Source organism: Micromys minutus, assembly GCF_963924665.1.
Source record: "Micromys minutus genome assembly, chromosome: 9".
NCBI lineage: Eukaryota > Metazoa > Chordata > Mammalia > Rodentia > Muridae > Micromys > Micromys minutus.
The window spans coordinates 35,883,903-36,027,228 of NC_137978.1; the positions used below are offsets into that span (position 1 = coordinate 35,883,903).

Consider the following 143,326-nt stretch of genomic DNA (forward strand, 5'->3'; position numbering starts at 1 on the left):
TATTTCTGTCCCAAGTCTCACCTGAACCTCTAGATCTGGTCACTCAAGACTTGGTATGCAGAAGAAATCTACAGTGGTAACTCTCTTTTCTAACTAGATTAGGATTACATTTGCTATTTTAGCATTTCCACAGGAAGTCCCACCCCAAACTGTGGTAGGAGCTGAGTTAATCTGCTCTGTTGCTTGCTGAGCATCTACTTGTCATTGAAGACATGCTCTCCAGGAACCTCCCAGGTTCTTGGCAGGAGGAAAAGATGCTGAGAGGCACCTAGCTTCAAGGACCACATTCTAGGTGTCTCGGGCAATTCAGCTGTTGTTATTATTTTAATATAAAAATGACCTGATAGAGCTTCAGCACAAGTATTTTCATTTCATGGTTGTTCTAAGAAAATTCACTAGCATAAACACTTATACACAATCAACATTAGGTCTTAATACTGTCTGCTATCAATAAATTCATACCTGTGGATTTCTTTCACTGTGCTCTAGACAACAAAATAAGTATTTACAGCAGTAACCATGGCTGGTATGAGCTAACACTAACATGTTAACAGGACTGCTGACGGTCTTCCATTAATTCCTATTAGTTCCTATTACAAACAGCCACTATTCCCCACACAGCAGTTCTTTTAAGTGTAATGCTAAATGTACTGTGTGGTGCTTCCCCTTAGAGGGAAACATCACTCACAGACTTGTATGGCCTACTCTACTCTACATCTGATATCTCACAAAACACCCGAGAGACTTTGATATTAAAGTGGTCTTGTTCCCTGTGGTCAGTGTCACCTGTTACCCTGCAGTGGGAGATTACTGAATTATGACAAAACTAGACAGACATTATTATTTAAGACCTTTATTAACAGGTGCTTGCAGTTTGTTGACTTTTTTGAAAAAATCAAGTTGTAAACTTTATTACAAATTAAAAATGAAGTTCTTAAAAATCTCAACTTGACCAGATATGAAACAATTTAAAAACCGTTAAAGGTGTATTGAGAAAAACCAGACCTTTTTTTTTCCTTAAAAAACGTTTGTCATTACCAAAAAGAGACATCTTTAGGTAAAAATAATAAAAACCCCATGCTGCATAGATAATGCAGATAGTTCTAGTGTATCTGGTCAACGGGCAAAAAGCAAGCACTTAAGGTCTTCAGCTCCAATCTTTGTTCATTTCTTATTGCTGGAATTTCATATTCATTTCTTCTTGTTGGATGACCAAACTGCAAAGAAAAGACTCTTATTTACCATACCCCGAAGTTTTTAAATGGCAACCCCAGAGCCTGAGCTAAGTCTTATTAGCAAGTAAGGCAAATGTAAGTAAATTAAGCCAGAAATGACAGACCTCAGATTCCCTGGCTGGCTTAAAATTCAGAAATCTCTCTACCTTCTGCCCCCATGCTAAGATTAAAAGGTAGGCACTACCAAACCTGGCAAGGTTACTTTTAACCTTAAAATTCAAAACACTGTCTTCAGAGCACAGGAAGACTTTGCTTCGCTTTCTGCCAAAATCAGAGTTGACTCAGAAGCATAGGCAGCTCATAACCACAACGTACATTTGTCGAACTTGTGTTAGAGTGAGTAACACTATAATATAAAATGGCTTGTCTAAATCTCTTAGTTTCTTTTGCACTAGAGTTCAGTGCAATGGAAGCCAAAGGGTACAGACTTACCCGGATGATGGTAGAGATGGTAAGCCGGCATTTACTCAGCCCCGCCCTGCTCAGCCTCGGGAGCGGACGAATTCTCAGCTGGTGGATCGGCTGCTTTTGTCTCTTTGCCATCTTGTGGTTTAGGGTTCTCTGGGCGTCTGCGTCGGTAGTTGAAGTTGCGGCGATACCGACGTTGAGGTGGCTGCTGACCTTGGGTCTCATCTCCTTGATTTTCTTTGTCCTCTTCATTGCCATCCTCTCTAGGCTGTCTTTGGCGAGGAGGGCCCCTGAAATGAATACTACATGATCTTAGAAAACAGCTTAGCAAAAACATAAGTCACTCAAAAGCCAAGTATATTCTATATTTCATCCATATAAACCAAGGTCAATAAGGCCAAGCCTGCTGCTCAAATGCTTATAAATTGAACCATGCATGTAAAACTTTTAAATTTCTCACGTCCATTTTTCATACACTGAAATCCACCCCATTTTCTTACTGATACCAGTTTTCTTTGCATCAATAGCTATACTTCCCACATGTCTTAATATTCCCAGGTATTTGCTCACGAATACCCTGAACATTTAAACTGACAAGAAATCAATTGAGTTGTGATCAATTTGTGGCAAGGTTGGAAAATCCTGTACCTTGTGTGAACTTTAAAGTGAAAAATGTGTTACCTATGATAAAATTAATTCAAGGGCTGGAAAGATAGCTCCAGAATTAAGAACATTTGTTCAGAGGACCAGTGTTTGATCCCTAACAGCACATGGTGGCTCACAACCAACCCCAACTCCAGTTTCAGGAGAACCCGCTAGCTCCTCTGACTTCCATGGACACCAGACATACACTCAGGCAAACTTTCATACAAATAAAAATCTTACAAAAATTTAAAAACTAGATACATTAGTTATAACATATCATGAAGCTAAAAGGATCAATATAAAAGGCAGGAATACAACTAAAACCACCACCAAAAGATTATCTGCTCAAGATACCAGAAAACTAGGAAAAGCTCTACAGTATAGCAATCAGAAGACTTGGTTGTTGATGCCTATAAGATAATGGACAAAAACACTGAGTCTTCATGAAAACAAACAGCAGGAATTGAGCACAAGGATAACACAGGAAAATAATGCCCACCAAGAAGCCCACTAGTTAAAGAGTTCTTAACTAGCTTCTGTTCTTAGCATCTACAACTACCTGTTCTTATCATTACCAAAGGATCTGATGTCTCTGACCAAGGGTACCAGCCAAACATGTGCTGGACACACATACATGCAAGCAAAACATACAAATAAATCTAAGAAATATATAACCATCTATAGTGAACCATCACAAGGTCCCTAATAATCTTAAAAACACATGATTTTGGACACATACCTGCTTTTAATCCCAGCACTCAGGAGACAGAGGCAGGTAGATCTGGATCTATCTCTCAGTTTGAGACCAATCTGGCCTACAGAGTTTCAGAATAGCTGGGGCTACATAAAACCTTATCTCAAAACAAATGAGTAATAAATACACAGGGCAGTAAGCATGGTGGTGCACACCTTTTAATTCTAGCCCTGAAGAGGCAGAGGCAAGCAATTTCTAAGAGTTTGAGCCAGTCAGAATTACCAGGTGAGACACTGCCTCAAAAATAAAGTCAAACCAATACAGAGCAAATAATATTATGCTCACACCCCCTGGTCATGCTGGAAACTATGGTAAGTAATTGCCTTTGATCCCAGCTACTCCAGAGGCCAAAGCAAGAAGGCTGGTAGTATGAGGCTGGCAGCTCAGGCAACTTGAGTAATCTCATTCTCCCTTCTTTCTCCCTTAAAAACAAACAGAAACCAAAAAAGCAGGAGAGGAGCTACGAGACAAATCAAATGTAAGGAACACCTTGATCGTGATGTCAACACTGAGGATAGAAAGCCAGAGCTCACTAGCCAGCCAGTCTAGCTCAATCAATAAACTGCAGATCCAATAATGACTTTTAAGACTGAGGGAAATGATTAAGAAAGATCACAATGTTGACATACAGACACCATACACAGTTAGGGGTTGGAGAGTCAGAATGAGATACTCACCAGTGAGCGCTTGTCAAATAATAAGCCATAGGATTCAATCCCAAATTCTGGAATGGGGCGGAAAAACTAGCTGCCAATCCAGTCTCCATGTGTAAAAGCACACCTAACTATATAACCTCCCTGGGTTTCTTTAAGCCCTGAGCTTGCTTGAGCCATAAAGACGGGTGCTCATGAAGCTTTCCCTAGGTTATCCCAGTAGGTCCTTTACCTAAAATACCTGCTACACAGTACTGTCTCTTATTCTTGAGTAGGTAGACACAGGCCCTACCTGAATTCAGGTTGACTTATGCAGCAAGTAAGCATGCTGCACATACTGTTGTTTGAACTACTCTTATCTTTTCAAGGACAAAAAACTTGGAATTCTAAACCCTTAAGAAATAAAGACAAAGAAAGCTTTAACTATACAAGCTATTTTAAAGCAGTTCCAAAAATGCAAATACATTCTTAGACCACTAACTTCAGGATATCTTTAGAATCACGGGGGAGGGGGGGGGGGGGCCTGCCAGGATTGGGGATTTAGCTCAGTGGCAGAGCATTTGTCTAGTAAGCACAAGGAAGGCCCTGGGTTTGGTCTAAAGCTGGGGGGGAGGGGGACACACAGAATGTGAAGTAATGACTCACGAAAGAGAAGCATGATGCTGGATAGGTATACCGTCTGGCTGAAGAACCTGATAGAAACCGGTTATGATGAACCATACCTGCGGAATCGTGGTCTGTAACCCCGATACATATTCTGTCTCACTGGTCTACCTTGCTCTCCTGCACCCTGGTTGTCAGCACCCTGGAAGACATCAGCAATTAAAGTCTATGTGATCAATAACAAAATCCCAATCAGGCAAATTCAAACTTTCTTTGTTTTGAGACAGGGTCTTTCTCCATAGCCCTGGCTATCTGGCACTTCGTACATGCAGACCAGGCTGTCTTCAAGTCAAAAATTCCACCTGCCTCTGCCTCCAGCATGCTGGGGTTAAAGGCACATACCACCACTGCCCAGCTAAATTCCAACTCTTGACTGAGCACAAGACATCTAAGAACTATGATCCCATCATAAATTAACAAGCCTGGAGGTTCATCACTATCAAAAGTGCATCCTATGATGGATAAAAGGGTAATTAATTTAGGAGAACATTTCCAGGACAGTCAAGATACAATCTTTCTCAAATGTAATACAGGAGCAGGGAGGGCTGCACCCTTAGCACCGAAGTACATCAAAGCCTAGCTAGGTACAATTCCCAGGACAAGCAGACAAGAGTGCCGCTATACTCATGGTCAATTCTTTGTACTTTGGGCACTTACCTCCATCACTTCTCCTTGCACAGGGGGGTTGGAATACTGTGGTCGACGCGCATAGGGTCTCCGCATGTAGTAAGGTGGGAACCTTCGCCTGCGATAGGGCCGGCGTTGTTGGGCCTGGCCTTCAGGAGCACTTTCCGACCCCTCGTTCTTTTCCCCACTCTCACTATTCTGGTAATTTGGCTGGTAATTGCGTGGAGGACCCCTACGACGTGGATAGCGTCTGTAATGGTTACGGTCTGCTGCGTATTTACTGCCTTGAACTGGAACTCCACCAGGGCCTGTAACATTTGCTGCCTCCGCACCCTACAAAAAGTCATTATTTATTGACAATAACAAAGGAAATCCAAATATTCAATAAATTTCACAAAAGCTGGGGAGGGAAAAAAATAAAACCAAACCCAAGAGAAAACAAAATAGAGGTGGTGTGCATGGGCAAAGGGTGCAGAGGAATGACTACATCAGCTCCTCACTGTTCTGAAGAGACTGTTCTCTAACTGCAGCCAGCACATAGGCTTGATGCACCTGTGTTCGTGTGGTCACCAGAACACATCATCCATCCAATTAGAGCCACCATCCTAGCGGATGACATCTCCACATCATTTCCATACCGAAGTCAAACCTTTACACAAAAGGCATCCTCACCTTTTCTCCTTCAACAACATCAAACTCCACAGTCTCTCCATCTCCTACACTGCGAAGGTACTTCCTGGGGTTATTCTTCTTTATGGCAGTCTAGTAACATCATTCCAAAAATAGATTAACAGGGGAGAAGAATGTGCTTTTTCATTTTAAATGTACCAGCGTCAACATCATTTTTACCTTGGATATATACTTAATATTTGCTTTGCATAACACCAAACTGTCCATAGTTTAGAAAAGCGAAGACCAGTGACACCCCCAACCTCAACCAAACACTCCGATCTTACAGGGCCCCAGCATTTTACCACTTTTTACAAAACTAAGGTAATTTAAAATGCGCAAGACAGACACAACAATGTGTAAAGTAAGATGCTTTTTGGAAAAGCATCACATATGAAGCTTAAAACAAAATGAGGCCTCCATCTATCCCCCAAAGACTGCACTTAATAGCAGAAGCTAGCCCAACACACGGCCAGTTTAGATGACAGGCGAGTTTATAGTTTTACATGCTTCAACTTTGACCATTAACAACTCTTGTCCCTTGACTATATCAAACTCAATTACAAATGTCAACCAAAATCCCTTCCAGCCTGTCTATGAATACTTCCATGGAAATGCATTTCACATGTATCTACTATACCACTGTGCATTTCTCTGTACGGGACTGTTGGTTATTACCTCCCCAGAAAACAGTTAAGTATTACATTATATAGGGCTTTAAAAAAATTATAAAGTGCCCAAGGTCACACAGCTATTAAGTGGCAGAACTTTTCTAAATCCAGGTCTTGGGACTCCAAATCCCATGTTCATTCCACATCACAGCAGTATCCATTACTGGATCACTCATGCATTTCCATTCCAGAGGAGGCAGGACAACCAACAAAGCTGAGGCCAATTAAGCTCCGGTGCCCAGAACTGCAGTCTACTTGATCCACCACAACGACCTGAGCAGCCAAGTCCCAAGAAGAACAACTCCATGTTGAAACCACTTGCAAAAAATAAGTAGGAAAGCATATTGGTGACACTTTGTGGGATAATACTACTGGATGAGTTGAGTCAAATAATTGATCTCATCTGTCATCTCAACTGCCGCTTTTATATGTAGCCAACTCTCAATTATTTGCAGTCATAGGGGGTAGCAGAAGCATGCACTAAAATCCCCAAACACATTAGTATTCATCTTTAGCCCCTTCTAATCTCGCATGGTTGCCAGTGGCAGTAAGACTAATAATGTTGCTTGTCTGTTCAAGTCTGATCATTTCAGCACGTGAGAGGAAAGGTAAGTCACCTTACCCCAACAAGGACGTTAATCTTTTAAAGACATGACTTACATTTGCATACTTATACTCAAAGGGTTTTAGATATACTAGATTCTATATAGGAATCTAATTTCTAGGAGCTACAAAATGCTAATGTAAACTCCTCATAAGGAGGATGCTGCCACCCAAGCTCTTAGCTGTCTGTATACTGACTGGGGAGTAAGTCCAAATTCTGATTCTAGGTCTTTTGAACTTTATCACTTAAAAAAAAGTGGTTAAAATTTAAAACAACTTTCAATATAAGTGATACCTCACCAGTCCCAATGAAAGCTGGTCAGGCAGTCACTTGTCCCCTTACCTTATGGACAAGCCTGATGGTACAGTAGAGCACTAATGTGGCAGCACCTTACTCTAATAACAATCATTCTCAAAATGCCCAGTCACTCTGCTACCTACTCAGGATGCACTTTCTGCTTGGCTGAGTTTTCTCTTCCAAAACCATTGGTAGCCAATTAATGTTATTTACTGACCAACCACAACTTGGCTACAATGCTTTCCATTTAATGCTAAATCTCTAGTGATGATTTAATTTCTAGTCAATTCTAAACATGAGAACAGAAAGCATTTAAAATAAGACCTGCCTTACATGCTGCTGGCTTCCTATTTTCTGTTTTACAAAACAGGCAACTGTCCCATAAAGCTCTATCCCTTACTAAGGCAGACCTGACTCTATAGCATCTGCAAGTGTCTTCTTGCCAATGTTTTGTATAGTTATAGAAACACTATTCAGGTTTACACTTATGGTGGGTATCTGTTTAAACAGGTATGAAAACTGAGTTGAACAGATTAACATTTTAATTATTTAAAATTAAGTGGACGCTCTCCAATGCAATGGCTCACTCTACACTTCCACCATGGTATTGCTAAGATCCAGAACTAAATCAACTCATCCTTGGACTTAACCTTTAGCAAAGAACCACAGCTGAGAGCACACCCACCCATTCCTCACAAGCTTTGGGCCAGAGCTGCAGAGAATCTACATAAGCTCTCACCTGGTGTACAAATACGTCTTCCTTGGTGTCATTCCTGTAAGACAGAAAAGAACAAGTAAAGATACTGAATGCAAGCTTCACTGTGTGAGACCAATTAAAAACAAGCCCAGGAGTTCTTAGCTGTCTGGGATTAAGTGGAAAATAATTCCTGACTTTTTTTTTTTTAATGTATGTGTGCTGGGACATTAGAAACATTGGAGAAACAAATTTTCACATCTTAGGTAGAAAAACCAGAAAGACAGTGAAAAAACAAGCTACATGAAATGTGCTTAAGACTGAACTGTTACAGTGATAAGCAAACATGTCTAAGGCCCTGTAACAAAATAAGCCATAATTCAAAGTTGAAGTGACAAGCAATGCCTCTCCCAGTTCTTGCCCTATTAAACATTAACAATAACTTAGCACACCTTTATCTACAGCCAGCATTACTAACAGTAGTCACTTCCACTTCCGCCTCACCATTTCTAACCTCCAGACAATGCAAGAGAATAGAACAATGTAAGGCTATGTACACCTCACTTATGTGCCTAATACTATTTCTAATGGCATGTATAATCCTTTTCGCCTCCCATCATACATAGACTCCACAATCCTTAGGCAAGCGAAATTTGCCAAATACATTAGCAAAATTTTCTACTTTTTGAGTTTCACGTCCAGCCTGACCTTGAGGCTATGGCTCTGCCACTGCTTTCACAGTACAAGCTGGATTAGTTAGTTTACCAGGAAAGCAGGCAGTTTTTCCTTCATTACAAGAATTTGGTGTGAGAAAATTTATTCCATAAAATAGAGGTTAATTTTAAGGACCACCTGAATAAGCAAAGCCCAGCAAGTTAGTTAGGCCTAAGGTCAAAATTCAGACACGAACTGACCAAGTCTTAGACTAAAGGGTCACCTAATGAAGTCATTTAGGCTAAATTTCTTGGAACAAAAATGGAAGAAACGAAAAAACTGACTAATTGGAAACAGGAAGTGAAGATTCATTAGGAACTAGAAGCACTGGAAAAAGAGTGCCTTTCCTTTAGTGACCCTCTCCACCCTGTTCACTATTGGTAAGCCAGAGAAATGTCTCAGTATTAGTTCTAACATTTTAGTTTAATGAGCAAAGACACTAGTGGCACACTACTAAGAAGCAAAGCATGCAAAGAACTCACACAAAATGGCTTCAACTTTGACCAAAGTAATAGATACAATATAATAAAACTGGTTTGCTGGAACAAAACAACCACACATCTTTATTTAAAACAACACAAAATCCACATGACTTGACAGTTGATCATGAGGTTTGCCGATCTGTAATTCCACAAGGCACTTACCTCAAGGATAGGTAGGGGCATTAATTTATATCAGTAACAACTACTTCTAATCCAGGTCTCTACAGCACAACAAACACTGGCAGAGGTGAAAGGTAGACAAGACTAGAAAGATTTTAGAGGCTGCATCATAGCATGTAACTACCATTCTAAAGCCAGGCAACTCAGAAGTGGTACCAGGCTTAAGGAATGACACCTAAAGATCCAGAGTCCTGGCTTTGTGGGGAGGGAGAGAGGCAGTAAGGTGGACACCTGTGAGTTCCAGAACAGCCAGAGCTTATATACAGACACTCCCTCCCAAGAATCACTATCCTGCTGGGTTTTTATATTAACAGTATATGAATACTAAATTTACTCTTACCTAGTTAAAATCACTGTCTATTGCTTATATGTCTGAACATATATAATCTCAATATGCAGACAAGGTGGGCTTCAGGTCAAACCTGGAGAGCTGTCTCTAGAGTGCTGAGATTAAAGGCATGTACCACCTCATCCATATTTGCTGTTTTGATAATGCTTTATTTAAAATGATGGGGGCCAGTAAAATGAATGGTTCAGTAAATAAGTGTGCTTTCTTGATAAATCTGGCCATGTGAATGCCTGAAACCCACACAGGGTTTAGCTGATCTGAGTTGTCCTCTGACCTACAAATGTTCCCAATCTCCCAATAAGTAAATGCAGTAAAATAAGGAACGAACCAGCTGTGATGGTGCAAACCTTTAGTCCCAGTACTTGGAATCAGAGGTAGGCTTATCTCTTGAGTTTGAGGTCAGCCAAGAGCAAAGTGAGTTCCAGGACAGCCAGGGATGGAGATATATCTCTCTCTCTCTCTCTCTCACACACACACACACACACACACACACACACACACACACACACACACACACACACGGGGAGGGGTTGTGGACCTTGCCTCAAAAAACCCATGATTATGCTTCAAATTCACAGTTTTTAATCACAATAAACAATTACTTCTGAGGTGTAAAAGTTCATGGGGTCTAGTTTTAAAAACAGGATAAGGCTGACAATAAGACAGTAGTATTATTTCCTAAGAAATACTTTATTTTTGTGAATACACCCCAAAAAAAAAAAAAAAAACCCAAACCACAAGCACAGCAGGTATTAGGACAAGCTAAAATAGTACTGCCTCCAAGACATTAAAATAACTTATTAAAACAACAGAGGGAAAACACTATCGGAATTGCAGAGATAGATCAACAGTAAAAGCACTTGCTCTGGCCAGGGCCAGACTTGGATCTCAGCACCTACAACTGACACTACAACTCTAGGTTCAATGCCCTTTTATAGGCTCTGTGGGCACCAGGCAAATGTGCACATACACACAGCATCCTTTATTACTTGAGATGAAGTTCTAAGCATTATACTTGGTGTTTTACATACACCATTTAATCTTCGAATTTTGGTCAGAGGGCATCATTAATTAATCCTCACCATCTCCACAAAGCACTGAACTGAAATACAACCTGTGGCCATTTGCATGGAATGTAGACCCCCTTCTATTACTACTCGTGCCACACACTGCACAATATGCTCAGTTAAACCTCTAAAACATTGCTCAGACACCTATCATTTAAACTCCCTACAGTTACCAACAGGGTTAAAAGTTAAAAGCAACTTAAAATATATATAAGTATACTATAGCTGTCTTCAGACATACCAGAAGAGGGCATCAGATCTCACTACAGATGATTGTGAGTCACCATGTGGTTGGTGGGAATTGAACTCAGAACCTCTGGGCGAGCAGTGAGTGCTCTTAACCACTGAGCCATCTCTCTCCAGCCCAAAAAACAAACTTAACAGGAACAAAATGATAATAAAAGAACTGAGTCTTCTCAATGAAATCATCCATGATGCTAGAAATTGACAAGCCAAAGACAAAAGAACAAAACCCCTATGAAGTGCTTTTTTAAAAAAACACATTACTCCCTTATTAAATACCTATCTTAAGATTATCCTTAACAAATTGCTCCACACACATCTTATTAGAAATAACATTAATTTCCGAACTTTGACGCTTACCCTAAAATCACAAACTCGTCATTCCTTACTTGTTTTCTAGGTGGATATTTCTCAGACATGACCACAGATGACTTCAAGGCAAGCTGGAAGGCCACCTGACTCCAGAACCAGAGTCTTGGTATAGGAGACACAGAAGGCAAATGTACTCATTGCTTTTCTACAACACTTTAAGAGCAAAGAGGGAAAGAACTACAACATGGTGAGGATTCTGTTGAATGTTAGTGACTGAGTATGTTGACTTCTGTCATCTTAAGATGTGTGGCTAAGGGGCTGGAGAGATGGCTCAGTGGTTAAGGGCACTGACTGATCTTCCACAGGTCAAGTTCAAATTCCAGCAACCACATGGTGGCTCACAACCATCTGATCTGTAATGAGATCTGATGTCTTCTGGTTTATCTGCAGACAGCTACAGTGTACTCATATATGAAAATTAAATAAGTAAATTTTATAAAAAGAAAAAAAGATGGGTGATTAATGCAGATAAACCGAGTGCCCCAGCATTCAATCTCTTGCATGTCCCTTTCCTTAAACAGTCAAAGCCTTCAGGTCTTCTTGTGCAACACCAATTTTTGTAGATATTTTAAGAGACTTCTGAGATAGAATGACTTTAAAAGCCCAAAAGATTTGTCAAAACCTTTCCAATCTACAAAATGTTTATTTTTACCAAGAACACAGTAGCAAAGTACTTTAGGCTTTGCAGTATTACAATAGACTTCACTAGTTTTTGGAATATAATGTATTACTATCATAAATATTTAACTTATGCTTCTGATCTTTTCTTCTTGCTTTCCCTCAGGGGCAACAGAGATGCACTAGCTACTTAAACTCAATGTGGACTCTAGGAAGGCCACCACTGCATGATCCTTTGGACCAAACCAACAATCACCGGGCAAAAAAGCTGTGATTTTCTTGCTGCTCTTGATAAGCTAGATCCAACCCCCTACTTTCCCCAGCCGAAAGAATTGCCTTTGCACTTGAAGCACCTTCAGAGGGGTTGGTCTTCATGGTTATGCCAACTGAGCTTTGTCCTGTTTATGTGCCACCTTTGGTCCTGCTGGTGGCTGTATGAAGTTCAGGACACCTGCTCATCCTGCCAGAGTGAACCTCAGCTAAGTAGTAAAACACAGACTCTAATAAAAAAAAAAAAAAACTAACCAAGATGACACCACTAGGTCTGGAGGCACACATCTATAATCTCACCACTCCCTGAAGAGACCCATTTCCTTATTACCTCAAACCCAACAAGACTGAGAAGGCACAATATTCTCTTCTTTAACTCCTCAACTGCATCTCAATTTCAGTATAGAATAGCAAACAAATCCTTTAATTTGCAAAGCTATCTTGCACACTAAACCAAAATTCACCACAAATCTGGACCTCCTGGAATACAATAAAAGGCAGCCAACCTGTCACACCTGAGGACTAGTGTCAGCAAACAAAGACTTCAGTGTAGATCATGTATAAAGTCTTTAAATACCAAAGACCAGTCAGTCATCCTAATTTCTTATCTGTAACTGTGTGGACAAGCTCTAAACTGAAAATGGCTAGGATCTATTTTCAGAGTATAACAGTTGTTGAACAAAAAAACTCCAGAAAACTACATTCAAATCCTGTTCCTACTACTTCCTGTTTTTAATGGGACAAAACATTCAAGCCTGTTCTTTCCAGGAACAGTACCTAAGTCTCCAAGGTTTTTCAAGTATAAATCTCTCAATCAACCCTGAATAAAATAACCAGTTACTGCAGTAACTGTACAAATGGAATTCCCAAAAGGGAGGACCCCTAAAGGAAGACTAACACTGACAGTATTACATGTTAAAGACAAGGCTAACCTTTTAGACCATGGATAAAAAGGCAAAAATGGCAGTTACACTTCAACAGCAAAGTTGGTATATCCTGACCTGCATCTTGTAGCACAGACATGCCCTCCCACACAAATATTCTCAGGAAACAAACTGTGGCTCAAAGAAAAAGATAAAAACATCACTGAACCATAATCCCAACCCTAACTTTTGCCACCATAAAAGGCACACACATTACATAGAAAAATGTTCTTGGGCTGGCGAGATGGTGCAGTGGTTAAGAGCACTGACTGCTCTCCCAGTTCAACTCCCAGCAACCACATGGTGGCTCACAACCATCTGTAATGGGATCTGATGCCCTCTTCTGGTGTGTCTGAAGACAGCTACAGTATACTTAAATATAATAAACCTTAAAATAGTTAATTGGGGAAAGAGATGCAAATAGTTAAGCTACATGCTTTTTTTTTTTTGGGGGGGGGGGGGGTCAACACAGTATACCAAGGAATAAAGCAAACAATTTTTTCAGTTCCTAGATAGGTCATAATGCCTGTTTGGTTCTTATTTTTTTAAACAATCTTTCTGTGGAGCCTTGGCTATCCTTGAACTCTTCCGCCTGAGTGCAATTAAAGGTGTGTGCCATCACCCCAGGCATTATTCAACTTTTTCAAGAGGGTGAGGACAGGGCCCTGATATGTAATCCAGGCTGTCCTTAAATTCACTTAAGTAGCAGAGCATGACCCCTGATATCCTGCAGCCTGGGATAACATGCATGCATCACCACTTTTATGCAGTGTATGGAAAAACCTCAGAGTGTTAGGAACACTATTCAATCACTCTATACCAATAGAGCAACACATCCCCAGTCCCTTCATTTGAAAAATTTACAAAACCAGCAGCGTTTAAAATTAAAAGCCTCAGGACAAAGAATTCTGACCAAGTTTTAAGAATTCACCAGTAAACAGACCTCTCTCTAAAGGCCAAAAAGAGAGAGGAAATCTTCTATGTAAGTTATAAAATAGCTAAAGAACCTAGAACATATAATCCAGAATTCAGTGCATTGCTATCCTATATCTCCCATTTTACATGGGCTGACCACATCTGGAGTCACGTGTTCCCACTGTTTGGTGTTCCATACTTTTCCTAACTAGGACAAACCTCTAGTTCACTGGAACTAGATTCAGTGTATCTCATTTAAAAACCACAGCATTAATATAATGGCCTGCTTAGAAACTAAGCACATTTTAACAGTTAAACCAGTAATTGAGGTTAAGGTAGTTTAACAGAGTCATCAAAAGCCAATTACATTTAACTTGCCTAGAAGGATGATCAACTAATTTGATACTAAGGACATGGTCAATGATTGTAATCTACATAATGCACAATATAAAACAAGTGAGGTATAATCTTAGACACTGCTTCAAAAAATGTGATAAGCCCAGGTAAATATTAAAATGTCTTAAATAATACAAAAACTGCAATTTACCCAACTGGAAGGAAGAACTGCCAGAGGCTAGCTAGCTATAATGGGCTAGGGGCTGAAACTGTCCTTTGGAAGGTGAGTGCAGACAATTCTCAGCATCACCTGGGACCATCAGGATGAAAATCTCAACCAAACCACGAATAATGATCACTTTAACAGCTACCAGGAAACCAACCACACACAAGCACCAAAGCATCATTTTCTTTTTTGCTCACTAGCAACCCACTGGTCAAAAAAAAGAAAGAAAGAAAAAGGGAAAATGTAGCCTTAGGAAGGCTAACAGCCTGTGACAGGTGAAATCCTAGAGTCTGGAATAACGAAATGTTTCCCTCTAATTGCAACTGTAGAGAACAGACCATTAAGTGATTGTAATTGCTTTTGCCAGAGTGTTTCCACAACTGTGTGGTGGCTCATCAGTGAACGTTTTTTAACACTGTTATTTTTATAAGTCTAGCTGCCCATTCACAAGCACTGTGTCATTCTTCAGCCTTCTTTTCACCATCTACTTATTTATTTAACGCCTTCTAAGCATGTAAGAGAGAAAATGCTGAAATGGCGCCAAGTCTCACAGCTGTACGGCCAGGATTGCTGCTGGCACTCGCGGTGCTCTACACCCATGCAACTGCACTAGCCTTGGCAGCCATCTTGAAAAAGATGCCGGGCTCACAAGGGAGCTCAGAGTGCAGGCAGTGCCTGCACTTAGCACAGCCGTCTGCAAATCCTCTGGATATATGAAGGTATAGTTTACAACACCAAGCCAAATACGATCAAGGCTACGTTCCCAAGGACTTAAGGTTACCCCAAAAAGCTATAGCCACGCTCAACAAAAATAGATTTGATCAGCATGATTCCCTGACAAGGAAGTAAGAAATAAAAAATGAGGAAGAACCATTTCCTTTCAAGGGTATTACTTGCCGTTTGGACAAATAAGATTCCTCTTCGGCTAAAGAAGGTCTATAGAAAATATGTTCGAGGTACTAAACGGACTGCATATTTGAGTCGTCTAAACAAAGGCAACAAAACCTTATAATACAGATAACATCTCAGGCACTTGACATGTCAAATCTCGTTCCGAGAGGTTAACAAGGTGAAAGATCACCTGTATGTTAATTAGTGGGTCACATTCCTACATAGCAATTTCAAAGTAGAAAAGGATGTCAAGGTTAAAAACGTGCTTAGCCTGGAGTTGCCTCAGTTTGATGCAAGGTAACTGTTAGGGCAAGGTTTATGCGCCGCGCTTGCCTTGACCTGCTTTGTGCCAAAGCTCTGAGGCTAGCTCAAGATTGGTACTTAACGGCAAAACAAAGCAATTCTACGGACCCAATAATCCTGTCGCCCAAAGAAGAAACACAAGGTCCCAATCCCCCACCCTGTCATGCCCGTGGTGGCTCCGGCCCATAGGCTGCACATGCAGTAGGCGGACCCGAGCTTCCTACACCGGCATCTCACCTGTTGATGAAACCGTATCCGTTCCTTACATTGAACCATTTTACTGTTCCCAAAACCTTCGTTGCTGGAAAACAAAGCACAACAACGTCCAATCACCAGCTGGCCCTGGAAGTCGGTCCAGGATCCGGCCGCAGGCCCGGGCCGCCGCCCTCGCCGCACACGTGGGTGCGCCGGGTAGCGCGGGTCCGAGGTGGGTGTGCGCCCGGGAGGCGAGCACGTGAGGGCCGGGAAAGCAGTCCGCGCTGCTCCGGCTGCGTAGGCGGCGGGGCGGGGACCCCGAGCACGAGGCCCCGGAGCGGGTGGGCGCGGGGGAGGGGCGGCAGCGGCCGGAGCAGCGGCGGGATCCCGGTGTGCGCGCGCCGCGGGCCCGGGGGGGGAGGGGCGGCCGCGTAGTCGGTGGCTCGAGCCGCGTCGCCTAACGGTCTGGCCCGCGGCCCCACCCCCGGTCCCTTCTGGCGCTCACCGATGACCTTCTTGTCCCCGCCGGCGGGCGCCGCCGATGTGAGGCCGCCCGGGCCGCCACTACCCGCGCCGCTGCCCGTGGAGCCGGGCTTGGTGTCGGCGGCGCTGAGGGCGGCGGCGGGGGCGGCGGGCGGCTGCTGGGTCTCGGCCTCGCTGCTCATGATTGCGGTGATGGTGACTGGGGCCGGCGGCGACGGCTGCGGCTCCTCCCGGGTGTGATGGTGACTAGGCCGGCGGCGGCGGTAGGGCTCTCTGGGGTCCGCTCTCCGCTCCCGCTACCGATCGAACTAGCGAGAATGGCGGGACGGGCGGGATAAGCCCCGCGATCGACCCGCCCTCGTCATCTCCCATTGGCCTGCATCGTTGTCCATCTCACCACCTGACCGGGTTTCTAGCGTCTATTGGCTCACGCTCCGCGGCTCCTGCGCTCTCATTGGTTTCTTTTGCGACTAATTCGTCCGACCCACGGCTTCTCCTGCCTCCGCCGCCATAGAGACCGGAACTAGAATGAGAGCCTCGGCCGTAAGCACCATAGAGTACCGGGAGGACGCGCAGAGGGAACGTTCCCGCCCGGGGCTGGGCTCATCGCGCACGTGGGCCGCGGCAGCCGGGCCTACTCCAGCCTTCTATAAGGGTCTCCTTTCCACGGCTGGGTGAACGCCGGGGCCTCCTTAATGGCTCAGCCTTTTGGTGATCCAGTCACCTTGGAGGGACCACGCAGGCGCTCGGGCTGCCACGACTGAGCGTGTTCAGGGCGGGCGTGATCGTCTCCCCCGGGCGTACGAGGAATGTTTTTCGTACTGGCCACAAATCAGATTTAATTTCGTCTCACATTTATTGGATGTTACCTTTTATTTTAAACTAAGCACTGTAGACAAGAATTGCTATCCGTTTTTTTTTTTTTATACACTGTAAAACACGCTGCATTCTGTGCCTGAAGCCCTCCACCTACCTTCATTCATTCTTTATTAAGCACCTACTATTAACTGGGATTTGAAGTAGTTTGCCCGTGAGTTTCTGCTTTCTAGTGGAGGCAGAAGTTTAAACGCCCAACACTTACTGGTTGGGTGAGCACAGCCTTTGGGGAGTAAAGCAGGAAGAGTTGGGTGGTGACATTTCAGGCAAGGTAGGTTTGAGGAAGGCCTAGAAAAGATTGGGCCTCGAGGAGAATACAAATAAAGGAATCCAATCGAAGTAGGAAATAAGAGGTTTTAGAAGTGGGCAGGGTTAACTAGGTGTTTTTAAGATGAGATTCACCCTGAGATCATCCAGTAAGGAGTAGCATCCTTAAAGAAAGAAAAGGCTGCTGCTTGGAGAATGGGCTGCAGAGAGGAGATGGGAGATGGGGAAACAGTTAAAGAGGACCTGCGATGGCTCAGTATGTAAAGGCACTAGACCAAACCTGAAGACACAAGTTCTTTTCCTGAGCACCACCTAAGGGAAAGAGAAAGATAGCATCTGCTTGTAAGTTGTAGTTCCCCCTTCCCAGGAGCACGGGCATACATCTACTTCCCAATAAATAAGTGCATATAATAGAAAGCTAGTGCAGTAATCCTTGGCCCTGCCACTCCACTCGGTCAGTTCTGGGGAATACCATCATGAAGCCAGTCTGGCTTTTCTGCCATTACTTTGGTGATTGCCATTGCTTAGAGTAGAACCCGCAATCATTTTTATAATCAGAGGTTACCTGTGCTTTAAACTTATTTTTAACTGAAAATAGTCTTACTATTTTTAGTGTGTAGTGTGTGTGTGTGTGTGTGTCACTCTGTGCCACCATGGACACTGGCCTGGAAGTAAGACAACTCGTAGTCCCAGGCTGGAACTCAGGGCCATCCTTCCTGGTGTCTATATGAAACACCTTTAGGAGTAATATCACTGGCTCTGAATTTACTCAGAATTTGTCACAAGGTTGTCTTCTGTAGATTGTTGTACTAGTTACAATATTACAGGTTTTTTTTTGTTTTTTGTTTTTTTTTTTTGTTTTTTTTTTTTTGTTTTTTTTTTTTTTTGAGTCAGGGTTTTCCTGTGTAGCCAGGGTTGGACTCAAACTCTCAAGCCTGATTAAAGTGTTAAAAGATTAAAGGCCTGCCACATCCAGCCCTCCTCCTTTCTAAATATTCCCCCAAACAACCAATGTTCTTTTCAGAACACTAGGACTCTTAGTGACTGCCAGTGCATTCAGTCCAGTCCTTACTGTGGTGTGACTTCTCTAAGCACAACTCTCACCCACTCATCCCTTGTTCCACCTACCAGGGACTTTTTTCTTTTAGCTGTTGCTGTGCATTATAAGTCCTCCCACCGTTCTGTAAATTCCTCTTGTCACATTCTTCCCTCTACCCCCTTTTGAGACAGGGTCTCACTTGACTGCTCAGGCTGCCTGGTATTCGTGGTCCTGTCCTTGTGGAAGCTGTACAGGAATGTGCCTTCATGCCTGGCCTTCCCTTGAGCATGTATGCCTAGTGCCTAACATAGAATGTGTTTTGGTTGGGTTTTTGTTGGTTTTGTTCTTTATTTATCTTTTTTTGTTTTATTTTATTTTATTTTTGAGACAGGGTCTCACTCTGCCTGGAATGCAGAGATCTTCCTGCCTCTTTCTGAAATGCTGGAATTAAAGATGAGTGCTACCATGTCTGGCAATGTAACATTTTAACATACTCTTGTTTTGTTTCTGTGGTGCCAAGGGTAGAAGTTAATCATCTGTTTAATTACACAATATGAAAAAGGAATCGAAGAAGTGCTTGTGGGCAGTATTCCAGGTGAAAAGGCTTGGGGCAGCAACGTGCAGAGAGGTGGTGGGTACCAGGGCTGCTGTTCATACATCCTTCCTCAGCATGTCCTGCAGACTTGAGATTTTCCCAAAGTTATAAAGACACTCAGAAAATGACAGCAATGGCAACAGTATGTGGTGGCCACCTGTACTCCCAAAAGCTGAGAGAATGAGGCAGGAAGATCTCAGTGATTTAGAGGCCATCTTGGGCAATGTAGTAATTTCTAGGCAAGCATGGATTGAACTCTTAAGAATAAATGACCAGGGGCTGGGGAGATGGCTCTGTGGTTTGAGTGCTTGCAGTTCTGGAGTTTGGATACCCAGAGTAAATGCTGAGTGGGATTTCGGCCTGGGAAGGCAGAGACTGGATACTCAGAACAAGCTATGAAAGACCCCCCCGCAGAGGGGAGACCCCCCTCACTCAAGTCTTGGGATAACACGACCCCCTCCAAGAACTCACGAGAGACCGTCCTTGCTGCAATTACACGAAGTTTATTGATGAACCAGTGCACTGGGGTCGAGACTCATATCCCATACAGGGATAGAGGAGTCTGACCCCGAGTGACTGGGAGAATGGGTTTGTAAAGGAAAAAACCACAACGGGGGGGGGGGGGGAGGAAGTACGTCATTGGAAAATGCCAAAAATACCAGTGAAGAATCAAAAGGCTAACACCTGGTTTCTCAAGATTGTTTATAAGGTGTTATTTTAACTTTTATGGTTTTATGATCAGTCAGCTCCTGAAACTAAGTCACTGAACTGGCTATCCTACATTTTTTGGCTCTACTCTACCTGCTAGAGGTCTTCTTTACCTGTTAGGGGGTCAGGATTTATCCTAGTCTTTCATCTAGCCTACAATACTCACCATATCATCCCTCCTTGGGTTTGATTAGGAGACACTGCCTCCATGAGTAAGCTGGAATGGCAAAAGAAAATGACCTGGACATGAACCTTGGGCCTACACACACACACACACACACACACACACACACACACACACACACACACACATGCAAGAATATGCACGTGTACACCATATACAAGAAATGTGGAAAGAAATGTTAACTGCTGTGGGGAGATGACATCTCCAGTTGAAATGCCATTCTCTCCTGTCTGTCTTTGTTGCTTAGGAGTGTTCTTACTTCCTTCTGGGTACTCATCCATCTGCCCTCATGCTTTGGTTTAACATGAAGATGAGGCATTAGGATGCACTCATGTAAGCACCTTTAATCCCAGCAAACAGGAGGCAGAGGCAGGTGGATCACTGAGTTCCAGGACAGCTAGGGATACACAGAGAAACCATCTCAGGAAACAAACAAACAAACAAGCACCCAATGATCAACAGGTCCTGTTGAAATTAATTTCCTGTCCCAAGTTGGGGACTCTCCACTGCTTTCGGCTAGTCACCCCCTCCCCTCCACCACCTTGGGAGTTTACACCAGCCAGACAGTCCATGAAGATCCATGAATCACCTCACAATCTGTTTCTGCCTTTAAGAAATGCTAGAGGACACATCCCAGGAAAGCCCTTTGCAAAGTAGCTTCCCCTACGTTGCCCCGGCTCTCGGACTGGGATTTAGAAACACACCCTGACCCACCCTGCCATCCTCCTTAACCCCAAGCAAAACATCACCATTTACATCACAGTCAATTCTTCCAGGCCTCCCTTTAAGGCTTTTTTTTTTTTAAGATAGAGTCTCGCTATGTAGCTCTGGGTGGCCTGGAATTTCGCTGAGAAGGTTGCTGGACTTGAACTCATAGAGATACACTTGCCTCTGCTTCCCATGTGTACGTGTTTATGTGTGTGAGGGTCTTGGAGCACCATGGCTCAGATGTCAGTCCTCACTTTGCTGATGCTGAGAATGGCTTCTCTCATGGCTCTTCTGAAGCATATGTTAGGTTAGCTGGCTGGCAAGCCTCCCTGGAATTCTGTTTCAACTTCCCATCTTGCGGTTCATGCACTGGGATTATAAACACATCTGGCTCTGAGATGGGTTCTGGGGAGCTCAACTGACACCATTCTTGTCCAGGAAGACTGTTATTGGATGAGACATCTCCCCTGCACCTGAAAAGCCCCTCCCTGTTCCAAGTTTTTATTTTATTTTCTAAATTTAACCTTTCTCTCTCACCTTATCTCTTCACTCTACCTGAACAGCTGGTTCATATATCACATATAGATTGGGCATCTAGATATTAGATGCTTAGTTTTTCCAGATGTTAGGGACGTGGCAGTTAAACAAAAATCCCACTAAAACTAAAGACACCAGACCACACTTTCTGCCTTTACCACCTGCCTGTCTCCTGTCATTAGCATGGGCCACATCTTACTCTTCTTACTGCTTCAGCAGAGACTGGCAGGGCAGCTGTACCAGGTGTCGTTGAGTTCAGCTGCACAGGCCATCATAAGAATACCAGATGGGCACAGCTGTTCCTTCTTTCCCATACCATGACAATTCCACGCTGTCCAGTCACTTACAGTGCTCTGCTTAGCGTGAGTATTTCTTATGCTCTCTAAAGTCTGTTTACATAGCTATAGGAAGTTGCTTAGGGCCTTCTTGTATTTCACCACCTTGTCCCTGGCACACCGAAAGGGCACTTTAAGACAGGTTCTATTCTAGAATTTGACTGGGCTCATCTACCTTTTTGAATCAAAGATTCCAAAGTTGAGGAATCTTTGATCATGAAATGGAAGAAAAAAGGAATGGATAGGCATGGCGGCATATAGCTATAATCCCAGCAAGTAGGAGGAAGAGGCAGGAAGATCCAGCCTGGTCTACACCGTGAGTTCCAAGCTATTCATGTCTACATAGCAGACCCTATCCTTCCAAAATATAGAAATGAATACAATAATTCAGTAAATTCAGGCTGTCCATGAATTTACTGCAATGCTCCTGCCTCAGGAAAGTTGCGTCATAGCAGCTTTCTTTGTGTGTGTGCTCTTGAGACAGTCTTGCTACATAACCTGGCTGTCCTGGAATTCAGGCTGCTCTTGGAAAGTCACCGAGATCTGACTGAAAGGTATGCACCACCATGCCCAGCTCAGAATAGCTCTCTCATCCTGACATTACACTCCTAAGAAGGGGAATCCATGTTGGATTTTTGTTCCTTTCTGCTTTCCAAGGCATGTCATCTGTATCTGTCCTCTGTGTGTATTTTGAGGCAAAGTCTGTCCCTCAGTGTGAACTCAAGAAGACCCTGCAACTGTTGCAAGTTGGAGGCTTTGATATACACAGCACTTGGCTCTTCATGCTAGTTCCTGAGAGCCAGTCCTAGCTGAAGCAGAGGCAAGATAACAGGATGGTCATTACAGCTTCTTAGAAGCACACACCAACTCTCCTGAGGCTTAGCTGGGTCTGTCCACCTTCTAAGTCCTGACTTGAGACAGGTACAACTTTCCTGTTTTCTTCTGAATGCAGGCCATGACCTAAGTCTGCTGTTGCTTTTCCTGGTACTTTGGGTTTCCTTACCTTTTCTCTAAAGTTCTCCACTTCCACCTACCCCTTCTTGTGAAATGATTCTGTACAGGCTTACTGCCTTCTTGCTCTGTTCTTTGATACAAAGACTTTGCAGCCTTGGTGGACCTCAGATTCACAGGCCTGACTCTGCCTCCTAGTGCTGGGATTAAAGGTCTGTGTCATGGGCTAGCTCTGGATGCTTTTCATTTAAACTTAATTAAACTGTCTTATTTGAACTGTCTTATTTAAATAAACTTTGGCCTTTCTTGACTTTAAAAATGAGCAACACGTATAGCAACTACAGAACCCATGCATTTAAAAAAAAAAATCCTTTATTTACAGTTCAAAATTTAAACAGGATTATTGGTTCTGATCTGTGATACTTCCAGGTCCTGGATCACACACTGTGGAGACAGGGCAGCAAACACAGAGGCCAGTTCAGCTTGTCAGACTCAAGGGAGAATGTCACCCCAAAACAGCAGAGAACCTAAACAGTAAAGACAGGACTGTGAGGAGAGAGGGTAAAGAAACAGTAGGGATATTATATAGTGCAAGTGCTCCTAACTTTTTTTTTTTTTTAAGATTTATTGATTTATGTGAGTACACTGTTGCTATCTTCAGACACACCAAAACAGGGCATTGGATCCCATTACAGATGGTTGTGAGCCACCATGTGGTTTCTGGGAATTGAACTCAGGACCTCAGGAAGAGCAACCAGTGCTCTTAACTGCTGAGTCATCTCTCCAGCCCCAAGCTTCTAACTCTTAAATCTTTTCCCTAAAGAGTAGACTTTTGGATCCCCAGGACCATATGAAGATGGATGTAAAATTTACTTTTCCCTACTCTGTGTAGTATATATTAACTTTTAAATTATATTTACTTATATATGTTAGGGCATACATGTTATAGAGATCAGTGGACTTGTGTGAGTCAGCTGTCTTAAACATGTGGGTCCCAGGGATCCAATTCAGGTATCAGGCTTGGCACCAAGCGGTGTTACCTACTGCACGAGCTCACTGTCACTGGCTTGCAGTACTATCTTCATGGAAAGGGACCAACAAGAGTTCCAGGAAGCTTAATGACTTGACTAAGGTCACAGAGTTAACAGTGTTGGGGCTTTCTGCGTGGTTCAAGGACTGTATTCTCATCAGGTTTTGGTGGCTTGTTGCACATGGCTCTAGGCTAGCTGTCCTCAGAGGAATGCATGTCTACCGAGGTACTACCACTGTCTTTCTCTTACCAGTCCTCTTAAGTGGCACACCCCTGCTATGAGACAGTGTTATCACAATGTAGGTTCAGAAAGTTTACCCTGGGCCCTCAAAGAGTGTAAGAATGCGTAAGTGCACGGTAAACAGCACTGTAATCTACAGCAGGGACAAAGGTCTGTGACGCCAGGCACTGTGTTCTTGCTTCAGGTATTTTCAGTCAAGACAAAACCAGACATATATTTGTGATAGATGCTCTGTGTTAAGTGCTGTAACAGAACCTGGTGGAACACGGAGCAGACGGAACCCAGATGAGCTGGAGGGACACAGGCATGGTTTGGAGGGAATGGTAAGACTTTGGATATATAAACACATACAGTGTGTGTTTCTATGGGAGGATGTAAGCTCAATGCAGGCAATTCAAACAGAAATAGGTCAACACTGACTGAAAAGTCTCTGCTGTCTCTACTCAGCAGAAGTGTCTTACTCTTAGCAGTGTGCCATTTAGCTCCACAGAAAGTCCCGTGTTTGGCAGCATACTATATCTCAACAATCCCTTCACTTAGAAATCTTGTCAATACACACAGGTCCCCTCCTTTTTTTTCCCATAAGGCTCAACAGTGCAGCATGGAAGAGCCAGGAATGTACAGACAACATAGAGTCTGCCTTTGGACTGAAGCCAGACGTCTCCTGTGGCAGTTTCCCACTCTTAAATCAGGGAATAGTGTCACACACCCAACAGGCAGGTAAACACGTGGGCACACCTTGCAGGTTTCTATGGTGCGTGTCTCTCCTGGCGTCTTTATTATACTTGCTATATTTATAGCGTCAGGTCAGGCAATATCATGATAAAGTAAGCCTGTGAACACTGATTCTCTGGAGGACCAGGGTGGCATTTCCTCCTCGGCTGGGTTTCTCCATGAAAGGACACACCTTGTAATCCTCCGTGCTGAGCCTTGCCACTCACTATTACTAGTGAAAATTCACCAGAACCATCTCTCTAACAAATTCTTCTGGGGATTCGAAGTACACTGAAGTATGAGAAAGAATATTCTGCATGGTAATTCATGCCTGTAATTTGAATGTTCAAAAGGCTGAGACTGTCACAGCCCGCCTCTGCCCCCATTCAACTAAACAGCAATTGCTTAATAGGTCCTAAAATCATCTATATAACTGTCCACAATTACTGCACCCAAAACAAACATGAGGTATAATAAAAATCACTTCTGGGGTGCTGGGAAGATGGTTCAGTGGTTAAAAACACTCACTGGCTGTTCCTTCAGAGGACCTGGGTTCAATTCCCAGTTCCCACAGCTCTGATGTCATCTTCCAACCTCCTTGGGCACTAGGCATGGACATGGTTCACAAATACATACTCAGGCAAAAGATACATATAAAATATTAAAACAACGGACACTTCTAGGAGGTTAGAGAAGCTTGTAAGTATTCACCTGAAAAATAACAGACTGCTAGCTTATTTCTTATTTTCCTTAATATGTCCTAAGTCTCACTATGAAGAAATTCAAAGTAGACAACCATCTGCCAAGCCTCTTTACATCAAACTGTTCTCTTGACTCCCTAACGCCTTAAAACCTATGATAGTGCTTTAAGAAAAATGTGCATGAGTGTTTTGCTTGCATGTATGTGCCCCACATATGTGCCCAGTACCCAAGGAGGTCAGAAGAGGGCAGCGGCTCTCCTAGAACCGGAGTTGTGGATGGTTGTAAGCTTCATATGGTTGAAGACTGAACCCAGATCCTCTGCAAGAGCAAAAAATGTTCTTAGCTACTGAACCATCTCTCCACCGTCTACACCCAGGTTTCTGTGGGTGCTAGGGATCTGAGCTCAGGCTCTCTTGAGCAAGCACTTTGCCTTCAAATCAAAATGAGGTCATGCTATGCTGCTATGCTTCACCTAGGTTAAACCTGAATCCCTGGGTCAAGGGTAGGGTGGAAACTCCCGGTTCTTTGGAAAGTCAGCTATGTCACATGCCGTTTTGCTGGGGCACGCAGGTAAAGAGATGTTTTCTAAAGCAGACACATGAAAGAATGTTTTGCTAAAGCAGACACAGAAAGAAACACACCCAAAAAACCTCTGGGGGTGTTTTCTGAGGGCTACTTGCTCCTTCCGTGGACTTGGGCTGATTGGCAGAGTGAGGTCAGCTGATACTGACTCACGTGGTGCTTGGCTGAGGCAAGACTCACAGGAGGGCATGTGATGTTTGGAGAAAGTTTAAATAAGACTCAATATGGGCTGGAGAGATGGCTCAGTGGTTAAGAGCACTGACTGCTCTTCCAGAGGTCCTGAGTTTAAATCCCAGCAACCACATCATGGCTCACAACCATCTGTAATGAGATCTGATGCCCTCTTCTGGCGTGTCTGAAGATAGCTATAGAGTACTCAGATAAAATAAATAAATCTTTTAAAAGAAGAAAAAGACTCAATGAAAATGACAGTGGGCTTGCATAGCTATAATTTTGCAACATGTCTTTATCTTTGCCGATCTTTGGTATAGGCACCGCAGAGAGCTTCCCTTGGCATCCCTGCTGGCCCTGGTTGCTCCTGCTGACTCCTGCTGATTCAGTGGAGGTCTGGCTGTTTCTGCTGAGTCGTGCCATTGCTGCTGATTTGTGTTTGCTGTCCTGACACTACTGACCTGGACTGCTGGTATCCTGACAGTTGGAGATTGAAATCGCCCCCAAGGAGCTACTTGTAAACCACATACAGCAGAGCCTCTTGGTTTCCTCTGGATCAACCTGCCATTGCTGATTCTTGTGACCTGAACTGATTAGATCCTGACAACACAGACTGGATTGGCTCCAAAGAACTATTTCTAAACAAGTTCACTTCCCCTGTAACCTAATAACCTTTCTTCCCCACCACCTCTGGTGTTGTGGACTGACTAGAAGGGAGGCTAAAGTGTTTAAGAACCCTTATTAAGTTACTTATTAAAAGCCTACACTAGGGCCAGGGTCTCACTATATCACCTTGACTAACCTGTCTGCCTCGTGCCTGCTGAAATGGAAGACATGCACCAACATGGCTGCTGGTTCCTTTTTTCACAAAGAGATCTAGTCAAATACCAAACAACTTCAGTGACCGTCTCATCATCTGTGACGTTGTTGTGCTCAGAGCACCTGGACTTTATAGGCACTCAGGAAAACTTACTGCATAAGTTTTATACAATAGGGTGCTGGAGAAAGAATACCAGGCATTTTAGGAAGGGCACTAGAGTGCGCAGTGCTGAGGCAGAAAAGCACAAGTGCATGCTGGGAGCTACATGTGGCCCTTCAACTTTTTTTAAATTTATTAATTTTTTTTGTATGAGTAGTGTGGCTGTCTTCAAACACACCAGAAGAGGGTGTCAGATCCCATTACAGATGGTTGTGAGCTACCCTGTGGTTGCTGGGAATTGAACTCAAAGCCTCTGGAAGAGCAGTCAGTGTTCTTAACCACTGAGCCATCTCCCCAGCCCCTATGTGGGCCTTTCTTGCCTAGACAAATGCCTCCTTCTTAGGCTGAAGTGATACCATAAGTCTTTCTGCCACCCTGGAGGCTCCCCTGGGCTCCCCACTTCAAGAGCTCCTGGTTATTTCCTGTTCTCACTCATTTCTTCAGTATCACTAATAAAGAATTCATTAGCTGATCCCTGATCACCACTAGATGATAGATTATAAAAAGACTCAAAAAAACATTTAAGTATCATATCATCTACCTAAAAATGTAGGTATGTAGCCATACCTGTGGGGATTGTTTTCGACGGTCCCTTTGGCCATTGTCATTCTCAATCCCATGAGGGTGCACCACTTTTACTTCTGAACAGGAAGTGATAGTGCACACATTTAATACCAGCACTCAGTAGGCAGAAGCAAGCAGATCTCTTTAAGCTAGAGGCCAGCCTGATCTACAGAGTTCCAGGACCCTAAGGCTAGATAGAGAAACCTGTCTCAGAAGGTGAGGGGTTGGTGTGGATTTGCCCAGGAACTCTGTTAGGGGCACAGGGGTAGTAACTTGGTGATAGAGTGCTTGTTTGACACAAGATCCTAGATTCAATGACCAACACCACAAGCCAAAGCCCTTCTTCCCATAGGAGTCTCCTTCCTGTACAGTTCTTTACAAGCTGGAAAGCATTGTTGGGGCTCTATGAATTATTAGCCTGCCTCCCCACTATTAGCAAGTCATTTACATCTTTCTTTGTCAAAGTCCCTCGTGTAGCCCAAGGGGAACAAATTCTTCAGTTGCCATTCACATTCCAGAGGGCCACTAGACCGGGACAATCCAATGGACAGCCCTGTACGCAGTGATAGAAATGTCTGGCACTGTACCTTAAAAACTAGAGCTAGGGATGTTTAAGCATGTGAACCTTCCTTGCTGTGGCTAGGCTGAGGGGGTGATTTTCCCCCCTTACTTATAGTGAAGGGAGGAGTTTGAAGTGTTTTTGTTTTTTAAGCCCTGGCAGACCAAGAACTATGTAGCCTAGTCTGGACTCAAACTGTGACAATCCTGTTCTGCCTCATAAGTGTGGGAATTATAAACACACATCACTATGTTCAGCTACATTTTATTTTTCAAATAAGGTCTCATAGTCCAGGCTGGCCTCAGGTTTACTATGTAGCTGAGGATGACCTTGAATTTCCGATCCTCCAGCCCCGACTCTGAGTACTGAGACTGCAGGTTTATATCATCACATCTGGTTTATATGGTACTGGTGACTGAACTAAGGGTTTCTTGTATAATAGGCAAATGTTTTCCAACTGAGCTACATATGCAGGACTTCCTAAATTTTCAACTTTATTTAATTTTAACTAAGTCTCAAGGGTCACATGTAGTTCTAGTGACTGCCATATACAGTGAGCTCTAGACTTAGGCTTCAATTCAGTCCTCCAACCCTAACTTGCTTGGGCTGGAGCTAATACTTAGGGACCCAGCAGTGAGGGGCCACTTGCAGCCACTGCAGAGGCTGAGGATCACTTGTATAGGCATTAGTTATTCAAAACCTACTTTTAATAAGGGTTCTTAAACACTTCAACCTTCCTTCTGGTCAGTCCACCACCCACCAGAGGTAATGGGAAAGGTTATTAGGTTACAGGGGAAGTGAACTTGTTTAGAAATAGTTCTTTGGAGCCAATCCAGTCTGTGTTGTCAGGATCTAATCAGTTCAGGTCACAAGAATCAGCAATGGCAGGTTGATCCAGAGGAAACCAAGAGGCTCTGCTGTATGTGGTTTACAAGTAGCTCCTTGGGGGCGATTTCAATCTCCAACTGTCAGGATACCAGCAGTCCAAGTCAGTAGTGTCAGGACAGCAAACACAAATCAGCAGCAATGGCACGACTCAGCAGAAACAGCCAGACCTCCACTGAATCAGCAGGAGTCAGCAGGAGCAACCAGGGCCAGCAGGGATGCCAAGGGAAGCTCTCTGCGGTGCCTATATCAAAGAAAGGGAAGACCGGTGAAGATGAAGACATGTTGCAAAGTTAGCTATGCAAGCCCACTGTCATTGAGTCTTATTTAAACTTCCTCCAAACATCACATGCCCTCCTGTGAGTCTTGCCTCAGCCAAGCACCACATGAGTCAGTATCAGCTGACCTCACTCTGCCAATCAGCCCAAGTCCACGGAAGGAGCAAGTAGCCCTCAGAAAACACCACCAGAGGATTTTTGGGTGCATTTCTTTCTGTGTCTGCTTCAGCAAAACACTCTTTCATGTGTCTGCTTTAGAAAACATCTCTTTCCCTGCGTGCCGTGTGCCCCAGCAAAATGGCATGTGACATAGCTGACTTTCTAAAGAATCGGAAGTTCCACTTCACCCTGCGTATGCTTTGCACTCCTGAGCAGCACCCAGCTTCTTTTTCACTGGTCGCCAAGAAGCTGCTGCCCTGGCTGGTCTTGAACTTGTGGTGATCTTACCTTAGCCTCCAAATGCTGAGATTGTAAGTACAACCCTACACACCCGATAAAAAATTAGACTTGTTTATTTTGCCCATGTGCATATGGTTGTGCAAAGCCACAACACATGTCAGAGAACACTTGCAGGAGTCAGTTCTCCGTCCTCCACGTGGTCTTGGGATCAAACCCAGGTCTACAAGCTTGGTAGCCAGAACCTTTATCTGCCCCTGAGCAACTTTTCTGTCCTAACACAGGGTCTCACTAAGTTGCCAGACTAGCCTTGAATTCACTCCACAGTCCAGAGGGTCCTTAATCTTGTCACACTCTTCTCCATCTCTCCCTGACTGAAATCACAGATGTGTAGTACCACACTCAGCTGAAAACTTAAAAGCAACAAAAAAATTTTTTCCCCCCATTTAGCTCTGGCTGTCCTAGAACTTGCTCTATAGACCAGGCTGACCTTGAACTCAGAGATATGCCTGCGTCTGCCTCCCGAGTGCTGGGATTAAAGGCATGCCCCAGCATGTCTAGCCAGGTGTGGTAATATTTTATCTCAGCAATAAGGAAGCTGAGGCAAAGAACTAGGTATGGGTGGAGAGATGCTTCAGTGGTTAGTGGCACTTACATTTTTACAGTACTCACACTCAGCAGCTGACAACTCCTAGTACAAGCTTGAAGGAGGTATGTAAACTCACATGCACATACCCTAACCCAAACACATATACAATAAAAAAAGGGGGGGAGTGAGTAAGAGGAATACTATAGCATGATGTCATTTAAGATAAAACAATCTTCCCCAAACAGACTGACAAGGGTGACCACACCTCATTGATAAGAGACTTCTGGGAGAAAGTGCAACTTCTATATCACTACTTTGGTGTGAAGTTTTCACATGGAAATTGTATTGTTACTTGCCCAATTAAATATAAACAAGAAGGGGCTGGAGAGATGTCTCAGTGATTAAGAGCATTTGCCGTTGTTACAGAGACCCAGGTTCAAGTCCCAGCACCCACACAATGGCCTACAAACACTTTTAACTCCAGAAGATCTGATGTCCTCTTCTGACTTCTGAGGATACCAAGCACACAGGCGTCACACAAATGTACATTAAAAGAAACAAATGAAAAAAAAAATCAAACAAGAAAAGGACTTTGGTGAAGGGTTTGCTCAGGCTGTTCTCTAAACCTTCTCAGGTAACCCTAGTGCCTCAGCCTTTTAAGTAGCTGGGAGGAGAGGAGTACACCAACGTGTCTCACCAGGGTACCACTGTGTGTGTGAGTACATCTGTGTGTACATGCCTTTGTCCATCTATAAAAATGGGACAGGGGGTACAGTTCAGTGGTATTGTACTTTGCTGGAATGCACACACTTGGTTCAGTCCCCAGCACCACAAATAAAATCTGTATGATTTAAAAGTTAGTCTGGGGGCTGGAGAGATGGTTCAGTGGTTAAAAGCACTGGCTACTCTTGCAGAGATCCTGAGTTCAAATCCCAGCAGCCACATGGTGGCTCACAACCATCTGTAATGAGATCTGATGCCCAGTGTACTTATATATATAATAAATAAATCTTTTTTAAAAAGTTAGTCAGGAATATGTACAATGTATTACAAATATTTTGTTTATTTAGAATATTCTCACTTTTAGAAACTCCTCCCTGAAGGGTTTAGGGGGTGAAGTGTCAAGAGGTCTGTAGTTTGGGAATAAGAAAGAAAACACTAAGGGCAAGAAGTTAAGGAAGAGAAAGAAGACAGTGGAGGAGAGGAAGTGGCATGAGAACAGAAGGAGGAAACAGCCCGTCCACAACAAATGTCAATCACTGGTCACCCTAGCTGCAAGCTTGTGGATGATTAATCAACATTTTCTCAACATTTCTGTAGGTTTGAAAAAAAAATGTAAAAGGCAAATAAAACACCATGACTCCTCCCAGAGGTGGACATTTTCCCTAGTGTTCATAGCATTCACCTCCAAGCCCATCTTCTCTCCCCGGAGTGCCTAAATTCTTTTTCAGAAAGCCCCAGTGCAAAGCAGCCAGTGGCCAATATTAGGAGGAAGGGCCCTTGTGAATGCTGCACGTGAGGCCCACGCCTACAAGGCTGGACACTAGAGTCAGTTCTGAGGACCTGACTTCCCAGGTTGGTCCCAGTGCAAGGGAGTCATGTCCTTTTCAGGAAGCAGTGTCCATCCCTTTTTGTTTCTCACAATGACCCTAAGGTTGACATCCTCTCTTGACAGTAGAGAAACTTGTTCTGAAGCAGTGCCTGCTCCTAGCACACACAGAGGAATGCACATCTTTGTGTGGAAAGTCTCCCTCAAGCCATGATTCCTTTTCCTAGCCAGGAAGAAGAGAACACTTACCTGGTTTAGTCTTGTCTGGATTACATTTCCCCACACTGTGAGATCACCACTGGCAGTTTGGGTTTATTGTTGGGGCCTGTGGGAACATTCTAGAAACCAAAGCACAAGATCATGAAACACACTCAGGCACTTGGCCAAGTGCCTCATGGAACCTATGGAAAGGTCCAAGATCAGACTGATGTAAGGATTTTGTCCAAACTGACAGTAACATATAAGAGATCAAAGAGGAAAAGGAACACTGAGAGTCCCACAACGGAATCATGTAGCAAGTCTGAAGAACACTGAAGGGACCCAGCTTATGGAGGGAGAGTCATAAAAGAGAGGGCATCTAAACTGGGCCACAAAGAGTAGGCAAGATCCCAAGAAGGAATTTTTTAGGTAGAGAGAAGCGCTGAAGCCAAGGCTTGGGGTGCTGAGAGCAGGAGGCACGCACCTGTGGGGCCTCCTTAGAGAGGAACCAGGAGCTCAATGCCACTGGAACAGAGGAGACAGTGGCAGAAGGGGTCATGGAGGGGCAGGCAGGGTACAGGTCACAAAGGATTCTGAATGCAATGCCAAGAAGTGGAATTTTATTCAGCGGGCATCAGGATCAGAGCCAAAGCCTCAGTAAGTGCTGGGCAGGTTAAAAAAAAATGGGTTCAAGCTTGACCGTTTTTTCCCAAAGCCTGGTACTATGAACAGTGACAGGTGGTCTAGAAAAACGGCTCCTCAGTGACAAGCATGAGACACCTGACCACGAAGACTCAGAGGACACCCATCAGGACCTACCTCAATCTTCCTCATCACTAGAAGTCCATCAATGATTTTTCCTGCAGAAGAACATGAAGTAAGGCTCCCTTCTTGGGGAGAGCAGTGTTTTCCAGTTCCTAGTGCCCATGTTCACTTAGCATCTCATCAGATCTCCTTACAATGTAAGGAAACTGAGGTTCGGTGAGGTGAGCTGACTCGCCCAAAGTCACAGGGAATATACACAGGGAACTAGGGTACAGGCTTGGATGAGTGACCTAAAACCCCACTTCTTCATGCTGCCTCTGGAGCATGTCTTTGTTTATTTCATGAGTATTTATTGGGATACTCTTGTTTTTCCCCTGAGTTTTAGACAACTCCCATGTCCATCTGTCCTGCCCATCCCCACCATGTTCACCTGCCCTAGCCTAGAGCAGCTACAGCAGCTGTGCACATCCAGTGGGTGTGGAGACTGGAGTCTGGAACAGGAGCAAGACTTACCAAACACTACATGCTTTCCATCAAGCCAATCACACTTAGAACATGTGATAAAGAACTGGCAGCCATTTGTACTGGGACCACTGTTTGCCTGATAGAAACAAAATATACCTATATTAAGTTTCTCTGGCCATTTTAGGTGATTTCCCACAAAGTCTGCAGCTACAACCTAACTGAGCACCTATTATGAGTCCAGGCCTAGACAAGGACACAGGATGAATAGGACACAGAGAACCCACCCCTGAGAATCTAAATTCTTTAATCAGTGCACAGTGATCTTAGTGTCAAGTTCTGTAGGAGTCAGGTTCCATCACAAGGGTCCTGGGGATTGAACTCAGGCCACCAAACTGGGTGGTAAGCGCTTTACCCACCGAGCCCCAGTGTGAGGTTTGTAATAGGAACGACTGCTCATCTAAAACAAGCAAACACAAGATTTAGTTAAGTTTTTAGATTAGCATACAAATGGCTTTAATTATGGCATATAATATATATATAAAATATGTATTATATATAATATTCTGTTTTTAACTTATTCTCTCCTCTAGACCCTATCATCTCTTTAGCTGGTTCTTTTACTTTTCTCAAATGGTTTTTCTTTCTTTTTTTTTTTTTTTGTTTTTGTTCTTTTGAGACAAGGCTTCTCAGTATAGCCCTGGCTATCCTGGAACCTGCTCTGTAGTTTCTGGCAAACCATGCTGGCCTTGACCTCAGAGATCTGCCTGCCTCTGCTTCCCAAGTGCTGGGATTAAAGATGTGCACCCATCACCTGGCTCTTTTAAATTTTCTAAAAACTATGTGTGTATGTGTGTCTGTGTACGCTTGTGAACATGTACCCGGTGTAGGAGGTCACTGAATGGCTGTGTGGAGTTAGTTCTCCACTTCCACCTTGTTCTCAGGTGTGTGCAGCATGTGCCTTTATCCCTTGTCTTTACTTGCTGAGCTATCTTACCACACCCCCTTCTCTCCTTACAGGACTTAATGTAGTTAGTTGTAAATTAGTTACAACAACTATATTTACAAATTAGTTACCAGCTAAGAAGAGACACATTACCTATGAAACCAACTGTTTGAAGTGATTTTGCAATGTATTAAAATTTATTTCCTTGTATATGTGTGTGCCTGTGGTAACTTTATGTGCATCACACTCATGCAGGATCTTCAGTAGCAGTTGCTAGCAGCCTGATGTAGTACTGGGAACCAAACTTGGGTCCTCTGCAAGAACAGAAGTGATCTTACCACTGGGCCATCTTTCCAGCCCGTGCACTGTCCCAAATCTTTCATTGCTGAATTTAACTTTTCTTTTTATTGAGGGGAGAGGGGTTGAGACAGGGTCTCATGTAACTTAAACTGTCCTGACCCTCCTGCCTCAAGTGCTGGCTTATGCACCATGCTTACTCTATGCAGCACTGGAAACCAATTCAAGGTTTCCTGCAAGCAGCTTGGGCACTCATGCTACAGACCCCACCCTAGCCTTGCTAGGAATTTGAAACTTTGTAGCCACATCTCTTCCCCTTTCTTTCCTAGAAACTGTCTCCTCAGAGGCAGGTTCATTTTGTTTTATCTCCTCCCCCTCCAAACAAATAGGCCTCACACACACTGGGGAACACTCTAGCACTGACTATATGCCCAGTTCTGAGACAGAACAGAACTGCCCTCAACTCAAGATTCTTCTGCCTCAGCCTCTAAAGCAGTGACCAGGCATACACACCATGCCCAGGCTCAAAATAATCTTTACACTAACCTATTCAATAACATTGTTGAGAACTGCCTTATAAGAGTCTGTGTAACTACACAAAGATTTGGGGGGAAAGAGACAGAAAATTGAAACGTGAAAGTGCTATCGCTCACAGACACACAAAGCTGGGCATAGGCGCCCATGCCTATAACCCCAACATTGTGAGATGGAGGGAAGAGAACCACAAGTTCAAGACCATCCTGGTGGTGAGGAACAGGTTTCACAGAACACTACCATGGGACATCAATGGCAGCCTGTGGGGTGTAGGGTGTGGAGGGGACAGGATTTACAGAACACCACTACTAAGGCAAGATCAGAACTCACTGAATGGGGCACCACTTTAGTCAGATGCATAAGGAATCTGAAATGGCCAGTTCTGTGTTTAATCATGAAAGAGTGAATGTCTGGGGTCACCTCTAATCTGAGGTTGTATATTACACTTTGGAAATCCCTTTGATATTTTTCTTTAGCCATGCTGGGAATTGAACTTGGGTCCTCACACATACTAATAATCTAACCATTCAGGAGACAAAAGCCAGTTTGATTTATGGAGTGTCCAGTCAGTCAGACCTACACAGTGAGATCATGTCTCCAAAGAAAGCTGTGATGTTTGCACAGGTATGTATTCCTGAGCATCTCATGTATGAAAGGAAGAATTCCCTCCTGCCCACCACAAACCAGCTAGAGTAGTCTCCTGCTCTGGAATGGGTCCATATTCCATCTACCTCTACTCTGCTGTTTTTACAGAACCATTTGCCAGCAAACAGGCAGGAGGATCTATTTGAGTTTGAAGCCAGCCTTGTCTATATATCAAGTTTCATGCCAGCCAGAGGTACATGGTCAGATCCTGTCTCAAAACGAAACAAAAGGAGTCAGTAAAGAGTTGCTAAGGGCTAGGCAGGACATAGCCTGTCTTGCATGGGACCCTGGGCTCAATCTCCAGCCCTGCAAAACCAGGAGAGAATCAAGCAAAGCAAACACAACCTGTCCTATCCCTGACTATGCCACTGTGTTTCTGTGAGGGCTTGGATTTGTGCAGAGCCTATCGGCTAGATCTGAAATGCTTTCCTCTTAAGTAGTTGGGTACAGAATTCCTCTAAAGACTCAAATTTTTCTCCTGTAGGAAGGCTCTTTCTAGACCACTAGGGTCCTTTTATGTACCCTGAGGTGCCCTCACTTACTGCACTGAACTATTGGCAGTAACTATGGCATGAACTATTCTATACCAGGCTGGTCACCTGCATGTGTTGTTGTTAGACACTACAGGCCACAAGGGCAGGGATCATGTTTACATCCTTATGCTTTGCCCTGGGGCCTGACATGGAGCAGCTGTGATGGAATCTTTCATTTCATAAATGCCTGAGAAGATGAGTGCAGCGTAGGTGTGCAGGAGAGGGAACAGCCATGTAAATACTCGGACCAAGGAGGTAAGGATTGGGCATTAATAGCGAGATGGGTAGCAGGGGTGGGAAGTGGCGGTGAGAGGGGTAAGGGAAAGGAAGAGGGAGAGTGAGCAAGGCAAAGTGGGCAAGCAGTGAGCAGAGGTGGGTGGGGTGAAGGCACGAGGGGGTCTGAGCAGGGATCAGGAATTAGGGAGCAATATCAGATGTGGGGATAGAAATGCTGAGCATGGAGAGGGAGAAGAGCAGGCGCCTGATCAGGATGTAGCAATGCATCAAGTGAATCAGGGCAACAAGTGGGCACCAGCCTTGAAAGCACGTTGAACACTGAGGCCAAAAATCCAGTCTTCGTGCAAATAAAGACACAAGTTAGAGCTCAGTTTATTTTCTATAGCTATTAAAACCCATCTAACAAAATCAAACCACACTAAGGAAGGAGGAAGGGCTAGGTGCAGGTGAGGCCTCATTCCAAGGGACAGAGCTGGGTGTCAAGGCACCAGAAACCAGTCATTAATCAAACCCCAAATCTTAACTGAACCTCACTTACCATGGAAAGCAGGCCTGGAGCCGAGTGTCTAAGTTTAAAATTTTCATCTGCAAATGGACCCCGGTAAATACTGGCAACTCCAGTACCATCACCCTGAGTAGAGAAGAGACATATCAGTGCCCTGGAGTGCTGGGCACCCTGGAAACCAGATAAGGCCGAGGAGAATGGTCCAGTGGTAAGGGCAGCTAGCCAGCCACCTGTCCTAGCTGAACCAAGCAGCTTCTCATCAAGTGAAAGGTTGTCTCCAGGCAGTGACTGACAGAACACAGGGTGTCTTCTTCCTCTGGCCTCCACAGCCTCCGGCTTGTATACCAGTGCATATGTGTGTGCACGCGCGTGCGCGCACACACACACGTGTGTGCACACACACACACACACACACACACACACTGGATACATGGAGAAACATTGTTGCATTTCTTAAAAAAAGACTTATTATATATAAGTACACTGTAGTTATCTTTAGATACACCAGAAGAGTCCCATTACAGATGGTTGTGAGCCACCATGTGGCTGCTGGGAATTGAACTCAGGACCTCTGGAAGAGAGCAGTCAGTGCTCTTAACCACTGAGCCATCTCTCCAGCCCCAGCATTGTTGCACTTTAAGCCTAGCCTTTTTTTTTCTTTAAAAAATGTATTTATTATTATTTAGAAATTTATTTTATATATTTGGGGATTATAATCACATCACTGTCCCTTGGCTTCCCAGCTCCAAACTCTCCTGTGTACCCCTTCTTATTGTTTTTCAGATTAGTGGTACTGGAGTTACAGATGGCTATGGGAATCAAACCTGGGTCTTCCGGAGGAGTCAACAGTGTCAACTGCTGAGCCATCTCTCCAGTTCCCCTGGATTCCCAGTAGCACCACATAGTTGAAAGCAGGACCCAGCGGAAAACCCGCCATTGCAACCTTGTACAGAAGTTAAGATCTTTAAAGGCGCACAAAAAACTAACTAAATTTATATCTAACGGAGTAAGGATGTCTCTCAGACAAAAGAAATTAGTAACATACCCACATAAAAATGTTAATAGTAATAGAGAGATAGCATGCACAGAGGTGGGTAGGTAAGGGAAAAGCAGACTTAAAGAAATATTCTAGCTTATTGGCCACACTCCAAGGCTAGGATGGGAACACAAAATAGTCATGGTACTTTTGGTGAAAAATGGATCTGCTAGGCTACTTCAGCAAGCAGAGCAAACCAAACACCCTTTACACCTCCAGTCTCTGATCCCTTGCTTTCGAACCAGCTTGTGATTAAAAACCTTAGCTTTCAAAAAGAAAAGAGAAAGAAAGACCCACAAAGGCAATCAAACAAAACCCTAAAATTTTAGACAGTGACAGCAGAAGTGGCAGGAAAAACAAGAGACAGTAGCAGTCAGCTCCCTTCCTTTTGGGGGAAAAGAATTGCAGCCAATTTCAAAGTTTTCCATGAACAGGAATGCAGACCTTGGATCACCTATAGGCATGCCAACAAAGTCCAGTGTTTAGGTACAAAAGCTAGGATTTGGACAATGGATTCAAGCTGAGTATTGCTCTGTGTTGTAAAGACACAGTCAGTGGGCGCCAGCAGTCCTACAGTGCCCCCAAGTCCAGCTCCCTCCGTTTAACTTAGCTATTGTTCTTAAATCTCAAGACTGGGGTCTGCTGGAAAAAAATAACAAAGAAAAGAAGCAGTACTTACATTAACAAAATCTCCACCCTGAATCATGAAATCCTTTATGACCCTGAAACAGAGATTAAAAAAAAAAAAAATCCTATGGTTCAGTGATGGTTCAGTGCTAATCTACCATGTACTCTGGAGTTCAATGTTTATCCCTGAGGCTTAGAGAAAATCTTTGTCTCTGGGTTGAGCCAGCTGAGGGATTACTAAACAGTTTTAACTCTGAGTTGATCTTAGGTATATGAGTTATCACCTGAACAACAGAAAGGGGCTGAAACCTGGCAGGGAAGAATCACCAAGAGTCACCAAAGCAAGGGCTTAATGCAATTTGGGGGGAAAGAACAACAGCAAATCTATGTCAAATGGACTGCTGCACACACAGAGACCCAATGGTGTTAGCTAGTATACCCAGGTATGGTCCTTAGCTTTGCTTAGCCTCTGTTTCCTTGATGAACAGGAAAACACATGCCTCACAAGAATGTGGGGGAGAATTACAGACCGTAGCTCTAAGGCCCCTGATATGGGAGACATGGACATTTTCAGGATTAAAAATGGAACAACTCCTGTCAAATTCTAACAAATATAAATACAGAAAGCCAGGAGATCATGAAGGCCAGGTTCTTACAGACGACTGCCTGGTAACAGTAATTATGGCAGAGCCTCTGCTAAAGTCATAACCTGGAGCCAGGGAGAGGGTTCGGTGGGTAAAATGCTTGCTGTACAGCCTAAGGATCTGAGTCTAGATCTTCAGCTCTGACATAACAGCTGGGCACAGGAGCATGTGGACACGCCCCTGTACTGAACAGGTACTGAGTAGGTACAGAGTGCTCTTCTACAATACAGTATTACATAAAGTCAGCGATGACTTAAGGCGCTGTGCACAGGCTACATGGTGATGAGTATTGAATCTAGTACAAACTCTCTACCAGGCTACAGCCTCAGCCCTGAACATGCCATTTTAAACAGCAGACGTAATCCTCCACAGGTGTTGTACTCAGGTCTACAGGACTGCCTGTACCAAGCAATGACTGCATTTCTAGTTTGCCAAACTCCTTCCTTACCTGTGGAAGGTGCTTCCTTTGTATCCTATCGGAACGCCATCTTTTCTGTAAACGAAAAGGAAGAGACTTGGAATGATGAAAAATAACTGCCGGTCTTTTCCATTTAAGATACACTAGTGGCTCAAAGGACTCTAACATCTGCACGGGAGAAGAGAGATAATGAACACATTCAAGGAGTCACCCTCTCTCTGCATATCATTTTCCACTACTCAAGACCTGTTCATGGTTCCCCAATACCGTCACCAAACGTCCAGAGCACCCTTCAGGAGTGGGCAGAGAAGTCAAACACATCTGAGACTGACCTGAACTCTCCTGTGCAGAATTGCCTAAAAGGAAAGAAAAAGCAAACGATTCAGCCACCGTACCATCACTGCTTGGAGCACCTCTAATCTCTGGAGAGGAGAGCTCAAACACTGGGGCCAGCATGTCTACTAACTAACTGATCGGGAGGATGTCAGGACGTGTAGATTAGTGATATAAGTTGATCTGAGATCGGTCGAAGTCGGCAGCTTTTGGCCAGTGCAACGCCCAAAGCACAGAGCTCTAAAGCAATGAATGGATGGACAGAGGCACACATGGCAAAGACTGACCAGAAGCCGGCTTCAGCCTCAGCTTTGTTTCACTTGGAGCATATCCTCACCTAAAGTTCTCTGCCGTCTTAGGCACCACGTCTGCAAACAGTTCGATCTTCATGCGACCAACTTCCTGCAAGAAACGCGATACGCTATACTCAGCCCACAACCTCGGTCCACGCAGCTCGGAAGCTCCCACTTCCACCGCCTGGCTCAGCCTATCTCGGGAGGGCTAGAAGGACCCTCTCAACGGCCTCCCTTACCCAAGTCCAGCCAGCTAGGCCGCCCGCAACTCACCTGGCCGCCAATGCTGACATCAAAGAAGACCACTGGATTGACCGGACTTGAATTTGCCACCGCCATGGCTTCGACCCGGAAGCAGAAGCCTGGCTTCCGGTGGCAGACCCCGCGAACTTCATCCAAGGCGCAGACGCAGGGGAAACGGACCCGGTTGTGCCCCGCCCCGGAAGTGTGGCGCGTACTGAGGGAGTTCTGAACGGAGCTGAGGCAAAAAGTGCAGGCATCTTTGTCAAAGTCTATGGGCTTCCCACTCGCTTGACTGTACTAGTGCAATACAAATGAGTCTTCTGCAGACAGCTTTTTCTGAGCAATCACACTTAGTGTTCCCTGCTACAGCCGATGAGAGGAGGACCTTTTGGGTCACTATCCATATTTTAAAATGGTATGTTACATAGGCAGGCTAGATCGAGATACTGAAAATGTCCCACACACTTCCTTCCCCATTACCCCCTTCCCTTCTCCTCTGAGAGAGTAGAGACCTCTGGTTATCCCCCCACCCTGGCACATCAAGTCTGCAGGGCTAGGCTCATCCTCTTACACTGAGTCCAGACAAGGCAGCACAGCTAGAAGAAACAGCCAGGCAACAGCTTTTGGGATAGCCCCTACTCTACTTGTTTAGGACCCACATAAATATTGAACTGCACATCTGTTCTCTCTGTCTCTGTCTGTCTCCCCCACCCCCTTTCAGTGTGTGTGTGTGTGTGTGTGTGTGTGTGTGTGTGTGCTGGGCTTATGCTGGGTTTGTGTGTGTGTGCTGGGTGGGTGGGTGTGGCTAGGTCCCCCACCTGTGTATGTTCTTTGGTTGGTGGTTCAGTCTCTGAGAGTCCCAAAAGTCAAGGTTACTTGAGTGTTGGTTTTCCTGTGGAGTTTCTATCCCCTCAGAGACCCTCAATCCTTCTCCCAACTCTTCCATAAAAGTCCTCAAGCTCCATCCAAGGTTGGCTGTGGTTCTCTGTATCCCTCTGAGTCAGTTGTTGGATGGAGTCTCTCAGAGGACAGCCATGCTAGGTTCCTGTCAGTAAGCATATTAGAGTATCATTAATAGTGTCAGGGATTGGTGTTTTCCCATGGGATGGGTCTCTAGACGAATTTCATTTCTGTCACAAGCTTTCAGCTCATTTCCTACAGAAAGTTGCAGGTTTTAAAAAAATCTTTGTGTTAGTAATTTCACTTTGCAGTTAATCTCTTATTGCCCATATTCAAGTATGTGTTTATTTGAGGGACTCTAAAATTTTTTTGTGTGTGTAGTGGTCTTATGCTTGTATGTCTGAGGCCCTCAGAGGCTATAAGAGGGTGTCAGATCCCTTAGAACTTGGATGGCAGGCAGTTGAGACAGATGGACACAGGGAATTGAACCTGGGTCCTCTGGAAGAACAGCTCACACTCTTAACTGCCAAGTGATCTCACCAGTCCCTTGTTTGGGAACTTTTGAGATAGCATTTTCTATTATCTCAGGGTCAGTTTACCCTCAAACTTGACAGGCTAGAAGATGACCTTGAACTCCTGACCTTCCTATTTCCACCTCCCAAATACTGAGATTACAAGCATGCTCCACCACACCGTGCTAATACATGAATTTTGATTTGAGTTTTCTATTACATCTTTAAGAACTTCCTCCAGATCCACCCGACTACCTGACCTACCCAATTTTTGGTGTTCTGTCTCTCTTTTCTATAGCTCATCAAAACCAATTTGTGCTGACAATATATTCTTGGCTGTGTTGTCTCCCAATGAAGTAGGTGCTACACTATTAAAGCAATCAGATTCCCCTTCTTCCAGCAGCTACCAAGTGCCAATAGCTCCTTGAAGTATTTATATCTTATTATACCTTTTTTTTTTTTTTTAAGTCAGGATTTCTCTGTATAGCCCTGGATGTTCTGGAACTCAGTCTTGTAGACCAACTCGGAGATCTGCCTGCCTCTGTCCCCAGAGTTCTGGGATTATAGGAATGTACCACCATAGGCAATAAAACATTCATTTAAATACATTTTTTGAGGGTGAATGTTCATGTAGAGGTGAGGCTCGACACTAAATACCTTTCTCAAATTCTGTAGATTTTGGGATTAATATTTGTTTCTGTAAATGCATGTGTGTAGGTATGCACATCTGTGCAAACACTGATGCCAAAAGAGGCCATCACATGACTTCCTCTGTTATCTGCCACCTATGATGTTGAAGCAGAGTCTCTCCCTGAACCTGGGCTTTCAATTTTCTTTGATAGGTTAAAAGCCAGTAAGCTTCAGTGAACATCCACCCTCCTTCAAGCTAGATGTGCAGGCATGTGCGGGGTACCCAGTTTATCACATGGGTGTTGGGACACTCTGGTCTTCCTCAGCCGCCTCTCCAGCCCTGATTCCAAAAGAATATGGCAATCCATGTATGCAATTTCAGCATTTGGGAGGCTGAGACAGGAGCATGAGGTTCCATTCCTAGCACCCACATGACACAGCTGTCTGTAACTCCAGTTTCAGGAGAACCAGTACCTCCTTCCAGTATGTACAGTATATGGACATACACAGACAAAACACCAATAGACATAAAAGAAAAAAGTTAAAAACCCATTATCAATAAGTATATCAATGATTCCATTTTTGAAATTTTTTAATGACTACTTAACAGGCAATTCTGAAGACTCCTTGTCGATGTTTAGGGTGTTCTATGAGACTTCTCCAGCTCTATTTGCACCTTTATATCCAGGCTCTGGGTTAGTAGGCATGATTGGTATTGTTTTAGACCAGTGAGGTCATAGTTCTGGCTTTTGGTTCCCTTGTGTGTTGTATGTCTCTTTTAGAGAAGTCACATTTATATATCCACTTTCTGAATCCCGTGAACATGAGAGAGACTCAGGCGACTTGGGGACTGCTGTCACTCCTTCTGATTCATGGAGCTCGGCCTCCTGGAGATTTTCAGCTGACAGTACCAAACCTGTCTCAGAGAAACTGAGAAAGGACATGTGTGAGGACACCAGCATACAGACAACTTCCTGGTAGGAGCTTCAGGATATGAGTCTATGGCATTGATGGAACTTTAGCGCTTTACAGCTGCCAAATCAAAGAGGAAAACAAAATAAAAGTTAGCGGAGACCTGTGTTCATGGATAATCCCCTGCCTAAAATTGGCATTCTGTAGGGCTGGAAAGCTGGTGACGAGAGTGCGGACTGGGTGCAGATTCAAAAGCCAAACGTAGGAAGAAAAGAACCCAGAGCTGTGTTTTTTTTGAAGACAGCCACTCTGAACCTGTAAGGAGCCAGCTCAGGTGTGCGGTTAATGACGGTCTTGAGGTATGCAACTCACCTGGAGTTTCGTAAAGGTAGTATCTTTCTGAGTATTTCAAATGCAGCATTGTCAGTAATCATTGTTTCCTAAAAGAAAATAATGTATCTTTTAAAAATATAATTATTTTTGCTTTGTGTGTGTGTCGGTCTGTCTGTCAGTCAGTCTGTCTGTCTGTCTGTATGTATGTATGTATGTTAGATCCCCTAGAACTAGAACTACAGAGGTGGCTGTTGAAAGGCCAAACCTATTCCATCTTGGAATGGGCTTCCATCTTAAAGAAAAAAAAAGCCTGAGAACATGATCTGCAGCAGAGCCCAAGCTATACCTACATATTAGGAAGGACCTCATGCTTATCCTTGGCCAGAGATATTTCCTATCAATCACTTAATCCAAGATTAGTCAGATGTTCTTGTAGACCATTCATGATTGTATATGGTCTTGTTTCAGAGCACCCACCTGTTGGCTTACAATAGACATTCAGTTAGATACTTGCCAGGATAGAGCCCCCTCATTTCCATTTCCTATAAAACCTTGTCCTGGGAGGGTCCGAGGCTGCTCCACCTTCCCTTCCTATTCCATCCTGCTGTGTCAGGATTAGGTTGGGGTAGAGCCCAAGCCTGAGCGTGTAATAAAGGGACCCTAATGCTTTTACATTGCAGGGAGGGGGAGTGGTGAAGATTGAACCAGGGCATTTTGTATTCCAGACAAGCATCCTACTAGTAATCTATTTCCTGGATTTTCTTGGTTTCATTTGCTTATCTGCTTCTGTGTGTAGAGGTCAGAAGATGATTCTTTCCTTCCACCATGTGCATCCCAAGATGGAACTCAGTTGTCAGGCTTGGCAACAAGCATCTTTACCCGCTGAGCCATTTTGCTGGCTTACTGATTGATTTCTTTTTCATATAAGTCAATGTTAGTGTACTGCAATATTTGATTTTTATGTTGCATTACTTTCTTGCTCTAATAGAGTTATTTTAAAGAGCTTGTGGTTCAGATTTTCTGTACACAAGATCATATCATCAGCTCACAGTAACAATTTTACCTCTTCATTTTCTATTTGGAAGCCTCTGTGTCTGCCAAATTACCCTGTCAAGAACTTCCAGCACTTCCCTGAACAGAAGTTGGTCAGAGCAGAAATGTCGAGTCTTGTTCCTGACCCTAGAATGAAGCCTTTTAGCTTTTACCCCTGAGTTCCATGTCAGCTGTGTGTTTTTCAAACATGGCCTTTATCATATCGGAGTACATTTCTTCTATGTCTTTTTTTTGTGAACTTTATGACTTTACAAATAAAATTGTTCCCCCCAGAAAAACACATTCAAGCTGGCCATGGTAGCTCATGTACTCAAGAGGCTGAGGCAGAAGGATCAGTGTGTGTTTGAGGTTAATCTCACCTATACAGTGTGTTCCAGTCCACCCAGGGCTATAGAGTAGGGGACTTCGTCACAACCCTTCCCCAAACCAGTAGAACCAATGATGATGATGATGATGAAGAGGAGGAGGAAGACAAAATAAAAACAGAGATGGACACAGACCACATTCTACATGGGTTTACTGGTTTCCCTGGACTGGACCACAGCTTAACCTTTGATATAGACCAAATAATTCATGCAAGAAATTTCCAGCAGGGGGCTGGAGAGATGGTCCTGGGATTGAATCCAAGTCCTCTGGAAGAACAGCCAGTGCTCTTAACTGTGGAGCTATCTCTCCAGTTCCTTATATATTGTTTTTGTACAAGAGATAAAACATTACATCTTAGAAGGATACTCTTTAAAATTCAAGATGTTCTAAATGGAGGAGAAACATGTCATCATGTACTTTAGATTTAGGAAGTACTTTAAATTTAGGACTTAAACAACTCAAAATCTTCAGGAAGTCCTTGAAATTGACCAGATTTACTAGTCTCCAAGATGATACACTAGTAAGGACTTGTAAGAGACATAATCAGAGCAGCTGAGTTGCCTGGAAGGGACTCTCCAACCTGTTGAACTGTCTGTAGGTTTTATAGTGTGCTCCAGATTTCCAGCTCTCATGAGCTGTCACCCTTGGTGAGATGGCTTTTGGTGATGCAGATGTCTTTGAGTCATTTCTTCTCCTGCAAGTAAACCTCAATCATGCTCCTATAAATAACCCTAACAAGTTCATTGGTTCATCAAATGGGCTTTGATGATGTCTGTTCTTTGGTCTGTTGTTGGTTCCCTTCTAGGGTTGTAACAGAACCCCATACCTCAGCACAACTGACTCCATGACAGAAGTACCATTCAGGTTGTAAAACTCAACATGTAGACAGCATTCTCTGCCTAAACAGAAACAAAGGCCTAATCTATCAATGTTCATAGTTCTGGGGAAGTCTCTGAATGCACTAACCTTCCCTTTTAGTTTCTATTGTTCCAAGTCTGGCTAACTGTTCCTGTTAACTGAAGTATATCAACTGAGGACATGGTTTTTGTGCTTAAAAGCTCACCCTGAGAAAGGTTCAGTGCTACACTGGGATCCCAAATACCCAGTATAGCCACCAGCTGGCTAATAAAGCCTTTTGTTTTTGTTGGCGTAGGGGCAGAGGGTTGGAGGCTGGGTTTCTCTGTGTAGCCCTGGCTGTCCAGGGACTCACTCTGTACACCAGGCTGGCCTTGAACTCAGACGTCCATCTGCCCATGCCTCCTGAGTTCTGGGATTAAAGGTGTGCACCATCACCACATGGCTTTTTTTTTCCAAGTCCGCGGACTTGGTTCTTTTCCTCCCCAATGTGGGTTCCAGGAACTGAACTCAGGTCTTTTTTTAGGCAAGACTACCTACCATATACCCTACTGGTATAGCCTTCTTGGTTGTTGTTGTGGATGTTGTTGGGTTGTTGTTGTTGTTGTTTGGTTGAAACAGTCTTATGTTTCAGGCTGGCCTGAAATCCTTAAGTAGCAGAAGCTAGTCTTGAACTTCTAACCCTCTTGCCTTAGCCTCCTCTGTTCTGGAATTACAGGTTCGAACCCCCATGTCCAGCCTCCATATAGTCTTCTGATTTGTAATCCTGTCATAGTTAATCAAAGGTGTGTCTGCCTTTTCGTACTGAAATGTAGATATATGAAGACATAGACTCTAGGAATTCCCAGACCCAGCCCAGTTCCTGGAGTTAATGGTTGATGAATGAGTGAATTGAGTGAGGAAGAACTCACTCAAGCAAACAGTGAAACTATTGGTAAGCAGGTCATGTAAGCTGGCAGTTCTGCTTCTGATGATGACTGGGAAACACCTCGTGTAGTTTAGAAATAATCCCCTTTGTGAGAATAAACAAGATGCAGGTAGCTGTAGAGCTGATGCCCAGATCTGTAGAGAAGTGTTTCTGAAGGGAGACCTTGGGAAAGAGGAAATAGATGCTACCCAGGACCCATTATCTGCTTCTACTTACTGAAGTCTCTCCATCTTCACCAGCCAGACTCTGGTCTTCGACTGAGCCCGTACTATACCCTGAAATTCTCCTTGGCTATTTGTCTGTTTGAATTTGGAACATACTTGTTTTTCTCTGACTCAGTTGCTCTCCTCAGTCTTGACTCGTTAGCACACTAAATTGGCTTTACTCAACCTTTTCAAGCCTTGGATCTTCTGTTTTTTCTCTCCAAACAGGGCTAGAACAATATGCTGCAAACAGGGTTGTTTAGAAGGAGGCATATCTGAGAGACTATTTATCATCTGTTCATTCTCAAAGTATTCTAAAGTGTCTGCCTGCAGATATGTTCAAGTATGAACTATACCTGTCCACAGATACTCATGTATGAGCTAGACCAGTCCTCAGAAGTGGTCACAGATGAGCTACAGTTCTTGCCCTCAGAGTCCTCACTGCTAAGTTACTGATCTAGAACAGGAAGAAGGCAACAGCAATGTATCACATTTGGAAGGATGCTCAGAGGCATATATAGACAGCTTCTGGATTACACAGGATAAAAGTGTTATGAAAGTAAACCCAGTGATGAGCAGGACTCACCAAGATCAGTCAGGGGCATACTGCCCCATGTACCCATGAGGAACCATTCTGCTACAGCTCACCATGAAGCCAAGGTCAGGCTGTAGTTCCAAGTCAGTAAATCTAAGAGAAGGCAGGACCCAGTACAAAGCACACATCTTACCTCTTCTCTGCGAATCTGGATGCTCCTTATAATTTGCTCCAAGAGGCCAATTTGCTGCATGAGCCGGAGGCAGTTCTCCTGCAGCTGCTGGTTTTCTTTATCCAGTAAAAATGCCCTAAACGTGGCACAAATTGAAGACATAGCTAGAAAATGTCTCCCTTCCTTCCTGTCTGTGCAAAGGTCAAACACAGAGCCTCATGCATGGTAAGCATGTGCTTTATCACTGTTATACAACTCCATTAACTACAAACTCCTTTTCCCCTCATGACACTCTCTTTGATGCCACAGTGGCTGAAAACAGAAGACAGCAGAACAAGACTCACAGGGTGGCCAGACTTTCAAACAGTCTCCAGAAACACCCATACCCTGGGTAGAGAGACCCTTCCCACACCAACCCCCGGAGCTCAGGGGCCCCTCCACTGAACTTACTTGCTCTGGAATGCAGATAGTGTGGACTTGTTGCTGCAAATCAGTTCTTCTTGATTTGTGACTTGTTCTAGAAGCTTCCTCTTTTCCAGGAGGAGGATGTCATTTTGGGTCATGATCTGGCCCTGGAAGACTTTCTCCTAGGGAGAAGGAGAGGAACATGTAGATGTAAGAGCTTCAGTCTTAACAGTAACTACAGCAACTCTTGTTTTCTCTTTCTGACTCTCGGATCTGTTGGCACCTGTTTGGCAACATCCTTAGCAATACTGTCTTCCTGTTTGTGTTGTTTAGGGAATGCACACATTCACAATTAAAACTACCTTGGCACTCAATCTCCAGGAAGAAACAGTTGTCTTCCCGGTGTTTAATCCCAGCCGGTATTAAAGCACCAGCAAGTGCAACAGAGTTCTTCGCTGTCCACTGAAATCCCCCTGGATACCCTTCCCTCTGCTTTGTGGATGTTTTGTTGTTGTTTTGAACAGAGACTTGTTGCATACCCTAGGCTGATACTCTTGCCTCAGACTCTCAAGACCTGATGTAACAGGCATGTGCCATGGTGCTCTACTCACTGTATTCTCTTCATCCATTCACTCATTCACTCACTCATTCATTCATTCAAAGCAATTATGTGGGTATGCACCACAATGTGTATGTGAAGGTTGACGTGTAAGTTGCAGGAATCAGTTCTCATTGAGGACCCTATGGGTCCTGAGGGATTGAATCAAGTGCCTTAGTATCTTTACCCACTGAGCCATCTGCCTGGTCTGTAGTTATCATGTTCATTTATAGGCAGAGGGAGAAAGACAAGAACTTAACCTCCTTACCACACCCTAGACAAACCAAATTACCACATACCTAGTGGCTTTGCATGGCAGGAGCTTATTTTATCACAGTCCTAGGCTAGAAGTCTGGAATCAAGATGCTGCCAGTACTGGAGGCTGAACCCAGGGCCTTGTGTAGGTTAGGCAAGAGCTCTAGTGCTAGGTTACACCCTGAGCCCCCACAGGAACACCATCCCAAGCCTCCTCCTGTTGCATGGTTGCCAGGCATTCTCCATGTTCTCTGGCTTGGAGACATATCCTTTCCTCTCCACCTCTGTCCTCATGGGGTGTTCCTTCCTATGGGATTGTTCTGGTCTCAGCTTCTGCCACTCCTCTTGCAAAGATGTAGGCAAATCAGACGTATTCTATTATTATTATATTAATTATATAATACTTATTATTATATTGGACATATCAAATTCACTCACATCCAGGACAACCTTGTTTTAATTAACTATACCTGCAAAGACCGGATTTCCAAATTGGTAGGTTGTATCTGATATTCTACGGAAGGACATGAATTTGAGGGACACTGTCTAACCAAGTTCCTGTACACATACACACAAAAGACTATGATTAAACAAGGTTTATTTTTATTTTATGTGTGTGTGTGTACCACATACATGGCTGGTACCCAATAAAGCCAGAGGTGTCAGAACCCCTAGAATTGGAATACAGGATCATTATGAACTACCACAAGAGTTCTGGAAACTGAACCTGGGTCTTCTATAAAAGCTGCAAGTGTTCTTTTCTTATTATTTATTTATTTATTTTTATGTACCTGAGTACATTGTAGCTGTCTTCATTCACACCAGAAGAAAGCACAATGTGGTGGTTGCTGGGAATTGAACTCAGGACCTCTGGAAGAGCAGCCAGTACTCTTAACCACTGAGCCATCTTTCCAGCCCTGTTGCAAGTGCTGTGAAGCCCTAAGCTATCACTCCAGCTCCAGGACTGATGCTTCCACTTGAAGGTGGGACAATTGTAAATCACTACTGAGGAATATCTTTAATGTCTTATTTGGGTTAGCAGTCCTAAAAGTCTTGCAGGTCCTTAAGAGATCCCTCCCATTCGGGATGCTGGGCTAGCTCAGTGACTGGAGTGCTTCCTTTAGAAATATGAGGCCCTGAGTTTGATTCCCAGAACCCACTCAGAAATCCTGGGCATGGCTCTGAGGGTTGTAACCCCAGCAGTGAGTGGTTAGAGGCAGGGATCCTTGGGTGCTTGTGGCTACCAGTTAAGTCTCTTTGGTGAGCACCAGCCCAGTGAGAGAATGGAAGCAGGCACACTGTGCCTGGGGGATGACCCCTGAAATTGTCTCCTGACCTCTACATGCACCTTCATACAAGCAAACATCCACACACATGAGTTGTGCGCACACACATACACATACACACACACATTCACACACCAATGTACACACACACATGCACATGCATTAATAAATAAATAAAAAGAGGGCTGGAGAGATGGCGCCGTGGTTAGAGCACTGACTGCTCTTCCAGAGGTCCTGAGTTCAATTCCCAGCAACCACATGGTGGCTCACAACCATCTGTAATGGGACTGATGCCCTCTTCTGGTGTGTCTGAAGACAGCAACAGTGTACTCTTATATAATAAATATATCTTTAAAAAATAAAGAATTCCTCACACAGAAGGGTGGAAAGTAGTAGCAAAAATGGAAGCTGGGGCCGGGAGAAGTCATGAGTAACGAATGAGAAGGTGAGCGGGCGTTCTCAGACTGCCAGCCGCCAGTGGGGTCACTGTGTTCTCTCTTTTTTTCCTCACCATCTCAATTTTCTGTTGCAGTTTCCCAGTTTCATCTTCGAGTTCCTTAATCCTCTTATTCCGTATTTCTAACTCGTGAGTTAGACGGTCCTTGACCTTTTGAAGTTTGGCTTTGTGGCTCTGGTGTTTGTCTTTGTAGTTTCTATAAAAGCAAAATTCAAGATAAGCATGGTAGAATACAGGTGGGATCTCCTTCGGATGTGACCTGTGACCTGCAGTGTGGATGCTGGCTTTCCTTGCATCTTCTTCACCTATGAGGGATGCGTATAGAATAATCCCCTCTCTTCAGCTGGCCCCAGGGACTCAAGCCTCTGGCTTAGCTTGGTTTGAACTGACAGCTCTTTAGTGTCTGAGTTTAATTTAGGAAACTCCTGGGCTTAGGAATTCTGAATCCTGTCCCACTGAGGAAAATTATTAATTATATTCTTCTAGTTTCTGGCTACACTGGTGTGTTTTGTTTTGAGACAGGGTCTCACCATATATTCCTGGCTGACCTGAAGTTTTCTATGTAGACCAGGCTGGTCTTGAACTCACAGGGATCCATCCACCTGCCTCTGCCTCTCTCCCAAGTGCTGAGCCTAAAGGCATGTGCTACCATATTCCGCCTATACTCTTTGTATTTTAATTTTTTAAAATTATTTTTCCATAACATGTATGTGGAGTTCAGAGGACAACTTGTAGGAGTTTGTTCTCTGCTTCTACCATGTGTGGGTTCCAGGGATGAACTCAGGACATCAGACTTTATGGCAAGTGCCTTCCTTTAACAGCTGAGCCTAATCGCTGGCCCTTAATTTGATTTTATCATTACAGAATCCACGAGATTTGGCTGAAGAAGGGTTGTCTTATAAAATAACGAGATTATTTTTCCTTACAGCTAGGTTTTCCCAGCTTTCCTTGTGGCTACGTAAATCCATGCAGTTGGGTTAACAGGACGTAAGGAGAAAAAGTGTGCCTTAAAAGAAGCCGACATGAGCCTGCCTGCCCTCCCTGCTTACTGCCCGAAAGGTGGGGATTGCAGTGACCTGCCTCCATCAATGAGGAGGAGTTCCACATGTTAAAGCTACAAGATGCAGAGCCAGGTGACCACGGCAGATCAGACACAGACAGGTCTGAGTTCAAGGATAGCCCAGTTTACAAGGTGAGTTCCAGGCCTACAGAGAGAACCCCTGCCACAAAACAAAAACAAAACAAACAAACAAACAAACAAAAAACCCAAAACTCAAAACTAAAAAACCAACCAATCAAAACAACAAAACTAAAGACTACAAACAAGGTGCAGGAGCAACAGCAGGACCATGAAAGCCTCAGCTTCTGATGCCGGAACCTCCATGCTGGTCACGGGCTGCTTATGTCCGCCATGTCAGATAAGAGAGAAACACCCGCACATTCTGCAGGCCTCTCTTTTGGTTCTTTGAGGCAGACTCTATAGAGCTTAGACTGGCTGGGGACTCACCGTGTGGGCCAGACTAGCCTTAAATTTATGATCCCAGGGCTGAGGTTATAACAGGCATGTGTCACCTTGTTCAGCTTTATATCTGCTTTGTATGTGCATGTGTTCACGAGTATGTGCAGGTCTGTATAATCGTAGATAAGTATGGAGGACAAAGGTCAATGTCTGAGTAATGTTCTTCACCTTGTATTTTGACCCTGAACCTGGAGCTCACCCATATGGCTGACTAGGCTGGCCAGTGAGCTCCAGGGCCTGCCTGTCTTCCCCCTCTCGCTCAGCGCTAGGGTTATAGGCTTATTACTTGGAGTTGGGGGACTTGAATTCAGGTCCTCATGTAACTACTGACCGAGCTGCATCCTGGTCTCTGAAGCCAGTTAGATTCAGTTTTCATAAGCACCCTAACTAAAGGCACTCACTGTAGACAGCTACCTTCATAAACTTGCCACAGACCCTTTCACCCATGGCCCTTACACAGTGCCTACTACAGAGTGTGAAATACACACTTCTATACACTGTTTCCAGCTCCTAAGAAGATGATTCCCTCCCATAACAATCTCCTTTCCCGTTGTACTGGAGATGTGTGGTGGAAGCTGTTCCCTGGTGTCAGCGTCCTGAGGCGCATCAGAGATGGGGCATCTCATAGTATATACACCTTCCTATCCTCCTCTAGGTCTCTCAGGCTTTCACAGTGATGGATTTTTGATTTTGAGACAATTTTCTCACAATATGGCCCAGGCTGGCTTTGAACTCCTGATCCTTTTGCCTCCACTTCCCGAGTGTTGAGATTATAGGTGTGTGACGCCACAGCCACTAAAATCATGAGGTTTTTTTTTTTCTTTCTAAAATGTTGAATCTCATGTAGCCCAGGATAGCCTTGAACTTGGCTACACATCCGAAGCTGACATTGAACTTCTGTTCTCTTGCCTCTACTAATCAATAACTAATGTTACAGGTCTGTGATTTCACACCCAGTGATGCTCTGACATTATCTGACATACAGTGCATACTTTCAGAAATTCTACTTATCGTGGCTATTAATACCCTAACTTGTGCTGGAGAGTTGACCGAGCAGTTCAGGGCACTTGGTGCTCTTGCAGAGAACACAGGTTCAATTCACCCACAGGACAGCTCACACCATCTATAACTCCAGTCCCAGGGGATTCCCGTGCCCTCTTCAGACCTCCAAGGATACCAGGCATGCATGTGGTGTACTTACCTATATGCAAACAAAACATTCATACACATAAGATAAAAACATGGATTAAAGTCCCAAGTCTTGAGCTTCCCAACCAAAGAGCGGCTACCTTACCACTTAGATTAACTAAAAAACTGTTTCATTTTGAAAGGGAAGGGATAGAGAAACTTGGAAAATAGCTGATTCCCAGTACGTTTAGTGTTGTCATGCTTTCTGTCTAGTTTGTAAAACTCTGTGTACATGTATGTATATCTGTGTGTGGGTTCATGCACACATGATGTCGGACAGCCAGGGAGAACCCAGAAGCTTCCCTGGCTACTGCTGTCTGCCTGTCTGGCTAAGATCCTGGTTTGATCTGAGGTTCTAGGTCTGCTTGCCCAAAGAACGTGCAGCTTTTCTGTCCTTCTGACTGTGTGAGCCACCAGTCTCACGAGATAGCACAACACTTAGGGGAAAACTTATAGTTTGTGTCTAAGTAAAACCAGATGGCTTATTACTTGGGCTTCAAGAAGGTGAGGAATTTGTTTCTCTGGAAAAGCAGTTGGGAAAACATGTAAATACAAGATTTATCGGTAAAGTTCAGGAGTAGGACCAAGGAGTCAGAGACAAAAAGGAACCGTGTGCTTTGACTTCTCCTTCCATAGCTCTTCATAGATCTGTGCTCTCTGCCTCTGGATACATGTTAGAATGGCATAGTAGTGCTCTGGGAAAACACTGGTGGGTTTTCATAGATTTTGATTAAACTCATGTATGTAAGGACCCACGCACATGCAGCTGAGATCGAAGTCATGACCTTTTCTAAAGGTCATGCATAAATAACACGGGAAATTATTCGGCTTCACAGCATATACACACACTCCAGTGGAAAGACCTGGCCGTAAGCACACATGTAAATAACGGAATATGTTGGGCTCTTGCTAAAGTCAGGCATGAAAAGAACAACACGCAGAGCGAGCCTACTTGGAAATTCTGGGAAACGCAGACCGCACAGCAGCAGTTGCCAGAGGAAGACACAGGGGATACAGCTGCAGACTGCACATGCGCAGGAGAGGCTCAAGCAGTGGGGACGTGCTCTGTCTGCATCTTGATTGAGGTGGGAGTTACATGTATTTACACGTTTGTCAAAATGCATTGAATTGTCTATTAGTTTTTTGGACATGTGTTCTATATACGTTAAAAGCAGGAACTCTGGAGGAAATTTTCATCAAGATCCCGACTCCCTTCAAAGGGGGCGAGGAGAAACAGCAGCGCCTCCATCATGGTAGCAGCAGTGGCAGGATGTTTCTGGGCGTTTGCCAGGGCATTAAGGATGCGTAGTGCTGTTCAATCATGGGCCGTGGAGCCATTCCAAAGGGAATCAGACCTGGGGTGGGGTGACAGGCTAGCCTACGCTTTCCCGACTGCACTTTTGCTCTTTGTGCTCTTTGGCGCCAATTGCTGGTCAAGGCACGAAATTACACTGAGTAAAATAGTGTGGTTTCAGCAAGCCTGTACAGGGAGTTCTGTTGGCACTGTTTGTCGATGACAGTGAGTATGCAACTTGGACCTCAGGGAGGTGCCAGGAGGGCTCTGCCATTGAAGCAGGTAACACTGCAGCGATCAGTGAGGACTTCTGCGCTCCCTGGTTCTCTGGTGTCTGGTGTTCATACTGTCCAGGCCGAGGAAATAAAATAAGAGACAGCCTGGAGAGGCAGCTCAATGCTTAGGCACGCTTGTGCTCTTCCAGGAGGCACCATTTCAGTACCCGATACCCACACGGTGGCTCACAACTACCTGTACATAACTCCTTTTCCAGGGGATCTGACGCCCTCTTATGGTCTCCAAGGACTCCTGCATGCACATGTAAACGCATGTAGGCTCACATAAATTAAAAATAAATGGCATTAAAGAACTTAGGGAAAACTCTTGAAATGAGAGGGTATACTTGGGGAAAGCAAGATACATGCAAACATAGAGTTTCATAAATAGTTAAGTCTGTCTTCTTGGGAAGGAATTGGGCCCCTCATCTTCCTTGGAACAGTGTGTAGATGGGGCTGGGGAAATTGTGCTGATGGCCCCAGTGGTGTGATTGCTCTGGGGGCTGCTAACAGATCAGCCCTCTGTATCCCGTTTCTCCACAGGGAACCTGCTTTGTTTACCTCACGTGATCACCAAGTTGCTCCAAAAACTGCCCGTGTTCTTGCCAAAGTGCTTCCTTTTCTTGCTGCAAGCTAGATAGTTTCTCTGACAATTCCTGGTTGCTCTTGACATACTGAAAAACACGGTGGAGAAAAAGGACTAGTCTGTGTCTGTGCGGTCAAGTCCTCACATCAACTCCAAAGGGCAAGATTTGATGAGCCTTGGATACTGGTCTGGTCGGAGGTTTCAGGTCTAGCTAAATTTGGGTTTGCAGAAAGACCTGTATCCTTTTCCACTCTGGGAGCTGGCTCCTTCATACTACAGGAAGACAGGAGCTCCTGGCTCCTGACCCTTCCTGACCTCATCCTATGTGTCCCTTTGACTGCTTATTTCTATCCTTTAAAAATGATCTCTGTAACAAACCAGGAAACAGAAGTGTAGTGTTCCCCTGTGTTGTGTGAGCACTTTAGCAAAGCGACTGAATCTCAGGAGGAAACACTAGTCCATTTCTAGTTGGTCAGAAATTCTGCAGGGGAGCTGAAGATGTGGCTCAGTGGTTAAGGGCACTGACTGCTTTTTCAGAGGTTCTGAGTTCAAATGCCAGCAACCACACAGTGGCTCACAACCATCTGTAATGGGATCTAATGTCCTCTTCTGGTATATATATATATATATATATATATATATATATATATATATATATATGTTCTGCAGGCCAGCCTAGGAGTGTGGCTCAGTTGCCAGAGTGCATGCGATAAGTCTTGAGTTGGATCCCCGCCCTTGCATAAAACTACATGTGGTGGCACTTATAATCTTAGCAACTGGTCAAGAGCATTTTCAGCTACATAGAGAGTTTGAGGCCACCTGGTGCTGTGTGAGACCCTGTCTCAAAGAAAGTGGGGAGAAAAATAAATAACTCCAGAGTCCCAGCCTTGCCACTGGTTCTGAAGTCTCAAGGGACTGAATCCTTCCTAATCCGTGTGGTCTGATGCAATCGTCTCCACATTGATTGTGTCAGAATCCAGTCAGATCAGAAGATATCCAGCTTCTGGTCTCTCAGAAGCACTGCTGACTTGCCCATAGGCAGAAAGCTGCACATCTTGGGGGTCACAGGAGACTCCAGTGTTCACTGGTGTGATGTGAGCATAGAGAAGAAGGAAGGCAGCTTTTTTTGTTGTTTTTTTTTGTTTTGTTTTGTTTTTAAAGATTTATTTATTTTATGTATATGAGTACACTGTAGCGGTCTTCAGACACACCAGAAGAGGGCATCAGATCCCATTACAGATGGCTGTGAGCCACCATGTGATTGCTGGGAATTGAACTCAGAACCCTTGGAAGATCAGTCAGTTCTCTTAACTACTGAGCCATCTCTCCAGCCCTGGAGAAAAAGTTTGCTTTTTTATGACATGAGTGCAAAAACTAAAGAAAATTCCTTGACCTTTGACCCATAAGGTATTTGGATCTAGAACTGGCTTCAGTGACTAGAAACTCAAAGTGGTGATCCAAGCTGGTTAGATAGGAAGGTTCAGGCCAAGTATCCCTTAACCAGAATGCTTGAGATAAAAAGCAATCAGGATTTATTTGCAATTACACAATGAGAAAATTGTGTAATTTGGGAAGGAGGCTGAAGGCCAGAGACAAGAATCTATTTATATCCTATATACCTTATTCACATCCCCTGAAAGTATTGTCATATTTTTGTGCACCTGTATTCAGATGACCTACCACACAAGGTCAGGCATAGCACTGTTCCCATGTGTCGCCATGTTATCATTTAAAACCTGTCCAGCATTTGTGTGTTTCTGTATTATTTTAGACAGTGTCTTAGTTAAGGTTTTACTGCTGTGAGCAGACCAAGGCAACTGTTATAAGAACAACATTTAGTTGGGGCTGGCTTACAGGTTCAGAGGTTCAGTTCATTGTCATGAAGGTGGGAGCATGGCAGCATCCAGGCAGGCATGATGCAGGAGGAGCTGAGAGTTCAATTTCCAAAGACAAACAGAAGATTGACTTCCAGGGAGCTAGGACAGGATCTTAAAGGCCAAGGCCACAATGATGTACTTCCTCCAAAAAGGCCACACCCACTCCAACAAGGCCACACCTCCTAATAGTGCCACTCCCTGAGCCAAGCATATTCAAACATCACAGATAGGTTCTTGCAGTGTTACTCATTGAGGCCTAGAACTCCTGAGCTAAAAGCAATCCTCCTGCTTCAGCTTTTACCAAGTCGCTGGAACTACAGGCATGCTCAACCTTGTCCAGCTCCAAAAATTTTAGATTTGGGAGTATTTTGGATTTCTGAGTTTTGGACTAGGGATTCTTAATCTGTAGTGTGGAGAGCATTTTTGGCACCTCTAAACAGTTGATGGCGGAGTAATATTAATATTAATATTATCCCAGGACACCTTGGGGCTGGCCAAGGCAGGAATCTGACTTTTGTGCTACTAGCCTTGTAAGGGCTAGTATCTAGCACATTGGCATTTGTAGCTCCAGGCAGGGCCCTAAAGAATAAGGCTATAAGGAAGTACATCCACTTCTGTAGTTTGGGGCAGGGCTTTCAAGAATCTGGCATAGGGAAGTACGTTCGTATTTGTAGCTCCAGGCAGTATCCTTAGGAATGCAGCTCAGGGCAGATTTCAGGATGTAGGCACAGCAGTATCCATTTCTGTCTCTGACCTTTTCACCTGACCTCCAGTAAGATGTTTGCAGGATCTTTGGTTGTCACCTTGCTTGATTCCTGTCTCAGAATCGTTTTCACCTTTTGCATGTAATTAAAATGATTTAAAAAGGGACAAATTAAACCAAGCTTTGCTTCGTTAACTTTAACTAACTTGTCTCTCTTCTTTCAATCCTCGCTCCGGCTCCGGGAGGACCTGTTGGGTGTCCGAGCTGGCCACGGACACTGTAGTCTGAGCTCAATGTTACTAAGCACCACAGGAAAAGGCTTGACTTTGTTATTAGCTAACATCTACCCGTAGGGAAGTGCCTTGTAAGATCATATTGAAGAGTAAAAGGTTGTCAAAGGACACTGATTCCTTGCCCTAGGGATTTCCTCTGCAGGAAATCGCTCCCAGGAAATCCCACCCAGGAAATCCCACTTTCTTGAGATTTGAGTTCCCAAAATACCACAGAAGGTCCGGATGACCTCTGTGGAATGTTCCAACGCCCTAGGTGTGCCTGGGGGTGTACTGATAAAAAAATGTATGATTCTTCCCTTTTGAACTTCCTCATTCCCCCTGTCCTCCCCCCTCCTTTGTGATTTTTGCCTTTATAAGCCCGTTACAAGTTCAGGCCGGGGTCGAACTCCTCTACCCCTGCGTGGTGTATGAGTCTCGACCCCAGCATGCTGGCCTGAGATCTCACTCTTTCACTTTCAATAAACTTCCTCATGCAATTGCAGCAAGTCTGGTCTCGGTGCCTCGCTGGGTGCGCGCCTCTCCTGAGATTTGAGTGAGGGTCTCCCTTCGGAGGTCTTTCAATATGAAGCGCCCTCCACAGTCCCCCTGAACAGTTCTCATCCTTCCTAATGCTGTGACCCTTTACTATGTTCCTCATGTTGTGGTGACCCCAACCATAAAATTATTTTTGTTACTACTTCTTAACTGTAACTTTGCTACTGTTTGAATCATAATATGCAGGACATCTGATATGTGTCCTCTGTGAAAAGTTGCACTCCAATAAGGTCAAGACACGCAGGTTGAGAAACAACACCCTGGTGGCTCATGTCAGAGGTCTGGTGGCTTATTGAAACTAAATGGATCCTGAGGCTTCTGAACTAAATAATAGATTAACCCCTTGTTGCATTCACTGAGGTAGGGCCTAGCTAGAGGAGGGACTCATCCAGGCATGGCTGGAAAGGTGTTTGGTTCCTTTCCCCTTCCTTTCTCTGCTTCTTGGCTGCCATTATGCAAACAGTTGTTCCACAGGCATTTCCTACCATGATGCTTTGCCTCAGAGCAGAAATAAGCCTTTCCTTCCATAAGGTGCCTCGTTGAGTCTTCTCATTCAACTAGCCATGTTGTGATGGAACTGGGAATTCTGGGGTCTGCAGGGTAAGCCAGGTATCTCTGGCCAAGTCAATCAACGCTTCTAAGGAGAACGCTCCCAACTTAGTCTAATTACTGGACCAACGTAAAATTGGAGAACTACAGAGGTTATATGAGCATCTTAAAATAACCTCTCTTGTAGCTAGAAAGCCAGTGCAGCAGCAGCAGCAACAACAAAGCTTTATCAAACAGATGGCAGATTTACATACAGCACAAAGTGATGTCATGGCCTTCTCATGTTCTGAGAAACACAGGGCTCAGAGACACACAGACAACAGCTGGGAATAAGAACAGGTGACGGAACCTTGAATTCAAGCTCCCACGTCGATGTAAGCAGCTCCCACCTTGTGGGCAGAGTTTAAAATCTTTGCTTTGGGGATCTGTATGCATTGCATCTTAGGCAGATACCTTGGGTGTTGCTAGAGATGTGTTTCTGTTGGCAGAGGGCTTGCCTAGCATGTTTGGAGCCCTGGTTTGCTACCCAGCATGGCACAGACCAGACGTAGTGACAGTGACACTGGTCAGTCATTCGAACACCTGGGAGGTGTGGGCAGGAAGATCAGAGGTTCAAGACCATCTCGGATACACAGTGAATTCAAGATCAGCTTGTAGGCCAGGGCTACACAGATAAACCTTGTCTCAAAAATTAGAAAAATAAAAAAAGGTGTTGTTATCCTTATAAGTCATATGTGCATGACCACCATGTCTTTCTTCCTGTCTCTCCAGTTACAACAGACTTAGATTCTAACACACCTGGGGAGAGAAGAGGCTGGATATAGGCCTTGACTTAGAAAGAAATAAGGAATACAGGCAGGATTTGGCATCTTACAGTGCCAGAAGCTTGAGGCAGATGCAGAGGAATGGATTTCTAGGAGGCTACGCTAGGGAGGAAGGACTATAGGATTGAATAGGCCAGAGTTATTGAGGTGGATGTGCTTATCGGAGCTAGAATTTAAACTTATCTGATGATTTAATTGTGTGTATGTGTGTGTGTGTGTTTGTGCGTGCTTATGTACATAAGTATAGGTACCTAAAGAGGACAAAAGAGAGTGCGGAACCCACTGGAGCTGAAGTTACATGAGGGTTGTGATCAGCCTGAGGTGAGTGCTGGGAGCTAAATTCTGCTCCTCTGTAAAAGCAAATAACCAATGAGCCATCTCTCCAGCTCTGGGTTGTGAAATGTTAATTTGAACCTCTGTGTGACTTTAATTGGTTGACTTTTTAAAGTTTTGGTTGACTGAAACTTGGACCCAATAGCCACCTGTATTAAATGCCATTAATATGTTTGGGGTTTTTATTTGTTTTTGAGTCTTCCTATGTAGTTCTGGCTGCCTTTGAACTCACAGAGATCTGCCTTCCTAAGCCTCCTGAGTTCTGGGATTAAAGATGTGAGATAGTGTGGGCAGACCTCAAGTTCACTTTCAAATAAAACTATAGCACTTCACAGGTGGTGCCTCCTCCCTTGTGCTGTCTCTCTGCTGGCATCCATTGTCCTTACACAGCATGCTACGTGCATGTAAAAGAACTTATGGGATAATTCTATTGTTGCTATCATTCTTAAATATTTATTTATTTCTATCATCTGCATTCATGTCTGTGTGAATGTATGTGCATACAGGTGCCCTTGGAGGTCAAAAGAATAGTATCACATTGGAGCTGGAGTTACAGGTGCTAGGAATGCAACTAGGGCTTCTAGAAGCACAGCAAGTACAATTAATACATATTTGTTGTGTGTGCATGTATCATCGGGATGCTTATGGAAGACAACTTTCACAGGTCTGAAGCTTGGCAGCAAGATCCTTTACCCCTGGGCCATCAGCCTGGCTGCCTTCTGTGCTTTACAGAGGCTCTTGTCTTTTTGTGGGTCTTGTTATTGTTTTGCTTTGCTTGTGTGTCTTTCTCTTGCCTAAACATCTATTAGCACTGCTGGCAAACCACCCAGTTTTTGTCTGAGGAAGTATTTTTTTCCCCATGTCTTCTTCCAGGATGCTGCCTTGTCTTTGAACTTCAGTTTGGACATCATAAGCCCTCGTGAGGTTCTTTGGTCACTCATCTTGATTGGCGATGTCTGAGCTTCCTGGGCCTGTGGGTCAGCATCTGACTTTTGGACATTCTCAGTCATTACTCTACTAAGAGTTTCTGCTTCTTTTACCTTGGTTTTCCACATTTGCACCATATGTTCTACTTTCTGTGTCGGATAGTCTGCTCTTTTTATCTTGAGGTCCACTTTGCTCGCTGCTTTCCAGCTTTCTGTTGAGATTTCCAGGATCCAGGATTCTTCCCTCAGCTGTGCACCATCTGCTCAGAGCCCTGTCACAGGCTCGGCCACTTCTGCTGCTGTGGTCCCTGTGTCGTGCGTTTCCGTCTCTCCGTTTCTCCTTTTACATGCCACCTGCTGTATTGGGGTCTGAAGCATATTCACCGCAGGGGCTTTACGTTTCCTATCATTTCAATAGCGCCACCTTGCTTGAGCCTGGCGTCTTCAGTGTTACTCAGATTCTTCATGCTGTGTCTTAATGCACCTGCTGGATTTTCCTTTACGGCCGGACATGATGAAGGAAGTTGTAAGACAGGGATATTTAATGTGTGCTGTTAAATAAAGGGGGATGGGCTGCATTCTCTGCTCTGAATAGTAGATCATCATCATCTTTCAGTTAGCTTCACCTTTGAACCATGGCCCTTACACATGCCTCTTTCCCTACCTCCATCTCTTCCCCTTAAAATGGGGGTGGAGTGGGCTGATATTGAAAGTTTCTCTTTTCCAGAAACTTCCATAAAATTCTTCGAGGTTAGGAATTAGAGAGCTTGGTGTGTTGGTGAACATGTGGTGGCGCAAGCTGTACACATAAACTCTGGGTCACGTCCCACGATCTCGGACATCTTTTCCTTACTGGCTATTTCTGGGTTGTGATCTTTTCTAATAGGCTGGTAACCAAGTAAACATTCCCTGAGACAGTCTACTTTTATGTTTGTGTACATCTGTGTGTGTATACCTGCAGAGGTCAGAAGACGGTATCGAGTTCCCTGAAGCCAGAGTTGTAGGCAGTTGGGAGCTGCCTCATACGGTGCTGGGAATCCAACTCTGGGTCTCTGGAAGAACAGCGAATGCGCTTTAACTGCCCTTCTTGAGCCATCATGACCACACCTGATCATGCATCACAGTAGTTTCAGATTTACGGCTGGCCTTCAGAAACAAAACGGGGAAGTCTCGACTGATAACTAGGATGGTCCTGCAGAACAAGCCCTTATTTTGTGGGATTGGATGCTGTCTCCAGGTGGACATCCAGGGTGGTGTCCACCGAGTTAAAACTTTGTGCACCCTGTTGGTGTACACTCCCACACAGGATTGTGTGTGGGAAAAAAATCGACAAACAAGAACAACAAAAAGAACCCTCAAAGAGAATGCAGGCTTGCCTTTCCCTCTTACTGTTTCCTTGAACACACTCGGGCAGACAGCAGGTGAGCCATTTTTGGCTCTGGAGGAAGAGGCTTCCCCAAGACCTCCGGATCCTCTGGATTTAGTGGACACCCACAGTAGCCTCTTCTCATCTCCCAGCCAGCGGCTTGGCAAGAATCTTTTCCTCATGTATTAAATACCTTCTTGTTTGTTTTGGGGTTCAGGGCACACAACCCCCAAACCACTGACTCACTGATCAGGATGTACCACAATGTGTTGGCTATTTTTATATCAACGTAACTCAAGCTAGAGTCATTTGAAACCTCAACTGAGAAAGTCTCCATAAAATCCAGCTCTCCCTCCCTCTCTCTCTCTCTCTCTCTCTCTCTCTCTCTCTCTCTCTCTCCTCTCTCTCCTCTCTCTCTCTCTCTCTCTCTCTCTCTCTCTCCTCTCTCTCTCTCCTCTCTCTCTCCTCTCCTCTCTCTCTCTCTCCCTCTCTCTCTCCTCTCTCTCTCTCTCTCTCTCTCTCCTCTCTCTCTCTCCTCTCTCTCTCCCTCTCTCTCTCCTCTCTCTCTCTCCTCTCTCCTCTCTCTCTCCCTCTCTCTCCTTTCCTCTCTCTCCTCTCTCTCTCCCCCCTCCTCTCTCTCTCTCTCTCTCTCTCTCTCCTCTCTCTCCTCTCTCTCTCTCCTCTCTTTCTCCTCTCTCTCTCTCCTCTCTCTCCTCTCCTCTCTCTTCTCTCTCTCTCCTCTCTCCCCCCTCTCTTCTCTCTCTCTCTCTCCTCTCTCTTCTCTCCTCTCTCTTCTCTCTCTCTCCTCTCTCCCCCCCTCTCCTCTCTCCTCTCTCTCTCTCTCTCCTCTCTCTCTCTCTCTCCTCTCTCTCCTCTCTCTCTCCCCCCCCCCTCTCTCTCTCCTCTCTCCCCCACCTCTCTCTCGTTTCTCTGTGTAGCCCTTGCTTGCCTGGCACTAACTCTGTAGACCAGGCTGGGATTAAAAGTGGACCACATCCCTGACTGTAAGGCATTTTCTTAATTAGTGACTGATAAGGGAGGGCCGGGGTCCATTGTGGGTGGTGCTATCCTTGGGCTTGTGGTCCTGGGTTTTATAAGAAAGTAGACTGAGTGATGAGCAAGCCAGTAAGCAGCACCTCCTCCGTGACCTCTGCATCAGCTTCTGCCTTCAGGTTCTAGGCCTGCTTGAGTTCTTGCCCTGACTTCCTTCACTGATGGACTACAATATAGAAGTGTAAGCTGAATAAACGCCTTCTCCCCAACTTTCCCCCAAGTCCCTCCAAGACAGGGTTTCTTTGTGTAGCCCTGGCTGTCCTAGAACTAGCACTGTAGACCAGGCTGGCCTCGAACTCACAGAGACCCGCCTGCCTCTGTCTCCCCAGTGCCGGGATTAAAGGTGTGCGGCACCACTGCCTGGCTCCAACTGGCTTTGGTTATGGCATTCCATCATGACAATATTAACCGTGACTGGAACACCTCCTGTGCACTTCCTTGGTGTGTTTTCAAGCTTGTGAGTCTGAGAAATTACAGACATGAAAGCAGCTTGGTGTCTTAGGAAAGAGCTAGCTATCTTTTGTAAAAGAACCTTACATCTATATGGGAGATGCAGGTCAGCAAGTTTCTATGTCAGGAAGAGGGCTTTGTGTATGTGCGTGTGTGTGTGCGTGTGTGTGTGTGTGTGTGTGTGTGTGTGTGTGTGTGTGTGCGTGCGCGCGCGTGTGTGTGCATCACATGCACTCATGTGTGATGTGGGCCTGTATGTGCTACAGCCGTCATACAGACGTCAGAGGATGACCTCATTATCCTTGTCCACTCGTCTTTAGACAGGGTCCTCTTTGCTTTTCTACACTGTGCTCCCCAGGGCCCCTGGACCTTGAATTTTCAGGGGTTCTCCACTCTCTGCCTCCGATATCCCCACCGGAGCACTGGGATACCAGACGCTGTGTGTTGGGCTTGTACACAGGTCCTGGAGATTCAAACTCAGGTCTTCACACTTTCATGGCAAATGCTTTACCCTCTGTGTGATATCCTCAGTGCACATTCCAGAGACTTTTATCTGTATCTGAGATAATCCCTTCCTCACCTTATAATTCCTCCCACAACTTGTCTCTACTGTGCTCTGTGCTCCGGAGGTCCCAGGGCCTTTTCTAGCTAGATAGCTTAGGATGCTGTACAAACTTTGAACATATGACCTATTTTAAGTCTCATGTTTTGTGAACACTCATTCATATATGTGTATTTAAAATGGTCTTACTCCTATTAATTTGCCCTATGTTGATCAATTTTTTAAAAAATACATTGTTTTTTCATTTCATGTACAAGGATTTTTGCCTCCGTGTATGTCTGTGCACCACACGTGTGTTTGGCACCTGCAGCATTCTGAAGAGGATGTAGGATCCCTTGGATCTGGAGTTACAGACAGCTGTAAGCTACAGTGTGGGTGCCTGGAATTGAACCCACGTCCTCTGGACAGGCAGACAGTACTCCTCATCATTGAGGCATCTCTCCAGCTTCTATTAATTTAATTTATAAGCTAACCCAGCCCAGAGAATACAGGAAAGTCACATTTCCTTCCCCTCCATCTGGAGATATATCTGTATCTATGCCTACAGTCTCCATATTTGTGTATATTTGTTTTCCCAGCTCAAGGATAATTAGCTGAATAGCAATGGTAATGATGGAGGCTCATGCCAATCTGTGAAAACAGGAAACCAGGGACAGCCTTCTAGTGTCTTACCTTCTCACACTTTCTTCTCTCGCTTTCCAGTTGTTTACGTAGAGCCTCTTGCTGCTGGGAATTGGCTGCTTCCTGCTGGTTCTCCTTATCCTGCAAGGTTCTCACTTGTCTCTGGAGATCATTTACATCCTGGTCTAGAAGGATCCTGAGGGCAAAAAATGTACAGCAGGTCACTCCGTGGACTGCCACACTCTGCAAGTGATTCCTGGACCCCGAACTTCTGGACCAGCACGAGGGAGTTTGTCATTTCAGCAGAGTGAGGAGGTTCTATGTCTGTAAGATAATAGGACCTGTGCAGGGCGCCTCCGTAAGCGGCTCTCCATCGCTCATAGCCACCCTTGTGTGAACCAGGCTTTCTGGACCCATTTTCTCAGCACTCTGTAACCTCAAACATTTTCTTCCAGCTAGGGAACTTTTTCACTTCCTCAGTCAGACCTTCCCCAGGGATTCCTTCCCCAGGGATTACTCCCTTACCCACCTGGCTCAGTCTTTCCCTTTCCTTCTTTCTCAGCCCAATGGTCCCCTCTCAGCTCCCCTAACCCTCCACCCCCCCCCAACTGCTTCACTCTCGGCTTATGTATTGCTGTTACTGAGGAAGGCTGCCTCAAGCCCTCAGTTCCAGACAGTCCTGCTAGGTGCCTTCCCAGCCTTCTGAACCTCCTTCAGCACGGTGCTTGCCCTGTATCGCTACAGCTAAAGTGTCTCAGGACAGGGGAATTCCTTATAGCAGCAGTCAATCTCCCCTTCGGGTGTTTAAACTCCATCTATGTGTTTGTGTGTGCATGTGCCAGATTTACATGTGGAGGTCAGAAGACAATGTGCAGGGGTTGTTTCTCTCCCTCTACCATGTGGGCTTCTGGAACTGAACTCAGATTGTTAGGCTTGGTAGCAAGGGTCTTTATCTGCTGGGGTATCCCACTGACCCTCAAATTCCCTTAATTTTTTAAAATTATGAGTGCATATATGTATGTGTGTGTGTGCATATGTGGGTATACATAAGCAATGGTATGTGTGAGCAAGTATATGTGTATGTGTACATGTGTCTGAGGTGCATATAAGCCATGGTATCTGTGTATGTATGTATGTATGCATGCATGCATATGTGTGGGGTGCACATATGCCATGGGGTGTGTGTGTGTATGCATACATGTGTGTGAGTGCACATAAGCCATGGTATGTGTGTGAGCATGTACATGTGTGTATGTGTGTGTGAGTGTGTAAGTGTATGTGTGTATACATGTGTGTGTGCTCTCATAAGCCATGGTATGTATGTGAGCATGTGTGTATGTGTGTGTACATGTGTGTGGGCTGCACATAAGCCATAATGTGTGTGTGTGAATGGAGGTCAGAGGATGACTTTGTGGAGTCGATTCTCTCTTTTCACTTTTAAGTGGGTTCCGGGGACTCAGCCCGAATAGTCAGCGGGCACAGTGAGTCTGTAGCCCATCAAGTGAGCAAAACACCTCCCAGTCCCTCAAGCTTCCTTTAAAATAAAAAAGCAAACATGTCAGTGCCAGCCTTGACTTCGGAGCCTTGTGCAAGAACGGTAGGCACTCTACTAGGGAATTACTTTCTCAGCCCTCACTATACATTACTTATAGCGAAACCAAAATTCACAGCAGATTAAATTCAGTATAGTGGTGCTCATTTGTAGTCCCAGCTACTCAGGAAGCTGAGGCAGGGGATTCACTTGAACTGAGTTCAAAGCAAGGCTTGGGCAACATGACAAAATTCTGTTTCAGACAATTAACCAATCAACATAAAGTATCTATGTATCTAGTCAGAAGTTCCCAGAGTGCTTGATCTAATTAAATATAGACAGGGGGGTGTTCTATTAACCCACAGGGCCAGAGGCTGAAGAGCCTCATGACAGCCACCTGCTTCAGAGCCGCTCACACCAAGCAGCTGGACGCCTCAGAACAGGAGGAAGCTGGCAATGCGGCCCCAGTTCCAGGCCAATGGTTCGAAGACACTATGGATGGCTGATGGTACAGCTTCACGTTCAAAGGCTGAGAAACAGCAGAAAGCTGTCTCCTCCTCTCACCCGGCTGACTTTCATCTGGGCCCCAGCCTTTTGGAAGTCCCTGCTCATTCAGAGTGGGCCCCTCCCACTCAGTAATGGACCCACAAGCCGGTCCTGTCCAGAACCCCTCACAGATGCCCAGACACCTTTTGCCAATGTTGTAGACATTCTCTAATGCTAGTCAAGTTGAGAACAATTTTGAATCAAATGAAATCACAGAAATTGTGGGATGAAGCAGAATTCATGAAGGGATGAAGTAGGGAAACTGGTCCCAGGGTGTTATAAAGGAAAGAGAATCTAAAATCAATACTCAGAAATCTAAAATCAATCCTCAGAGTTTCCATCATAAGAAGCCAGAGAAAAATGAACATCATAAATCAAAGAATAATAATAGAAAATAAAAATAACAGCAGATAAAAGAATAATAGAAACAAGACCCCCAGTCAGGTATGATGGAGCATGCCTGCAATTCTAGCACTCTGGAAGCAGAGGCAGGGGAATTGCTAGCTTGGACTATCTAGTGTGAGTTCTAAGATAGCCTGGACTATGAAGTGAGACTCTGTTGTCTGAATCAGGAGTTCAAGGCCAGCCTCAGCTACATAAAGACCAGCCTAGGACGCATGAGATCCTGTTGAAAGGAGGGCTGGGGTAGGAAGGATAGACAGACAAATGGAATCAGGAAAAAAAATAGAGAATGTGAAATAAACCCAAAAGATAGTTCTTTGAAAACACCAATACAGTTGACTAATTTCCATTTAGGCCAGCAAACCAAGATGTATAGGCTATAGAAATCACTAATACCAGAAACACCACAGGGGTTTCTCTATTGATCCCACAGATATTAAAAGGACAGTAGAGGATATTATACCACTGTAGCATCTTAAAGCACTGTATGCCCACAGATATGATAGGTTCGATGACGAGTAGCCTGTGTTATTGAAAGAAGGAAATGATGGAAACTCATATGAGGAAAAGCAGATGGCGTGGGCACAGCTATATCCATGGCGGAAACTGAAGGCTGCAGAGTGGACACTCTGGGGACGCTGACGAAGGAACATCTCTTGACCCCACAAGTTTGAGACCAGCCTGGGCAATTCAGCAAGACTCAGAAAGGAAGAGCGAGGGCCTGGAAAGATGGCTGTGTTGGTACATGCTGGGCACCAAACCCCAGTCCACCATGAGAAAGAACATCAAGTGCAGTCAACCTCTGAACTATCTCTCTGCCTCATCCCAGCCTCTGCATGTCACTTTTTAAATGGGGGTTTTCTTAGGTCACTGATCTGGCCTTGTGGCAAGCTTGCTGGCACCTCCTGAATGTGCGGCTGATATTGTTATCTGCCCTTTGACCTGCAAGCGTGTGTCACCTGGCAGTGTTGTGTCAGCTCGGTGTTGTGTGGACTTGTCTTTGGGGTATCCTACTGCTTTCTTGTGAGCGGGCCTTGCTAGGATCTAACTATGACAGGCTAGCCCACCATCTCTCAAGACATGGCAGGTGAGGCGAGTGTTCCGTGTCGTCTCTTTGAGTGCATTCAGTTTTCCTGCACACAAATATCCAGCCAGTCACTTGCTCAGACATTTACTCAACAAATATTCACTCAGTGGTGTTTTGTGACAGGTCCTAGCACAGAACTTCCAGCTATAGCTACAAGTAAGATTCTGAGCTACAAAGGGTGTGCGTACATCTCCGTGTGTCTTGAGTGGATAATGTATCTTTCTTAAAATATATATAGACTCATTCTGAATATCATAAAATGAGAAGCATCTATCATCAAGGTCAGAATCACAACCATTATTTTAAGAGGAAAAATCGATAGTTCTTATCTGCTAGTAGTTTCTTGATACTAAAGATGCCTATAAATGACCCATAAGTATCTGAAGAACATTAGCCAACGAATTTTTAAAAAGTACAACTTCAATGAAGCCTGAGTCTGCTCAGATCACACCAGAAAGCTAGGCAAGCTCTGTGTCGGACCTCCTGGGGGAATCCCGGTTAAAACAAGTTGCCAGTGTTCTGGGTAAATCTGCGCCCAGAGAGTCCCTCGCCCTGGTGGTCCTTACCTCCTCTGCTGCTCCTCCTGGCACTGCTGCTGCAGCCTGGCCTCGACGCTCTTTGCCTCCTTGATCTCTTCCTCTAGTTGCTTCTTACGCAAAATGCAAACGTCTGAGAGGCAGACTTGTCGTGCACAGTCTAGTTTCTGCTGCAGGTCCAAAATCTTGGTTGAAAGTGCAAAACATTATGAAGGGTGTGACCCTTTTCGAACAACAAACTCTACACTTGATTGAACTATAGCAAGCTCCTATGGTTGGAGACAGGGGTGTGGGGTGTGGGGGTGAGGTTGGGGGTGGGAGTGAGGAGTACTTTCATATTCTGTGTAAGGTATTCTTACGCTTCACATTGTAAAAAGGAATCCGCACACGCACGTTGTTGGCAGCTTAGCACCTACTTGCTGTTAGTGGCTTGTGTGCTCTCAGTTAACCATCCCCACCTGCAGCCCAGGTCCACTGGAGCGGGATGAGGTTGATAAGAGCAGAAACCAGCCTGACTCAGCAGTTCAAGTGCCTGAGCCAAGACGCCCAGAGGATGAGGAACAAAGCAAGGATGATGAGGGCACAGAAGTGTAGCTGAGCGCCCAGGCAGATGGGCCAGCCTGAGCTACAAAGTGCCTGCCTGCCAGTCGGCCTGCCCACTCTTGTTCTGCCTCTCCTATCCCCTGTGTAACCTGCTGGCTAGAGGTGAGACAGAAGATGGGCTTTTTTAAGGTGTTAATCCACTTCTTCTTAGACCAGCTCTCTAAATAAAGAAAAGGGTTTTGTTTTTTTGTTTGTTTGGATTTTGGTCTCATTGTGAACCTGGCCCAGAGCTCACTCCGTAGACCAGGCTGCCCTCAGATTCACAGAGATCCCCCTGCCTGCCTCTGCTTGCCAAGTCCTGAGATTGAAGGCATATGCCACAACACCTGACATAAAGTATAACTTTAAGATTTGGTTTCTCTCTCTTATTCACTGGCTTCTGTAAGTGACAGCAATGAGCTACTGGTGTCTTGGTCACACCCGTTATCCTCTGCTGAGACTACACACTACCATGCATGTATACAGTGGCTAAGTGACCGTGGACATATACAGCAGCTCTACCATATCCTGTGGCAGTGTACAGTGTCTCTACTTTCATGTGGTGTAGAATGATGTCCCTCTGAAGAGGAGTGTCCCTCTGAACATGCATATGCTATTTAGTAGTAGTTTTAAGACAGTAAGACAGCAATAGAGGAAGACATGTATGAATGCACACACATACACACACACACACACACACACACACACACACACTCACACACACATAACTGTTATATATTTTTGGTACCTTGGAGTAAGCAATCCAAAATGCAAGGGCAATATTTGAAAAAAGCCAATTTCATAGCAAACATCTTTCTTAAAAGTACAAAACAGGCTAAGTGTTGGTGGTGCACACCCTTAATCCCAGCACTCCGGAGGCAGAGGCAGGCTGATCTCTGAGCCGAGGTCATCCTGGTCTACAGAGTGCCAGGGCTACACAGAGAAACTGCCTCACCCATCCCCTCTAAAAGTTACAAAATAGGGTTGGAGAGATGGCTCAGTGGTTAAGAGCACTTGGCTACTCTTGCAAACAACCTGGGTTCAGTTCCCTACACCTACATGGCAGCTCCTAACCATCTGTAACTCCAGTTCCAGGGGACCCACTGCCCTCTGCTGACTTTCTCAGGCACCAGGCATACACGTGGTGCACATACATATATATATATATATATGCAGGCAAAACAATCATACACACCCACCCACACACACACAATAAAATAAGTATTTTTTAAAGATTGCAAAATAAGTCATATAAACAGTTAATTCAAATGAGAGACAAATAAGTTCTTTAAAATTAAAAAGTATAAATATTCTATGGCTTCAATAAGTTTTAAATTCATATTATGGATTTAATTAAATATACATTTGCATTTATAGAGTTATATATGTGTATGTGCACCTGTGTATACATGATAAGGGGTGTCCTCCTCTGACTCTCTTTACCTTGTCTTTTGAGACAGGGTCTCTTGCTGGCCTGGAACTCACTCTTTCAGCTAGGCTGCTTGGCCAGCCAGTCCCAGAGACCCTTCTGTTTCTGTTTCTCCAAAGCTGGGATTGCAGGCACGCACCGTGTGCAGGGGATCTGAGCTCAGCGCCTTGTGCTTATGTGACAGGCACTTCACCGATCCAGCCATTTCCCCAGTCCCAGAAGCTTACATTCCTAACTTCATGCAGTTTTCAAAAATGTACAAGGTTTATTAGAATGGTAGGGGCAGATGACATAAAATTATCCAAGAGAGGAAAACATTCTCGGGACACCTGTCTCTTAAGGTCTCCCGGAGGCAGGGTTCCGGCTCTGCTTACTGCTTCCAGAGCCAGAGGGTAGTTACCTTTTCCTGTGCTTCCGCTGTTTTCGATTTCTCCCAAGCGAGCTTTTCCTGAAGGCCTTGCTGGGCTTTAATGCTCTGTATCTGCCTCAGTCCTTCCAGCTCCAGCTCCCTGACTTTCTGCTGACAGTGCTTCCACTCCGCCGTGAGCGAGGAGTGCATCCTGGCGTTGTCTAGCAACTTCTCCTGGGCTTGCTTGAGTTCAATTTTGATCTATAGTTGGGGGATAAGTACAAAGCCATAAAAAACGAGGCTGGGGATGCAAGGAAATGGTAGAAAGCATCCCCAGGGCACTGGCTTTGAGACTTGGCACATGCGTGCGAAGGAACTTGCCACCAAGCTTGATGACCTGAATGGACTCAATGCCCTGGATGCTACATGGTAAAAGGAGAGAAGTGACCCCCAAAAGTTTTCCTCTGACCTCTGTGTGTGCCATGGCATGTGTGTACCACATCCATACATGTATATCACACACACGGTAACATTTTTATGAATGATGATAATGATAATAGACTTCACAGAGTTATCACTATGCATATATACTAGATCAGCAGGTAAATTCTGAAGTGTGACCGTTCCAAGAACTAACTGGCAAGGGAGTACATGATGCAAACTTCCATACAGTGCAGACAGAAACAGACGAGATGAGTGGGTGGGCAACCCATGTGCTGTCCCTAGAGTTCAACAACCCCACTTTGCTCTCTTTCGAGAGAGCCCCACTTATGTTAGCACACACATGTTGGTGGCCTTCAGAAAGTAAAAAGACAAACCAGCAACCCTTATTGTTTATGTTGCCTAGGAACGAGTGCTTCACCTCTGAGTTGGACATATCTGAAATTATGGGCACTTACTAATTTCTCAAGACCAGAGGAATGTTATCTCCAAAAATGTTAGCACACACCCACAGGCACACGCACATGTAGACAAGCCACATGGAGAAAAAAAATGTATCAAGAAATTACAACCAAAGCCAAATGCTTCCCTGTCTGTGGAGAACTTTTGGGACCGCCTTCTAGGAATTTGGCAAGAATTTGACATTGGGCTAGGACAGGGAAGTCGGCTCAGGATGCAGACAGCTGAGGGATGTGATCTTTGTATCTTGATGGGTTAGACTGGAAAAAACATCTGCTTCAGCATCAGCACTGGATGGAGTCATGATCCTCACTCCCTCCCTGTTGACCGACTGAGCTGGCTTGGTCACCTGTCATTGATGGGTCAAAGGTCAACAGGAAACAAATTACCATTAGCTTTGTCTCGATGATAAGGCCAAGAAGAAATTCTAGAGTGGGCATTATAAACGTCTCTATTCCTGGTGAACACTCACTCACTTTTTCTTTCCGTTACACCAGTGCAATGTCCCAGTTCTCCTCACATCTGGTCCGGAAGCAGGGGCAATACCCTTGGAGGGCTGGTTGTGCTTTTGAAATATTATTGACAAGAACAAGTTTGTGAGCTGGAGAGATGGCTCAGTGGTTAAGAGCACTGACTGCTCTTCCAGAGGTCCTGAGTTCAATTCCCAGCAACCACATGGTGGCTCACAACCACCTGTGATGGGATCAGATGCCCTCTTCTGGTGTGTCTGGAGACAGCTATGGTGTGCTCATATACATAAAATTAAAAACAAAAAAATAGAACAAATCTGTTCCTGGCTCATTTCTTCTCAGAAGGAACTCTGGCCTATCAGAAAGCCCAAAGTCCTTATTTTCAAGTACTACCTCACTGCAAGAAAACTCAGCAAGTCCAACGGGTGAGCAGGCACGGAATTCAAGGAAAAGAAGAAAGCAAAGAGTGGGGTATGTGGTGCACCGGACCGAGCCTCTCATTGCTACTGCGGAGGGCGCTCACTCTCCTTCCCTAGCACACTGTCCATTGGCTCCCCAGGTTCCCAGGCCAGGAAATCTAGAGGCTGTGAGAGTCAGTGATGGAGGGAGCCCACGGGCAAGGTTTAGAGATGTTACTGAAGTCAGATTGTACTGGTGAAAAACCTGTTAAGCCAACAACCTCTGTCTCCATGGTATCTTCTGCAGCCCAAAGAGGAACCAGCACAGTGTCCTGGTGGCACTCAGCAGGTGTAAGGGAGGGACTTGAATAGTGATAGAGAGAGTTTTCAGAGCTGCCAGTGTGCTGCCTTTGGATCGCGATTGCTCTCGGTGGTGTCCATGGGCATCTACTTTGTAATATGTTGAGCTAATTACTCCAGCATGCCTAACAGTAGGGACCCGGAGTTTGATCGTCTGAGTAGATTTTAGGGAATCCCACAGTGGGTAAGAGCATGATCAGCCTTGGGTGGCACATTCCCAGCCCCCACGTTCTTGGCTCACAACTGCTTCCTACTGCAGCTATCCCAAGGCTCTGGCCTCTGTGAGAACCTGCGCTCATGCACACACACACATCTATGCACACCACACACATCCATGCACACCACACACATCCATGCATACCACACACATCCATGCATACCACACACATCCATGCATACCACATCCATGCATATTCGTGTGCACATGTGAGCACACACACACACACACACACACACACACACACACACACACACAGTCCCGTGTTTACAAATCTAAGGTCCCCAGAATGACTCCAGGCTGAGGAAAAATGCAATGTGGAAAGTCAAACCCACTTACGTTTCAATTCAGAGTCTACGCTCTGTATTAGATTTGTAATCCTGGTGGCCCTAACAACTCTGAGGTTTATAATGTCAAACTGTACGTAAAACATGTACATAGTTACTGTACATGTTACTACTACACGCCTGGCTCCAAGAGAGAGGCTTCAAACAGCAAACAGCATCTTCTCTCTTTATGAAGTGATCATTTTTCCATTTCTGAAAGATGGCCTATTGAGTACATATTTATACGGGGCCGGTTAGGATCTGTGTCATTCTGGTCATTCTAGCCAAAGAAAGATGTAAGGTTGCTTGAGTACGCCCAGAGTTAAGCTGGACATAGTGACGTGTACCTGTGACCTTGGCATTTGACATGTGGAGACAACAGTGCGCTGAGGAGACTTCACTGGGATCTTAGTCATAGGAGTAAGATTCACTGTCGCTTTGTAGTGATTTCAAGACCAGCCCGCTCTACAGGATGCTGTCTCAAAACAAGCTGATCTAAGAGGCCTTCCATTTAATACTCCAGGTGTCCACCATGTGCTGGGGAACCCAAGGCCTCCTACCTTCCAGACAAACATTCCACCAACTGAGCTCCATCTCCAGTCCCTGAATACTGAAATTTAGAACCTTACATAGGGTTTCTAATCTATATTAGAAACCAAGTCTGTAATGTATATTTATAGAACCGAATTGTATCTGGAAGAATACATTATTTATATGGTACCTTGTTCTGAATGCTTATGTATTTTGAAAAACAACTGTGAATCTGTGCCACGCACCCCCATTATGAATACATTTACTGGGGAGAAGTTTACTGGCTATATGCAACTAATGCAGGGAGACCAGTCACTAAAATTAAATGCTAAAAATTTGAGATAAGGGGCTGGAGAGATGGCTCAGCGGTTAAGAGCACTGACTGCTCTTCCAGAGGTCCTGAGTTCAAATCCCAGCAACCACATGGTGGCTCACAACCATCTGTAATGGGATCAGATGCCCTCTTCTGGTGTGTCTGAAGACAGCGACAGTGTGTATGTATATATATATATATAATCTTTAAAAATGTTTACTTATAAAAGAAAAAAGCATTTGAGCACCCTGTTGGCAGCAGATAGAGTGAATGGAACTGCGATTTAACTCTCCCCTGCTGTGGCCCTCCCAGGGCCTGCAGGAATGGCTGTTCCTGTGAGAGTTACCTTGATGTTCTCCTCCTGGAGCAAACTGTTGTGCTGTTTCAGGTCCAGGCTCCGCCCCCGCTCATACCGCAACTCCTTCTCCGCCGAGTTGCACAGGATCTGCAGGCGGTGCAAGTTCTGCCGCAGTTCCCCGTGATGCTGGTAGCTTGCTTTCTCTCCGGATGTTAGGTACTGAGGCAGACATTATAAGAGAGAAATGCGCTTGAGAGAGCACCACCGTAGGTGTGTGGGTTCCCGCCGTAGGGACCCGAGGGCTCACATACAAGGGCTTCCGGAGTTCCTTCACCTACAACAAATGATGCTTCTACATCCACCGCTGCTTGGTGGTGCTCCTGGAATTCAAACGCTTCTACACTGGACGGCAAAGGCCAGTGAGTTATGGGAACAAAAGCAGCCGGGAGTGGATAACTAACCTTTCGATGAATTGATATTTCTAATATCAATGAAAGGCAAACAAAACAGAGGACTTTTAGGGTAAAACACTCCCTTTTGAAGTCTCAGAACTACAAAATCCCTTAATAGCGAGAACAACAAGGAACCCACACTGTTTAAAACTTGTTTTATTTTATGTTCATGGGCATTTGTCTGCGTGGATGCCTGTGCAGCCCTTGTGTGCACGATGCCTGTGGAGGCCAGAAGAATGTCAGGACCCCCGGAACTGGAGCTACTGATAACTGTGGGTGCTGGGAACTCAACCTGGGGCCTCTGGAAGAGCAGACAGTGCTCAAGCTGAGCCACCTCTCCAGCCCAACATTTAGTTTTTAAATTTTTATTACATTTGTGTGTGTGTGTATGTGCACATGCATGCCACAGTGCATGTGTGACAATCAGAAGCCAACTCTCAGGAGTTACTGAGCCATTTTGCTAGCCTAGCTAAGAAAATTAATACAATAACGATTAAATACAAACCAAGGAGGGCTCTGGGGAGCCAGTTCCCTATTCTTCCTTGGGACAATCAGACTGAGAGCTGTTTGCTTTCTGGGGGCTGCTAGCGGAGGGAAGCAATCAATGAAGCAGTGGAGGACCAAGCTCTAGGCTGGCACTGGCTCTGCTGGCACCGACTCTCAACCATCCAAACGCTGGGACCCTCTATTACTCTTCCTCATGTGTGTGACCCCAGCTACAAAATCATTTTCATTGCTATTTCCTTTTTTTGTTTTTGTTTTTAAAGATATATTTATTTATTTTATGTATATAAGTACACTGTAGCTGTCTTCAGATACACCAGAAGAGGGCATCTGACCCCATTACAGACGGTTGTGAGCCCCAGTGTGGTTGCTGGGAATTGAACTCAGGACCTCTGGAAGAGCAGTCAGTGCTCTTAACCGCTGAGCCATCTCTCCAGCCCTCATTGCAATTTCCTAACTGTGATTCTGCTACTGTTAGGACTCATAACATAAGTATCTCTTTCCTGACCATCTTAGGTGACCCCTGTGAAAAGGTTGCTTGACCCCCAAATGCTCTATAGGCTGTCGACCTGGGTTTCATCACCCCCAGTGTGGGCAAATACCATCTGCCTGTAAGACGCACAGATTCTATTCTTACGCCATCACATCGCTTAATGAAAACAGGCGGTTTAGTGCGTTACCCACAGCACTACCTACCATACACCCCAAACGTTAGAAAAACATTAGGTTGTAAGTCTACAAAGTTAATACTGCTTCCAACTTGGTTCGAGAATAGTGAAAAGGGACCCTCACCTGGGCCGGTGCTAACCACAGCTGACGTCACAAAATACTTCTGACCAACACAATGCTCAGTCTTGCCCATTCGAGAGCCTCCCGAGATTCCTTACCTATACATAGCATTCTGAAAGTCTGGCATCTGGCTTGTCTGTTGTCAAAATTGTACATTTAAGAAGATTATGCTAATATAGCACCATACTAGATACTGCTATCTGGCATCAGGGGTGAAGAGCATACACACACACACACACACACACACACACGAGGAGGGGATAGTCATTAGTGCACAGAGCATGACAGAAACTGTCCAAACTGTGCTTGCTTCCTTACTTCCTTGCCATGAAATCACGGAGCTGGACAGATGGCTCAATGGTTAAGAGGACTCAAGTTCAATTACCAGCTCCTACATGGTGGGTCCCAGCTGTTTGTAACTTCAATCCCAGGAGGTTCAATACCCTCTCTGGCTTCTGCAGGCACTGCGTGTGATTGCTGCAGTCATACATGCAGGCGAATACACATACGCATTGAAGAAAGATTGTGTGCAACAGCTAATTTGGGAAACAGAAAGTTCAAATAGAAATAACCAGCCTTCCATGAGCTCCACATCTATTTTTCTCCTGTATGACTGAGAAAGAGAGGTTTCCTTTCCATGGACACTTGCACGCAAGACGAAAGTGGACCCTTTTTTATAATGCTTACACACAGTATTTGAAAATGAACCCAAGATTTAATTATAAAGCTAAAAGTATAAAAATAGTCTCAGAAGAAACATGAGAACAAAGCTTTCACGTGCTCATTTAGATAAGATCACAAGACAAACATTTAAAAAGTGTAAATGGATCTGGCCATGGTGGCACATGCTTTTAGCCCCAGCCCTCAGGAGGGCTGTGAGTTCGAGGCCGGCCTGGTCTACAAAGCAAATTCAGGATAGTCAGTGCTATACAGAGAAACCCTGTTTCAAATGACCAAAAGAGCACTCATTGCTCCGCCCCCCCAACCCTAAAACAAAAAACACAAACCAAACCACCACCACCACCACCAACAACAACAACAAAACCCAAATGGGCCTGGATGTGGTATTGTACACCTTTAATCCCAGTACTTGGGATGCAGAGGCAGGCAGATATCTGCATTCTAGACCATCCTGGTCTACAGAGTGAGTTCCAGGACAGACAGGGCTACACAGAGCAACTCTGTCTCAAAACAAACAAACAAACAAACAAGCAATTGTGAATGGGGCTGTGTCCAGGGAGATGGCTCAGTGGTTAAAGCACTTGCTACGAAAACAAAATAACCAGAGGTCAGGTCCAGCAAACCCCTGTAAAATGCTGGTTGGGTGGGTGGAAGTCAGCCTGCCTATAATTCTTACCTTGGAAGGCAGAGGCAGATGGTCCTTTGAACAAGCTAATTAGACAGACTAGGCCCATCAGCCACTTCTGGGTTTGATTGAGAGACCCTGCCTCAAAGATAAGGTGGAAGACTGATCAAGGATGATTCCTAACATCAACTTCGGGTCTCCATGCAAACAAGTGTACATTAGGCGTCAGTACTCACAAGTAAAAAGCAAGGATACATGCATCACACATATATGCATGAAAAAATTTCATAAATGAGTGTTTAATAAAAATGTGTGTATCAGTGGGTAGTGACAGGAAATTGAAGAGACAGCTCCATTTACCCTGCCTTTAAGAAAACAATATAACCAACCTTAGTATGCAATCAATTTTTATAATCTGAGCTAAATGCACGACTTTAATTTTAAATTATAAACTCTTCCATACTTTGATCTAGAATAATATTATGGTGTGTGTGTGTGTGTGTGTGTGTGTGTGTTTGTGTGTGGTGGCATATATATATATATAACTGTATGTTTACATGTGTGTGCATGCATGTACATGTGTATGTATATGCCACATATCTCTCTGGGAGAGAGATGAGAACAGTCTCGGAAAACAAGGAGGGAACTCTCAGGCCAAAAGTGGGTTTGCAGCCTTGCCAGCCGGCTACAGAGATACCAGCACATCCATCCCATTATCCAAGGCCACCAGCTTCCTGGACAGAGGTATGGTGAGGGAGTGGGTGTCAGTCTGAAAGCTGCAGCAAGGTGGCTTAGGTCCTTATCTTGTTATAGAGGGGTCACGGCTCTCTAGATCCTGTTCAGACACTGAGCGACCCTAACGATTCATGCATGGGCCCCATCAACCTTATTCATTGCACCTCAGGTAGTTCACCTTGGTTGAGTAAATAAGAACCAAACTTTTTTCAGAAACTCGTGGTCATTGGGGGAAGAAAAACATACTAGACTACACTAGAATTTCCTGAGGCCTCAAGAGGCTGTGTGGCTGCAGAACTATCACAAAGTGACTACATTCAAATTTTCCTTACAATTTTTGCATATTTTGTAGTCAAACTTGCTTTTGTCATTACTGTGGGGGTGTTCTTGGTTTTGCTGAGAATTTCGTACATTCGCATAATGTGTTTTGATCAACCCACCCCCATTCCCTGCCCTCCGACCCTTCCCCCACCCTCCCTCACGGCTTCCCAGTTTTGTTCTAAGCATTGACTAACAAGAGGGTCAAACAAAGGGGGGAGATAAATTAGACTAACAAATGAGTCAGAATTACTTTTCATAAAGCAACTACATAAAGTTACATGTAGGCAAAATGTTACACTCTTGGCTGAGCAGGGTAGCACATACCTGTAATCCCATCACTCAGGAGTGGGGCCAGCCTGGGCTACATTCTGAATTTTCAGTCCAGCCTGACTGCAAAGCAATACCCTGCCCCTCAAAACCAAACAAATCACCACCACCAAAATCCCAAACAGCCACCATGACTTTGTAATCGTTATGTTTCCCTTTCCACAAAGTCCCAAGCCTGCGACTCCGGCCCAGTGTCCAAGAAGGGGAGGGGGTGGGGTCTCTCTGTCAAGATCTCATTCTGTAGCACTGGCTGCCTTTGAGCTCCTGTGCGGTCCCTCCCTCTTCAGTCTCCTGTGAGTCAGAGCAGCTCTCTGTCTGTGGTTGTCACCATCGAAAAACACATGTTCTTAGGAGACACCACTCAGCAGCAAAATTACAGTTACGAAGTAGCAACGAAAACTGAGTATGGTTGGGGCTTTCTAAGACCGTCAGAAATAGGCGTTTTCTGATGGTTGTGACCCACAGTTTGAGAAGTGCTGGTTTATAGTCATTGAGCCATCAAAGCCTGGTTATATATTAATTACCGTGGCTTCTTCAGATTTTAAGTTCTACTTCCAAATCTAAGTTTATTTTCCTCCTCCTTTCCATGCTGGATCCCACCCACGGCAAGTTTACATCTCCAGTCTTTGGCTTACATTAGGAAAGAAGAAGACGACGTTTTTGGCTGCTTATGGCGTCTCGTGCCTTTAATCCTAGCACTCTGGAGAGACATGCAGATCTCCGATTCAGCCTGGCCTGGAGGGAGCTCCAGACCAGCCAGAACTGCACAGTGAAACAGTCTCAAAATAAATAAATTGATACACAATAAATGAAAGGGTTCTCTCCCCCCACCCGTGTGTGTGTGTGTGTGTGTGTGTTGCTCTCAGAAGCCAGAGATGTTAAACTCCTTTGAGTTACAAGCAGTTGTGGATTCTGGGGCTCAAGTTCAGGTTCTCTGTAAGAGCGATGCTCACTCTTAACCGCTCCGCCAACTCCCCAGCCTTCCTTCCCTGAAGTACACTCTCAACCCCACTTCTCAACACTGTTGTTTTTACTTCTGAGACAGAGTCACAGCCCAGGCTGGTCTCAGTGTCATTAACAAAGGGCACTCTTGATCCTCCCGCCTCTACGTCTCAAATTCTAGAACAACAGGAGAGCGCCGTGCATTTTATCAGCCCTTTGAAGGTGGTTTACTTGCAAGTACAATAGTCTTCTAACGATCTCAAAATAATTTGTGGAAAGGTGTCTACAGAAAAATCTTACTCTGAACAACCGAGTCCTGTAAGACTAAGACCGAAAAGGGGCTGGTGGCCTCTCCCTTCAACTCCCCACAGGCACTTGGTTCACTGATCTCCCTAGAACAGGAAGGGCGGCAGATACCCTGCCATCCCTTCACCCCCACCCATCTGAGGCAGTCGTGTTCTTTCTGAGCCCACCCTGAGCTTACCTCAGTGTCGGGTGGGGGGGCTTCCATGCTCAAAACCCACACAGGAAGTCAGGAGGAAAGAACCAACTCCACAGAGTTGTGCTGCCCCACCCCATGATTAAAAACCAACCCTTCAATAATAAAGTGAATCAGCAGGTTCAGACTTTGGTTGTAATTTTATTATTGCTCAAGCTGTAACGTTGTATAAGAAACATACTTTAAGAAGGTTAAAAACAAAAAACAAAAAAACAAAAAACAAGAACAAACCAAAAACCAGTGCTTATCTCCAGGGCTAGTCAGAAGGACGGGACCCAGAGCGTGTGTCTGCAGCACCTACCTTGGTGCTACTGTCCTCTGAACTATCAGCACAGCTCTGGGACTGGAGGCCCGCCTCTTCAAGCCTCCCAACTTTCTTGGGCTCCACGGCCAATGGCTGTTCATGGCCTCGCATCTGCTGTGACTCCTGCCTCTCTCTTGGGAAAGTGGCCGCCTTCACTGACTCCTCTGGCATTTCCTCCTGGTTACTTTCTCCTAATTCAGAACTTGGTACAAATATAACAATGACAAAAAACTATCAAACAAATGTTCTTGTGGCAGAACAATGTAGAAGAAAAATCCCATACCCTAGGAGAGGTCCCCAGACCTGGACTGTACTGTAGTCTAGGAGATGTCCCCAGACCTGGACTGTACTGCAGCAGAGCTGCTCTTCTGCATTTTATAGCAATGGTTCTTTTTCCCAACTCAGTCAGGGAGGTGACCCATCGTTTATTTTTATGTACATCCCAATAACCAGTTTAAATGATTTTTCTCCTCTCTAGACTTCTAGTATTGCACTGGACAGATACAGGCCATAAAGATTTCCAAATGCCACTCAAAAGCAAGAGGTACCTCAACAGGGGCTACCATGGGCTACACACACACACACACACACACACACACACACACACACAAAATGTTCATAGATTTTGTCGAAGATGAGATCATGGCCAAACAAAGTATCCCACAATGGTTTAACGATGTTGGTTTGGCTCAGTGGATGAAGGTGCTTGCTGCCGAGCCTGATGACCTGAGTTCAGTCCTTGGGACTCAGGGATGGGTTACTTTGTTCTCCTCTGACCTCCTCTGACAAGGATGCTGTGGCATGCTCACATCTTCCACTCTCCACTAAGTAAATTTTGTGTTTTTAAATAAAAAACATGACAAGGAAACTGGATGAGAGGCTGTTGTCTCTACCCACATAATAAGTTTCAGGGTCAGGAACCAGGACTGGGTCTGGAAAGACTTCCAAGTTGGTCTTCCTGACACCCCTCACCTGTCGGATGTGGGAGGGTGAGGAAGAACAAGGTGACATCTGGATTTCTGACTGGGGCAAATGTGTGGAGAGATAGAGGATGGACTGGGGTGATTGGGTGTGGGTAAGAATGGAGATGTGCTTGAACTGAGATCCTGACACAGGGCAGCAGGGTGGGAACCTTGCCGCTGAAATTCAGACACAGGAAGAAGAGCTGGGGGATGAAGGGTTCATCCCAGACAGAAGCCAAAGGCTTGCAAAGAGCAAGCAGACTGGGCTGAAAAGCCAGAGAAGAGGGGGCTCCTTGAGAACTTAAGTCACAGAGACAGGAGGAGTGTACCTCCAGCTGCCAGCGAATGTGCAGAAGAGTGTACACACAAACAGTACACACACACACACACACACACACACACACACTGAGGGGTTTTGCTTCTGGTGTCTTTTTTTTTTTTTTTAATTGGCAGCACTGGGATTGAACCCAGGCCCTTCTGCATGCTGTCTCTAATGTAAACATTCTGTCTCTAATCTACCACTGAACCCTGGTCCCACTTGTATTTCTAGTCCCCCAATCTGAAGCTTGTTTGGAGCCCCTTGGAGCCCCTGCATGTTCTACAGTCATAGTTGCTATTCATGGTCAAGAACACAAATCAAGAGCTATAAAAAGGTTTAGACTCTGAGGCCGAAGAGATAACTCAGTAGTTAAGAGCACTGGTTGGTCTTCAAAGGACCTGAGTTCAGTACCTAGCTGGCAGCTTAGAACCATCTATAACTCCAGTTCCAGGGGATTTGACTTTCTCTTCTGGTCTCCATAGATACTGCATGCGTGCGATGCACAGGCATGCATGCAAACAAAACACGTAAATACATAAAAATAATTATTTAGAACCTTAAAAACATCTAAAAATGTTTAGATTCTGAAAATTTATAAGCCACGAATGTACTCTTTGTGGGTCTGCAGGCGTTGTTCTATTGAGCTGTAATGTAACATGTCTCCACTGTAATAAAGCAAATCATAAGAAAAAAACATTGAGCGTGCAATGCAGCTCAAAGTAATTTTATTTAGGACAGCAGCCAACAGAGACAAACTGTTTCCACTTGGACGTGGTTTTGTTGTTTCCCCCAAGGGGATTCCCTGCGCAAACCAGTGAGGCTTGTTTGACTGAGACATCCTTCAACCAACAAGTGTGAAGAGCAGCCCAGGATGACTCCTGATGTCAACCTTGGGCCTTGACATTCGGCACACAAACACCCACATTCGGGCACATACAAACATGCTCACATCCTGAAACTCAGGGACAAAAACAGGAAAAAAAAAAAAAAAAAAAAGGCCATGACTTTTCCTTCCTTGCTCCCTGGCTTCCAGACTTGCTGTATAATACAATCCCTTCTTGCATGTGCTCCTTCTGCTGGAAGGCCCTCAGCAGAGATGGGTGCCATGCTTCTGAAACCCCTGAACCATGAGCTAAAAAAACTTTTGAAGAATTCAACCTCAAGAATCTTGTCATAGCAAGAAACATGGTCCCCTAATCAGCAAATGAAACAATCAAGCTGGAAGTCATGTTCTTTTATTTATTTAAAGTTGGTATTACATTTAAATTTGTGTGCACATATGTGTACACTGGGCATGTGTGACATGGGACAGCCCATGGGAGTCAGTTTTATCCTATCATGTCTTAGAGATTAAACTTGGGCTTGGTGGCAAGGACCCTAACCTCCTGAGCCATCTCACTTTTTGAGAAGGGGCGGGGGTCTCTCACTGAACCTACAGCTTACCAGTTTAGCTAGATGGGCTACCCCGATAGTTCTGGGGACCCTCCCATCTCCATATGCACAACCAGAAGAGATAGACAGGTGCTGGAGCTCTGAACTCAGGCCTCATGCTTGCTTGGCCTGAGTGAGCCATCTCCCCAGCCACCTCTAACATTATTTTTAAGCCTCTTCCCATACTCCAGCTCCTGATTACTCTAACTTCTTCATCCTGGTTATAATCACTAATCCCTAAGTCCTGTTTTTTTTTTTTTTTTTTTTTTTTTTTTTTTTTTTAATATGTTTTGCACATACCTGGCAAGGTGATTTTCCTAAAGCACGAACCTATTGTGTTCCCCTGGCTGCTAAACTCTACAGGAGCTTTTTATTGTGTAAGCTCCTAACTAGGGTTGGGGTCACAGCTCAACTTATAAAGGTCCCACGACTAACTCCCAATATGGCAAAACCAGCAAGCAAACAAACACCTCCCTGACATAGGCATCCCTGGAACCTGCATGTTCAGGATCCTGCCTGCATCTTCCTCACCGCTCCCCTTCCCTAGAGTAATTCTAAACTACTCCACACAAACATATGCTCCTTGAACATCACGTTCTGCCTCCCCTCCCCCATCTCTCTCTGTCTCCCCATGCCCCTGTTTGCCCCTTGAGAGACTATTGCGCCTGCAGTGTGCTGTCAAACTGTCTTCTCCCATCAGAACACAGAGATTACAAAGTTAAGCCGACCTCTGCCCGGAACACCTGCACAGGGGACAGATGGCTAGTGTTGAATGTGACTGTGTTCCAGATCTGACTGAAGTGGGGCCGTTAGAGATGGGGAGAGACAAGTGGCAGACACATGGAGGAAAGACACACGTCAATCCTTTCTGTGAAGAGTTTACTGACTGTCACATTCCCCATTGCCTCTTGCTCTAGGCCAGTGTTTCTTAATCTGTGGCTCACGGTGGATTAGCTGACCTGCCTGTTACCTTCCATGTCCACCTAAGGAGATGCTAGAACAACTTCCCTTGAAACCTATCACACTGTCTCTGGTGTATTCTAGGGTTAGTTTTTCTTGATCCCTCCAGAAAAAGTAAACATGGTGACCCAGCCTCTCAGTTTTTTGCTTTTGGGTTCACTGGCAGAGACACTCCCCCATCTTTTCAAAATGTCCTTTCCACCCCACCTATCACCCCACCACCCCTCCAAGTTGCCCTTCCCACCCCACCTATCACCCCACCATCCCTCCAAGATGCCCTGCCCACCCCACCTATCACCCCACCATCCCTCCAAATTGCCCTTCCCACCCCACCTATCACCCCACCATCCCTCCAAGATGCCCTGCCCACCCCACCTATCACCCCACCACCCCTCCAAGATGCCCTGCCCACCCCACCTATCACCCCACCATCCCTCCAAATTGCCCTTTCCACCCCACCTATCACCCCACCACCCCTCCAAGTTGCTCTTCCCACCCCACCTATCGCCTCACCATCCCTCCAAATTGCCCTTCCCACCCCACCTATCACCCCACCATCCCTCCAAATTGCCCTTCCCACCCCACCTATCACCCCACCATCCCTCCAAATTGCCCTTCCCACCCCACCTATCACCCCACCATCCCTCCAAATTGCCCTTCCCACCCCACCTATCACCCCACCATCCCTCCAAATTGCCCTTCCCACCCCACCTATCACCCCACCACCCCTCCAAGATGCCCTGCCCACCACATATCTCCATTCCCTGGTTGTGAATCTTGGACTCAAAGGTAACTTTGAAGTTAAAATACATTTTTAAGAGAATGCATAAGCCAAGGGGTGCCAAAACTGGTGAAGCAGTGTCTGTCTCAGAACACTGATGCAGAAATAAATTTGGTGACACCAAGACTGAATCTCTGAAGTTCATGGACAAGGGTGTCCTTTAGGCTGGTGTCTACAGAGCGTGAGCAACTACTGTTTCCTTCTCAATGACCCTTATGCTTTTGTCCACAGAAAGTAATTTGCTGCTATTAACTTTTTGTACCAGATTAGAACAGATCATTTGCTCAAAGCCCCCAAGACTTCTTTGGTGTTAACACAGAGTTAGGGAACAAGATTAAATAATTAAAAAAGGATAATGCTCTGAAAACTCAATGATCTGATATAATGTGAATAAGATCAGCAAAGCAGAAACTCCTTAGAGCATCACCTTGATTATGCAGAAACAATTTACCTGCAGCTGTGTGTGCCCAGAAGAGAGATGGGCGAGTGTCTCTCCCTGAGGAGGATCGTGGGTTACTATAATCCATTTTTACTTTTGCATGCTTCCTACGTTTCAACTCAAAGCACATGGTAACTTCCAAGGGCAAGAGGGGAAGCTTCACATGGAATGTTAATGGCGTGTCAGGAGGAGCTACACCCTGTCAGCCCACTGTCCTATGCTGCAGGCGGCACCACAGTCACTGACCAGTCCACCGTCTGTCCTCTTCCCATGTACTCAACACACAACTGCTTAAAACAAAAAGACAAACTCTAGAGATGCTTAAAACTAATTTTCCCGCTGATTACATCTCTTGAAAATGAATGTCCGACTCTTGGGATAATCAAGTAAACCCTCTGGTTCCTGTGCTCAGATTTTTCTCAAATTACCAGAGTGCCTGTCCGTCCTCACTGGGGCTCCCAGCCTCCACTTCCAAAAGTGGCCCTTTGGACACCAGGTCTTCACAGACGTTTTCACTCCTCATCAAATTAGCAGTTCTGTCCCCTAGAGAGCAGTGTCTTAACAGTTCCAATTCTTGTGAAAACTTCAAGACCTGTGAAGTTCAGTGAAAAAGCAAATGCTCTATTTTGCAGACTTTTATACACAACTGTGAAAAAGTACACTGACTCCACCACCATTGTGTAACTACTTCCTCAAGCTGTCTAAGCTACTGCCTAGAGGAAGGCTGTATTCTTGAGAATAGTTAAGTGCTTTTCAGGTGTCAGATAACTTAACCCATGCTTACAGTAGAAATAAGTACGCAACTCCATGATTTAACTAACCGACAAACCAACCGACTAGCCAGCCGGCCAACCAACCAACCAAACCGGTAGTCTGGTCTTTTGATGCTGCCATCTCAGATTTTAATAATTTATAATTATTAAATTAATCTATAATTTATTTATGAGTTATTTATAATTCAGTTCTACCTTTAAACAGGAACAAAGAAACAAAACTCCAGTGATTGCTAAAATTTTACATGATTACCACACACACCTGTCCCAAGTTTTGACTGAGCTTAATTGATTCATAAAAGGAGAAAAATATTATTGTCTTGAGAAAATAATAGAATACTACAAGCACATTACAGAAGGGAAGCTGTTCTTTTTTCCCCCAGTCTGACCCTGTTTCTTTAAAAACACTTGAACTTGTAAAGGTACCTTGGTGTGGTGGTTTGAATAAAAATAGCCCCTATGGGCCCAGAGGGAATGGCACTACTAGGAGGTGTGGCCTTGTTGGAGTAAGTGTGTCACTGGGATGAGCTTTGAGGTGTCAGAAGCTCAAGCCAGGCCTAGTAGCTCACTGACTTCCTGCTGCCTGTGGATCAGCTCCTTCTCTAGCACCGTGTCACACTTACTGCCATGACAATAAGGAACTGAGCCTCTGAGACTGTTTTCCTTTATAAGAGTTGATGTGGTCATGGCGTCTCTTCATAGCAATAAAACCCTAACTAAGACACTTGGTAACTGTAGTAACCCCCAAATGTCAGGCTCTGTGTCAGAGTGGCAATGAGGAACCATATAAGTGTCCCAGGCAAATATGTTGCATGCAGGAAAATATGAGGCAAAATATTCGCTTTTTTTGTTTGTTTGCTTTTAGAAGGTTTTGTAGATTTGCCATCCTTAAAGGTTACTTGTTTTTATATATTATGGAACCAAAGCATATCTGCTGTCAGGAGTAGTAGACTTGGCTGGAAAATCATTCTATGAATAGAGGATAGCTCCCATCACAGGACTGACTTAGAACAAACAACTGCTTGTCTGCACGGAGACTCCCTACAATAACTGTGATTCCATGGGCCGTGGGATCAATCCAAAGCTTGGTTTCAATTTACTTGAAGAGATTCCTTTGGTCTCCGAAGACTTTTCCTCTCAAGAGAAACTACTGCACGCCGTATAAACTACTCTCCACATTATCTGTCCTTTCCCATTAGAGGTGGGAGATGGGAGGCTGCGGGTGGCAGATTTGAATGGTGGAGACCGTGAGGTAAAAGACACAAGGGACTGAAGTTGCTCGAGGAGGGAGGGGAGCTGAAGAAAAAGAGGGACAGGCAATAGGGGAGGGTCTTCAAAGATGGTTTTAGAAACAAATTTGTATTGTTTTCGTAAAAATGCCAGCATTACACAATGCTAGTTTCTAAAGAATAGCAGACCAGAGAGCTTATATTGAATTCTCTAGCAAACTGAAGCAATAGGAACACAAACACCAAGCACTTTTCAGGTCTTCTGGACTCAAATACAACCAACAAAGTTGAAATGTCTCTAAGCAGGTGGAAGCTTTCCTTTAAAAAAAAAACCAAAACAATAACAACAACAAAAAAACCTCTTATGTATCTATATATCTATTTTGTATCTATCTATGTCTCTGTGTATCTATGTATGTTTGTATCTATCTATGTATCTATGTATGTATATGTGTATGTATCTATCAATCAAAAGGATTTCTCTGTATAACAACCCTAGCTGTCTTGGAACTCACTTTGTAGACCTCGAACTCACAGAGATCTGATTATCTCTGCCTTCCAAGTGCTGGGATTAAATGAATATACCACCACACCCAGCTAGACTTTATCTTTTTAAAATTATGTGTATATGTGTGTATATATGCACATGTGCATGCAGTTGACTGGGGGAGTCCAGAAAAGGAAGTTAGATTCCCTGGAGCTGGAATTACATGCAGCTGTGAGCTGCAAGGCTGAGATCTGAACCAGGGTCCTCTGCAGGAGCACGGGTAGTCTTAATCTGGGAGCCATTCTCCAACCCCAAAGATTTGCAGTTTATCATGAAGAAAGTTATGCCCATTGGCCCTTCTAGAACATGCCAGGTGTGGGAAAGGGACAGCTTGAGCTTGGTTTTAGAACAGTTCAGTCTAATCCTGGATACACAACCCAAAGGCTGGAAAGCTCTACGTAACTTGGTGGTAGTTCAGTCCTCTGGGGCCCCTGGGCTCTTTGTATAAATTGATGGCCTATGAGATCACACCTGTTTCTGCTACAAGTTTCTGTGGCAACTCTAGATGTGGCCCAAATAAAACATCTTCAAAATAAGCAGCCTTGGCAAATCCATACAGCAGAGTCCACCTTCTGCTGGGCAGGTGGTGCCTTCAAGTCTAGAGCACCTCGTGTTCTGAAGAGAAGCTTGCTGGGCTGGTCAAGATGCAGAGACTCAGAAGAGAGCCCAACCATGAACAATATCTTGACAGATAGGAATGCAGCATTCCAGAGAAGCCACCCATGAGACATGGTTATCGTCGTGAAGGGAAACGATTACCTTTTACAGTAGAGAGACACAACAGAGAGCCCCTCAGCCAAACCAAGACTAACACCACTAAGCAGTGATACCATAGTTTAAGTCTCCCAAGAAAATGTGTCAAGAAGAAAAGATGCCATTTCAATAGGACTCCTGTCAGGAACAAAGGGGACACACCAGACAAACCCAAACTTTCTTTCCAAAGAAACAGGTTGTGATTCTTTCAAAATCCCAAAACTGAAAAAAAGAAATCCTTGCCCTCCATGAAGCAGTCTCAGGAGGGGACCTTAAGAAACAGCTAAAGCATTTGAATAAAAAATATAGGACCTGAGTTTTGATCCTTCAGAGCCCATGTAAAGCCAGAGGCCATAGGGAAATGGGGTGGTGATGAGGGTAGGTGGAGGGTGGAGGTGTGTGTGTGTGTGTGTGTGTGTGTGTGTGTGTGTATGCATGTGTGTGCGCATGTGTGTGTGTGTGTATGTGTGTGTATGCATGTGTGTATGTGCATGTGTGTGTATATGTGTGTTTGTGTGTGTGTGTGGTTCCAGGGCTCCTATAATGAGAAGGGAGGCAGAGATAGAAAGATAGGAAAAGCTTGCAGTCCAGCTAGCCTAGCCTAGTCAGTAGCAAAAAATAACACTAACAAGCCAACAGAGGTTGACCCTGACACATGCTGTACCAGAAGTGTGTCCACTTTTCACATACATGAAAATTCTTATGCACAGATATATCATGTGCATTCATACAAAAATTGAGGAGGAGGAGGAGGAAGATGAAGAGAGAACCAAGAGAAGATGGCCATTTGCAAACCAGAAATCGGCTTTCACCAAACATGGGATCTACTGGCACCTTGACCTTGACCTTTCCAACCTGCAAACATGTGAGCAACAAATGCTTGTCATTTAAACTACCCAATCTATGACATTCTGTCAAAGCTGCCAAACTAAGAAGTGCTTCTTCAACAACCCGACAGACAGACAGACAGACAACTGCTGCAGGCAGATTCAAGGGCTTAAAACGCAGTAGTGTATCTGGAACTCGAATGTTCTGAGTTGTTATTCTCCTCTTCCTCTTCATCTCCATCATTAACCCCTCCCTGCTCCCCCCTCCTCCCCTCTTCCCCTGATTTTGCTAAGTAGACTGACTGTTCAGCGTGCTGACACTCACTAACAAGGTCCCACAGACCAAGGCCCCGCACATCTCCCTGTATTCTGGACGGTTCCCTCCCTATATTCTGTAACCCATGCTCTGGAAACTCAGTAGGTAGGAAGCTGATTTAAGGTCAGACATCGACAGGAGGATCCTGAAGGCCAAGTGCTGGTTGCAGGGGGGATGTTGCCCTGACCACTAACCATGTTATACGTCACTTCATTAGATGCTAGTGAAAACTCTGGTTTCTAAATCTGCTACTTAAAAGTTTCCTTTTATTCTATCTACATACAAGGCATGTTAAATATTGAACAATCAAACAATTAATAATTCAATCTCACCTTGGCTTCTAATTCAGAATTCTCTCTTTGTAGCAGGTTATATGCTACTAAAAACTGCTCTCTGCCCTCAACCCTTGGAAGACTCTGGATTTCCTTATAAAGGCACAAGAGTTCTGACTTTGATTTTTGGAATTCCTGTTTAAGAGATGAAGATTTTTTTGTGATCATTTTTTTAATTTAAAAATTGCTTTACATAAAAATTAAAATGTAAAACAACAAAATTTAGATTTTTTTTAAAAAAAAAAAGAAACAAAGTTATTTTGTTGAATAAATCAAGTCTATTTTCCTGCAGAGGAATAAAATTTCTAAAAAGGATTCTTGAAATGGTCCTAACAAATTGTTCAATTTTAAATGTTAACCAAATTCTTCTAATTCACTAACCAAAATTACTTTTTCAGCTGGAAAGACTGGGCGTCTACAGTCATTCCTATTTCAAGGAAAGCTTGGATACACACAGAATCTTCATCAGTACCTGCATTAAATACTGCCTGAAAAATGCACGGCTGGTAAGATGGCTCTGTGGATGTTTGAGCTTGCCATGCAAGCCTGATGACCTAAGTTTGGTCCCTGGAATCTGTGTCAAGGTGAATGGACAGAACCAGCTCCAGTTGTTGGCTGGCCTCAACATCTGCGCTATGGCAACAAAGTACCTCCCCGATCACACACATGTATCCCATGAGAATACATTCGAAACTGTATCTCACAGTAGAACACTGTGGGACTGTGTGGTGTAGCTGTAATCTATGGTGTTCCTAGCTACTTCTGAAAGTAGGGCTGGGCAGAACTTATGCATGAGAGAGTTTGAACTCATGTAGCCAAATGTATACTCTTTAAATGAGACAGGATTCACCTGTCTCAGTCCTCCAAGTTTCAGAGTCACACCTAACTTCTTATGTGATACTGGGCACTCCATCTTAGCCTTATATTTGCATAGCAAGCGGTCTTACCCACTGAGCCATCACCCCAAGGCCACAATGTGTCTCAAAATGAAACAAATGATCATGTCAGACCCCTGAGTTGGAAAATCAGGAAGACCCAGCACCCGGGAATGATACCTCGATGTCCACTTGCAAGGACTTCTGAATAGCCATGAAAGCGGCTGCCAGCTGCTGCCTCTTCTCCCTCTCTTCTGACAAGTCACTCTCCAATACTTTAATATTTTCTTGACCCATTTTTAATATCTGTAAAAAGCATTTCCCATGATTCACCTTGTGAAATATCATACAATAGGCACTGCTAGCTGTGAAAGTTAATAACAATAACCTTTAGCTTAACTTAATGATAGAGTTCTGTGGCATATGGAAAGTTAGGAAACTAGTTCCCAGGGCACAATTACTGCCCCCCCCCAGGTTGGTAGATGTAACTGCCACACATAGTGAGCCTTGTCCTGCCTAGAGCATAGCCACAATGGCAGGCATACTATGTGCTTGTGACAACTTGCTAATCGTGCACTGAATATATTTAAATTGCATTATTTACTTACTGGGAGGAAGAACACCTCATCACTCTGTGTGTGTGTGTGTGTAGCGGTCAGAGGACAATTTGTAGGAGTTAGTTTTCTCCCTCAAATTTTTAGGAATTAGTTCTGGACCTGTGTGTGGGTTGACAGACCCCTTCAGGGCTTGAACGACTCACAGGGGTCACCTGGGACCACCCTGCATATCAGATATTCACATGACAATTCATAACAGTAGCAAAATTACACTTATGAAGCAGCAACAAAAAAAATTTTATGGTTGTGGGGTCACTACAACACGAGGAACTGTATTCAAGGGTTGCAGCATCAGGAAGGTTGAGAACCGCTGCTCTAAGCCACCTTCCCAGACCCCAGATGTAAGGCATTGATGAGATCTTCCCAAATGAAATGCTGATGATACTTAGGGTGGTAACTGTTGACATTTCCTGAGGGTCTGTCCTGTCTCAGACACTATGGTGAAGACTTTGCATGAACTAGCTCACATTGTTTCTGAAGGACCACTAAGGGGTGTGACTTCATCACATTTTTCCCTCAATGGGAGAGGTGATTCTTAGATATTACGTCATTTCCCAAGGTCACAGTTTTTGCCAAATTTCATGTCCATATCTCCCTTACAAGTGCTGTGGTGGCTTGAATAAGCCTGGCCCAGGGGGTGGCACTATTAGGAGGCATGGACCTGTTGGAGTGGGTGTGTCACAATGGGTGTGGGCGTTAAGACCCTCATCTTAGTTGCCTGGAAGCCAGCCTTCTCCTAGTGGCCTCCAGATGAACATGTAGAGCTCTCAGCTTCTCCTGCACCATTTCTGCCTGGATGCTGCCACGCTCCCATCTTGATAATGGACTGAAACTCTGAACCTGTAATCCAGCCCCAGCTAAATGCTGTCCTTGTAAGAGTCGCCTTGGTCATAGTGTCTGTTCCCAGTAGTAAAACCTTAACTAAGACAAGTGCTTGCTTGAAATATCTACTCTGGGCAGCCACATCCAGGTGCACTTTATGTTGTGGAATGAAACCTACTAGGGAACCCATCTAAGATCATTGTGTGCCTTAGTGAGCACAGAAGAATCCCCTTGAAATGTTCCATGGAGTGGGATGGCTACCAAGGGTGAAGACACCTGGTAGGGTAGAGCCATGCTGCCCGTGTTTTATCACCAGTGGTAGAAGAGCTGGCTGTGGCATCATTCTTAGCCTCAGTTTCCCTAGATGAAAACCAGGGGGCAGTGGTGCCTGGACATATACAGATGCTGCTTAGAGACAACATTCCATATTGTTCTAAACCCTTCTAAATGAAGTGATAAGCTTAGACATCCCTATGGTTTACACAAGCCTCGCTGACTTCTCCAGGGAAGCTTTCTGCAAACTTCTCATTACAGTGAGCTGGAGAAGGGCCATTCCCCAGAGGTGTGCTTTCTCCCTATGCCCGTGTTCAGGGTTTTGAGCATTCTTATGAGGTTTGTCTCACATGTCTTAGGGCATATAGCTGAAGAATTATCTTTTCAAGCCGGATGTGGGAGGCAGAAGCAGGAGGATTACTTGTTCAAGGGTAGCCTGGCTGGCTGGAACCTGTTTCAAAGCAAAATATCATCTTTTATTTTCATTTCTTACCTCATTAAAATCTTGCACTTTAGTCATCTCTTGGTCTTTCATTGGTGTCTCCTCAGTCTTCCTAGGCTAGTGGTAACTCGGGCTCTAAGATGGAATCTCAATCCACATAAGTCACCAGTTAAAATACACACCAGTGCTACTAAATATCTTTAAAATAAGCTATGCTTGGCTAAATTAATTCTAAAAATGACTGCTCTCTCTCTCTCTGTGTGTGTGTGCACACACAAGGTATATGTGGGCACACTTGTGATGGTGCATATGTAGAGGACAGAGGACAACATCTATGGAGTCTTTTTGCTCCCTCTCCTTATATGCGGTTCCAGAGACTGAATTTAGGTTTCCAAGCTTGTAGGACAAGCACCTTTACTCACTGGTCCATCTTGTTACCACCAAATAGTCCATGACTCTTTTCAAAGACTCTTGCTTTATGTGTATGAGTGTTTGCCTTTAAGTCAATGCACCTCATGGATGCAGTGCCCTGGTGGGCAGAACAGGGCATAGATCGCCTGGAGCCTGAATTACAGATGGTTGTGAACTGCTCTGTGAGTGCTGGGAATCGAACCTGGGTCTTCTGCAAGAGGAGTAAGGGCTGCTGAGCCCCAAGATGCATTTCTCAGTCTTCTGAGGCAAACCTCAAGGAATGTCTCCCAACAAGTTTTGCCTTCTTTCTCAGGTTAGGCCAACTGTTCTCTCTTACAGTTCACTTCAATTATGGGTTGACTTATTATGGGTTTAGGTGTTTGCTATTTGGCAGTGAGCCACAGGGGGAAAATATTAGAAAAAAAAAGCTACAGGATCCTGTTGCATAAACTGAGTTACTATTTATAGTCCTCATGTTCACGGTCCAGAAAACAGGAATAGCGATCTCAAATTGATGAGGTAGGAAGGAGGTGAGAGGCAAAGACTCAAGGGTTGGTTAGCATTCCTCCTGACAGCAGTTGAACAAAGTGTTGAGAGTTGTGTCAATTTATAGCATGGTCCAGGGATAGGGAAGGATTTGTTTTTTTCCTCAAAGCATCTTCTCCCTTGCCACTACCAGCATTTGTCCTAGTGAACACTTTTGTACATCTACTCAAGACAGTCCAATGCATCCAACACTTGAGTTCCTCAGCCACACTTTAATATAAAGCATGAGAGACAGACAACCTCAACTTTTAAAACTAAGGACAGCCTACATTTCCCTTGTATTTTCATACTATAAGAGCATCATCCTGCACAAGATCACCATCAATAAACATGCTAATGTGGATGGGGGCAAAGAGGCTTCAACCCTAGAGAAAGAACCAGAGGCAACTAGGAATGCTGGGAGCAAGAAACAGTCTCCCAAGGAAGAGCCACCACTGGTCATCAAAAACCAAGTAGGCAGCCCCGAAGATACACATATGCCAGTAACATTATACAGACTTAGCAGGTTGTAGTTATCTGTCCGTCTGTCCATCCATCCATCCGTGTAAATATATATATTTACATAAGAACAATTTAAAAAGAGGCCATGAATATGAAAGAAAGCATGGTGGAGGAATGTACATGGGAGGCTTTGGGAGGAAAAAATGATACAATTAAAAAAAATATGGCTGGGCATGAGCACACTCCCACCACTCTGGAGGCAGAGGCAGGTGGATCTCTGAGTGGGAAACCAGCCTGGTCTACAAATGAGTTCCAGGATAGCCAGGGCTACACAGAGAAACCCTGTCTTTAAACAACAACAAACCCAAAAATCTAAAAGCCTACACATAAAAAAGTCATACATTTTAACTTTCGTTTGAGACAGTCTCACCATGTATCTTCTACCTTTGGTTGTCTGAGCTCACCGTACAGACCAAGGTGGCTTTGAACTCACAGAGATCTGCTGTCTCTGATTCCTAAATAGCAGGATTAAAGATGTGTGTCGTCACAAATGGCTATTTTTAAGATACATTTTTTAAAAAATGTTTAAGATAGCTCTTTCAAATAGTATATTAGAAAACTGAAAAAATTGAAATTTATACTTTATAGCAAACTGTTTCAACAGTTATAGATATATTTGAAAGATAATATATTTGAAAGCATTTTAATACATTCTTTAAATATGTGTTAAAAGTTATCATAACTTATGGCACACTGGATACAGTTATGCATCTGGGCAATTTGCATACTTGAAAGTTTGAAGCTGGAATTGGGTGTGCATGATGTGGGGAAGGTTGGGCCGCAGAGCCTCCTGGTGGCTGAAGGGAGCTCACCTCACCTGTCAGTCAGCAGCGATTGAAGAGGAAAGCCAATGGGCTTGTTGCAGGTCACCTCCGTCACAAGGGCCAGCTGCCAAGGACTTTGAGAAACAGTTAAACAGCTCAGAACGTGGCTCTGTCGGAGTTCTGTCTGGAAGGCGGGGCTCACCTAACGCTCTGAACTTAACTGTGCCTCCTGGGCACAGACTGGCAGTCAGTTTTGCTGATGTCACCTCTCCCAGTCACAGATGGCTGAGGGCATCATAGAGGATGAGACAGCCCAGTCACCTATAGGGAGCAGTTTCTGTACTCATCACTGGGCATGCTATGACTTCTATAGGTCTCTCTATAAGTTCCCTATATAAATCTCTTAAGTCTTTACCAGAGTTGGAGCTGTGGTTGTGAACTCTAGGGCCTGGTAAGTCTGCATCAATGCGTGGCCAACTCCCACTTTGCGCAAACCCCCGAACGCTCTCTCTGCAGTGGAAATGCTTTGAGGAAGTCTGCCCCAGTGATCACGGGAGCTGCTGCTGGGAGAGCTCTGCACACATCATGGAGCTTGATGAACACTTGAAAACACCATGGCTACTGTTATCCTTGACAAACAGCTCACATTTCTCCTTTTCCAAAAGAAAATATCACGCTTCTATTTTGTATCTAGGAGTTTAGTTTGTGCACGCCACTATGTGTGGAGATCAGAGGGGAACTGGTGGGAACTGGTTCTCTCCTTCTACCCAGTGAGTCCTGAGGATCAAACCAGGTCTTTGGCTTGGTGCCAAGTGTCGTTACCTACCGAGCCATCTCGCTCTTTTTTTTTTTCATATCCTTTTTTAAAGCATTTTATCTGAGAACATGTAGAGTAGCCTACTTATTGATGAGCCAGACAGCACTGACCAGTAGCACGTGTCTAGGTGTCTGATAAAAAGAAGAAATTTTCTCGATTATTTTTCCTTTGAGAACAAAAGAATGGGCTAGAGAGATGGCCCGCCCAGTGGTTAAGAACATTCACTGACTGTTCTTCCACAGGACCTAAGTTCAATTCCCAGCAACCACATGGTGGCTCACAAATATTTTTAATAGGATCTGGTGCCCTCTTCTGGTGTACATGAAGACAGCTACCGTGTACTCATAAAACAAATAAACAAATCTTCAAAAAAAAAAAAAAAAAAAAAAAACCCACAAAGAATGTTTTTATTTTCAGAGAAATTCTTCAGGAAAAGGCTGCTATAGGGCACCCAGAAGTGAAGGCTTCTGGGATTGGTGTGGAAAGGGAGCAGGAACTTTGCCTGTATGTAGCAAAACCACAGCAACAGGGTTTGGGAGATTCAGGGCTCTGTTATCAGGCTGAGCCATGACGCCATCTATGGCTTTTACTGTTACGTGTTTGTAGCCTTGGTTTCCTGAGCCAGGTGAACAATTCCTGACTTTCGGGATTTCTGTTAGGATCGTGGTAGTGCATCCCAGCTTTTTAGAGATCAGGGCAGAAGGGTAGCAAATCTGGGGCCAGTTTAGGCTACAGAGAGAGACCTTGTCACAGACAAACAAACAAACAAACAGAGACATAATGGACAAGACAAAGAAACTTCCATGATTTGTGGGAAATTGTCAATAGTCACGACAACAAGGTGGATTCCCAAATACCAGCTTCCACCTGTATGAGACGGGGCCCGGATCAAGGTTGAGAAACAAGCTCCCGGGAAACAGCTTCGCTGACCTGCTGACCACAGCACGCATTGACTCTGTTCCTCTGGTGGGAGGGACCCTGGGTTAATAGTTATTAACTGCTCATCACCTGGCTGCCAACCTCAGTCTAGGCAGTACCAGCCTTTTCTTTGTGAAAGATCTTTGAAGGGGGAAAAATATCCATTTTCAGTTATCACCCTTCTTCAGGAACTACCTTTAAAAGTCTGTAACTCACATCAGCCACTATTCACTGATATTGTTTCTTAGTTTTAATAGGCCTTCTGTGTTGAACATATATAGTCCTAGCACCCAGGAAACAGAGGCAGGAGGCTAACTCAAGGCTAACCTGGCCTACCTAGTAAACTCCAGGTCAGCCTGGGTTAGAGAGACCCTCCCTCCCTCCTCTCTACACAGCCTGTACTATTCTTTATATAATGAGTAATATCTGTGAGATTATGGACTATATATGTTAATTGCTCTAAAAGGACATTTATTTGCAATGATCATTATAAACATGTGCCAGCATGTGGGTGAAGTGTATTTTGTAACTTGATCAGTATGTATCTATTTCAAGTTCTGATGAGAAGAAAAGGAACTCCGGATTTCGTCATGGTGTAAAGGATGATTAACACACACATCTGTCTACTCAAATCAAACTCCTGCGGCTCACTGCTGAGTATCATGGAGACTGCAATGGCTCCTGAGCATCTTTTACAGTAAGACAGATTCTGGTTACAGAGGGAGGCAGATCAGGCAGGTATCACCAAGGGTCTTCTCCCATGTCAAAAACTCTGTGGGGCTGGAGAGATGGCTCAGTGGTTAAGAGCACAGACTGCTCTTCCAGAGGTCCTGAGTTCAATTCCCAGCAACCACATGGTGGCTCACAATCAGCCTTCTTCTGGTGTGTCTGAAGACAGCTACAGTGTACTTATGTATAATAAGTAAATAAAATCTTGGGAAAAAAAATCTCTATGGTACAGAGAACCACACAGGGGTGAAACACTGCGAGCCGCAGTTCAGGGTACACCAGAACAAGAAGAGGTCTTCCTGCTCCTGGGCTCTGCTACAGGTTATGATTGTGACAGAACTCTTGTCCGGCAGAGATTTTCTCAGCTACAGCAGGATCTGAGGCTTGTCCTGCCCTGGCTTCTCCCTAAGGGATGCTACACCCTTTGTTGGATCTGAAGGCTCTACCCGTCTGAACCTGTTCTTCATAGATCCTTCTCCCGTGCTTCCTCAGTAACTCTTGGGGTTCTCCGTTCATCTTTGGACTCTCCTCTTAGATCAGCTGGCTTCCTATGGAGGTAGCCATCATGGTCGCCCCCAAAGCCAAGAGGGGGGGTGCTGTAGAGATGTCTCATCGTTAAGAACACTGGCTGCTAGTCCAGAGAACATGAGTCCAGTTTCCAGCACCTACATGGTGGTGCACAACCAGCATTAACTTCAGTTCCAGGGGTCCAATGCCCCCTTCAGACCCATGTGAGCACCAGGCACTCATGTGGCACACAGACATACACGAGACAAAACACACATACACAAAAATAAATACATCTGAAAGAAATGATGTTCAAGCATTTCACCCATTAGCACACAGCAGAAGCCCCAAGGAAAATGTCTTTGTCTTGGAAGACAACATAGAGGGACCACACTTCTCCTGTGGCCTAATGAATGTATTCTACACTTCATCCTCACACGAAAGAACAGAGAAAACAGGGCAGAGAGATTAGATTAAAAAAGTATACCCTTTCCAGACATCACAAGAAAGGGCAAATCTGGATAAAATTATTTTTTTCTATGTAATCAGAGGGAAATGTGTCAGAGGGGCTTTGCAAGAGGGGTATACTCTGCTTTGGTTTATGTTGTATATGAATAAATTTACTTTAACACACATACACATGTGCATGCATGCACACACACACATACACACATCACTGAGGGTGGAGAGATGGCTCAGTTGTTAAGAGCACCCACTGCTCTTGCAAAGGTCCTGAGTTACATTTCCACCACTCATATCGTGTGACTGTCTGTAACTCCAACTTTCGGGGATCGAACACCTCTGGCCTTTGTGAGTAGCTATATTTCTGTGAGCATACTACACACAGACATAATTAAAACACAATTCTTAAAAAAAAAAAACCCACAGTGTTTCATGTGTAAAATACCTTATTTTGAATAAAAATATTAACCTGTCAGACATTTACAATCTTCTTTCTTCTTGTTGACTTGTGTAGCCACTCATTTATTCACTCAACAAACAATTGTCAAGTGCAAAATATGCATTGGTATTGCCTGGATCCCTGGGACAGAGAAGTTATTCTCAGTGATGGAGCAGGAAACCAAGGAGCAGAAAGCCATGAGTTCAGAGTCACTTGTAAGCGATAGAGCTGGGATTTGAACTCAGCCACCTGAGGATGCCTTTGGTGTTTGGTTAGTATCATTTCTGCATTATAGTAGCCCTGTAGTCCTGACCTAACAGAATATCATGGAGGAAGAGCACAGCCAAGCAAGCAGACAACACACTGACAAGGGTCAGCTCTGTGGTGGAGCTGTGCTCTGAGGGTGGACACAGTGAGAGGATGCTGTCTGCTAGGACCCATGCCTTATACTTCTAAGAGGTTTTACTATGAACCCATGTTATCTGGGCATGCGTGGTGTAAACTCAGTGCTAGGGAGACGAAGCAAGAGGAACCGAAGGGAGGGAGGGAGGACTTGATGAGCATACACTATCTGCACGTATGACATCGTATGGCATCCAGCAATGAAAGCAATACGAGAATAAAAGCACATAAGAGAAATGGACTCAGCAAAGGCAGCGCATTCTCTTAAACACGATGAGTTCAGATGGGGGGATGTTTAATGCTTCGTTTGTTCTTGTTCTATGTGCATTGGTGTTTGCCTGCATGAATGTCTGTGTGAAGGTGTTATAGATCCCTTGAAACTGAAGTTACAGACAGTTGTGAGCCACCACGGGGTTGCTGGGAATTGAACCTGGGTCCTAGAAGAGCACTTTGTGCTCTTAACCACTGAGCCAGCTCTTTAGCTCCAGGAGGGAATTTTTTAAAAAATAGAATTGTTAGAGGAGAAAAAGTCTGTCTGAAATGAGTAATGAGTTAGATGAGATTGAAAATACCTTGGACAATATAGAAAAAATAATCCTGAAGACCGTACAATAGAGCTGATCATACTGGAGAAACAAACTGGGTAAAGAATGAACAGAGCCTTTGATATGACACCAAGGGCCCAGCAAGATGCAGGCAGAACCAGAGAAGGGGGGACATTTTTTTAAAGCAGAGACAATAGCTGAAACTTTCCCACATGTCGTGAAAACTGTCAGCGCACAGGGATAAAAACCCCCCACAGTCTTCCAAGCAAAAGCTTTGTGGACTGTTGTTATCCTTGACTGCTTTCTGTTGCTGTGATTAAACTTGGAGCAAAAACAAGGGGAGGAAGGGATCCATTTGACTGACAGGTTACAGACCATCACTCAGGGACAAGGACTCAAGCAGGAACCTGGAAGCAGGAACTAGAGCCGAGGTCACAGCGGAACACTGCTCACTGGCTAGCTGTGCCCAATCAGCTGTGCCCAACCAGCTGTGCCCAACCAGCTGTGCCCAACCAGCTGTGCCCAACCAGCTGTGCCCAACCAGCTGTGCCCAACCAGCTGTGCTCGGCTAGCTACGTTTTCTTTCTCATACATGCAGGACTACCTGCCATGTGGAACCGCCCACAGTGGGCTGGGACGTCCCACATCAATCATTAATCAAGAAAATCCCCCCACAGACTTGCCCACAGACCCGCTCCTCAGGTGACCTCAGTTTGTTGTGTTGAGTTGATAAAACCAGCCAGCACAGGTTTTACTTGCCCAGATGTTTATAGTTGTTATAGTGTTTGTAACATTCTTTTTTTTTTGTCCTTCTGTTTATTGTTTCCTTTTAGAATACTTTTAAAAGTTAAGTATGTGTAAGATGTGTGCATTGCAAGATGCAAACCTTGGCTGAGCAGATGAAAGTGTATTAGGAGACACCACCTTCATAGTTTTTAGGATTTGATATTGTTAAACGTGGTTTCCCTAAGCTGATGTGAACAGTGCACACTAATCCATCAAACTGTCAGAAGTGTTTTTGTTAAAGCTAAATATGGCAACAGTAAAGACTGGGAATAACCCATGCAATGTAGAAAAACCTCCAGAGTCAGACCTGTGGTGCTTTCTAACCTAAAACTTATAAAACTACAACACGTAACTGTTCTAAAAATAGACACATGGATGAGTGGGACAGGGAGTCCAGCAAAAGATGCAAACCACTGATTTTTTTTAATTTAAAGTTTGATGTGCATAGGTGTTTTGCCTGCATACATGGCTGTGCACCATGTGCATGCAGTGCCTGAAGGAGCCAGAAGAGGGCATCAGATTCCCCTGGAAATGGAGTTACAGCCAGTCGTGAGCCACCATGTGGACGTTAGGAAATGAACCTGGGTTTTCTGGAAGAGCAGCCAGTGTACTTAACTGTTGAGCCATCTCTCCAGCCCCAATAAAATGGAGTTTTGACAAAAGTGTCAATGTAATCTGAGAAAGACGTAGTTGTTTTCAACAACTTCAGGAAGTGAACAAGGCTCAACCCTTACATCATCATATAAACAAAACATCTTTACTAGATCATAATCCTAAATGTGTAAACTAGAACTATGAGACACTTAGTGGAAAGGACAAGAATCAATCTGTGGTCACAGAGCAGTCAAAAATAAAGTGGCCATATTGAATTCCATCACACAATTCATGTGCTCATCATAAAGCCCTGGGAAGAGAGCAATGGGCCGGAGCGTCAGCTGCACCACCATGAGGACTTGAGCTCGGATCCCAGTGCCCTTATAATGAGCTAGAAGTTCCACACATCCCTGTACTCTCAGCTCCGAGGGGCACAGACAGAAGCATCACCAAGGCTCGGGGCTTCCAGCGTAGCCGAGAAAACAGGAGCTCTGGGTTCAGGGAGAGACGCTGCTTCAAAGGCATAGGGAGCACTAGAGAAGACATGTAGCCTCCTTCTGGCTTCTACACACGCACATCTGGCAGACAAGCGTGGGCATACACTCACACAAACACATACATGCAGAAGGTAAGTACATTTAATAAATGTCTTAAAAGAAATTGAGGACCAGCTCAGTGGCCGAGAGTACTTGTCCAAGGCTACACAGAGGAACCCAGTCTCCAAAAACCAAAAACCAAAAAAAAAAAAAAAAAAAAAAAAGCCTTCAAAGGGAGGAAAGGGCTTATTTTGTCTATATTTCCGGTTCACACCGAGGGAAGTCACAGTGAGAACTCAAGGCAGGAGCCTGGAGGCAGGGACTGATGCAGAGGCCCGTGGAGTCCTGCTGCTTACTGGCACTCAGCCTGCTTTCTTATAGCACCCAGGATCACCAGCCCAGACCTGGGACAAGTAGCCCCAGGTACATATTTAACATATCAAAGCAGACCTGGCCTCCAGGTTCTCCCAGCATCCCTCAGCTCCTACCTATTACCTGGTATGGCTGGCATATTCTGCCCTCTACCCAGAACTTTCTAGCCCAGGGGCTGGACCTCCCCTACTCCAGAAACTCCTCCCTATATTACCCAGACATTTTGGCCCCCTCCTCTCTCTGTTCCTCCCCATGAGACCTCCCTGGTGCATTCCCAGTGAACCTGTCTCTACATGCTTTAATCGGGCTTGAATTGACTCATCTCGCCAGCAGAGAATAACTTATCACACAGTACACTGGCCATCCCACATCAGCAATCAAAGAAATGCACCACAGGTCTGCCCACGGGACAATCTGGTGAGGGACATTTGCCCAGCTGACGGTCCACCTTCTGTTGCAAGATATTTGATCACATTGTGAACCCCGAGATTGTGTTAATTACTGGAAGCCCCCCCCCACTTTTTTAGTTGTGGTGTGGCTCAACCTTAGCACATACCTTTAATCCAAAGTCAACCATAGATCAAGAGGCCATGCAAGGAACCAGCTGACAGGAAGTGAACATGGTTAAGAAAAAGACGAAAGACAGTAAGGGAGTCAGAAGGACTGACAGACGCACAGGAAGTAGAAAGGAGGGACACTAAAGTCTGAAGGAGGTTTTATGAAGGAGGGGCATTTGTAGTGGGGTGTCAGCTGAAGAGGAAGGCAGCTGGGTGCTTTCTTGCCTCTTTGAGCTGGCAGGCTTTCACCCCCCAAATCTGGCTCCCAATTCTTCATTAGTAAAATTAAACAATTGAGATTTTGTTAAAAAACAACAATCTTCCGAAATGACTCTAGGTCGACATGCAACAAGATAACACAGGTAGCAAAGCACAGCTCTGGTCTCATCACCTGATAATTCCTGCTTGTTAATTTTTAAAACACGGTTTCTTGAGCACTTAATACTGTATCTGATACTAGAAATCAAACCGTGGGACAAAAGTAATCTGAAGCTGTAGAGGTTCTATATACGAAAGTATGTATTAAAAGTCGGTACATTGCCAAGAAGAAATGGTTTTAAAAGAATATAACTCTGAATGTAATGTAATATGATCACAAAATTTTACAAGATAAGAGCAATGTCTTTATTTGGTGACTGTTAATTCTATGCTGTTATGGAAATCCTCCATTTAGGGGCTGGAGAGATGGCGCAGCAGCTAAGAGCGCTGGCTGCTCTGCCTGAGGACCTGCATTCAGTTCATGGCAGTTTATAACTAATCTTTATCCAGCGGATCTGATGCCCTCTTCTCACCTCCTTGGGCACTACACGCACAAGGTGCATCGATACACAGGCAAACATCCACCCATACACATAAAAGCAACAGCAAAGGCAAACAAAGCTACATTTATACAACAGATGTTGCTGTTCAGGGCAGGCACCTCAAGTGAAGGGTTAACACTGGCAGATGGTCCAGGTTAAAGGTCATCATCATCTCTGTACCCTGACAGGCAACAACTGTCAGAACCAGTCCTCAAGGACCAACTTGGATGAAGGATAGACAAGCAGCTCACACTGCTGGTTGCCATTGGATACACAACAAGTAAATTCTGAGACTAAAGCACTGACCATTTCTCCAAGCACCTTTTTCTCAGAGTCAAGCGATCGGACCCGGTTTCTTAGTGCCAGAATTTCCTTGTCCAGCCTCTGGTTATGTTCCTTTGCTTTCTGTAGGTCAGTTGTACCTAAAGAGAGAAGAAGTTATTCCTCTAGCCCCTCAAGCCACTGATTCAGTCCTTGAGCCACAAATGAGGAAAAACTGCTTAATCACGGTCAAAGTCCACCATGATCAGGCAGCCTCTGGGCTCCACACAATATGGGAGACTCCCTTCTTTAGCAGGCTTTCTCTTCTGACCTAGTCTGGAGAGTTCTAAGCCCCTATACTCATTTCTAACTGAGGAATGTCACATAGCTTCAGTTTATAGGATCAAATTCCTTTCTCCTGATAAAACCTGTCAGCCAGCACCAGAGATTCCTGAAATGCTTCCCCATGCTAATGAGACACTCCAGGTACCCTAAGCCCTCAGCCTGTGAGTGCCCTTTGTCCATCCCTACCTTCAGTCCTCTAAACTTTATAAGCCTTTAAGTAAAGTTGATCTGCGGGTCCTAGTGTGGTTTTTTTCACCCATGGGTACCCACAGGGCTTCCGGAACCCCCTGTCAGTGTCTCAGCTCCCATTGTCCCCATGTACTAAATCGACCTACGATCCATAGATAGGGGAGACCCACACACACACAAACATTGATAATGTCTTGTTTCCATTTTTGTCAACTCAAAATAGTTCCTGTTATCTCTTGTGATATTTTTCTGATGTCAGAGGCTATATGAAAGAATAACTCATCTTGGAATTATTTAAATGATAAAAGCCATTCTGTGAATTATTTTTGTTGTGACCATTGAAATAGTTAGCTCTTGCAACTGCAAACAAACATGGCCGTGTCAGATAAACTCATTCAGCACCATTCCGAGGCTATTGGCTTCCCAGTGAGCACGTGAGGTGTCACTGAATGGGTCGCAAGGGCCTTCCCCTTCAGTGGCCTCAGGATGGTCTTAGTCCTAGTGACAGGTTTTGGAATTGGACATCTAAGGATTCACACATCAGCTGTGATTCTTTTTGTAGTTAATGGTTACCCTTGGTTACCTTTCCCATGACTCATCGCCCTTATCTATGAAATGGGGTCGATGATATTCTCCACCTGATTTGTTGGGTGGATTAAAGGTAATCATGGAAAGTTCCCGGCAGAGCAGCAGCGGCTCTGTAGGAATGGTACGTGTGATTTCCATTACTGGTGACGTTTTAAAGATTTTATTATTTTATTTATGTGTGGGTGCCTGTGTATATGTATGCAAGTGGAGCCCCTAGAGCTCGAGTTACAGGTGGTCGTGAGTTGCCCAATGTGGGGGTTATAACCAAGCTTGGGTCCTCTGCATAGACCTTAAGTGCTAACCATGTCTCCAGCTCCTAACACAAATTGTAAACTATACATGCCATGCTATTGGGTGATTTATTATTATTTATTATTACTATATATGCTACTGACTTACCACTTTCTTTCAATTTTGTCAGATTATCTTTCAATTTTTCAATTTCCAGTCGGGCATTCTCAAGTGCATCACCTAAAAGAAAAGAGAAAAAAAAAAAAACCATAGGTACAAAAAGTAAGTGAAGGGCTGGAGAAATAGCTCAGTGGTTAAGGACACTGAAGAGGACTCTTCCTCCTGAGGACTAGGTTCAGTTCCCACAACCCACATGGCAGCAAACTGTCTGCAAGTCCAGTCTGAGGGGACCTAACACCCTCTTCTGGCCTCCTTGGGCTATGCATACTTGGGGTGCACAGATACACATCAGGCAAATATTCATACACATAAAAATAAATACTCCCCCGAAAAAGCAAATGAGCTGGGCTTTGTGGTGAATCCCTTTAATCCCAGCATCAGGCAGATCGCTATGAGTTCAAGGACAGCCTACACAGAAGGACCCTGTCTCAAAATGACAAAAAAAAAAAAAAAAAAAAAAAAAAAAAAAAAAAAAAAAGAAGAAGAAGGAGGAGGAGGAGGAAGAGGAGGAGGAGGAGGAGAAGCAAATGATCAAATTTCACACCTTTTTTCTTCCATTTGAACAGTCCCTACAGAAACACAGTGTATCAGAAGCTTTCCTGAATTCCCTTCTAGTGTTCCTACCATACCCCACCTTTACTCCTGGACTTCTGATCTCAAACTTGCCACTTCCTAACCATTCTCTATAAGATTACATGCTGAAGAACTTGAACCACTAAAGTTACAAGGACCGCTGAATGTTTAAAGCGTGCATAACACAGCCTCCCTTAACAATGGTGGGGGTGTCGTGTTTGAAGAAACTATTGCTAGGTAATTTCTTCAGTGTATAGATAGATACAATGTTATTAGGTGATTTAATTTTATGGGACCACTGTTGTACATATAAGATTTCATTTTTTAACTCGTTTTTAGAGAAAGAGCTTTTTTAAATCTGTATGAGTACACTGTAGCTGTTTTCAGACACACCAGAAGAGTGCATTACAAATGGTTGTGAGCCACCATGTGGTTGCTGGGAACTGAACTCAGGACCTCTGGAAGAACAGACGGTGCTTTTAACTGCTAAGCCACCTCTCCAGCAACATGTAATGTTTTTGCTGACCAGAATGTCACTGTGTAGCAAATAGACTTTTGAGAATTTTGCCAATTCTGCTGGAAATGAAAATAACAAAATCCCAGGAAACAGTTGAGTTTTTTGTTTGTTTGTTTGTTTTTGTTTTTGATTTTTTCCCCCCTAAGGGACAGGGTTTCTCTGTATAGCCCTGTCTATCCTCGAACTCTGTAGACCAGGCTGGCTAAGGAACTAGTGTTGGGTACTAACTATAGTGGTCACTGTCCTAGATTCTAGGACACAATAGTTGACACATAGGTCTTGAAGAGGAAGTGTTGCTTGGGGCTCGGTTCTAGGGTACAGACTAGCATAACACCAGGAACATAAAGTCACATTCCACCCAAAGCCAGGGAGACTCAGCTCATTCTTTGCCTTTCTTTCAACCGGGATCCCAGCCCACAGTCTGTTCACATTTAGGTGTTTCTTCCCATCTCATTGTCTAGAAACTAGATCCTGGGCATGCTCAGAGGTGCATCTCCTCCGGGATTCTAGATCCTGCTAGGTTGTGAATTACCATGAGAATGTCAGACAGGGGGTGTTGGAGTTGAAGTGGGTGGGTTAGACTTTCTAGTTCAGGTTTCTCCCCTTTGCTTCTTGTGGTTCCCCACTGTGATTGGCCGGTAGGTTTCCTAAACGGTTAGAATGAAAGATCTGCCACCAACAAGAGGCAAACATGGAGCTTTGTAAGACATGAGTGTATTGCACTATTGTGCACACTTCATTACTGTGCCAGCAACACTCAGTTCTCCAGGGCAAATTTCATTATAACCCACCCGATTTATAAAAAACTATATTCTAATTATAGCTGCACTATCTCTTCTGCTGCCTCCAGGAACATCTGCTCCTATTGTCAGATATATCAAGACAAATCGATGACAGAGGCACCCACTTCCCAATTTATGGGCGAGATAAGCAAGTTGGCCAACAGTAGCAGCCTGCTCAGTGCCACGAGGAAATAAATAGCCAGCAGGAATGAGAACCCAGGGCCCTTTGTTTTCTCTGTGCCTGAGGCGTGAGGTGGCTTCTATGTCACCAAAACAAGCTTTCCAGCCAGGTGGAGATGGTGAACAACTTGAGTGTGAGGCCAGCCTGGTCTACATAGTGAGTTCCAGGACAGCCAGGGTTACACAGGAAAATTCTTTATGAAAGAAGGGGAAGTAAGGGAAAGAATATCTGGGCAGCAAGAGTAGTGGAGAGAAGGCAGGAAGAACAAGAGGAGGCAGGAGGGACAGTGGGCCTTCTGGGAAGGACAGGGATCCAGAGCCTTCAGAGCAAAGGATTTAGGGTGTGTGTGTGTGTGTGTGTGTGTGTGTGTGTGTGTGTGTGTGTGTGTGTCCAGCAGACAGATAGGCATATAGCAAACCAGAAAAGCCGTGTTTGTTCCACCAACTTTAAGTGAACTGGGGCTTCCAAATATTTAAAAGTTTAGAGGAGGTATTGCAGATATTTAGAAAAAAGATGGCTTTCATTTTAAAAACTGGGCTGGGGATATAGATGTGAGCACACACCTGTAACCCCAGGACCCAGAGGTTGAGGAAGGGGTTCTACGAGTTTGATGCTAACCTGGCCTACATATAGCGAGCCCGATGCTAGCCACGACTACATAGTGAGTTCCTGTCTCAAAAATAAAGACTACCTTTAGAATGATACATTCAAATATATTGTTTGCCCAATTAAAAAATTTCCAGAGACAACCAAGTTCATTAAACACGATTGACCAGATTCTGTTATGTTTGTGAAGAGTTTGAAAATCCTGGCTTTCTTAAATGAGTCACAATCCTAGGATTGTGGTTGTGAATTTTCTCCTTTTGAGAGAAGGCTTTGCTATATAGCCCAGAATGAACTCTATGAACACAGCCTTGAATTTATAATTCTCCTGTCTCAGCCTCTCTTTCAAATGCAGGTATTATGAGCATGTACCACCATGCCCAGTTTACTTACATCATAGTTTATGTTTATTTTATATGCATCAGTGTTTTGCCTGCATGTATGTCTATGTAAAGGTGTCTGATGTTCTAGAATTGGAGATACTAACAGTTGTGAGCTGCCAAGTGGATGCTGGGAATTGAACCCAGATTCTCTGGGAAGAGCAGCCAGTGCTCTAACCACTGAGCAATCTCTCTCCAGCACCTACAGTTGTATCTTCTAAGTTCACTACTTTAGTTATTACTCTAGATATGAGTCTTTATTTTTGTTTTGACAGGGTTTTTCTCTTCAATAGTTGTGGCTGTCCGGGAACTTGCTATATACATTAGGCTGGTCTCAAACTCATAGAGATCGGTTTGACTCTGCTTCCCGAGTGCCGGGATAAAATTGTATCCAGCTCTAGATACAAGTTTTTGGGGGTGTGAGTAATAACAGTTGATTTGATCTTATACCAAGATTAGTAGCAACAAAAGAATAAAGAGGTAAGTTGAGTTCATAAAATAAAGCCTTTTGTGCATCAAAGGACACCATCAAAAGAACAAAGATGGGGGCTGGAGAGATGGCTCAGCGGTTAAGAGCACTGACTGCTCTTCCAGAGGTCCTGAGTTCAACACCCAGCAACCACATGGTGGCTCACAGCCATCTCTTCTGGTGTGTCTGAAGACAGCTACAGTGTACTCATATACAATAAATAAATTAATTAATTTAAAAAAAGAATGAAGATCTGTGAAAAGTGATGAAGAATATTCCTGGTGTCACACACAGAGACAGACCTGTGAACAGTGCAAGAGCAACTCTGAAAGCAAGCTCCCACTTTTGCCAAAGTCTGCACAGTGACCCAAAGGGGTAAGCAAGCTTAGTGTCCACCCTGAGAGTGGGCAGTGGGTATGTTTCGCTCCAAGAGCTCATTAGCTGATGAGATAAGATAAATTCATGATGGCACAGGGCGGGACCGTCAACTCAGGAATGCCTGGCATGCTTTCCCAAGCGGAGGGAGGTAATGGAGTAGTGGTTTTTGGCAGGCTAGCCACCTTTGCTAGAGAAGACTGCTCCAGTTCAGAGGAGGAAGTGTTTGCAAATCACCTGTCTCAGAGATTCCAATCCAGAATGTTTACATTAGAAATCCTATAGTTAGACACGCAGGAATGGCTGGCTGAGTGTGGTGGCCTGAAACCTGTAATCCCACAACTCAAGGGGTGGAATCAGGCAGAGCCCAAAAGTCAAGGCCAGCCAGTTACCCAACGAGACCTGGTCTCAGAAAAAGAATAATGATAATAATAATAATAATAATAATAATAATAATAATAATAATAATAATAAGAGGCTGGAGAGATAAAAGGGGCTGAGAAGGTGGCTCAGTGGTTAAGAGCACTGGCTGCTCTTTCAGAGGACTCAGGTTTGATCCTCAACTCCTGCAGGGTAGCTCAACAATTGTCTGTTAACTCCAGTTCCAGGGGATTTGATGCCCTCTTCTGGCCTCCTTGTATACCATGGCCATATGCTATGCAAACATCTGTGTAGGCAACACTCCCATACACACAAAACAATAAAATAAAATTGAAAAAAAAAAGCAATAAAAGCTAGTTACCAAAAAGTATTGATTAGACATATAATATCATGAGCCAGAGGGAAGTAGAAATGGAAATCATACAATCATAATTAAGCAACACTCTATTCTCATTATGATTGCTGTAATGAGAAAAAATACTGAAAAATAACCAGTATCTTAGCCAGAGTCATAGCAAGAGCTAACTTATCCTGCGGTGACAGGGACGGAGGCAACTGCATCGGTTTCGAGGTTGGATCTCAAGAATATGTTAAGTGAAAGAAAACATATGTACAACTCACACATGATCCCATTTGTGTGAAATAGTCAGGAAAGGCAACTCGAGAGAGAGAGAGAGAGAGAGAGAGAGAGAGAGAGAGAGAGAGAGAGAGAGAGAGAAAGTAGGTAAGTGCTCACCTAAACCGGATGGAGATATAGTGCTCCCGTTTGGCAAGACCAAAAGCAAACCTAAATATTTCTAGGCAACAAAGGAGCATGTGTTCAGAATAAAGGCTTCTTAGAGATCAACAAACCAAAGATGCAACGGAATAGAAATATGTGTGAGAGACTTGGACAGGGACAGCACCAAACCGCACACGTGAGCAACCTCCATAGCAGGCCCAGAGCTCGGATTGTCACACTGAAGCCAGTTAGCAGCACCGTATGCTCACCACGGCAGGCAACAGGAGTGAGACTCTTGAACAAACATTGCCAGTGAGTGTGGAGTAACCAGAAGCTCTTACATTACTGAGAAGATCTTAACTATGCCCGTGGGCCACACTGACCCTCTGTCAACGCGACAGGGTACCACCTAGTCATGGTAGCCACCTTGGCTCCCACATGGCAGCTCAACAACTGTTTTTAGTAGGCACACTCGGTAACACTCATGTAAGAAAACTGCTCAGTGACCCACTTCCCAGAATGAATCCCCACGATTAATGGCACATGACTGCATTTTGGAAGAACAAAGGAGACCGTGCCCTCAGTCCCTGATGCAGAGACTTCATTCTTATTGGGGTTAAAAATATGTAAATGCCCACATGGTAAGTGTGAGGGTGCTAATAGCAGAATTGATGCTAGCGCCAAGTGGAAACAGCACAAACGTACGTGAGCAGCAGCTTGGCTCACTGCAGCATCGGTGGGATACGATCCGGGCAGTACACTGCTGCACAGAGTGTGTGAGAGCAAGCAGGAGAACAAACTGGAAGAATGGAGATTGTAGGCAAGGCGGCCCCGAGGACAGACCAGCCTCCAAGCGGGACAGCTTGAGTCCAACGGTGGTGACCCCACCTGGTGGAAAGACTGCAACTCCTGCAAGTGGCCCTTTGGCTTCCATACGTGTGCTTAGCGTGTTGCCCACAATCGAAAGCATGTGAAAAATAAAAAATTTAATGTGATTATAACTTTTTTTATTTTATATATTATTTTTTTACTTTTTGAGAAAAGGGTCTCTCTACATAGCCCTGGCTGTTCTGGAGCTCACCATGTAGACCAGGCTGGCCTCAAACTCAAAGATTTACATGCCCCTGCCTCCAGATTCATAGAAATGTCACCTACCTCTGTTCTGGGACTCAAGACCTGCACCACTGTGCCCAGCCATTTAAACATTTTTAAAATTTATTTCAACGATGAGGGGTTGGAAAGATGGCCCAGGCTCAGTGGGTTAAGAGCTCTGGCTACTGGTCCAGAAGACCCAAGTTCAATTTCTAGCACCCACGTGGCAGTGACCTACTGTCTGTATGTAACTCTGGATTCAAGAGATCAGATATTCTCTTACGGCCTCTACTAACACCAGGCACAGACATATGCGCAAGCAAGCCACCTATACAATAAAGCAAAAATAAAAACTTTCAAATGAATGATATCGCATGTGTTCAAAACTCAGAAATAGTATTTCAGGTAGAATGGTGGTTAGTTTGGGTGAGGAAGATGGATGTAGAAGGAATAAATCAGTTGTCTGGTGCCAGGACTCCTAGTGGGGAGTGGCACACAGTCCTAGGTTGTACACTTGGGGCTGAAGAGGCAAACCTGTGTTTCCTGAAGACTTGGGGACATAGTAGCAACAAGCCTTTTACATGCTCATCTTTGAGTCATTTCCCCTTGGCATATTCTCTCAGATCACCCCAGTAAAACCACAGTCAGAATGGTCGTCTGAAGCCATGGCTCACCTAACTTTCTCTGCTCTCTCTCCTCCTCGCGTGGCTCCTGGGTTCCCCTGTGGATCTCCTCCAGCAAGGCCTCCAGTTTCTGTGCTATGCACTCCACTTCTCTCATGAGGCAGTCCTGAGGCGCTACATCTTTACTCTGGTCTTCATCCTGATGCTGACATGAAACTACAGTTAGTGACACACCCACCGACAACAAGTGTACTCAAGACACATGACTCCTGTCCACATCTCAAAATCAACAGAGAAGGGCAAACAGCATTTCCATCCATGTGCATGTCTTTGATTAAGTTGAACCAAACAGAATTGTGGGTATTTAAAGCCTAGTTTTTTTTCACTTGTGAAAAACAGTTTCACATAGTGCGGCCCAACACACTAGGGTTAGGTTTATGTGATCACAAAAACCAAATGTAAACACACTTGAGTGTCATCTGACAAAAGAGGAATGGTGCCTCTAGTGTGTATTGTCACCCCCAATGTGTATTATGCGCCAAATAGTTTGCAGAATGCTTTGCTTGTTTCATTAACCCCAAAGTATGTATACTTTAAAAAAAGAAAGTTATTTTTAAAATTATAATCATGTATAAGTGTGTGAGTAGTGTGCACAGCCATGGAAATGCTTGGAAGAGGCTAGAGGAGTCCATTGGAGTTGGAGATACAGAGGGTTGTGAGCCACCCAGTGTGGGTGCTGGGAACCGAACCCTGGATCTTTGCAAGAATAATACACACACTTAACCACAAAGCTATATCTGTACATGCCTCCCAACTCCCCCAAAGTATATGTACTCATTTTGTTTTGTTTTGTTCTGGGACAGGTCTTACTTTGTATCCCTGGCAGGTCTGGAACTTGATTCCACACCCTCTTCTTCTTGAATTAAAGGCCACATGGTATGGCCCAGCAGGATTCTTTCCAATATGTGGGGATGAAATCCAGGACTTTTTGTTTGTTCAGGGCAAGCACCTGTCCACTGAGCTGCATGCCCAGGCTTCAGTGATTTTGTTTTTTAGAAGACATAACACACATTGTCGAAATTTTGATCTATTTGGTAAAGACTACCTATTATTTGACTTTTTTCTCTTTCCCAACTTATTATAATATGTTTGTAATATTTTAATGATAATTTGATCCATCTTACAGTATAAATCCACACATCTTTTTTTTTTAGTTTTATTTTATGTGTATAGGCATTTTGCCTGCACACATGAATAGTTATCACAAACACGCAGCCCCCAGAGGCCAGAAGAGGGGGATAGAAGTCCTGAAAATGGAGTTACATGTGGTTGTGAGCCACCAAGGGGGTGCTGGGAACTGGGCACAGGTCCTTTGGAAGAAGAGTTACTGCTCTTAACTACTGGAACAAGCATATCTGAGTATATTCAGACAAATTAGATAAAAGCTGACTTATAGTTAGCTACATTTATTAGGTAAAGGGATATAATTTTTACTTGACTAAGGTATTTTTTAGGGTGCTGCCCAGGCTCCTAGAAATTCTGATGTTCTTTTTACAAAGGCTGCCAGATTTTCTCAAATTCCATCTCAATGAAATCAAGAAACGGAAGCAGGATCCTGCCTTCTGTGCAAACACAATCGGATCCTTAGCACCCACCTTAAAACTAGGCCTGGCAGCGGGGCACAGGCAGATCCCTGAAGCACATTAACCAAACCATGTCCGTGAGCTCCAGGTTCAGTGAGAGACCCTGCCTTGAAAGGTGAAGTGTAAGGAAGACACCAACACTGATCTCTGACCTCCACAAGCACACAGACATGTTCACATGGGTACAACACACACAGACACACCCAGGATGCCTAATTTTAAAAATATTTGTGCAATAGTGGGATACAAGAATTTCAGTGTATTCTGCTTCCCACCAACCCAGACTTGCATACCATATGGTTTAAGTGTGAAATACTCCCCTACCCCCCACTAAGCTCATGTATCTGAACACCTGTTTCCCAGATAGCTGTTGTCATGAGAGGCTTTAGAACCGTTGGGGCATGGTTTTGTTTCCTGGAACACCAAGATGTGGAAGATGCTCTCCCTCCTCCACCTTCTCCCTTGCTCCTCTGCTGCAGATGGCACTGCTAACTGAGCCTTCCTGCTGGGATGGATGATACCCACTATAGTCAGGAGCTAAAATAAACCTCTCCTTCTTTAAGTGTCTTTTGCAGGTATGTGATAACAACAGTGAGAGAAGTAACTAATGCACATACACTAACCTATTTCATCCTCACAGCTATTCTGTGAAGCAGCTAAGTTCATGTCAGATTCATAGGTGACTCAACTGGGGCTCGTGAAAGTCAACTTGTTCATGCCAAGTCCAGTGGAAGAGACAGTATGACATAGTTTCCTGCCCCTGGAACAGAGCCATCAGGGCATGGGCCTCCCTGAATGTTTATGGCTGCTGTGGGTATAAGGTTTGTTTGTGTAATAGTGTACATATTTTTACATTCCTCCTTGAAGGAATGTCCCTTCTGCCAAGGTTAATGACTCCATGATAATCAGAGACAGCATGAGTCTGGGAAGTGAGAGCATGTCTATGTCTCAGTAAATCATAGAATGCTGAGACCTTCAGGACAGCCCTTAAGGCTGTGGGGAAAAACGCTGAAAACATGAGTTAAAAAATATATAATTTTCAACTATGCAAAATATTAGGATGCAATATAAATTGTACAAGGAGCTTCACAGATCTTAAGGAACAGAGGCAGCTGCACTATGATCCAGCTTGTCAGAAAGATGCTAAGGAAAGAGATTAAGAGCTTTGGGGAGTGGTGATCTTAAGGCAAGATCCCACCCAGCTCAGTTTTTTTTTGTTTATACTCTATGAAGGCTGGTGTATTTCTGAGTTCAGGGTTAGCCTGGGACAGAGCTAATTTAGGTCCAAGCATGGCTAAAATGGTAATTTCAGGGTGGGATCCTATCCAGCTACCTTATTGTTTGTACTTGTGCTTGCTGTTTTTTTTCTAAGAATCAGGGGTCAAGAGATGATGGTTCATTGGATAATTAAAAGGGAACCAGGTAATGACTCAATTGATATGTAAAATAAAACAATTGATATGTTATATAAAAGACCAGGCTTTTTGGTCTGCAATCTATGCAAAAAGTTTTTGGAATAACAAGAGAAAGCTGTCTTGAGCTGAACAGAACCTAGAGAGAGCAGTCTGGAAAGCTATGTATAGCAGAACATAGGCTGCCACATTGTAACTCATGATTTGACTTTGAGTCTTTTGTTTCAAAGCTCTCAAACACACCTTCTCTCAGAACCGGTCTACAAACACAGGCTGGTCCTTGACATGTTCAAATGCTTGCAGCTAGCAGAGGGAGGCCACTCAAATATGAAGCCTTATTCTGAAGTTTCCTGATATTTTAGTGAATAGCTGACTGGATGAATAATGAGGTCTCAGGGGGCCTGTTTTTCACTCAGTTATCTAATTAATTCTAGAATACCTGGGGAAATTCTTTCTGTAGGCTACTGCTTGGATGTTTTCGAGACTCCAGGGTGGAGTCCACAGGTTCCAGGGCCTCAGCCAGTGTCCTCCTTTTTCCCAGTGAGCACACAGTCTGTTTCCCAGGGCTGCTCAGAGCTAGCCTGGACAAGCCTTCTTGACACATTGGTTGCTTTCCCTTATTTGGGCTTCTGTTGGGAAGACATAAACAGAAAAGTATAAAAAGAATTGTAGGTAAATAATTATTGTTTTATAAAATACCAAGGAAGTTACTTAGAATTTGGTAATTAATAAAAATAACATTTACACTGCCCTCTTCTCTCCATCCCTCCAGGGTGTTAGAAAACTTTCAGAAACAATAACATATTATTGGCAGCACATGCCCAATCCCAGCACTTGAAAAGTAGAGGCAGGAAAATCATGAGTTTGAGGTTAGGCTGGGCTACATAACGACAACTTGTTTTGAAAAAGAGGGAAAGGGGGCTGGAGAGATGTCTCATCCAAAAGACATGAGTTCTGTTCCCAGCACCCATATAGTGTTGCTAGCAACCACTTGTAACTCCTTCTTAGGAGTTTAGACGGAGCTTAGATGCTATTCTGGCCTCTATTTAGGTTCACACACATGTGACACACAACAGACACACAAATAAAAGTAAAAATAAGACCTTTGAAAAGAAAGGAAAAAAGAAGTAGAAAGGGAAGGAGAAATGGGAAGGATAAATGAAAAGTTATGGAAGGAAGGAGGGAGGAAGAAAGAAGAAGAAAAGATGTCAGGAAGAGGAAGGAAGGAAGGGAGAAAAGAAGAAAGGAGGGGAGGGAGGAAGAGAGAAATGGAGGGAAGAAAGAAAGGGAGGAAGGAGAGAAAAAATGGCAGGAAGGGAAAGGAAGAGAGGGAGGGGAGGAAGGAGGAAAGGAGAGTAGGAGAAAAAGAACGGTGGAAGAGTATTCAGTCCTCCCTGTCCATTGTCACACAGAAACAGCAGTGACAGTGGGGAGCAGCTCCCACTGCATAAAGTACCTTGTTGCTACCACAGCTTGAAGTGAAAATTTCTCATTTCTTTGAAAACTCAGTTATGTCATATGATGTTTTCCTGGGGCAGACAGGTAAAAGGATGTTTTGCTGAGGCAGACACATAAGAGGATAAGCAATGTTTTTAAAAAGAATATAAAAATGACCCCACAGACAGCGGGTGGGTAGAGGTTCTGGTATTGGTTCGCCTTGCTCCACCTCGCTAGTCTTTTGCTGATGACATTCTGGTCTTGGTTGCTGCTCTTTGCTTGTGACTTTGTAGAGAGTACCTTGAAGACTCAGGCCATTTGGTGGAGCCTCTCAATTTTTCCTGGATCAAACTGCCATCGGTGATTCATGAGTGCTGACTTCTGAGTGGACTGGAACGCAGCTGCTGACTGATGTCGCTGTTTTTCTAGAGGACTGGACTTCTGAAGACCAAGATTGGAATATCCCCAAAGAACGATTTCTAAGCAGGTCCACGATCCCTGTTTCCTATTAACCTTTCTTTTCCACTACCTCTGGTGTGGGGTGGGCTAGAAAGGTGGTTGAAACACCTAAGAACCTTTGAGTTTTTTAAAAACCCAAAGCCAACACCATCCTCAAAAGAGTAAGAGTGCCTTTTAAAGTTTCCAGGGACCCAGGTCTGAACTAGTGCACAGTTGTCTGTTTTCTGAGCAGCTACTATGAGGCAGATGAACTTCAGATGTGGCTCTTTCTGTCCCCGATTCAAGAGAAGCAGTGCAGTAACATCCCTCAAGACACGAAGACTGCGGCCGGCACAGGAAGCCAAGTGACTTGCCCAAGGTCACCCGACAAGTCCTGACCTGGGCGCTTGTCAATGATGACTACTGACCCAGTCCTCTAACTTCTCAGTCCTCTGTCCTATCTGGCCTTCTGTAGCAATCCCCTGGCTCTGTCATTCCAGTAAGAACGGCCTCTCATCCTCTGTTCCCTGCATTCTACTCTCTGACCCCCTCCAGAGTACTCCTAGCTCAGTTTCAACCTCAGAAATTATAACCCATGAGCCTTAGACACCTCCCGAAGTCCCTTCTCTCTGCCAGTTCTCATTTACTGAGTCAGGGTCTCACTATGTAGCCCAGGCTGGCCCTAAACTCCCAGTCCTCCTGCCTCAGGTTCCCGAGAGCTGGAACTACAGGCGTGTGTCCACAGCTGAGAGCCAGGCTGTCGTTATAATCAGAGCCCTGGGAACACGCACCTCCCTGCCCTTCTTTGCTTCTGCTTTAGCTGCTGAGCAAAGTCCTGGTTCATGTCCTCACGGCTCTCCATCTCCTGCGCCTCCTTCCAAAGCCGACCAGGGCTGGAGAGCACTGGCCCGTCTGCTTGGTCTAGTGTCTGCTCATCCTGGTGAAGCCTCGCTGCCGCCCATGCTCCCATTCTCTGTAGAACTCGACTGTCTCACACCCTCTCCCCCAAGCCTCCATCACCGCCCCTTTCTCTGCTTCTGCTCCCCAAAGAACCTCTACACTGCCTTACCAAGCCACGGACTCCTGCATTCTTTCCCCTTGAGAAAACTATTGAGCTGTCCTTGTTCCAAAGGCAAAGCCACCATCACAGTCTCCACAAACACTAGATCCCATCCATCATCTTGCTGTTGGTTTTTTGGAGACAGGGACTTACTATGTAGCCTTGGCTGACCCAGAATTGCTATGCAGGCCATGCTGGCCCTGACATCACAGAGATCTGCCTGCCTCTGCTTCCTGAGTGCTTACATCCATAAGTTATACAGCACTACTTCTGGCATCAAATGTTAGCTTTTAATGCACCAGTTTAATTGAAGATGCTGAACCAAACCACAGGTAACTTTAAAATTGTATGCCAACAGTCTAGCTTGTTTCTTCCACATGCTTCCCTGTAAACTGCACCCCCAGTCTGTCTATGTTGATACTCTAGAACAGAAGCACAAGAATTGTTCTATAGAAGCAAGGGGTAAATGTACATCTGCACTAACACACATCACAGACACATGGTAATAAATTAAATTCTAAAAATTTATGATTTTCTGTCTGTCCAGTGCTGGTTTACAATGTAATATGTTTAAATATCCCAAAAAACCATGACAATCGATAAAGCTCAAAGGAGTCTTTGCTCTTCTTACAAAACATTTCTAAACAGAAGGAATCTGCTGGAACTTACAGTCTCCCAATTCTGTATTATTGAGGAATTATTTCATTCACAGGATATTCCTCATAGTTCCTTATTTCAGGATCATTCAGTTTGCTCAAAGAGTTTCTCTTTGGGGGAGAATAGAGCTGAGGATTGAACCCAGGGCACTGCTCTACTACTGAACCCTGGCTCTAGAAGACTGTTTGACTGAAGCCTTCTATTGCAATTAATTTTTCTTACTTTGAGAGTAATAACTCTTGTGGTGGATGGAATAGGAATGGTCCCCATAGACTCAAGTGTTTGAATGACTGACCCATAGAGAGTGGCACTATGAGGAGGTGTGGCCTTGTTGGAGGAAGTGTGTCACTGTGGCAGCAGGCTTTGAGGTCTTCTATGCTCAAGCTGTGCCCAGTGTGGTCCACAGTCTCCTTTCTACTGCCTGTGGATCAAGATGTAGAACTCTCAGCTCCTTCTCCAGCACCATGCTGCCTGCATGCTGCCATGCTTCCTACTGTAATAACGGACTGACCTCTGAACTGTAAGCCATCTTCAATTAAATGTTTTCCTTTATAAGAGTAGCTATGGTAATGGTTTCTCTTCACAGCAATAGAAACACTAAGACACCACTCAAACAAAAAAATTTTTTTAAGATTTATTTTATTTATATGTGTACACTGCTACTGTCTTCAGACACAGCAGAAGGGGGCATCAATTCCATTACAGATGGTTGTGAGCCACCATGTGGGTGCTGGGAATTCAACTCAGGACCTCTGGAAGAGCAGCCAGTGCTCTTAACTGCTGAGTCATCTCTCCAGCACCCAAACACATTTTTAAGAAAACAGTCATACTATATATCAGCTTGAACCATCATAGTGGGTCGAATACCTGTGCTGCCTGCATTCTGTCTAGCCCGTCTTAGTCAGTGCTCTTCCCGAGCTCCTCCTCCTTTTTATTAGTGGGTGTTTAAATGTTACTCCATGAAGCCTCTTTGACTCTCTGCCCTCCTCTGCTGTGGTAAGAGCTTGGCACAGCTGATACACCTTGGTTCAATAGATGGCTGCATCCCTGTGTGGCTGTTGGAGCCACACTGAAGTTGGAAGAAACACGGGAGTATGGCTGAGACTCCAGGTGTCCTTTAATTATTAAAAAAAAAAGTCCTGGACTTTTCCTTCTTCCCCAGAAATAAGATATTACCTGTAACAATCAAAAAGCTGCCTTCATTATGGCTAGGCAATGTTCATGTGACCGAGTTCTCACCAATAGGAGACGAATGGCATTCTGCATTACTTCCAGGAAGCCCACTCGCTTCCTTACCTTTTCCTGTTTCTACTGGCTGGAGTTCAAACGGTAACTGAAACCTGAGTAGCCAGTCTGGTATCAAATGGAAACCACGTGACAAAATAAACCAAAAGAAGAAACCTGGACCTCTTTCAGTTCCAAAATGCAGCCTACAAAATTAATTTTTTAAATGTGTGTGTGTGTGTGTGTGTGTGTGTGTGTGTGTGTGTGTTTGCATGGATTTCACACACATGTGAAGTAATCGAGGACACCTTTGTCAGCTCTATCCTTCCACCCTGCTGAGGCTGTCTCTCTTATTTTCACAGCTCTGCATAGCCCAGGCTAGTCAGCCTGTGAGCTTCTGGGCCACTCTCCTACCTCCCATCTCGACATACTACAGCCAGGATTGTAGACGCAAGCCACCCAGTCTTCTGTGGGTTCTGCAGATCACACTTGCCGAGCCATCCAACAGCCATCTTCTCTTTTAGAGCAAGTGTTTCCCCCTGAGAATTCATACATGTAACTTCTGTTTCGGAGCTAAATTTCCTACCTACTGTAGCCATTATTACTTGAGCTTGCTGTCACTCCCAGCCAGTTACTTCCTTACCACCTCAAGAGTGTTATCGAAAGGATAAGATGTAAGGTAAGGTGCACACCTGTAACCCCAGCACTTAGGAGGGAGAAGGAGGAGGATCAGGAACTCAAGCTTAGCGGAACCCCGAGTTCCTCATCCTTCTACTTCTATGTGCTCAGGAACAGTGTGGTCATGAGATTCTTAAGTTTTCTTTTTACAAAAGCAATCCCTTATTTTTGGACAGGGTCTCACTAGCATGGAGCTCCTGGTGAAGGCCAGGGTGACACTGAATACACAGAGCTCTGCCTGCCTTCGCCTCCTGTTCTGAGATGACAGGTGTTCACCACCAGGCCTGGCTTCCTGATGCCCTTCTGTCTGGATTTCCCTGTGAGTATACCTCTCCTCTTGGAAGGACAGTCTTTGCTGCTCATCAGTGAGGCCAGCAACCAGTTCCTGAAGCCCTAGACATCATTTCAGAACAGGCCAATGCTTTGTTTCTCTTGGTTCAGACTTTTGAGACCTTTGGTTCATTAATCGTTCTCAAGGACTTGGGCCCTCCTCCACGTGGATAATTGGGGCTCGGTGAGTTGAGATCAGTGCATGGTTAATTGTCAACTGGACGACGTGGCTTTATTCATCCACCATTTCTCCATTGCCTTCTGGAGTTCATAGTTACAGTCACCATAAAGCAACACAGCCTGGCCTGGGTACCATCCTGACCTCTCCAGTCATGTCACCACCACACGGTCCCCTGACCTGTCACTGCTTGCTCTTTCCTCACTTCCTGATCATCTCCCCACGCTTGCTGGCTTATAGTCATTCGTGATTCGCACCGAAGGGTGGAGCGCAGCGGCACTGGCCACAGGAGCGGCTCCTACCAGCTGGCAGCCACGCAGCCTGTGCTCTGTAAAGCCCCGGAAGGCTCATTCCGAATGCAGCTCACTTGCTGCTTAATGTTTGCGTTGCTCTCAGGCAGAGTTCAAACCCCTTTGCTTGGCACCCAAAATTCTCCACAGCCTGGTTCCTGGCTGTGTCTCTCAGTTCATCTTTTGACCATTATTAGCCTTGGGCTCTCAAGTCCTGTATCCAATGCTTCCTTTATGCTGCTGGCGATTAATTCCTTGACTCTGCACACCCATGCCCCCCTGCCTGGGACGGTGTTAGAGCATCCCACAACAAATTTTCTCCCCAGTGGACTCAGACTTGGTGGTTGGGAAATCCTAAAAATCTGATACAACAGAGCTGAAAGCAATAAAAACATGTTTGACTTATAAATGCTCTGATATTTAAAGTGTATCTAAAACTGTCCCCATTTAATAAAGTATATGAGTATAGTCTTTCCTCTGAAGTAGATACTGAAGAAATGATCACTTAGCATCTTAGTGGGTGTAAACAGATTTTTTTAGGCCTCTCAGTCTTCTCACATCTGAAGGGTGAGGCGGTGAGCTCAAGTGTCCAAGTAATAATGAAGTGCAGGAGGAAAGAGGCCAAGCATTTCTGCTCTCTAACAGAGGGATGGTTTTCTGGCTCTGAGGAAGGGACTGGTGTTGAATCATGTGATCTATAAGTGACGCTAAGGAACAAGCAAATGTGCGGCCACAAAACTGGAACAGCCACTCACGTGACTTTTCACCCTAATCTCCCTTCCGGCTATAGAAATATAATTCAAACCCACACAACCTTAAACACAAGGATATGATTCACAAGCGTTTTCAATTCCTAAATATACTTTAAAAAAATGTTAGAAAAAACAAAAACAAAAGATGTAGCAAGGTGAGAAAGGCCCAACAAATAAATGAAGAGAAAAAGAAAAACACAAGCATCCATGTGTAAAATACAAGCATCCATATGTAAAACGCACACCACGAATATGTAAAACGAACGCACACATGAATATGTAAAACGCACATCATCTATATGTAAAGCCAACACTCATAAACCATCAGGTTGCTGTATTATGTCGGACAGTCTCTTAGTTCTGCTGCTGGTTTGTACTTCAGGTACAGTGAGGCGTTTTGTATGCTGTAGGATAATGGATCACAAGGAAGCCCTGGAGCCACGGACTAGGAGCAGGTAGCACAGCCCATGACTCCATGTGACTCCATGTGACTCCATGCCTTGCAAGTGTCTCATAAATCAAAAGCTCCCCTCCCACCCCCTGGTTTAGGGCTGTTTGAGGAGAACAGGAAAAGACTGTAATTTAGCCTTGTCATAATTTTTGTCTAATACTTATCAGAGGAGGGAACACGTTGTAAAAGAAAACCTGCCTCTGTGGTTCTTTCTTCTTTTCCTTCTCCTCCTCTTCTTCCTTCTTTTTGTTTTGCTTTTTGAGACAGGTTTTTCTATGTAACAGAGCCCCTGGCATTCCTGGACTCGATCTGTAGACCAGGCTGGCCTCGAACCTCTGCCTCCCGAATACTGGGATTAAAGGCATGTGCCACCATGCCCAGCTTCTGTGTGTGTTTTCAAGCGATTCTGCTTAATTTTATTTGATGTGAAAAATTAGAAAAGCTGCAGAATTTTGTCCTTTCCAATTTAGTACAGAGAACTGAGTTTTTCACCATTTGGAAATCAGAACTGACCCTCAGCATGAGGCAACTGAAATATTGCTTTAATTGCTTTACTCAGTCTAGGAGATCAAAATATTATAACCCCTAAAATACCTGTTTAAAATGTAAACTGCTCCTCAAGCGTAGGTTTACACTTAAACCCAAATACTGAGAAAGCAATAGTAAGAACCAACATGAATGCATATTATGAGACCCAAGTATGACTTAAATAATACTTTTAAGGATAAAATAAAATTTCACTGGATCTAAATTATTCCATTTTAGACTTTAGAACTTCTGCATTAGTCTTTTTAAAAAAGGGCCACTGGGCCTGCTCCTTTGTCAAAATATGTTTTAAAAGTTGCTCTTGATTGATCCCCTTCACCAAAAGTGTTTTCCAATTTAGAAACTGACACGGAAACACACACACCATGCACGCACGCACGCACGCACACACGAACCATTTCAAGTATCCCCACTCCGGTAAATTTCACAATCCCCCGGTGTTAAATGTACTTTGGCTATGCGGTCGTTTTTGAAGTATGAACATATTGCTTAAATTTATATTTAACATAGTACTTAGCAAGGAACAGAACTTAAACTTTCACATATGGTTTGTGTGTATACAGCTGTCAAGAAGTCCAAAATTGACACTTTTTTTCTATTTTCAAAATACAATAGGTTTGCAGCAGCTTAATGTATGTATTTGCAACGATTACTTCGCCCATCTGAAATTCACCCAAGACAGAGAGAGAAATGGAAACTCCTTACAGGGACTGCAGGGCTGAAAGATGAGAAATGTGCACATGCAAAGCCTCTCTGTAGGGAAGCGGAATGAGGTAGCCTACAGATGACAGAGTGAAGACATTCAACAATGCACAGCGTGGACAGGGAAGGGTGAGATGGTTGTGGGATAAACAGGATAAAAGAGCCGGTGCTCGGATGGTGAGAGAAGTGGATGGAGTTGAAGGCTGAAAGGCAGAAGGCAACTGACTTGATGACCTCGGATGCTGGTGTCCCCAAAGGCCCGCAGAACTTCATCCGGATGCAAGGTGACGAAGCTAGCAACACAGTTCTTTCTCTCGGACCACGCGCAGGGCACAACGGTGTCTCCCGGGCCTTTGTGGCTGTCGGGACCTTCGGGGACAGTCACGAGCACGCCGAAGCGCGCCAGCCCACACGAAGGAGCTCACCGCGGATCCGAAGAGATCTGGAATGTGCACCGCGGGAAGAGCAGGTCCGTCCCGGGACTGGAGGAGGTTTTTCTGAGAGCGCGGGGATGGTGCAGGGTTCGCTCAGCGCCAGCGGCCTAGCCGCTGTCATGGCAACCGTGCTCAGCTGGGGGGATGCGCAGGCGCGACCGGGCGGGAGCCATAGAGATAGCGCACGCTTTGAGTGACCGGGGCGGTTCCTCCTGTGCGGACTGTTGTTACAGCGCACACCATTGGCTTCCAGGATCTACAGACTACCCCATTGGTTCCGGAGGCGGTAGTAACTATGACAACAGTGTACCGCGTCTATAGAATTCACAGGCTGAGAGTAAACATAAGGTTTTAGTTCTCTAGTTTCCCTGCAAGTTCAACCTATCTCCTTATATTTGTTTTTCTGTAAGTGACTTCAAAAATTGGATGTGAGAGTTCACGAATAGGAGGGTGAGGTAGAATTGAGTTTGGAGCCAGCTAGTGTTATACAGTAAATTCCCGTCGGTGCCCCTAGTCTATAGAATGAAACCTTGCCTTTAAGAAAGACAAAGGTGGGGGGGGGGGGCAGGATACTGTGCATGTCAGCAGCTCTCAATTTAGGGCTAGAGTTTGTCGTAACAACTGGAGCCCCTAAGGTAAATTTCCACACTTTTAGACCCTGCTAACTATTGTGACATGAATTACCATGTTGCTTGGAGCACACAGTTGAGATGAACTTTAGGTCTAGTTGGCAGAATATCCAAGACAACAACTGTGCCTCTGGTACAGTGCTGTAAACGATTGACTTTGATCTCTACAGGCACTGCCTTGGCTGTTGACACAATCGCACAGGGATCTAGATGCTAGAACTAGGTGATCTCCACGATATTACTCATGAGGGATCTACTTCGGAATGTTTTAATAAAGCCTGACCAGAATTACTGTGAAGGCTGGAACCATTAAGAAAGCCCAACTAGGCACTGACAGGTCTGTTTGGCTTCTTATATAATGCAAAATAAATATTAAAAAATTATACACATGTAGGCTTACTTTGATAAGTTACTGTGCACCACATACATGCTAGAGCCTAAGGAAGCCAAAAGAGGACAGCAGATCTCCTGAAACTGTAGTTACAGTCCTTGGGAGCCTTGTGTGTGCTGGGAATAAATCTTGGTTCCTCTACAAGAGCAGCAAATACTAGTAACTGTGTCTTCTTCCAGCCCTCAAAATATTTTTAATGATACATTTTAGCACAGGCTCAACTTAAATCTTCAGATGATCTTTTTGCAAGATTTCAGGTGCTTGTCAAAGCTGGATTTTTGGAGGCTCTGTTTTTGGAAGCTTTTTTTTTTTTTTTTTTTTTTTTTTTTTAAACTCTAGTTGGAGCCTCTCCTTCTGGATCATATGGGGACCATCATCTGAATACATCTCCTATTTCTGTTAATCTTCCCTAACCTTGAAAGTGTTTCCCCCTCTCTGATCTAAATGCTCACCTGCATCACAACTCACTCTCCCAATGGTCAGTTTCCACATCAACTCCTTAGGAAAAGTTCCTTGGTCCTCCAATCTTCCAATCTAGATCAAATGCCTGATTTCCCTTTGTAAGCATTTCTACCTGCTCTCTCTCTCTCTCTCTCTCTCTCTCTCTCTCTCTCTCTCTCTCTCTCTCTCTCTCACACACACACACACACACACACACAATCCCTGGAACTTCTACCTGGGTAAGTACTGTTTTTAAGCTTTTAGAACAAAATAAACTGAAGGGAGAAATATCAGTGAGTCTGTAAAACAAGGCAGTGATTGTTTCAGGGCTTTCATAAAACAATCTTAAGTGGATCCCACACAAATATCATGGAGGTCACCTAGTTCTAGCAGCACAGATCCCTGTGCGGATAAGTCAGCAGCCAAGGCTGTGCCTGTAGAGAGGACAGTTAACCTTTTATAGCACTGTACCAGTGGTGAACGAAGCCTGTTGTTGTCTTGGAAGTTCTGCAGACTAGATCTAAAGTCCACCTCAACTGAGTACTCCAAGAGACTGTTTTCACTCCTGGCTGCAGCAATAAACCATCTGTGCTGGAGGACACACTTCCAGATCTCATTGTTTCTGTGTATCTTGCCACTTCTGTTTGTCAAAACTGAAACTCTGTACTGGCTCATCAGCCGGGTTTTTACATTGCTCTGGATCATACCCAAGACCTGCACATGCTAGCCAAGTGCTCAACCAGTGAATCTTACCCCCGGTTCCTAATCACTACTTACTTCTACATAACTAATAGTAGCACTCCCCCTTCCAGCTGTGTTCAGGACTGTCTTATGGCTCACTTACTGGAGATTTTTCTGCACTCGGTATACACTCTTACCCAAAACAGGATAGTTAGAACTTCGAAGTTTCTCAGGGACTCAGTGATCATATGTGTTGGCCTGATCCACTGAGAAAAACGGTAATTGCACCAGCATACTGAGTGTAAAGTGCCAGATATGAGACCAATGCTCTATCTCCAAATGACTTTGTTTTTTCTACACTGTAGATAGTAAATTGAGATTAAGGGTGTCATTTATGAAATTAGAACGCCCACCTGGCTATCCAAACCCCACACTTTATCACATTGTAACAGCTCCCTCAGGGCAGAAGCATTTAGCTCCTGCCAGGGCCCAAGTGGAAGGCTGGCTATTGACCTGAAGAACAGTTCTGAAATATTTGAAAAGTGTTACTTAAATGTCAAATAAATCTAGGACAAGAGGCAAAAAGTAGATGTAAAGAGGTCTATGATCTACAGACTGTCTTTAGGGAGGTATCTGTCTTATCTGTTTTAGCAAACATGAATTCCTTCTCTAAAACTCCAGTTCCGGAGGATCCGATTCCCTCTTCTAGCCTCCAAAGGTACTGCATACCCATGGTGTATAAACATACACATAGGGGGCTGGAGAGATGGCTCAGCGGTTAAGAGCACTGACTGCTCTTCCAGAGGTCCTAAGTTCAATTCCCAGCAACCACATGGTGGTTCACAACCATCTGTAATGGGATCTGATGCCCTCTTCTGGTGTGTCTGAGGACAGCTACAGTGTACTCACATGTAAGAATAAATAAAAGTTGGTTTTTAAAAAAATAAGTAAATAAAATAAACATACACATAAGTAGAAACACTCAAACACATAACTAAATATTAAAAGAAAAAACAATAACAGAAACATACCCTTTCCAAGTGTCCATTTGTGGGCACATACTTTATTGCACATAAACTTTTGTACATCCAGTTTCTGAATGAGACATGCTCATTTATCTTTCAGACCCTCCTAGCTCACAAAGGCCCTGGCACATGGTAGGCACTTGATACTTTTTCAGAGCATGACCATGTACCTACAACCTTTCTACTGTCCAGCGAGCTGACACAACAGCTCCAGTGCTGTCTGCTCTGCAGAACACACAATCCTAGAGTCGTCTTTGTGAATCTTGTTCACTTTCCAGACCAAGGTGTCAAGTGTTTCACTCACATGGCTGAAATCCCAACAGGCATTTGCCTGCACACTGCTTTACTATTTCTTCGAAGTGTTTATCCTTAACAAAGGATTGACTTTAGTTATCGGTGGTGAGAACCCTGGTTTGTGATCCTAGAGGAGCAATTCCTTCAGTTTTTGTCACATATAAAAGCTGTGTGTCGAGACCGAAGGTCATCTACTATCTTCTGTTCTATCACCATGCCTTTAGCTACCTCATCCTTGGACAGTAGTAACTTTGTCTCTGAGTCTTTGGTTACAATAATCACAAAGGACTTTATCGACTCCAGGATATTGGCCACCACTACTTGATGCTGGTAAACTTCCAAAGCATTTCGAGCCCGACTAATTATGATGTCTGGGTCTGTCTCTAGCTTAAACGAAACTATAAATGCTTTGGGAGCCCAATCTTTAACCAGAGGAGAAAGCATCTTTGGCACCATCTTCATTGTTATCTGTATCAGAAAAAGCAAACAAAATTTAGTAAGTTAACACTGGTCAGTCCCTACCAGGGATCTAAGCAACTAGGGAACTTAGGCAACTAATTTTTGCCTAAGGCTTTCTTATAGTTTGGAAACTTCTTGCAGCATACCAAATGCCAAAGACTGGGTTCTGTAGGTTTGGTTAGGGTCATATCCAAGCCTGAATTCAGATACTTTGCTGCAAAGTAAGTTTTCTGAACCTGTTCTGCCATTTTCATCACAGTTTCTCACACGTTCCCCCGTGTTTTACTATTTTCAAAGACAGTTTCTCACTATGCGGTCCCAGCTGACCTAGAGCTTGGTATATGGACCAGGTTGGCTTCAAATTCAGATCTGCCTGCCAGTCTCCAGAGTACTGAGGTTAGAGCTGTGAGCTGCCCTTAACTCATTTAAGTATTTTTAAGTCTTTGAGAATTTTATAGGTTATATTTTAATTATATTCACCTCTATTTTTAAAAGCAAATCTGAAGATAACTATAATCTGTGAAAGTGTTGCTTTGGAAGGATTGCAGTAATACTGGGTTTTAAACCTCTCAGTCTAAAATATATCCTCTGCTGGTGGCTATGGCTTCTGAGTTCTACTCACTTTTTTGCTAACTAAAAGCATTAATACAACAATCACCACAGAGAGCTGAAGATATGACTGACTTGGATGTTTAAAGAGTATGAGTTCTGTCTGCAAGTGTGACAGGAATCACACACAATCTCCCACTTGATCTCTCTTCTTGGCATTTACCACCCGTGTGCAGCAGGGATTCCCCTGCAGACTGAAAGCAATGCCAGCAACTGCTAGTGTATTTCTCTTCCACACTCGGCACTCAGTAGGTACTTGAAATGTGTAACTTAACTATCTCAAAGGCGCACCTCATATAGTTTCATCAATAAACACTACTTATATCAGCCAACAAATGTCTATGATTCCCTCAGGTGCCAAGACGCCAAATCACCTTTAACTCTCAGTGGTGACACTATTTTCCCATTCCTCTTCCTGAAACTATAATAACCCCCACCTATCCCCCCTACTTCCTAGTTCCAAAATGCTAGGATGTTCTTTACAAACAAGACCTTTATTTGTATTCATTTACTTAGAGATACTATCTCACTGTGCAGCTCCAGCTGGCCTATAATTCACTAGGTAGCCTAGGCTAGCCTTGAAATGACAGAACTAACTCACTAGGTAGACTGAGCTGGCCTTGAAATGACAGAGCTAATTCATTAGTTAGACTGGGCTGGCCTTGAAATGACTGACAGAGCCTGTATGTTGCCGGAGGGCTGCCACTAAAGGACAGTGCCTCCATCATTGCCTTTCTCTTCCAGCCTTCACAGGATAAAGTTTAAGGGTCTTAAGGAATACAAAGGTTTTACATACAAGCAGGCAAGCTGCCTCTTCGGGCTTACCAAAGCACTTTGGTTCACAGAAACATTACAAAAAATTGCAAATGCCAACTTGTAACTCCACTTAGAATAACCTTCCCCACTCGATCATGCCCTCTGCCCATCTTGTGATGAGTCACCTCCATCACCCTGACGCCCCCGTCTCACTGCCCCGAGATCTGACTGCACTTTGTACATACCTCCACTACAGCATTTATCATTCTGATCTGTGATTATGGCTGGTGTCCAGGCCCTCACTACATTGTGAAGGCCTTGAGGGAGAGCAGAGTCTTATTCCTCTCTGTATGCCCAGTGCCTAGCTCATACAGAATGCTGAAAGGTCATCCAGATCAAGAGGAAAGTAACCCAAGATTGGTTTTAGGGGGTCAGATCTCTGGAAGAGAAGAGCCCATCACCTGCAGTGGGCCACCAGACGAGTGGATCTTGTGTTCGGGCATTTCAGAGACAGGAATATAGAAATCTGACACTGCCGCAGCCAGGTAAAACATCGCTGAAGAGCCTGTGAGAAAAAAAAAACAAAAACAAAAAAACGGAGTATAAGAAATCGAGGAAGGGCATGGATATTTTCTTTTTAACTCGGGTTTCTTGGCTGTGGTATAGGCAGCAAGCATGAGGGAAAAAAGGCTAGGGAGAATGGCTCTACAGCCAAGAAACCTTTGGATTTCTTAGAGCATTCACCTAATGGGCTGAGAGCCAGGGCCGCAGCCTGCAGTAAATACAGATAATCCGCCAAAGTGGTAAACTCTACGGCCAGGAAAGTGCCGGCAGCAGCAGCCTCTTGGTAGCTCTGCAACGCTGCAGCAAAGCCCGGGAGTGCACTCTCTTCGGCCTCGAAACTCAGCTTGCCCGACTGGGCTGGGCCAGAAGGCCGAAGGGCTGACAGCCAGGCCTGGGGCGGGAAGCGGTGGGCATAGGGGAAGGCCGAGCGGGCTCGGTACAAGAACAGGACCCCATAGCCGGCAGCCAGGAAGACCTCCGCCGACGCTGCCCCGCGTCGCCCGCTGCTGAAGTTGTCCAGAAAACGTACGGCTCGCGCTTCCAGGGGGACCTTGGTGCCTCCAGACGTGACCAGCACCACCCGTCGGCCCTGCTCGCCCAGCCTGGCCGCGAAGCGAGCCATAACCTCGGCCCAGCGCTCAGCACCCTCCGGACGCGGCAAGTCAGCCACCAGGTCCATTTCCGCCATCTGCACCGTAGTCACCCCACGCTAGAACCGCGGCGCCCCAGCACGGCTGGCGCCACGCCCCCTTCCGGATACCTGAGCTGTGCGCAGCCGCAAATAGTGACTGTGGTCATTCCCTTTTCTATGTCTGCCACTCGGTCCTGATCTGGCCGAGGCTGGAAATGCTTGGCCCTTCTATCAGAGCCCGTCGACAAGCGTCGAGAGGAAGAACCTTTCTCGAAAATCCGGAAAAATTATACTTCCTGTGGGTTTCCTAGTCGGAAAAACGAAATGGTTGTTTTTGACCTATACCGGCCACCATAAAGCTCTCCTGAAGCTCGGGCTACATTGCAATCAATTTCTGGCCACTCAACCTTTGAGATGCAGGGTTTGTGCTCTCCCCTCCCCACTTGTCGCTGTTAGTCCCGCCCCTCCCCCTTGTCCTTGAAATTCTGACGACCCGTCTGGCCCGTGGCTGTCACGTGACACCTCAGACTTAGGTATGCTCGCCTGGCAACCGTCCTAGAGACTGACGCCGCTGGCCGCACCATGAACGTGATCTACCCGCTGGCCGTGCCCAAGGGGCGCCGGCTCTGCTGTGAGGTGTGCGAAGCCCCGGCCGAGCGGATGTGCACGGCCTGTACAGTCACTTATTACTGGTAGGCCCTGGAACATGGTGCCTGGTGCCTCTGCTCCCTCCCTGTCTCCCAACTATGGGTCTGCCCTGTGTGTCTATTGTGTGTGGCCTTTTCTGCCAACGACCCCACAAGTCCTGAGCAGGCTTGACGACGCGTGTCTAAGACGTCTGTGGCTTCCTCTGCGTCTTCTCCCGCTCTGCTGGATTTTGCCCTGTCACCATGTTGCAAACCATTCCAGGTGTTGAACGTAATGGGACCATTTCTGCAGATCTGTGCCCCCAAAGCTCAAGCAGGGCTCGGAAGACAGAGAAGCACACCAAAGATCATTTCAGGGAAAAATGGTCAAAGGAAATGGGAGGAGAAATTGGGCAGACAGCTTCTCTGAGAGTAGACGATTGATCTGAAGATAAGGAGCTAAAGAGCCAGTGTTCTTGCCCTAGAAAGGGCACAGGTAGGTGTCCTTCAGGACTAGAAAGAAGACTAATTGGTCAGTACACAGCTAAGGGCGTTTGAATGTAGGGAGGTAGTAATTCAAGATGAGAGGGGTTTATATGTATTCATATTAACACCACTCCCATTCTTTTTTATAAGACAGTTTCATGTAGTTGGTCTCAAACTCACTAGGTGAGCTAAGGATTGAATTTTTGATCCTCGGATCCACACACCCCTCAAGAGCTGGGGTTACAAGTGTCTGTGTAGTACTAGAGATAGAACCCAAGGCACTGTGCATACTAGACAGAGTGCCAACTAAATCACATCCCCACCCTAGACTCTGTTTTGGGCCTCACAGAACTAGGATGTTGACCTTCCAAACTTAACTCATAGCCAACGGACTTAATTCTTTTAAAAGCCTTCATTATTCATTGCATGTGCTAAACACTGTCACTCGTACCCTGAGACTTCTGAGTGGGGTAACATGGTGACTGGGACTTTTTAGACTAGTATCTAAAACTGAAACAACATTTGAGTTGAGTATTGAGAGGCCAATGTGGGCTTGATGTGTGAAGACTCGGAGAAGAAGGGTAGGGCTTTCCAGCCATACAGCACTGGTTTGGCCAAAGGGGGAAAGACCTTGGCTGAAAGCTAAAGTGGGAAAGAAAGCCTTGTGAGGGGCAGCCAGTGACTTCCACATTTCACATAGGGATGCCGCGAGTAGATCACAACCTGCACTTATACTGTGTAAGTCATGTATATCCAGAAGATGCATTTCTTTTATGAGTTTAAAAATCTGATTGGTTAGGAGGAGGAGGAGTTTAAACCAAGAAGATGCAGGTTTGGGCTAGGCAGTGAGAGAAAACATAGGAATTTGGAATTTATCCCTTAGCAAGCCTTATGGGTGGTTTTGAGTCTATGTGATGCTTGTGTTTGGGAAGAGGGCAAGCAGCAGCAGTGTGGTATGCGGGAGGGTAGATCCTACTTCGCCAGCAGAGGCTACTTGTCATGCAGTGGCCTCCCTTTCTCAGACTGTTCCAGGTGCCCTTCCTCCATGTTGTATGCGATACATCCATCCTCAATCTTGCCAGTGGGCATGGGCTATATAGTCCATCATCCCGAGGCTCAGTAAGACAGCCTGACATTTTTGTGAAATTCCTTCAATTTGCTTCTGAATATGGCATAAACTATGACTTGTGAACAAGTTCCTGGGTGATAGGCCATTGAAAGACAGGACTGACTTTATTTAATTGTGTGTGTGTGTGTGTATCTCTGTGTGTATGTATGTGTGTGTGTTTCTGTGTGTGCACATGTCAAAAGACAACTTTCAGGACTGAATTCTCTGTAGCCACAGGCTTTACCACCTTTTTGCTCACAGAAATAATGACTCTGAGGATAAATTATATATAAATAAATGCTTAGGTTAATAACTTTGGCTTTGTTCCCCAACTAGCTTGTACCTCAATAATCCCATTCACTGCATTCTATGAGCACCACATGACAAGTTACCTCTTCTTCAGTCTGATGCTTTTGTTTCTATTAGCATTCCTGGACGAGTTTCCTTCTGCTCCTGACTATCCCCAAAATCTTCTATTCGTATAATAAGAACTTTTACCTCCCTATATCCTGCCTCAGCTCTTAGGCCAATTATTGAAGCTTTCACACATTGGACAAAAGATTCCTTCCACAGGGTTCTCTGCTTCAACAAGTGGGTTCAAGCCCAGGTCATAGGCTTGGTGGGAAAAAAATAATCTTGCTGGCCCAGAATAAAACATTTTAAAGAAGGGTAATGTTATAAAGGTACATATTTCCGGAAACATTGGTAGTAGGTCAGAGAGCCCTCAATTCAAAGCATAGCAGATCATAGCATATAAATAACAGTAATTTGCAATATTTTCCCTTTAATTGAATGCTTGTTATACAAACTTAAAGGCCTTCCCTGCCTAGCAGGGAGAAAACGTCAAGTGGTATTTGATAAGAATCGATAGGAAACTGGGTGTGGTGGTTCATGCCTATAATTCCAGCATGTGGGAGGCTAAGGCGAGAGGATCACTGTAAATTCAGTGTGAATTGTCTCAGAAAGAAAGGGAAGGAGGGAGGGAGGAGGAGGTGGAAGGAAGGGAAGAGAAAAGCTTCAGTGGAGGGTAGAAGGTACGCCTTGTTTAAGGGCACCCAGAGAGAGGTTAATAAACCCTGATGATGCTTGAATAAAACATCCTCCTTTATATCCCAGCCTGTGGTGAATGTTTGGGTGAGACAGCTCAACATTGATGGTACCCAGAAATGTATGAAGAAAGTTGTTTATTTAGAAAGGCTATGCCAGTTACTGTCACTGGAACAAAGGTCAGGAAGTTGGATACATTACCTTTTCCATTATTGACAGGGACTCAGCCTGTCTGTCCCTCTGCAGTGGAATGTGACTGTTTCTGAATCCCAGTGAAGTGTTTTTGTTGATCTGTTTTGTTGATCTCCAACTCATCCCCCACCATTAAACAAAATAACAACAACAACAAAACCCTTAGAATGCATTCTATCATGTTTACAGCAGTAGCATAGTTTGTAAAGACAATACTGTGTTTCTGTTACTTGAAGAGGAGGAAGGAGAGAGAGAGTGGTGGTTGCAGCCATGTAGTTCCTGTGGCTGCTTTTTGGGCTGCATCCAGGGCCTTGAGTGACTGCACCTGAGATCTTGGAGCTCCCGAAACATACAGCAGTTGTTGTCTGGAAGAAAAACAGAAACACACTGGCAACCTTTCCCCTAGATTATATCACCTGCTTTGAAATATGCATAGTGTATGAGAGTCTATAAATGTCTCATGCTTACGTGAAAATGGATCATTAGCAGAAGTGCAAAAGCCGATATCTGTGTGTTCTTAACCAGAGCGTCAGAACACACAACTGGAGCTGACAGACTCAAGGACCACACAGCTGGAGCCCAGAGTCAGGGGACAGTCAGTGCAGTAGCAGTGGTTGGAAGCATTACTATCCCAGTCTCAGTAGTAAAGAGAACTAGGCAGAAGATCCTTAAGGGAATGTAAGACCTGGGCAACACTGTAAATTAACTAGACCCAACCAAGTCTGTAGAACACCCTAATAGAATGTGCATCCTCTCCAGTGCATATAAAAAGTTCTCCATGTTAGGTCATGGCAATAAGATCACAAAAGGTAGATTCAGTTATGGTGCAATTAAATCAATAACCAGTTTACAATCAGGTCAAAGTAACACACTCTTTAAATTCCAGTGGGTCAAGGGGAGGCTGAAAAATGCTCTGAGATAAATGAGGAGGAAATGAAGACATACTAAATCCGTGCTTATAGGATGTCATTGAATTCATAGTTCCTGTGATTCTACTGCTGTTAATGTACACATTAGAAAAGACCTCAGATCAGTAACTTAAGATTCCATCTTATCCTATAAAGAACAAATGAAAAGTTAGGTGTAGACATGCTAGGAGCAGAGGTGGATGAGGTGGAGAACGGGAAAAGCTGTAGAGAGGATAAACAAACAAAGAAAAAAATAACAAAGCTTCAGCTAGAATGGCTGGAAAAAGAAGATTCAAATTATTAAAGTCAGAAACAAAGTTGGTCCATTACTGCTGGCCTTGCAGAAATGAGGGAAATTATAAGAGAACACTCTGAACGCTATGTATCAAGAACTTAGATAACCCAGGTGAAAAACAGACACATCTTAGAAAGCAACAACCTGTCTGACAAGATCTATGACAAGTGATGGGAAACCAAAACCAGACATACAGGCTGGTTTCACCATTAAAGAAAAATTAACTCATTCTCTGAGACCCATGGCGTCCCAGTAACAAAGCCAAATATCAAAAAATGACAGAATAACATCCCTAATGAACACGGATGCAAAAGTTCTCAAAATTTTAGCAAACCAAACCTGGTAGCAAGTGTGAAGGATTGTATATCATGGGCAGTTGAGATTTACTTTAGGAATTAAGGGTGGGTTGAATATACATATGTCAATATAAAACACCATACTAACGGTAAAACACACACACATCTCACTAGATGCAAAAAAAAAAAAAAAACAAAAAAAAACCAAACCATTGGATAAAATCCAGCATCATAATAAACACATAAACTGGAAGTAGGAATTTTTGTTACTTACTAAAAGGAAATGATTAAAAATACAAAAACAACAAACAAACAAACAAACAAACCAAGAGCCGGTAAAGACATAGATGAGCCAGCCCCGAGGGTGTGAGAGGGAGAGCTGGCCCAGCCCCTCACAAGTCGGCCCTGCACTTTGACTGGACAGCCCAAGGAGCTGGCTCTGGAAATGTGGGTGTGAACCTACCCCAAGGGCATGGGAGTAAGGAGCTAACCCTGCCACCCTGCTTTGGGTGCTAGAGAGCTTACCCTGGTGGTTGGGATAAGGGAGAGCCAGCTCAGTTGTTACCCAGGCCCAGATCCAGGGCTCTGGATTGGCCACCCCAAAATCTATATCATCTGCAAATGGTTGGGACTCATGAAAGGGCTGGTCCTGCTGTTCCAAAGCTGCAGGATCTCCACGGTTCAGGGCAACAACAGGATAACCTGGAGGAGTCCCGATGAGGATCCAGTATTGATGGTGTCACAGAAGCCTAAGATCTCAGAACCAGACCAATGATGCATTGCAGTGAACATTTCATATGAAGATGTGTGGACAGAGGGATATAGTGTGGGCCACACTGTGACACACTACAGCTGTCACAATGAGACATTTTCTATGCTTTGTTTTTGTTGTTTGTGTGTTGTATTTTGTGGGGAGGTTGCAAGGACATAGAGTAGATATGAGGGGACAGGGAAATGAGTGGCTCTGAGGTGCATGATGGGAAACTCACACAGAATCAATAAAAAATTAAAAAAAAAAATCCAGAGCAATAGAGAATTAACATCATACTTCCTTGTGGAAGACTGCGAACCTCTCTGTGGATGAGACCCGTGAGAAAGGCAGCCATGCTTGGAAAGAGTAACACAAGCTCATTTACAGATGCCATGACCTTATGGTGGCCAGTTGAATGTCAGCCTGAATGAAGTAAGGGATGTGGGATAGTTGGTAACGCCTTGTTTGGGGGTGTGTTTGAGGGAGAGAGGAGCATTTGGCCTGGTAGACTGAGTCAAGGTTATGCTCACCAAGGGGAGTGGGTACCCTGCATTCCACTAATGGTCTGAACCTAGCAACATGCCTACACAGGGGTGATTTGCTCTCTTGTGTGCTGGTCTATCTGTCTTCTCCTGCCCTTGACTATAAGCTACCTAGTTCTGAGGCCTTTGGGCTTTCAATGTGAAGCGAGTAGATTCTCTCCTTCCTCCCTGACCTCTAATCTCAGCCTTCAGACTCAGTTGAATTACTGCTCTGGCTTTTCTGGTTCTCCAACTCAGGAAGCACTATAAGTCTTAAAGATTTATTTTTTTCAATTGTGTGGGGGGGGCGCTCATGTAGAGAGCTATGTGCATACAAGAACAGGTGTGCACACAAGAACAGTTGTGCACATAAGAGTAGGTGTGCACACAAGAACAGGTGTATACACAAGAACAGGTGTCTACACAAGAACAGGTGTCTACACAAGAACAGGTGTCTACACAAGAACAGGTGTGTACACAAGAACAGGAGTCCACAGAACACAGAGAATCAGATTCCTCTGAACATGGAGTTACAGGGGGTTGTGAGCCACCCAGCAAGGGTTCTGGGAATCAATCTTGTGTCTTCTGTAAGAGTAATAACTGTTCTTAACTGTTGGGCTGTCTCTCTAGCACCCATTGTGCGACTCTGTATGATCAGCATCACATGAACTGATTCGTACAGTAGTGGTTTGCCCTGAAGGATCCTAACAGGCTTTAATGTAGAAACTATAAAGAACTTAGAAAATTGTATTAAAACTAAGCAATGAACAGAGCAAGACTGCAGGATATGCAGAAGTAGTTGAATTCCTATCAACTAGGAATGGACAATCCGAAAGTGAAATTAAGAATGTTACCTTATTCAGAACAGGATAAAATATTAGAGAAAATGTAGACAAGGAAGTACATGATTTATATTCTGAAATACCATAAAAGATGATGAAGCAGTGGTCAGTCCAAAAAGGAAACCAATGTAATCCCTGTAAATAAATCTTACTATACTGAGAAGTCCTGAGATGGAAGAAAAAGCATTAGACAGAAATATGATTTATAGACATGTAAATGTGATGTGGCTTTAAAACAGCCTTTTTCTTCAGGCCAAATTCTTAAACAGTCCAGAGGTGTCTCTGACTGGACAGAAAAAAGGCCTGACTTTTATAACCTTCTAAAGGTGGTGGGGCGTTCACATGGAGGAGTCACGTACCATAAGTTAAAAGTTGTAGCACACAGGCTGGAGAGGTGGCTCAGTAGTTAAGAGCATTGAGTGCTCTTTCAGAGGTCCTGAGTTCAATTCCCAGCAACCACAGGGTGGTTCACAACCATCTGTAATGGGATCTGGTGCCCTCTTCTGGTGTGTCTGAAGACAGCTACAGTGTACTTAGATATAATAAATCTTTTTTAAAAAAAAGAGTAAAAAAAAGTTGCAGCACAGACTGCCTAACAAAACATTGTTGAAAGAAATTAAAAACATTGAAATACTTATTAAGATGGCCACATGTGCTCGCTTCAGCAGCACATATACTAAAAAAGTTAGCCACAACCCCAAATTATTCTGTAGCTATAATGCAGTCCATCCAAATTCCAGCTTAGACAAGCTGACCCTAAAATTCATATGGAAATTTCAGAGCTTACTACTGTGCTATGCTAATTTTTAAAGATTTCTTTTATGTGTACAGATATTTTTCTTCCATGCATAGATATGTGTACCACATGCATGTCTGATGTCATGAATCCTCTGGAGCTGGAGTTACTGACAGTTGCAAGCTGCCATGTGGGTGCTGGGAATTGAACCCAGTGCTCCTGATGAACCACTTCTCCAGCCCCTACAGTGCTACTGTGCTAAGAGTAGAAGCTATAATTCACCCATAAATGTTCACTGAGAACAGACGGTCCTTTAACAAATAGGTGCTGTGTCAAATAGATATCCACATGGAATAAAATGGACTTGGATCCTTACCTTCCACCTCATTCAAAAAAGTAATCATATAGAGAAGATGTAGATGTTAACCATGAAACTGCGGAAGGCTAGAAAAAAACTTAATTACAAATGCGTGTAGTGTCACGATTTGACATCAAAGGAATCAAAGTAAACATAGGAGAGTTAGACATTGTCAAAATTTAATTTCTTGTTTTTATCCAAGACAAACCCTTGCTGTCCCAGAACTCTGTATATAGACCAGACTGTCTTCAAACTCAGAGATCCTCCTATCTCTGGGATTAAAGGTGCAACACCACACCCAGCAAATCTTTACAAAAAGGGGGGATGCTTCAGAGAACATGAGCACAGTTCGAGAACAGAGCTAGTCTAACTGTGAGCAGCGCTGGGAGCTAACTGTGAGGAGTCAGGCCTGACCATGTGAGGGCAGTGTTGGGAACTTTCTGGTGGCCTCCAGGGCTTGCTCAGGTGAGATGGAGTCACCGTGGTTCTGACTTCAGGGCTCCTGTAGTTGACAATCATCCCAAGTCTGTGGCCAAGCTCACACAACGGAGAAATAAATCACCAAGCCACAGAAATGGCACTTGTTCCTGCAAGAATAGCAAGCCGAGTGTCTGGAAACCCAGTCACCTGGGATCTCCACAAGAAGACAAAGAATGGAAGAAACAGTGCACCGGCCGCGCTCTCACGATCCACATACGGGAGCTGTGGAAAAGCAGTGGTCTGAGGAGTACCACACAGCGGAAGAAGAAGCACTGTTAGACACAACCCTACCCTGTTTTCCACCAGGCTCTAAAAACCGAGCCTGTGATTGGGCCGGTACTCTTCAGGACTGCCCATCCCTTCCCGGTCATGCTGTCCCTAACTGATGGAGGTAACTTCTTTTTCACCATGAAGTGTGTGATCACTTCATGTGAAATTAAAACATCAGCAGATACTGATGCCAGAGAGACTGTCTCATGAGCTAGAAACTCAGAGCTACAGAGTGACCCCTTGTCAAACAACCAACAAAAATACTTGTATTTAAAGAAAGTCTACAAACCAAATTGTCGCTATCCTTTCTAAGAAGAACACTAAAGACACTGGCTTTGGGGCTTAAAACACCTTCTCTCTTTTTGCTACCTTATTAATGTTAACATGATCAAACAGATTTTATTTTCAGAGTCAAGTAGTTATGCTCAAGAGCATCTCCCACACCACAGCGACTAGAGAGCATGCCCAGTGCAGTCTGTGAGTGCTTACCCATCCCTGAGCAAGTCTGAAGACATTGCTAGTAGCACCCTTTGTGAGACTGACTATAAAAAAATACACGTTTATGAAGTCTTTTTTAGACCTATATCATAGGTAAATTCCTTTCCCCAAGAAAAAGATCCTCAAGTCCATCAATTTCATTTCTCAGCCATCCCCAAACGACCCTCGAACAATGTAAGGTTGTCTTTGTTGTTCTTAACAGATGAGCCACAGCATACATACTTGAGCAGGTGTCTAAAGAAGAGATTCCTCCACATTTCCCCTCCCTGAAACCCAACGCTTTTATTTGTTTAGTTTTAAATAATTTTTGGTTAGCATACAAAGAAAAGGGTTTTCTTGTGACATTACATGTGTGCATACACACACACATGCGTTCACACACACACACACACACACACACACACACACTTTGTCCTTTTTCATATCACCCTCTGCCCTTTTCCACCCTCCCTTTCCTTCCTGCTGGTCCCCTTCCCTACCCCAAATAGTTCCTTCTGCTTCATGATATATATTTCCATCACCCTCTGTCATTCCTCCTTCCCTTTAGGTATTCTCCTCTCCTTTCATACTGCCCCACTTTTATGGTGTGTGTGTGTGTGTGTGTGTGTGTGTGTGTGTGTGTGTGTGTATGTGTGTGTGTGTGTGTATGTGTGTTTTAAGTCTGCATTACAGGTATGAGAAAATACACTATTTGTCTTCCTAAGTTAGGCTCATTTCATTTAACATAATGGTCTCCAGTTCCATCCATTTTCCTTAAAAAGTCATAATTTCATTTTTCCATACAGCTAAATAAAATTTCCATACAGCTGGATTCATTTCCTGCCTATTGTAAATCATGAAGCAATAAACATAGATGTACAGAATTCTTTGTGGGTA

General features: G+C 44.5%; 6 protein-coding genes across 14 annotated transcripts in view; 1 reads left to right on the forward strand and 5 right to left on the reverse strand.

Moving 5' to 3' along the window:
• Positions 1–843: 843 nt before the first annotated feature.
• On the reverse strand, positions 844–16,804 carry YBX1 (Y-box binding protein 1). 3 transcript variants are annotated; one of them, XM_080922144.1, is made up of 8 exons: positions 16,510–16,804; positions 16,047–16,110; positions 7,966–7,999; positions 5,658–5,747; positions 5,016–5,318; positions 4,418–4,500; positions 1,668–1,933; positions 844–1,217 (listed from the first exon to the last, which is right to left on the reverse strand). In XM_080922144.1, exons 1-7 carry the CDS (start codon positions 16,667–16,669, stop codon positions 1,699–1,701), a joined length of 969 nt encoding a protein of 322 aa, XP_080778270.1. In that variant the 5' UTR covers positions 16,670–16,804; the 3' UTR covers positions 844–1,217; positions 1,668–1,698. The 3 variants fall into 3 exon arrangements, with proteins under 3 accessions (XP_080778270.1, XP_080778269.1, XP_080778271.1); XM_080922143.1 differs by having other exon boundaries at positions 1,668–1,945; XM_080922145.1 differs by lacking the exon at positions 5,658–5,747 and having other exon boundaries at positions 1,668–1,945.
• Positions 16,805–23,041: 6,237 nt separating this feature from the next.
• Positions 23,042–40,741, reverse strand: PPIH (peptidylprolyl isomerase H). 3 transcript variants are annotated; one of them, XM_080921100.1, is made up of 10 exons: positions 40,673–40,741; positions 40,444–40,508; positions 40,106–40,129; positions 39,804–39,848; positions 38,764–38,806; positions 37,082–37,174; positions 33,403–33,490; positions 32,944–32,984; positions 32,176–32,264; positions 23,042–23,214 (listed from the first exon to the last, which is right to left on the reverse strand). In XM_080921100.1, exons 1-9 carry the CDS (start codon positions 40,736–40,738, stop codon positions 32,196–32,198), a joined length of 534 nt encoding a protein of 177 aa, XP_080777226.1. In that variant the 5' UTR covers positions 40,739–40,741; the 3' UTR covers positions 23,042–23,214; positions 32,176–32,195. The 3 variants fall into 3 exon arrangements, with proteins under 3 accessions (XP_080777226.1, XP_080777225.1, XP_080777227.1); XM_080921099.1 differs by lacking the exon at positions 23,042–23,214 and adding an exon at positions 28,610–29,358; XM_080921101.1 differs by lacking the exon at positions 23,042–23,214 and adding an exon at positions 31,570–31,691.
• Positions 40,742–43,418: 2,677 nt separating this feature from the next.
• Positions 43,419–117,983, reverse strand: CCDC30 (coiled-coil domain containing 30; the record flags this gene model as incomplete). 2 transcript variants are annotated; one of them, XM_080920762.1, is made up of 14 exons in its annotated part: positions 43,419–43,614; positions 43,969–44,036; positions 48,063–48,177; positions 48,492–48,628; positions 51,097–51,238; positions 55,880–55,992; positions 66,047–66,191; positions 70,128–70,282; positions 72,509–72,718; positions 76,319–76,489; positions 106,155–106,255; positions 107,616–107,687; positions 114,376–114,529; positions 117,819–117,983. In XM_080920762.1, the coding sequence occupies 14 exons, from the start codon at positions 117,981–117,983 to the stop codon at positions 43,419–43,421; spliced, it is 1,944 nt and encodes a 647-aa protein (XP_080776888.1). The 2 variants fall into 2 exon arrangements, with proteins under 2 accessions (XP_080776888.1, XP_080776887.1); XM_080920761.1 differs by having other exon boundaries at positions 106,140–106,255.
• On the reverse strand, positions 82,402–95,240 carry LOC308423940 (coiled-coil domain-containing protein 30-like; the record flags this gene model as incomplete). Its single annotated transcript, XM_080920763.1, has 5 exons — positions 82,402–82,651; positions 87,770–87,933; positions 92,119–92,253; positions 93,174–93,299; positions 95,199–95,240. 5 exons carry the CDS (start codon positions 95,238–95,240, stop codon positions 82,402–82,404), a joined length of 717 nt encoding a protein of 238 aa, XP_080776889.1.
• Positions 117,984–129,749: 11,766 nt separating the features above from the next.
• PPCS (phosphopantothenoylcysteine synthetase) lies at positions 129,750–133,256 on the reverse strand. Of its 4 annotated transcripts, none has more exons than XM_080921829.1 (3): positions 133,166–133,256; positions 132,303–132,406; positions 129,750–130,485 (listed from the first exon to the last, which is right to left on the reverse strand). In XM_080921829.1, exons 2-3 carry the CDS (start codon positions 132,393–132,395, stop codon positions 130,162–130,164), a joined length of 417 nt encoding a protein of 138 aa, XP_080777955.1. In that variant the 5' UTR covers positions 132,396–132,406; positions 133,166–133,256; the 3' UTR covers positions 129,750–130,161. The 4 variants fall into 4 exon arrangements, with proteins under 4 accessions (XP_080777955.1, XP_080777953.1, XP_080777954.1 ...); XM_080921827.1 differs by lacking the exon at positions 133,166–133,256 and adding an exon at positions 132,586–133,119; XM_080921828.1 differs by lacking the exon at positions 133,166–133,256 and adding an exon at positions 132,935–133,071.
• A 362-nt stretch (positions 133,257–133,618) lies between these two features.
• ZMYND12 (zinc finger MYND-type containing 12) overlaps positions 133,619–143,326 on the forward strand; it is a gene marked incomplete at both ends in the record, with an annotated part of 29,219 nt that continues 19,511 nt past the window's right edge. The window contains one exon of the mRNA XM_080921239.1: positions 133,619–133,728. Coding sequence (XP_080777365.1) covers positions 133,619–133,728 — 110 coding nt within the window. The remainder of the gene's footprint in view (positions 133,729–143,326) is intronic.

What these genes read in the sequence shown, in the direction of transcription:
- YBX1 (XM_080922143.1), bottom strand. Translation starts at nt 16,669, where the DNA reads ATGAGCAGCGAGGCCGAGACCCAGCAGCCGCCCGCCGCCCCCGCCGCC. An exon ending in CGGGGACAAGAAGGTCATCG is followed by an intron (nt 16,111 to 16,509) that starts GTGAGCGCCAGA and finishes TTTGTTTTCCAG; the next exon opens with CAACGAAGGTTTTGGGAACA. An exon ending in ATGTTGTTGAAGGAGAAAAG is followed by an intron (nt 5,319 to 5,657) that starts GTGAGGATGCCT and finishes GACTTTTTGTAG; the next exon opens with GGTGCGGAGGCAGCAAATGT.
- PPCS (XM_080921827.1), bottom strand. Translation starts at nt 133,093, where the DNA reads ATGGCGGAAATGGACCTGGTGGCTGACTTGCCGCGTCCGGAGGGTGCT. An exon ending in CCTGGCTCTCAGCCCATTAG is followed by an intron (nt 132,407 to 132,585) that starts GTGAATGCTCTA and finishes TTTTTCTCACAG; the next exon opens with GCTCTTCAGCGATGTTTTAC. An exon ending in CGTCTGGTGGCCCACTGCAG is followed by an intron (nt 130,486 to 132,302) that starts GTGATGGGCTCT and finishes TTTCTGATACAG; the next exon opens with ATAACAATGAAGATGGTGCC.
- PPIH (XM_080921100.1), bottom strand. Translation starts at nt 40,738, where the DNA reads ATGGCGGTGGCAAATTCAAGTCCGGTCAATCCAGTGGTCTTCTTTGAT. An exon ending in AGGGTGGAGATTTTGTTAAT is followed by an intron (nt 37,175 to 38,763) that starts GTAAGTACTGCT and finishes TTCTCTACTCAG; the next exon opens with GGTGATGGTACTGGAGTTGC. An exon ending in TAGTGATGAGGAAGATTGAG is followed by an intron (nt 32,265 to 32,943) that starts GTAGGTCCTGAT and finishes TTTGGTTTCTAG; the next exon opens with AATGTTCCCACAGGCCCCAA.